Here is a 107,500-nt window from a genome sequence, read left to right on the forward strand (position 1 = left end):
TGCAGTCTCCTATTAAAGCTGCTACATAGAGACACTTTGCAAAGTTACAGCACAATCTGCAAGCTGCAGAATTGCACACTTTTGCACTGTAGAAGCAGTTATGATCACCTGAACACTTGGGAGCAAAAAACCTACGCATTTCTTGATATAATAAAGCTCACATGTTTTGTTGACGATGCACTGTACACTTTGCTTTAAAGAGCGCTCTCTCTCTCTCTCTCTCTCTCTCTCTCTCTCTCTCTCTCTCTCTCTCTCTCTCTCTCTCTCTCTCTTTTTTTACTGAAACAGTTCTGCATAATTTGTGCTTTGCATAAGTCTCTACAAGATTTTCTGAAGAATCATTACAAAGTTTTTCTAAGCTGCCTTGTATTCCTTACATGTTTTAAAGCATCATTCTCTACTGAAGGATTCTTTAGACACTTGACGAGCTTTTCTGAAACCCCCATACAAACACAGACACAAACACTAAGGTGTTTTTGCCATTACTTTCAGACACAGGGATTAAGTTGCTCACTCTTACCTTTTCACACTTAAATTCCTTCCTGACATACACTTAAAACACTTATATGAGTTCAATTATACCGTGATAATAGATATTTGGATCTTAGATTGGTAGGGTATACTTTGGATGTAAAGATGTTTCATTTTGTCACTATATTCTTGAATAAATTCTCAAGTTTTTTTGCCGTAAATTTGAAGTAGTTCGTGATTCGTAATGTGAGTAAGTTAGGAGTTTTATGTCATGTTAATATTTGAGAAGGGGGCTCATACAAAATGAGTACTAGAGCAGTGTCTGTAAAATATAAACATTATTTTGTAAAACTGAACAGTTAGAAACAAAGCTGTGTATTGTTGCTCATCATTAAGGAACGTAAGTTGAAGTACAGAAGTCCTCACACTATATAAATGTGTATTAGATAGAAAACTGGAAAGATTGTATGTAAATAGGAACTGGAAAAATTTAAAATAAAGGACTCCTTGGGGTCAGCATTGCAGTGCCCCGAAGGAGGGAATGCCCCCAGCAGGAGGTATACAGCTATTAGGTTACCAACTTTGAAGTCGACTCCAAGGGCTGTTTTCTAAGCTGACAGCTGACTGCTGAGGTGGGATTATGCCTTATAAACTTCCCCTGTGCTTTCCCAGATGTGTTCTAATTTTCTATGACACAAATGAGAATGTTAAACCGTTTAAATGTCAAAAGAGAACTGTTATGTACAGGAGGTCCAAGGAAAGTGTGGTTAGGTTTCTTCTAAGAGAAGCCTTGGCCTCTTCACTCATATTGCTGTGTTTGTACATAAGCATATGCTTGTTTGGAATGTAGTGTCTTGATATAATGTATTGAGCCTGTAAATTTTTAATGCCAGAATTTTGTGCTAAACGTGTGCAATGGCCAAAAAAATTAGTAGTTTTTTTTCTGTGAATAACTTGTAAGAAAATCTATGGTTGTCAGACATTTTGACATTCTGCTGTCGGTTTGTTTGAGATTTCTTATTGAATTTTCTCCAACGTCTTGTTACAGAAAACGAGAAACAATTGAGCAAAAAACTTGCGGTTATGATTTATATATTTTAGAATGTGTTTGCCATTGTAGAGTTGGCTGTAGTTTCGAAATTCTTTCCTTAGGGCTGCATATAAATTTACATGCAAACACTTGTGGATAGGGATATTTGGTCTGTCTTCAGGGGTATTTGTATGTATATGAAATTGACCCAGTTTTTCATGGTTAATTGACTAAAATTGCAAAAGTACTTTATATACAAGACTTCAAAATCTTAGATTATTATCTAAGAAATGTTCTTATTCCGGGGAAAGTTTTATTCTGAACTGTCACATTTAGCTTCTAATTTAATTATTAGATCATGTTAGTTCAAGTACCATTTCCTGGCCTAATTTATGTAAATTTGGTGATGTACTGTGGAAAATTCTAACTTCTAGAACATCATTTACCTGGATTAAAGAATTTATTTTCGTGGGCAGAATGCTATTTTTGCTGACGTTAGACTTGATTATTTGTGTCACATGCTGGTTTTTTAATAGTTTACATGGAACAGTTTCACAAGTATATTTCTAAGTACTGAATATCATTTATATCCTGCCAGATGTCAACATTTCCACAGTAGGCTTATAAGAACATTTGGAAAGTTCAAAGTTATCCTTTTGGTCACGTATATAACAACTTTTAATTATGTTTAGGGCACATGCAATCGTTTCAAAAGGGGGTACCAGCTTGGGGCTTTAACACCTTCACGTCTTAGGCTTGCATTTCATTCGTGTCATTGAAATAAAGGAGGGATAAATACCACGATGGCCCTTTTAGAAGTCTGTGTGAAAAACCTTGCAAAGTTCATGACATCGCCAGTTAATCAGACAAAACTGGGCGAGTGGTAATCTTGCAAATATATTTATGAAAGTCTTTGGTCTAAAATGGATAGAAACCAGACTACTTAACAAGGCATTTAACACGGTTAATGTGTAATAATGTGGCCTTTGATATAATGGAAAGGTTATAATACCATCGCCAGATATCTTACCAAAAGGCTTGCTGAGATTTTGAGGCTGTGAGAGATAATGTATACGTTTAGAACAAATGTTTTCCCTGTCGTTTAAGGGGAAGAGGAAAATGTTTCTCATTTTTAGGTTACCTTTCTTACGTAAAGCTTAATTTATATAGAAAGTATTCCCATGAAAAATTTGTCAAAGATTTAGATGAGGCGCCTAAGAGGAGCTAGTTATCATTTCCACACAAAAACTGCATCACACTTTAATGCACATTTTTGAAATGTTTGCGTCTGTTTGTAATGGTTAAGTGGCTTCAGGTGCTCACAGTTTTCCTTTTAAGGTTTGTAGACTATGAAAGTGTTGTATAGGTTTATTGAGCTTTGTGTTGGCGCTTAGAACTGGAGATGCATGTCCCTGACATGTTGAGAGAATATGCTATTAAAGACTTGAGTTTTTTGCTGTGTGGACATGCAGATGTATTACTGGTGTAGCCTCTTCATTGCTCCAAAATTTGTCTTGGCAGGCCTTCCTGAGTCATGGTAACTTTGAGAAGTCACTAGAATGTCAACTGGTTTTACAGTTGATATACCTGATCTTGGGTAACTTGAGATACTAGTCATGATGCGGGTTAGAAATTTCCTGGGTTTTAAAATGATATACAACTTACCTTTCTAGATTTCAATGGAATTGTGCAGAGGTTTTCTGAGTGTTGATATAGTAATGTCATCAGGAAGGATCAAATAAGTCCTTTTTTATGACGTTGGTTTGTGGCTTAATCAAATCTTTGCTCGAAATGCCTTGGGGTTCAAAGTGTTATTCCACTAATGTAAAGCTTTGGAATACGAGAAAGTCGGAGTTTGGTGTTTTTAAAGTAATGCCGAGAATAAGTTTGGTTAATGCTTATTTTGTGCTTATTTTTTCAGGTTGTAAGAGTAAATATTGGTGTACAGGATTAGGACAGTGATTGTGAAAGGTACATCATTTACGACTTTTCAAAAACTGGTTTATGAAAATGGAGTATGGAATATAGACTGAATTAGTAGTTTGGGATGCTGGTGTTGAACATTTAGATAATGTTGGTGATAACCTGAAATTTTAGTGACACTGGAGTTAAGGTTCCAGGCCTTTCTTGTGATAATCTGGGGCTGTGTTTTTTAGTGCTCGAATGTAGAATTAGGATTCATCATCATTAGTATTATCTGAATACATAATGCAAAGTTTCAAGCAAAGGATGAGTTTGCTGGTGCTTGAAACGAGTCCAGAATTTAGGAAAAAATACTGGTTCAAGATCGGTTAGGATTCAGGAAACTTTACTCCTGGTAGATTTTGATTGAGAGAGTCTTTGTTTATGATAGTTTTGGTTTTAGAAAGTCTTTTAGTCTGTGAGACTTTCACATTTCATTGTCTGAAGTTTTGGGAAGTTTGTTGTGACACTTTTTCTCTCAGGAAGTTTGTCATTGATTTATACTTTCACTTTAGAAAGTCAGTTGATTTGTGAAAGTCCTAGGAAGCCAGATTATTCTTGTTACTTTGCTCTCGGAAAGTCTGCTTTTGATATTTTTTTGCTTTCAGGAAGTCCCTTGGTTTGCAGTAACTTTGGGTTTGGATTGTATACTTTATATTCTCTCTAAATATGGAAAGAGAAACCCACAAGATTCTTGTGTATAACTTGTTTACTGGTAAATATTTACATATTACTTTGATCTCGAGCACTTTCAGGTCCTAACTGTGACCCTTTTTCAAGAGATGAGGTAGTTAGGCTGGTTCAAGGCCCAGCAATCTTCTGGGCCTTGAACCAGCCTGACTACCTCATCTCTTGAAAAAGGGTCACAGTTAGGACCTGAAAGTGCTCTAGATCAAAGTAATATGTAAATATTTACCAGTAAACAAGTTATACACGAGAATCTTGTGGGTTTCTCTTTCCATCTTCTGAAGAAAACTGAAAGAAGTTTTTGTTTGGTTCATTCTCTCTAAAGTAATTCTGGTCGTTTATGCCATGTTTTCATTTAATATGTGTGTTTGTGCTTTCATTTAGTCTGTTAGTCTGTGGCTCTTTTGCCTTCAGGAAGTTTGTTAATTTTAATGGTTGCACCTTTACAGAATATGTTAACTTTGTTACTGGGCCTTTCAAGATGTCTGGGTCTATGAGTTTCTGCCGAAAAAAAAAAGCTTGTTAATTTTTTTTTATGAAGTCTGTTCCTTTGTGATTTTTATTGGTAGTCTGTTAGTTACAATTAATTTCTTATTCTTGTTAGTCTTGCTATGTTGTATTTTTTTATGTAGAAAGAGTGTTAGTTTGGAATTTTTGGGAGCTAGAAAATATAGTAGTTCGGGATTTCGGGAGGGGCGGGGGGCCAAGAAACTCTGTTGGGAAGTTTATTTTCTGTCTGAAGTCTGTTATTTTGTGTGTTTTTGCTAGAAAGTCTTTTAATTTTCTGTTAGAACTGCCAAGAAGTGTGTCCTTGTGCGGGAGAGTTTTTCATTAGAATATCCATTAGTCTGAGAGTCGCTCCTAGGCTTCATGAGTCACTTGCTTAAAATGCCGGGTCATGTCAAGATTAGCGAACCCAATGATCCCCATCTAGAGAATGGCCAACCCTTTCCGGTCCGAACTCCAATTCCACATAAGGGCTAGTACTAAAGACGGCGAAACAGTGATTCATCTACACTGTTTCGCCGTGTTTAGTACTGGCCCCTGGGGGGTCAAATGTATTTCGTCCTTTTAGTACTAGCCCCTGGGGGATCATATGCCCGGTGTCGAAGTGTTCATGTCTAGAACAGCGAACCCGAGTTTCCATGTAAAGAATAACGAACCCAATAAACTTGTTGTAAAGGAAAAACGAACCCCGCTGTGAGTGGGTTCGCTAATCTTGACATGATCCAAAATGTCCTTCGATTTCGTGAATTTTATGCTCTGGAAGTTTTGCCCCAAAAGTAGGTAATTTCGAAAGAGTTTTTCTTTTTCCTTTTTTTTGCCTGGAAAGGGCGTCTATTTGGGAGAGGGTTTGCCTAAAATATGTGTAACTTTGGAGGAGACTGTTAGTTTTACCTAAGAATTTTTGTTACGGAGATTTTTGCCCAGCAAATGTGTTAACTGGAAGTAATTTTTGTCCATTGTGATAGTTCTTGAAGGTTTTTTTGCCTGGAAAGTTTTGGTGCGTTTTTTGTGTGAAGAAAGTCGCTTGATTCAAGGGAGGTTTTTGTTCTGACTGGAAATGATTGGATAGTGATTTTTTTGGCTTGAAAATGTTGGTTTGAAAGTTTCTGCAATATCATTCTAACTTACTTTCTTGGTCAGGAAGTCTTTTAGAAAGTTTTTTTTTTTTTTTTGAGAAAGAGTTTTCGTTTAGTTTGGTAGTGTGGGTGAATTTTTTTCACAGAAAATGGAGTTCTTTTGCTTACGAATTTTGTCACTGTGGGAGCCAGAGTTGATTTAGTCCAGAAAGTGGAGACTTTTTGCCTAAAAGGTTAGTTTTTGCTCTTTTCACTTGACGTTGCCTGTCCGTCAGCTTTCTGCCCTTGAAAGTCTTTTTCTTTTAATCTAGAGAGTGATTTACGTATAAAAATAGTCAGTTCGATGGAGATCTTTAGCTACAAATTGTTAGGAGAGTTTGTTTCTTTTTTTTTTCTTTTTTTTACCCAGTAAGTGTCGGTTTTTTTTTTAGCCCCAGAAGATATGTCAGTTCCGGTGTTTTTTTTTTTACTAGTACTCACAGGAATAGAGGTTTACTATTCTCTTAGAATTTGTGGATATAAAGATGAATATTGAGTCAAGAATAAGACAAAATGTCAAGACATCGTGTGCCCTAAAACTTGAAAAAAATTAAGTTTACTGAAACTTGTGGTTTGGTATTAGCTTTCACAATGCAGGTCTTCAGGTATAGGGTCAAAATTAGGAGTAAACTTTTCATGAAGTTTTTCCTTACCAGTTTACATTCTTTGGTTGTCGCTGTTGCAACAATAGTACTGTCGTAATGGTTCATATGAGAAGGCAATGTTCATAATTCTGTAGGCCTGTACTGATGATTAATACAAAGTTGCAGTTTTTGAAACCTTGTAGCTCTGTTCTAGTATGTGAAACAGTAACTAACTTTAGTATAATTATGTGCCATATCAAACAGCAATTTTAATTTTTAGGCCATTTTTAGTCACGTGGCCCTATTCTGATAAGAATAACAAAAAGTGTTTAATAATAATAGGGTGAGCTGTATGAAACAATCTTTCTTAATCTTCAGTCTTGTTCTGGTGATCAGTACAAAACTGCTATTCAAGGCGTTATAAACAAACTGAAAGATTTGAGCAGACATCCTAACTTCAGAACACCTGAAGGAATGTTCCAATTAGCAGCTGGACATTTCTCCATAATTACCTGGCAATGGGGTGGATTTTTGTAAGATGTATCACACAGAACCTAAACTGGCCCGGTGGTCCACGTGTAGAGTGAAGGCGACGTTAGTCCGACCTGCTGTCCTGCTGGGGGAGGAAGAACGGGGCAGGAGGACATTAGCTTTGCACGTCTCTGACCATTTACCTGACTCAATCACTTACATTGAATGGTGTCATTAGGCCTATAAGACGAAATGGTGGTTTGTTTTGGGAGGGGGGTTGCCTCAAGGCACACTTGTTCCACCTGAAGGGGTTTGGGTCACTTGTCTGCTTTTGGGGGGACTGTACGTGTCTTGGTGTAATTAATTGCTTTTGTTATAATAAAAGACTGAAGGATGACTTGTAATTTGAAATAAAATTAAGTTAATTAGTTTTTGTTTGGTTTATTTGTGAAATTCCTGTTCAGAAAGACATCTGAGAATATAAATGAATATTTTCTACTTTGCAAATACGTCTTGTAGACAAAAAATATCATGTAAACTGAAAATAGCACAAAAGTATATGAATTAATTAATTGAATTTAAAGTTAACAAATTTAGTTCTAAATAGCAAAGATTTCTGATGCATGTATTGTTAATAAGCTAATCAATTAAAACTAAGTTATATCCAAATTCTTAATTTAAAATATAACGCAAGCAACTATGTAGCTTAATACTCGAGAGTGCAGCAAAAATGTGATTTTGAAGAGGAATCGAAACTAATCCATAAAAAATGCTGTGGAAAATCCGATAATTAATCCAAGTCAGTTACTGCCTGTAATTTCTGTAAACTCTGCCCACTGTACGAGTTGTGTCAAACTGAAATCTTTCAGTGATTTCTCTGGTCAAAAATGACCCTCTAATCCTGGAACTAGATGTTTCGCCAGTTTATTATCCGCTCTGCATCATCAGGTTTACACGGAAAAAGTAGGCAGGCAGTGGTATCTGAAAGAACTAATCTAATGATACTTGTACTAAGTGTCAATGACCAATTTCAGTTTTAAAATGTTTTACTAGACTAATTTGAAAAATACCGTATTTAAATTCACTCCTATAGAGCATTTCTACATAGGATGGGGTGTCACTGGAGCTTAATTTCTGACGTATTTTAGCAGTTTGCCGTCAGATTTGACACCCAAATGGCAATATTTGGGGCAAAATTCAAGTCTCAATGTTTGTAACAACGTTATGAGCACGACGGAGCTCCAGTTTTGTTACTAGTATTGGCATTTCGATATCAAATCTGACGTCGAAATGTTGGAGGATGCCAGGTTAATATTAAGGCTCTGTGATACCCTTAAAATTTACTCAGTTATTTCAGTCAACTCCATATTGAAAAGAATGAAGTCAGATTTTTATATAAATATCTGTAAGTAAATGCAAAGTAACCATAGCAATTAATAATTGTAAGTAAATCATCCTCTACAGGTCTCAAAGTCAAGATTCCGTCAGATACAGTTAGTGTCAGGTGGCTGTTACGTTCGAGTTATATTTATCTCTAGGGTCTTTTGTTTATTGTTCCTGCTCGGTTTTCTATGAGGGTTGACTAAAAGACTCGTTTTCTAACTAAGACGACGTGACAAAAGTCTAGGTTTCGAAATCTCAAAGCAAACGGAAAGCAGAGTCGGAATGTATGTTCACACCCCGTAGATATTTTACTAAGTTGTCCATAGAGAGACTGGACTTTACTTTTTTATGGCCATTTTGCTTCGAGACGAAATTCTGGCGGTACAAGTCTACGGGTTTTCACGCCATGTTTCATTGGACACTACATGTTCCACAAGCATTTGCCTAAGTACGGAATCACAGCATTTAGTGCGAACGTAAGCTAAGGCTTGTCGCATTGGTAACTTGACCACCCCCTATCGAACTTCCTGTACTTAAAAGTTCTCTTTGACATTCAAAAGGGTCTATGTAACATTCCTCATTAGTGGCATAGAAAAATGGATCTGGGAAAGCGCAAGGGAAATATACGAGGCTTTTCCCATCTTGGCCAATCAGCTGTCAGCTTGGAAAACTTCAGCTCTCTCGGTCGCCTTCGAAGTTGGTAACCAACTGGCTGTATACCTTCTGCTGAGGGCATTTCCTCCTTCGGGGAATTGCAACGCTGGCTCCAAGGAGTGAAAAAAATATATTTTCATTTTTCTGAGTAATCTTCCCTACCTTTCATTTTACTTTTGGATTTAAATAAAAGACTGTCCGGTTATTTCACTTTTTATTTCCTCTATATTCTACATAATTTGTTTATACAAGAATGCTTGTCACAACCAATGAATTTTGTAGACAGATTTACACCCAACCTATGACGTCTTTATCAACGTCATTGAATGGTACCTTTGCGTTAGCCTTTTCTTTACTCAATCTAATGGACCATTTCGTCTAAATTTTAAAGGTATTTTTGACCATTTCTCCATATTCGTGAGTTATATGCAATTTACTCAGACTTACTTATATTCGTAAGTCTTAAGTAGTCTTCATGGTTTTACGTAAGGCTAACCTACGTGCTCAATCGGGTACTCCCAGATCTTTCCTTTTAGCCTCACAATAAACAATAAACCTGTATGCGCGCGCGCATTCCAGTCATACTTTCTAAGATATTGTTTAATTAAAATGTATTCACTACTTCTACTGAATAATTCGAAATTTAAAATGTAAAAAACATACAATTTCTTAAGGTCACCTGTGACCTCAGTATGGCTTAATTTTACGTCTGATGTCTGAGAGAGAGAGAGAGAGAGAACATAAAATGAGAGAGAGAGAGACCTGCAGAACATAAAATGAGAGAGAGAGAGAGAGAGAGAGAGACTTGCAGAACATAAAATGAGAGAGAGAGAGAGAGAGAGAGAGAGAGAGAGAGAGAGAGAGAGAGAGAGACTTGCAGAACATGAGAGAACATAAAACATAAAATGTGAAATATTTCAACATCAGAAAAAAATGAACTTTCATACATAAAACCTTTATTATTCACAAAGGCCCTTCCTGTTCATTCTAGCAGAAAGACCAAGTTCTGTATTCCAAAATGAAAGGGCAACAAGACAAGGAATAAGACCTTACCAAGTTTCAGTACTGAAATTTCCTGTTAAAACTTCTTGGCTGCTTGTTCTATGGAAACACATCAAGCACCAAGAAGCCAAGTTTTATGAGACTACACACATTTCCCTATGGCTTTCATATTCAATCTCTTGTACTTTCAACCTCTGACTGAATCCCACAAGCATAAAATACCGTCGAACACTGAATTCTGAAAGGGTAAGACTTTCCAACCTGAGACAAATGTAAGATGAATATATAACCTAAAGACCAGCTGCAATAAACATCAAGATTCAGTTATACCCTGAGAGCTTGATTCAGATGACTGATGAGGCAACAGAAGTCTGGGCAATTCAACCCAGCCTGGCATAATTTCCTACACTATCTGCTACCAGTACCAGAGTGCCTGCTTGCCTCAAAAGAAACTGTTGAAATTCCGAGAAACAGACTATCAATGCTTGTTCTCAAGTGTTAAATTTTCAGTTTAACCAACTGAAAGTAAACAAGAGCACCAAACGATAAAAGTGGCTTTAGGAGTTAGTGGATACCTGCAGAATGGATTTCCAGTATGCTGGTAACACATGCAACAAAAATTAAGAATGATGATGGAATGAGGATAACATTTCGACTGCCTATGCCAGTGGAAGAGTAAAAAGATAAATAATGTTTGGTTGGTGCTGAGAGTATATTAAAGTACTCTCATAATAAGGCCAAGTGATAGGTGTATGTGAGTGAAGTTATTAATAACTGGAGAAATAAGTAATACTGTACAATCATGTAAAAAAAAAACTGGATAGAAGTGGATCAAACTAATTTTGAGCAGACCTAGAAGTGGAAAGTCACCGAGATTGATAACCACAAGAAATCTTAAGAGCTGACTCAACAAACAAAATGTATATGAAAAAGGAAGCTGGGAGCAGACAGATTTTGTCATTGCAAACACCTTTTCAGATAAACTTGAATTCTACACTTACAAGGAAGGCCACAGTACCAGGTGGGACATACAGTACCTCAAAGACAAAATAATATAATAGGCATGACACACGCGCGCACAACTTCAAGTAGCCACAATAAATAATACGATGAATCTGCAAGAAAAAACAAGCAAATACTGTACTTTTGGAGGATGATGATAGGGAAAATGACTTTTGTCTGTGTGGCAGAGTGGCCAGCAAATATAAAGAAAATGAATTATGAAGCAAAGAGTAGTGTGGTGGATGGAGGAATCACAGACACTAACAAAGGGGCTGAGAAAGTTCAGTTGCATAAACAAAATGGTGTCAAAGAGATAGAGATTTAGAAAATTAAACTGAGAAGCTAAAAAACCAGTGAACAGAAGTCAAAGTCATGACTTGATAACCTCATACCCAAAGTTTGGGCATCACAGACGGCCAAACCATTCACGGAAACATCAAGGGCTGACCACATTGGGAATACCAAGCTTGATTAATGATTCACTTAGTTATTACATCTTGCAGGATGCAAAAAGGATAAAGTAAGAAGCAAGGAATAACTTGAACAAGGAGTTTCAAAGAATATGGACTTACAGCAGGGCTAATTTCAGAGACAGACTTGAACTCCAATTGGCAATGAGAGGGAAGAAAAACTTGATAAACAGCAAGCACAATGATGATGATGGACCTGCTACTCAGTAGGTATCATGATGTAAAGTACCCATAAAATGGAAAAATGACATGACATTACAATGACAAGGAGATAAAATCTTGAGGGTATGACCTGCATGCACACCACATGAACTACATAGTTCTCGATGGTACCTCTCAGTCATTCATTCATAAATAAATATGGGAGGTCATCAGAATGAAACAATTATTTTCTATAGATTCTGCAGAAGGAACGAAGACAAATTCAAAGAGGTGTACTGCTACCTTGAAAAATTGATGTACAAAAAAGTCAAACACTAAAATGATACCAAATGATACACATCCAGGGTTAGCAACAAGTCCAAGCCAACTTGTGATAGTGATGGATCGGTCAACAAAGTACATACAGAAGGTTATAGGAACCTGGTTTTAGGCAGATGATTTGACCACAATGACAGAGTCTGAGGGAGATAACTACAGATGTCAGTGATGGCTGTAAAGATAGATTTTACAAGACAGGTGTGATGACAAGGTACCAGATGGACAGAATACAAAAAATATAAGAAAGTGGCTGATGCAATAGGGAACAATACCAAAATTGTGTTAGTAAAAAAAAAGAGACAGACTGGGAACAGTGTGAGTTACTTTAGTGATAAAAATACACAAAAAGCAGAGGAAGAAGATGGTTTGGTGGGATTCAGGAGACAAAGCAAAATGTGTGAAAAGGTTAACATGCTGATTAATGGAAGTGAATCTATTAACACCTGGAAAACTTAAATATTATATAATGGCAAAAAACCACAGACAAAAAAACTGGAAGCTTATGAAGAACAACTGAAAGAGAAGAGATTTCTTTTGTATGTACAAACCTCTATATTTGTGTAATATTACTTAGGTACTCAAAGGGGCAGAAATGACTACACTGAATACTGACAAGAAAATTCTAGGCTTACAAAGGAGTGAGAGATGACCCCTCAATGGTGGCGTGCTTCACCTTTCCTTCAAACCCCTTCTCTTTAAAGATTCACTCTTAAGTGGACGACACAATCTTGCACCCACAATTAAAACGAGAGACTAAGACATTCACCTACACAATTTGGTCTCAAGGGAACCAATTATCAACCCAGGCAGGAAGGTGACATGTGTAAAAGTAAAAGGTGGTCTTCTTCAATTAGGATAATGGCACCACCTGGTGAGACTAAGACTTCACTATTATCTGCCATGATATCAACTTGCCAGAGGATGTAAGGTCACCCCTTTTCCATAATGCTACTTTTCTGACTTTTTCTATCATGAAGTATACAATGAGAAAGGGGCATTGCTCAAAAGGGAACTTCAAAAGATTCCTCTGAAGGATACAACAGAATTGAAATTTTAAAAGACAGAGAAGAAACAGTGCAATCCATGGGTTAGTACCAATTCCACTGAGTGGATAAAGGTAGCGATCACCTGATGATTATTAAGAAGGTTGCTAAATTCACAACTTATGTAAGACTCATTTCCATAAAAGACAGAGAAGTAGTACTGTACATAACTGAAAAGAAAACACTGCACATAAATGAAAAGAAAAAAAGATATGGAGAAAAGGGGTCATATACGAAAGTAATAGTCCATAAAAGACATACAGGTCAAAAGTGTCAAAGTAAAACATCAGGAAGGGTTAGCAAGAGGGAACTATGTACCCTTAACTTGGCCTTAACCCTCTCAATCATTGTCAATTTGAGTCATGTCACCTACAATAGGAGGGCGTCTGGAACTTCAAACAAATCCTCAAGCCTCTGGGAGCCCAGTATCTTTCTTAACCATAAGTGAAGAAGGAGGTAACTATCCTTTGAAGAATGCGGTCATCTCGTGGGCACTCCTGTAATCCTTGTCTCTCCATCAGAAATTTTATCCTATTAAATGAGATGCCCTAAGTATACACACTGCCAAGATTTCTGCAAGGCAATCATGCAAGAGAACCCATAAAGTAAGTCTTGAAAAGCCTTCATTTTCTGTTAAAGGCAGTTCTTCAACAGATGTGCTTCTTGCATAATAGCATGATAGCATAATAGAATGAAATTCTGCCCATTATTGTGACAGCTTCCATCATCTAGTACTCAACCAAGTCCTTACTATCTTGATAATAAGCAAGCAATTTCTGCAGAGTTCTGGCCTCAGCAATAAAACAAAAGAAATTCTCTCAATGGTTGGCCAAACAGGACAGAAATTCCAGTGGTTGCTGGAGGGAGGAGACTGAAAATAAATTTCTATAACAGCAGCTGCAGGATAGAGTGGAAGCATTAGTTATGAATCAAGTGTGGGGTAAGAAAGAAAAGAAGACGACTGTATAGCAACAGTAGGAGAGATAATACGAACAAGTCCTTCAAAATCTTTCACCTCTTTTAAGAAGGCAGATCTGAGTGCCACTCTCATTTCTATATATAAAAAAAAGGCAGTCTTTTCCCAAAAAAGGGTTACAGAAGGAGTAGGAGTTAGAATGAGACTCTGATTAAATCAGGAGTAGACAAGTTCATGAATGACTTGCAAACATTTATCAGCATTAATATCTCACGCTGAGATTTATACATATGGGGTGTCTGACCTTATAAATGTTTGACCACAAGACTGCAAGCAGTATTGAAGAGGAACAGGAGAGAAAAATATAAATTAACTGGTGACTAAACAATCATCCCAAGAATGAAAAACACAGGCTACTGGAATAAAAAAACACCTTGGGTTGAAAATATACGAGCAATGACAATGAACTACTGATGACTATCGACTATGAAACAGTCAGGCAAAACACAAACATTGATATGTAAAATGGGAATGAAAAACGGAAGATAATGAGCAAAACACACGAAAGGGTGCGGTAATTTGACAGGAGACTGAAAACAATGTAAAGGGATAAAGTAGTTTGAGTCATACCCACTTCCAGGGATATCTCTCACACCTAAGAGTTTCTTCTACGTTGGTCTGCCCTTACAGTATTTTTTAATTAAATAATGTGCCCAGCAATGGCTTGTACTGTGTCTGTACAAAAACTTTTACCAAAATACTGAGAATGGACAAAATAAAAAAACAGAACTTGGTCTATGTCTGAAAATACAACAACAAAAGCTTTTTGTAAAATAACAGGTTTGTTCTGGTTACTACCATTAAATAAAACACAAGAAATTTTATTTTTAAAAAAAGGTACCAATGTAACATTATCCTCACAATTTTTACAAACCCAAAAAAGATTTTCAGTTACATAACATAATGTGTTGTGAAAATATAATGGAGTCTGAATCATCTTAAAACATTCTCTTGATAACATATTTGTAAAATTTATATCTTATCCACACGGCATCCATCTTTTTTAATTATAAGCAGAGACAGAGAGGAAAGAGAGAGGGGGGAAAGTTTTATTATCACTGTCACTATTATAAAACAATTTAAAGGGACTACTCTTGTATGGCCCATCTACAGAATCTGTTTTCAAGTGAGAGGTGAAAATTATAACAGAGAATGAATGAACTACTAAAAGAGAAAGAAAAAACAAGAAGGGATGCACATATACAGACACCACAAGGAGAGAAAGAGGTCCTGTGCGAGGCTATAAAAGCCTCCAAGTATTTCTCCACAGCAAACAACTATACAAATTTCATTCTTTAAAAAAAAATATTAGTTGTCTTATATTAACCCAGGATCCTAACTTGGCCTAATTCATGCATAGTGCAAAGTCCCTGACACCATAATCCACAGTAGACAAAAAAAGCTGCAACTTGGTCCAGGAAGCTGGACATTCACTAAAGATATATCTAATTGTAAGTGTTGATCTGCAGTCTCTGCCTTCAGGGATTGGGTGGTCAAGTTGGATATTCATCAAATTCCCATGAGTCACATGAGTGAGTCATTCTTTTTGCAATACAGAACACCAAAATAGTACAAAAATTTATTCAAGCTTTAATGCCATTGACAGTTAACCAAACTATTCACTGCAAGTACAGGTGCAAAAGAGCCAAAGAATCAGAAGGGGAATTTACTTACAAGTAATGGGCTTGTGAATGAATAGTGTCACTGGTTATTCACAAACCTGTTACTCTAACTTAAGCAGAAGGATGTTGAGCTGCTGCAATGCCAACCAGTTGAAAAGACCCAGCAAAGACCAAAAAGGGAGCTCCCTGGTTAGTGAGGTACAAAGGAATTCAAAATTTTAAAGGCAAAAGAGGTCAGGAGCTGGACTGCAATTCTTCCCCCCAAAAACACTTCCCCCCCAAAAAAAACTTCTGAGAGGTGTGACGGATGGAAAATTTAGAAATAGTATGCCTCGCGGATTAGCAAGTTTCACAGATCAAGATGAAGCAAAAGATTACTGACAAGGACTCTTTCCCCATTGTAGTTACTGAGCCAAAGTATCTGAAGTGAAATGAAGCATCTCCAAGGGTAGTGCAACTCAAGAGAATAGTCAGTGAAAAACATAAGTTGAAACTGAACCAAGAGGACTATTTTCAATCTCTTAATTGATCAGAATGAGCAGCAATAACTGCTGTAACTTGCTGAAATATAGAATTTATATCAAAGATAAAAAAAAAAAAAGACCAAACCTGAAGTGAATCTCGCTGAAAGAAAAGAGGTATAAACAAACCAGTCTATTAAAAAAGGGTTGAAGAAAAGTAATGCTGGCAATGTGTTCAAATGGGTGAAACTGAAGTCAGCCATGAGAAAACCTGGTAGCTGTAACATTTGGGATCATAAAGGCCCCTACCAAACTACTGACATGTATTCCAGTTAAAACTACAGAGCAGTCACCAATCAACAGAGACAAGGCAACTACTAATATAAAAACAACATGCCTAGTCAACTACTGGGGCCTGGTGTTCTCCTTAGTCTTTCTATAGTGGATTATTATAGTGTCTAGAAAGTCACACAAATAATGCTAGGTCAATAAACAAAAGTAAATACTAAACAAAGAACACATTTTAACAGAGTTGTTAAATTTTCTGCTGCTTAAAGAAATAATCCTAATCTCTCACAAAATACTTATAAAAACCATAACTGATACATTACCACTCATAATTATTTAGATTTGTTACAGCTGAAGAAATAAAATGTGCTCAGAGTCTAACAAAGTGAAACATGAACTATAATTTTTCTTCCAAAGTGAAACAAACTATAGTTTTTCTTCATCTTCACAGCATGACCAAGAGTTGGGACAGTCACCATGTCTGAGTGCAATCAAGCAATGAAAAAATAAACTATACCAATGATGTAAACTGCGCCTTATCTAAAAAATACTGTAAATATATAAGAATGTCTCAAAGCAATGTAACATTACATTTCAAGAGCTCTACATGAAAAATACCCTTACTAAAAAACTATTTTAAAAAAATTTCATTACAAAAATATATTAGGCACCTTTACACTTATACTGTACAATCATCTAACAAGCCTAAAAATTCACACTGCTGGACCCTTACAAGACTTGCCCTGGGATAAGTTACTGTAACAAAATATTATAACCCATTTTACTACATATGGACTGACCTATATAGTTGTTTTTAACAGCAAAATTTAAATTCCCTTTAATAAATTGCAGTTCTTTTAAAAATGTATAACGGTAATTCAAAAATGCTGAGGATTCTGAAAACATTTCATAACAGAAAAGAAAAAAGTCTCATATTTTCAACTCAACAATAATATGCTACTATTTAACATTCTTTTAAAATTTAGTGTAAGTTTCTTCACTGGGGAACTGAAGGACAACAGATGAAGCATATTTATCTACCTTAGAAATGGCAAGGCTTAGCAATCTTTGTGAATAAAAAAAACATTGAGCAATGTACAATAAACAGCGACAGGAGGCAACTGAAAATTGAACAATGCCAAGTTGAAAAGTCAAATGTACTAAGTAATGCAGTTGGGGTCGAATGAACACCAAAGAGAAACTTCAGTACCATCTACAGCAAGCCATGCAAGTTGCAATGTGATTGGTAGCCCTGAACAAGGCTATCATAGATCAGAAACAGTTACTGTTGTCAGTAGGCAGGCCTAGAACCAGCAAGACACTATAGGAACTGATTGAGTGAGCAACTTTATGCGTACTCTATTAAAGACTAAGGTTTGGAGGGACAAAGAAATGTGAAGAGACTTCAAATTCTGGCAAATAACAGGTGGAGAGAATAGCAAGGCCTACGAAGAGAAGAGGGAAAGCAAGAGGCAGGTGGCTAGAGATGGTGATGCTGTGGCAGTTATGGAGTCAGACAGAGAATATATCTAGAATAATATGACTGTAAAGAAAATGTAAATACGATGTAAAAGTGAAAATGTATCATGAAATAAAGAGACAAGGCAGAACAGTGAAGAAAGTGCTAGGAGATTCTTCTGCATAGAGATGGAACATGAACTGGAGGATGTTTATATAATAAAGGGATCAACACAGAATCCAACATCTGAAGAGGTTAGGCAATTAATCATTAAGGAACTGAACAAGAATATATGGGGATAAATGCCTATTCAAAATGAGCAAACATTACATGCAATAAGTCTGAAAGGCCATTAACAAGTGGGATAAAACTGTGTGTGTAAAACTGACATAACAGATAGATATCCACAAACATATACACATGAAGTTCATAAATGTGAACAAGTAAGGCACGAGAAGGAAACAGGGCAATGCATTCTAAGGCAGCATTACAGAGGAGCAGATGGAACCAGAGGAAGGAGAAAGATCGATACATATTATACACAAAGGTTAAGATAACTCATTACAACAAGCAAAATACAGAGAAGGAAGCCTGCTAAAACATGGTGGACTAAACACAGGTGGTGGAAGAAAGGTTTAAAAATCTGATTAAAATTAACAACTACATAAGAAGAATCTTGCAAGAAATGGAAGTCAGTATATCTCGAGAAAGCATTGAATGGGGTGCCTGGACAAGCAATCAAATAAGGCATTACAAAGGAAAATGGCACAAGGAGGATTTAATACTTGATAAGAGTTGGAACTTTATCATGATATGAGAACTCACATGAATATTGTAGAAAACACATCCAGAGATTTTGAGATAAACATTGGTGGCCATCATAGATCAGCACACGGCCTATCACCATAAATCATAGTCAAAGAGGAAGTTACAGAGAAATGAAAAAAAAGGAGACCCCTACCAGCGTCCGTTTGCAGATGTCCTGGTGTTAACGGCCGAGTCTGAGAAAGAAGTCTTATAATATTTTTTGCAAAATTGAAGACTGGCATGGGGAGTTAAGGACTGAATATCAAAGCAAGCAAAACTGAGTTTATGATGATGAGATAGGAAGCTAAGGACAAAGAATGGTCTGAAACCACATGGGAATTCTGCTTGAAATTGCACCAAGTAAAAGGCAATGAAGAAAACATTTCAAACATCTAAGTAAGTGAAGAAAAACTGATGTACAAATATGAATAAGTGAGATGTAAAATACACAGAAATACATCAAATATTCCAAAGCAACCATTTACAGGATAGACTGCCTCATGATCTCAAACTGACCTTGAGTAAAACCTAGCTGGAGGTATAGGCTGAGGCCCAGCACAAAACAGATAGTACTAAAGATTCTCTTTGGTATCCCTTCAGCCCAGGGTGCATTGCTCTTTGTGTCATACTCTTCATCGGTTGTAAAAGACACCTAACTTCGACAACTTTACCTCCTTTTTAAAGGAAATTTTTTTTCAAGACAAATAAGAATAGTACACTGAGTCTCGTAGTGTGACTGGATCCAATCTCTTCAGGTGGACGGTACTACTGGTGCGTGCGTGTTGTTGTCCTATAAGCAGTGTCTTCAAAATACAAAATCTTCAGTCAAATGTGTCCACTTGAAAACTTGCATAATTTGAAGGTTGCTGATCACTGGGATGAACAGTACAGTTTGGTCTTCAAGTAACCTGTAATGAAAAAATTAAGAATAAATTCTAAATCATAATTTGAATACTTTTTCATAAAACAAAATGATGCAATTACTTGAAATACTCTTGCCAAATACTTTTAAATAAAACAAAATTATGCAATTACTTGAAATACTCTTCCCTTAATAGCTCATGATCTGACTAGAATTTTTAACTTTGTTAAATTTTTATCTGGATACAAAATGACCATAGCCAGAATTATTCTTGAATTTAATTAGTGTACAGTAAAGACATTCTAACAACAGAGAAGAATGGGCTTGAAATTTCTCTATTCATAGAAGACAAAAACCACATTTTATATTTTTGCCTACTACCCAAAATACGCAGTTATCTGCTTCAGTGGGAGAAAGAATCATGCACAGTTTTTTCTCATACAAGAAATTAGACTGTCCACACTAAGCAGAGGGAACTGTGATCAATATTCTCATTCTCAATGTGGTTTAAATTGCCTGGGTGGTTTGTGGGCCCAGTGTTTCATGGTACTGTACTGTTGCATTTTTTACATTTTTATCTACAATATTTATTTATCTATTTTTAAAAATTTTTTTCTAATAACTGATTTCTTGTTTCAGTACTTCCTATTACAGTAACTTCCATTATTTCTTCCAAATTTACACCATACTCTTTGGAAGCTTGAATTTTAAGTCAATGGCCCTTGTGGGATTGTTCCATGTGAATAGGGTTCATCTTCTTAATAATAATAATAATAATAATAATAATAATAATAATAATAATAATAATAATAATAATAATAATAATAATAACAATAATAATAATAATACAGGCAGTCCTCGGTTATCGGCGCGGGTCCCATTCTGGGGATGTGATGATATCCGAAAATTGCCACTAACCAAAAATCGGCAATTTCTGGCACTTTTTTGGTGATTTTCGGGCTTATCGGTGCCTAAAAGCACCGATTTTCGGTTATCAGCGCCTCTATTAGGTATGTATTGGCGCCAATAGCCAATTACCAGCGATTTTCGGTCCCAAAAATTGCCGATTTTCATTGCTAGACAAGCCCCGTAAAACCAGATCGCCATTAACCAAGCCCGCCGTTAACCGGGGACTGCCTGTAATAATAATAATAATAATAATAATAACAACAATAATAATAATAATAAAAGGGACCAACCATGAACATGACATCACTTTTGCCATCACTTCTAACAGTGACTAGAATATCCGTAGACAATCTAGCACACCACTTCATCTCAATCTGATACAAAACCTTGCCCTATGCTCTATTACAGATAATTTGTACAGTTTAGGGAGAATATATGGGCAATAAAAATTCAGTGTCTTCCAAACAATGATACAAAATTTCCTTCCTGTTAGCATTGATAGAGAAACCAGTAGCATCTAAGGAACGATGAAATGAAAAGCAATACTGAAAAGTGCCTATGTCACCAGAGTTTGGTAATTATTATCATTGTATTATTATTCAGGAGATGAAACCTATTCATATGGAAGAAGTCCACCAAAGGGGCCAGTAAACTGAAATTCAAGCTTCCCAAGAATATTAAGGTGTTCGTTAGGAAGAAGTAAGAGGAGGTACAGGGGAATACAGAGAAAAGAGATCTCACTTATTGAAAAGAAAAAATAAATTAACAAATTAATAAATTGATAAATATGTATCAAAATGCAAGGAGTATAGTACTAGGGTAATAGTGCACTGCATCTTCACTTGAAATTTTGGTAGCGTCAAAAAAGGAAAAAGGGTAACCTCAACTCTGCACTGTATCATTTGATTTTCTTGAAAGTAACAGTTAATTACCCAAGTCACTAACATTATATAATGACTTGAGATACAGTAGCATCTCAAAATAATGTACTTTGGGGGTCTGCCTTTACGATACGTACCAAAGACCCAATATTATAGCCTGGCCTTAAATAGAATACGTACTGTATTTTCATAACTTACAGCTAACAGCAATTCCACACAGTTCCTAACAAACTAACCTGTACTTTACACTGACATTCAATGTACGAGATTCATCTAAAAATATACCACATCAAAAAAGGTAGTAAAAGGTAAAAAATAATTATGGTAGCTGACAAGTACACAAGTTTGGTAATTTGAGGTCCGTAAGTTGAGGTTTGCTGTGCTGTTGTTTGCAATTTTGTGTTCAATATTGACAGCCTATGCTGGGATCAGGGATGTACAGTCACAACTGCCATTTTGACAATTAGATTATCCATTTCATACTCAGAAACAATAAGTGCATTACAAAATCAGCATGATCAGTGAACACTTCACACCTGACTAAGCATTTTCTACACAGGCACCAGAAGGTATTGTAGGTGTTACACAATTCTAAGTATAAGGAGTTTATTTCAACGCCCATCTATACAATAACAATTCTGTAATATGCATAACTTATATTTATCCATAGAAATCAGGTTATGTAAATAGTAGGTAATGTTCAGTTCCACAAGTTGTAATCATGTTCTTTTTGCGCTAGCACCAGTTAAAAGGCTAAGAAATAGTAAGTATTGGGCAAAACCTCTCATTGCTTCTGGGGTCATATGTTCCATACATTAAGCATTTACCCTGAACTTTGGCTACATGTACCAAACTCATACTAATCAAAAAAAGTGGAATGAGGGTGCACTGTCACATTATACAAGTAGTGTCTGAATTCTAACTAGCCTCTTTAAGACACCTTACAACAAGTATAGCACCTGAGCACACCCTAAGAGGAACTTTTCATTTATTGTTGTGGCAGGCTTCAGTTCACCGGCTGAAGCTAACTCAATTGTTTGAGAAAGTGGTTACGCAGTGACCTGCCAACATGGGACTAACAAACACAACCATCACATGCATCACAGGTAATTGCAAACAATATGTACCGAAAAATTAAGGTTACAGGATGCTGGCCACTCCTAACAACCCATAACCAAAATACAATACAGTATACTGTAATACAGAAGTGAACATGTTGTGTGATGTACAAAATGTACTCAGTTTATTCTCAAGCCCAATAAACTTGTCCCTTGTAAAGACTAAAAGTAAAAAGGTTTGAAGAAATTATCTTGCAAAGCACCAGAGATGACAGGTCGAGATTAGAAATGCAAATAATTACTCTCTTCTGCTGATAACTTTTGGTATTCTGAATAAGACAATACACAGCCTGCATCATCTAAGACACCTGAAATATAACTCTAGTTTTCCCCCTAAAATCTGCAAGGGTCAGGAGCACCTCCCTTCTTGAGTTTTGAAATTCACCAATAATTTAAGGCCTCTCAAAAGACTGGGGCATTCCACCAATCAATATAGGCTAGCTTAGGCTAATAAATTTCTGGCAACTAGTGGTTTTGGTGCTGGTGACCAGAACTCAGATCAAATCAGAAGCAACAATAACTATCATTAACTAGTAAACAAAGTCATAACAAACAATAGGTCTCTTTACACATGGCCAAAACCTGAGTCACAAATCCCTCAGTACCACCATCAAGCATAAACACAGTTTAGTGTCTCATGTCAGAGTTAGGGTCTTTGCAATGGCTCCCTAGCCTTCATTTGAAATATATAAACAAACACTAACCAACATTCACTGTGCCATTTTGTTATGTGCAGTATTTTGAATAAATGCACAGTCATTACGGGAAGAAGGTGGTTGTGCCTTTGAAATTTGATGAAATCTGAAACCAGGACAGTATCAGGAATTAACAATTAAACACACATATAGCTAAGCTACACCAATTTTATACATCAAAATTATATAACTTCATGTATCCTATGACATACTACTGATTAAGATGATACAGTAGTTATAACTATGCACTTCAACTTCATACAAACCACATCAGAAGTGAATGCTATAACACAAACAAAAACATAATGACAAAAAATTCTAAAGAAAACAAACACAAAGCTCCATAGTCGACTGCATAAATCCAAGCAGCCTATGACATATTTTGGGCACTGCAATTGAGGTGTCTTCTCTTTAAGTGCGATGCTCAAAGTAAATTTTTGCATACAGTACTATGTCTCATACATAATACTGCTGTAAAATATTTTGAATACGATTAAAATTATAGTATCAATAATAATCCACTGTATACATAAGAAAATTATTACCGAAAGTAAAGCATAAAAATGTTTGGTAAAATAGCAATACACTACTGTGATTTAGACTATCAGGTTTGTCTATCATGAATTACACACATTTATCATACACTAAAGTTATTGACGACAGCTTAAAAATATACAGCAATACTGTTTTAGTACTTGTGAGGCAGCACACTACAGTGTGATCAAGGTTTGGGACTCTGTGAGAATCTCCTATGATACAGTTACAACAGGCTCAACCTAAAATCCCACTAGTCATTGTAACTCTATATGCCAGTCAAAAAGCATCTGAAAAGGCAATGAGGAATGACCCCTTCTAAATATCTTAAAACCCAATCATACCTAATCTTCAACCAAATAAGAAGTTGACGGTCAGTAACCTTTTGAAATTGCACATTTAAAAAATTTCTACCTGTGACAAAAATGTGGCACCTTATACAACCGTGCTTTCAAGGACAGCTTTTTCTGTTAATGATTTGGCCAAGTCATACTGAGCTTGCCATAAGGTGTCACCTATCGGATTTATTCATAAATGAGAACTGAAGATGGGATGATAAAGATGTTATCAAGTCTGAAAATGCTGTTCTACCTAACTTACCATAAAAACAATAAATACAGAAACTATGTGGTCAACTGAAACTAAAACTTCTGCTCTGCCTAGAGCCAAATACAGTATTAATAAGAACACAATCCCACCTATACTCACTGCATAGTGGCTGTAGGTTCTATCAATCAATAACGGACCCAAATTCAAGCATGGAAGTCACTGGATTTTACTCCTAAACAGCAATTGTAGAATGTGCTGTTCTAGGTTATACCTGAAATGGAAAATAGAAACTATAAGTCATATTCAAATTAAATGTAAATCACAGTAACCGTTCACATGAAACCACAAAGATTAAAGATTTTAATTCAGTCAGCAACCTACAACTAAATCCCATGCAAGCAACAATGTAATAAATCACCAAGATACTAGAAAAAGAAAGACAATTTGGCCTCACTCAGACACCAAGACTTTTCAAATATATGATTTTTCCGAAGCCAGGAGTACATATTGAAGCAAAATATAAATACCTGTACTTAATTTAAGATTTATTTTTTAAATACTTACCTCTCCATTATATAGCTTTTACTTCCTCTGCACCAGCAGTAGTTCGAGAGATTGAAACATAAGAAACAAGAACACTCGGTTTTCTATGACTTCTATCCATCTACTTCCCCCACCCACCCACCAGGGGACCTTTATGTACAAACACTTGTAGCCGGTCAGTGTACTTCTGTCCACTTCGAATGTGAGGAGGCAGGAAGGTCAATTTATATAATGGAGAGGTAAGTATTTAAAAAATATATCTTAAATTAAGTATTTATGTTTTTTAAACGAACCTTACCTCTCCATTATATAACTGATTCCTACATTTGAAAAAGGAGGTGGGCAAAGCGGAAATCAGCCTACCCTTTAAAGGCTATTTAGTAACTAAATATTTTATACAAAACAAATGTTTGTTTTAACCAGTGAATTCAATCCACAGGTTATTAACGACACCCTAGGAGGATTGTCATTTGGGTACGAGATTCTCATCATCGAGATAACCAAGGTCTCTTTGGAGGATGCCCTCTACAGCAGGAGGAGGAGTAGGGCAGGGTTACAGTGCCAAAACCCTACAGAGCCAATGATAGATAACTAACAAGTATATATGAACAAAAAGGTATATGTACTCCTAATACTCAACGATGAGTACCTCCAAGCTTCCCAAAAACCATAACCAGGTTTAAAAGACAGTACACCAAAAAAAAAAGGCTACCTATCAATTCAGGGCATAGTATCCCTTGCACAAACCCGAGGAGTTAATGCTCTACAATAATATGATATTTTCATAATAAAATAAATTTTTGAACATACTTACCTGGTAGTTATATATATAGCTTAAGTCCCTGACGCGCGGCAGAATTTCAAAACTCGCGGCAATCGCCGATGGGTAGTCAGGTGTACCACTAGTGCGCCCTCTACCCAGGTACCTTGAACCATTCCAACTGTTCCTCAGATCTTCCATGCCCCTAGTCTCTAGAGGGAGGAGGGTGGGAATTTAATCATATATAACTACCAGGTAAGTATGTTCAAAAATTTATTTTATTATGAAAATATCATTTTCAAACATCTGACTTACCTGGTAGTTATATATATAGCTGATTGACACCTTTGGTGGAGGGTCAGAGACAGCCAACATCTTTGGAATTTTGCTTAAGGGTTAATAAACCAACTTAAGGTTCTTACCTGGTTTAAGGAAGCTGACTTCAATGAACTCCCCTCATTATGTCTGCTTTCCTTAAGAGGTCCAGCGATCCACTCAGGGGCTGAAGACCTCTAGGAGCTGCCAACCGGTATACCAACCTCTATGTGACAGACAACCTATAATACCCTTGTTCCGGGCGCTGCCAAGGAACAAACTGATTACCTGACTAAAATCAATGATTGCGGAAGACTGCGTCCAATCTCCACAAACAACCATAAGATTACAACTATTCCAAGGCAAGAATCAAGGGCATCAATTTATGGGATTGCAGGGGTAGTCCCTCTCCCACTACTGAGTTAGCTGCTATAAACGGTCCCAGTGTATAGCAGTCGTCATAAAGCGTTTGTACTTGCTTCAAGTAGTGTGAGGCAAACACTGACTTGCTTCTCCAGAAGGTAGAGTCCATGATACTTTGTAGGGACCTATTCTGTCTAAAGGCTACAGAGGTTGCAACTGCTCTGACCTCATGGGTTTTAACCTTTAGAAGCTTAAGGTCCGCTTCATTACATTCTGAATGCGCTTCCCTTATCAACTGTCTAATGAAAAAGGATAACGCATTCTTTGACATTGGTAGAGGGCTTTCTTAACTGAACACCAAAGCGCCTCTGACCTGCCTCGTAAATTCTTAGTCCTTTGCAGGTATGTTCAGAGCTCTTACCGGACAGAGGACTCTCTCTAACTCCTCACCTGCGATCTCTGCCAGATTCATAATCTCGAAGGACTTGGGCCATGGTTGTGAAGGCCGTTCATTCTTAGCTAAAAACCCCAATTGTAGAGAGCAGATAGCTTTGCCGTTCCTAAAACCGACGGTTTTATTGAAGGCATGTACTTCACTGACTCTTTTAGCTGTCGCCAAAAAACCAAAAATAGAGTCTTCATTGTGAGATCTTTCAATGAAATCTCTTGCAAAGGTTCGAACCTATCGGACATGAGGAACTTTAGGACCACATCTAGGTTCCACGCTGGTGAGATCTGACTTTTCTCTTTTGGTAGTCTCGAATGATCTGATAAGGTCTTGGAGATCCTTATTGGCAGACAAGTCCAAGTTTCTGTGTCTGAAGACCGCTGCCAACATGCTCCTGTATCCCTTAATAGTAGAGACTAAAAGTTACGTCTCCTCTTAAGGTAAAGAAGAAAATCCGCTATCTGGGTCACAGAGGTACTGGACGAGGACACGGAGTTGTTTTTACACCAACCTCTAAAAATATCCCACTTGGATTGGTATACCCTGATGGTAGATGACCTCCTAGCTCTTGCGATCGCTCTAGCTGCCTCCTTCGAAAATCCTCTAGCTCTTGCAAGTTTTTTAAAGATAGTCTGAAGGCAGTTAGCTGTAGACCTTGGAGGTTTTGGTGATACCTTTCCAAGTGGGGTTGTTTGAGTAGATCTGGCCTTAGGGGCAGACTTCTCATGGCGTGTCCACCATCCATTCCAGTACCTCTGTGAACCATTCTCTTGTTGGCCAAAAGGGGACCACTAGAGTCATCCTGGCGCTCTCGTGGGACACGAACTTCTGAATGACTCTGTTTATGATCTTGAAGGGGGGAAAGGCGTAAACGTCCAGGTTGGACCAATTTAAAAGGAACGCATCTATGTGCATTGCCTCGGGGTCTGGCACAGGAGAGCAGTACGTCTCCATCCTCTTCGTTTGAGCTGTGGCGAAGAGGTCTATGCATGGACGACCCCAAATCCGCCACAATTCTCTGCAGACATCTTGGTGAAGAGTCCATTCTGTTGCCAGGACTTGACCTTTCCTGCTCAGACTGTCTGCCCTCACATTTTTTCCCCTGAATGAAGTGTGTCAACAATGTCACATTTTTCTCCTTGGCCCAGATAAGGAGTTGCCTCGACGTTTCGTACAGTGACCTGGAGTGGGTTCCTCCTTGTTTGTTGATGTAGGCCAACGCCGTCGTGTTGTCGGAGTTGACCTGTGCGACTTTGTCTTGGACTGAGTGTTGTAACTCTTTGAGGGCTAAAATATTGCAGTCAGCTCCTTTTGATTTATGTGGAGCTTCTCTTGCTCTCTGGTCCAGAATCCTGATACTTCCAACTTTCCCAATGTTGCTCCCCACCCCGAGTCCGACGCGTCGGAGAACAACACTAGGTCTGGGTTCTTCTGTTTTTAATGAAAGGCCCTCCTGAAGCTTGACTGGGTCGTTCCACCACTGAAGGCACTGTTTCATCGCCTCTGAAATGGGGATACACTCTTTCTCTAGTTCCGTCTTCTCTGCTCCAATACCGATTGAGGTGGAATTGGAGTGGGCGAAGGTTTAGTCTTCCTAAGGAAACGAACTGTTCTAGCGAGAAAGGGTCCCTAGCAGGCTCATCCATTCCCTCGCCGAGCACATCCGTTTCCCAGAAAGTCCTTTAATTTTACTAAGGTCTGTTCCATCCTTGATGGTGACGGAAAAACCCGAAAATCCGAGACTGAATCCTCATCCCTAGATACAGGATCTCTTGAGATGGGGTCAGATGTGACTTCTGCCTGTTTACCAGAAGTCCTAGTTCCTCTGATAAACAGACTGTCGTTTGAAGATCCTCCAGACAGCGATTGAAGGAAGGAGCTCTGAGAGAAGCCAGTCGTCCAGATACAGAGAGAGGCCCTGATGCCTCTCGTGTGCAGCATTCCAGCTACATTCGACATCAGTCTGGTGCGAATATTTGGGGCGCCGTGTTTAGGCGAAGCAAAGAGCCCAAACTGGAATACCTGTTCCCTGAAGACGAATCTCAGGTATTTCTTGAAGCCGGGTGGATAGGAATGTGGAGATATCGTCCTGAAGGTCCAAGGAAACCATCCAGTCGTGTTGTCTGACTGCCGCTAACACTGATTTTGTTGTTTCCATGGAAAACTTCGTCTTTTGTACAAAAAACGTTGAGGCACTCACATCCAGTACTGGTCTCCAACCCCCGAGCTCTTGGGAACCAGGAAAAGGCGGTTGTAGAATCCTGGCGAATCCAGATTTTGTATTTTCTCTATTGCGTTTTTCTGCAATAATAAACAAAACTTGCTGTCGAATCGCCTGTGCCTTGGACTCGTCTCTGTATCTGGGAGACAGATCTATTGGTTTGTCTGCCAACGGGGCTTTCTTAGGAAAGGGATTTTGTATCCATCCTTGAGTAGTTGAATGGACCAAGGATCCGCTCCTCTTTTCTCCCCATACCTGCCAGAAGTTTAACAGCCTGGCACCTACCGCTGCCTGAAGGGGGAACGTCAAGTCCTGTTTCTTCCCTGTCTAGAGGCACTCCTTGCTGCATATCTTCTACCCGCCCTCGAGAACCTCTACCTGAGGGCCGACCATGAAAGGGCTGAGATCCCTGAAGCACAGAAGCCTCAGCCTTACTCTTTTTTTAGTCATGAAAGTCGTTGGTAAGACTTTCTTTGCTGTCTTCGATATAAGATCTTGTGTGGTTTTCTGAGCTAAGGAGGTAGAAATCTCTTTAACCAAGTCTTGAGGGAAGGGTGAGAGGAAAAGGGATGCGTAAATTAATTCCGCTTTTTGACTGGATGTGACCCCATTAGCTAGGAAAGAGCAAAGATGGGTCCTTTTCTTCAAGATTCCTGCTGAGAAAAGCGCCGCTAATTCGCTGGCACTCTCTCTGATTCCTTTATCCATACACGACATAAGATGTACAAATTCTTCTTTGTCGGTCATGCTGAATAATCCCATCTTTCTTCCTAACGCTCCCAGGGTCCAGTCCAGAAAGTTAAAGACCTCAAAGGCCCTAAAAATTCCTTTGAGGAGGTGGTCCAACTCTGATGTTGACCAACAAAACTTCGTTCTCCCCATGGCCACTCTGGTGAGATGAATCAACAAGATTCGAGAAAGTCTCCTCGGGAAGAGGCAGGTATTCAAGGCCAACGATTCTCCCGTTTGATACCAAACGCTGGATCTTGAAGCTAGTTTGGCTGGAGGAAAAGCAAAGGCTGTCTTTCCTTGTTCTTTCTTTGAAAGCATCCATTCATTCATCATTTTGAGAGCTCTCTTGGACGAGCGGGACAAAACCATCTTCATAAAAGCTGACTCCTTCTGATTTTCCCAAGAGTAAATTCTGAAGGTGGGGAACGAGGAGCCGTCGGAATAAAGTTTTCAGGAAAACCTCCGCAAAAAAGTTTCATAAGTTTTTTGAAGTCTGATGAAAGTTGAAGGCCTTTACTATCTTCTTCTTCGAAACTTGTTCGATCAGATCCACAGGAGACTGAGGATATCATCAATCTCTTCTTCTGATTGGCCAAAAAACCAAAGCGACTTCTTTCAAAGTATCACCTTGGCGCCGGCGTCCTGGTGTCCAGTCTCGTGGCGTCTGGTGTCTTCCGTGGCGCCTGGCGTCCTGGCGTCAGATTCTTGACGTCTGGCGTCCTGGCGACCAAGATCTTGGGCGCCTGGCGTCCATCCTCTTGAGCTACTCAAAGGCGCGTCCTGGCGTCCAGACTTCTGACAATCATTGTTCCGTCCAACCTTAAGGTCGCTTGAGAACTGGCGCCTGTCGACATCTGTCAAAAGCTTCCTCAGGCTGACGTAAAATGATTGAGGTTTCTTGAATAGGCGAAACATTTTCACGTTAAGCTGTCCGCCGCACCCTGAAGTCACTTGAGAGCTGGCTGCCTGTATACATCGGTCAAAAGTTTCCTCAGGGCGACGTGCAGCCATCGGTGGACAAGCGTCTGCATCCGTCTTATCTGCAGGCTGAAAGACTTGCATCAGGGAAGAGAGTTTCCGTTGCATGTCCTGAATTAGACTGCTCTGCGGAGCTACCTGTTGCTGGGGATCGACATGGGGAGCCAGCTATCAACTACTAATTCATTTTCATCAATGCGACGTTGGAAATGAAGTTTCGCGGACGCCTCGGTCTTATTTCGTCATCAGCGGAAGCGACGCGTCCTTGCCCGTGCGACAACATACGCCTGCTTTTCACTGGAGAGCAATTGTCCGAACTAAGAGGGGAACGCTTCTGGGCTGCTCCAGTGACTACATCCCGGAGTAGGAAGTGTCAAATCCCGACGCCGCTCCACTGAAGGAAGTTTCCTTTTGAGGGGTCTCGATAAAGTCGTATGACGCCAGTCCCTTCTAGTAACAGCGTCCTCCGACGAGGATGAAAACACTTTAACCTCGCCTTTCCTATGGCGAGGTGAGCGTCCTGGGAAGCGTCAACAGGTACGCTCGAGGGGACGACTGCTCGGTAGCTAAAGCCTCTCGCCTCCCCTTCGTCTGTCGACATTCCTTCTCACAGGGGTTGGTGAGCTTGGAAGAGGTCTAGGACTAGGAGCACGACAGGACCGAGCAACCACACCCTCCACAACACTTGCACTCTTATTTTTCTCATTAGCACTTGAATGTTTCAGATCTCTGACATTCGACCATAAATCCTCTCTGTCTCTTGCAGAGGGGATTCTACCTTTTGTCCAAGGGTTTGAATGGCCGTCATCATGTCATTGAGGTTGGTTCCTTATCAGTATCAGTGGGGGGTTCTGGGACTACCACTACTGGGGAATGAATAATAGGATTGATATGAGGAGAATCTTCAATTCCCTGACTATCTCTAGAAGAGCGAGATTTACTACTCCCGGCTCTTCTGATCCTATCCCTTTCAAGCTTAGAAACATATCGGTAGTAATCCATCCACTCTCTTTCTGATAAACCAAAACATTCATCACATCTATCCTTTAACTCACAATTTTTCCTCTGCATTTTACACAAATAGAGTGGGGATCCAACGCTGCTTTAGCAAGCCGGGTTTTACCCCCTCACACACATTCTCACACTCGAAGCAGAGTCAGACATCTTGGAAAGTGAAAAAATCGTAAGAAAAATCCAAAATAGCAAAGGTCAAAATCAACAATATCTAACAAATCCAGAAAATCCAAATCAAATCAAAAAAACGAGCGAAAGCCAAAGCCAAAGTGTACTTCACCAAAACTCTGTGAAAATCACGGGCCAAACGAGCAAAATTCTTAACGATGCAACCGGTATGGCGGCAGGGAAGATCTGAGGAACAGTTGGAATGGTTCAAGGTACCTGGGTAGAGGGCGCACTAGTGGTACACCTGACTACCCATCGGCGATTGCCGCGAGTTTTGAAATTCTGCCGCGCGTCAGGGACTTAAGCTATATATATAACTACCAGGTAAGTCAGATGTTTGAAAACAGTATTTAACATCCGCACCCTGAATATAAATCAAAGAAAATACAAGATTACCATGCCACTGAGTAACTTCAATATCTACCATGCCACTGAGTAACTTCAATACCTTATCCAAGGATAAGTTTTTTCAAGTTTAAAAGTTGTAGCCATTGCTCACATGTCCAGTGGTTTACCATCCATTAAGGATGGAAATTAGCATGAAAGTTCTTACCCAAGGACCCAATGAAAAGGATATTCTACTCTTCGGAAGTTCCAGTTTCCAAACCACTGAACAGAGAACCTTTACATTAAGTTTAATCCTTTTACTGCAACTCCAACAACCCTCAGACAATACTTGACTCCCAAGGGGTCAAGTTCCTCAAGCCCTAGTGACTCCATGCTAGGAAAAGATACTGCTGTAGGTCTAAGATAAAGGCAAGGATAATTTCCTTGTCTTTAGCAAAGCCTACCTTGTCTGACTAAGACTGCAACTCTCTCACTCTTTAGCTGTGTCTATATATACTGTAAAGTTTCCATAGAAACTTCTTTACAAGGAGCTCGTTCTAAACAGTTCAAAGGTCGACAAATAATGGACTGAAGAGCTGCATACAGATTCCATGGTAAAGAACGTAGCAGAGACTTGAGAAACTCCACTTTAACACCTTGAAAAACATCTAGATGTCTTTATCCTCAGACAAGCCTGTAGACAAAGCCAACATGACCCTTTAGCCTTAAAGGCTGCTACCGTGAAGTTTCGTCATGCCTGAGAAACAACAGAAACCTAATCATGTTGTTTATAGAGGTACAGTACTGGTGCTGGAAAAAAACCCTTAATGTGGGACCATGACTTACACCCTGACTACTGGTGTTGGCAGAATTGATTAGTAGGTTCTCACCCAGCATTGATAATGGCATTACTGTGAGATCCTGCCTTGAGCTCACCAGATCATGGACCATACCACGCAGTCATCTGTAGCTTGTGGGATCGTGATGAAACCTTTCACCTCTCGGTTGCTTGCGTCCACCACTGAAAGAAATTGGAAACCGCCTTCCCTGGTCACCTGGGGTAATCAATGCCAAGACACAACTTACAAAGCTGTCCTAATACACTGATGATTTCTTGAAACCTAACAAGAATAGGAAAGGCATTACAGTCTAGACTTCACCAAGGAACAGCTTGGTGTCCCTGCCCAAGCTAGAGAACCTTGCACTGGTGGAAAAAAATTGGCAAAAAGATGACTCACCTTAGTATCAAACAAGTCCATAACAGGGGATGCCCATAGCCCATTGTCTACAGCCAACCTCTGGATGTTGAGTACCTTCCATTGCCATTACTCATCTCAGTAACTGAGTGCATCCACCAAAATGTTCATAATGAATAATTACCACCAGTAAGGTAATAACTAAGGATGAGGTTATGTGTTAATTTTACAAAATAAAGGAAAAAGGGGCAGGGCATTTGGATATATGTAGTAGTGTTCGCTTCCCATAAACATAAAACGATTAATATCGTCTCTATCAGGCTTACTCTATTTTAGTACACTTTAGTTGCCCCGTATGGCATAAAAGTGTCAAACTCATTACCTTTAAATAGGGTCCACTCTGCATTTAATAACTCTGAGATGGGAAAAGCCTAAAAATAGTTATTTTTGCTCTCAGCCTAGGTGAGGACCAAAGGACTATATCTTCAATGCAAGAGCCAGCATTCTGTAACACACACACACATATATATGTGTGTAGTGTATATATTTATATATACATACATACATACATACATACATACATATATATATATATATATATATATATATATATATATATATATATATATATATATATATATATATATATAGGTGATTCTGATTCTGCCACTAATATGGCCTTGTAAAGAGTTTTTTAATACCTTAACACTACCAAACAGCCCTCAAGATTTTGTGTTCAGTATGCAACCAAGCAGTTGCATTAAAAATATTGGACACAATCCTCCTACCAATATACAGTAACAGTAAAGGTAGGGAACAAACAGCAAAATCTGTTGCAAAATCTGAAGGGTCCATTTATGGACTACATAAGTTTTTTACACAGCAATCATAAATAAAAATATTTTTTTTTAGGTAATTCTAAGAGGGTTGTCCGCGGTGAGCTAGACTATGGCAATTGACGTTTTTCTATATTATTTTACTTGCTTTACAAGAATTTAAAGTCATATTTTGTCCGCCGGCTGTAACTAAGCTGTCATTGACCTTTGAAGACTATGCGACTTGAATTGCCTAACGCAGGGTAGGTCTAAGCCAGCATTCTGCGGCAAGCCCCTCACCCCTCCATAGCTAATTCGGCAAAATTGTAACCAGTAAACACCACTAAAAATACCAACATAATGTACCCTTGAGGTGTTTACTGGTTACAATTTTGCCGTATTAGCTATGAAGGTGGGGGAGCGAGTTTGCCGCGGATGCTGGCTTAGACCTACCCTGCGTTAGGTAATTCAAGTCGTGTAGTCTTCAAAGGTCTATCACAGTTTAGTTACAACCGGGCGACAAAATATTACTTTAAATTCTTGTAAAGCAAGTAAAATAACATAGAAAAACGCCAATTGCCACAGTCAAGCTCACCGCGGACAGCCGACTAAGAATTACCTTTTTTTTATTTACTTCCACTTCTGTTCTGAAGAGGTAGCCTACATATTCTCCCACTCTAAACACTGCATTATCAACTTTTCCCTCAACCTTAATCACCTCTTACCTGCATAGGGTAAGCTATTACTTCAACTGGGCTGTTCATTAACCCCATCAAATTTGTGAGCAAATTAAGTGGCAAGGCAACAAAATACCAAATAGTAAAACCTTCAGCCATTCTAGAGTTCAATAACTGCAATTTTTAGTGTTGGGGGATAGAGTCACATCTCCCTTTTGTGGGAAAAGTTTGCGAGTGCAAGATATGTTGCCTAGAATGCCAAAATACCTGCGGCTGAGGATGAGATTTGCCGTAATACCCGTAACGGGATAAAGAGCGGTTCAAATGATCGTAAAATGCCTGGTTAATAAACCGTTCGGGGTCAACATCTCCTTCGACCTACATCGGGTAGCCTATTCATTACTATAAAATTTCGGTAGCCTGTCCTGCGGTGTGAGCTAGACTGTGGCAATTGGCGTTTTTCCGTTGCTTTACAAGAATCTAAAGTCATATTTGTCGGCCGGTTAAATATACTGGATAAGAATTTCTTCAAATGATCCACCTCCTCCATAACTAATACGGCAAAAATTGTAAATGCCACTCTCTAGGTGCGGTTTGGTATTTTTAGGGGTTTACTGGTTAAATTTTGCCGTACTTAGCTGGAGGTGGGGGGGCTTGCGGCGGAATGCCGGCTCAACGTTGGTAATACAAGTCGTGTAGTCTTCAAAGGTCAATGACCTTATTACAGCCGGCCGACAAAATCTTTAAATTCCTCTAAAGGAAGTAAAATAACATGTCAATTGCCATTCATCACCATACAGCCTATAATTACCAAAATTTCTTCAGTTTAGTCCATTTTTACCTACACAAGACTATTACTCTGACTATCCATTATCAGTCTCATATAAATTTTGAATGAATTCACAGAGAAAGCATCAAAAGGCCTACGAAAAGAATCAGGCAGCCATTCCAGGGTTCGTGGACTGACTTCATACTGGCACGGAAGTTAGCTGTGCTAGCCCAAGTTACCTACATAATGACTTAATTACAGATATTTTGTCCTGTCATTCTTATTTCTAAATAACCCGGGGAGCTAATAATCAGAAGCTGACGTTTCCAATGACGATTAATTTCCAAGAGCTTCAAAAATCTTCTGGGACCCAACCCATCAACCCACGGTACGCCAACGCTAGGCTTGGTAGACACTAGGCAGCTCCCTTTACAAAGCTCATTTTGCTTAAATGACTGTAATAAATGAGGTAATTATGACTCACCGTTATTAAAATACCAAAGATCTTCACTGTTAATTAATAAAATAACTAATTGACTCACCGTGTGGACGTCACAAATTGTTAACGTAAATAACTTCTTCGAGCTACTCTGAGAGCAAGTCCCCGTACCGACTACCGAGTTGCCAGTTGGGAAGGAACTTACGGGTCTGGTTCTTCCTATATTTATTTAATTTTTAACTTGTTCTTTTCTTCACTATTTAGCTCTGTTTTCACAATTTCTATAAAAGCATGTGCGCACATTTTCTATTTTTCTTGGTGAAAATTAGACTCCTTTCTTATGCGCAAATTTTGGTTTACTGTTAATTAAAATATATATTTTAAATCCTTAAGCTTTACAAGGAGGAATACCAGCCAGAATGTAGGGATAATCGCCTATTAATTCATTACACACCGATAATTCCCACTGAAAATGGATTTAACATAACTTTGTACTTACTTTACAAGCAAACTCTAACTGTCAAATTCAACAGACCACTTGATATAGCGATACTATCGACGGTTGACGAATAACACATTTTAACAGACATTGCAACCGGTATCCAAAGAGTGGTTGGAAGAGTAGTACAAAATTTTATTTAAATTTCCTTATTATTATTATGTTTTGATTCAGATAAATATTTATCTAATTATTCAATATTGGACGCTTTAGTTATCATGCACTGGAAATCTTTTACAAACACGAGTTATTTGATAAAGGAATTATTCCTCCAGCTGTCATCTGGTGGCCTTGAAATCTCGAAATCGGGCAGTGGGGCACTGTAGGGACGTACCCACCCTCCCACGGGGACCCTCATACAACCCCCAGGGGAAAAACTGTAGCCATTACTGCTACTGACACGGGATGTTATCATTCATACATTTACCCTTGGTAATAATAATTCAGTTCAGGAAATGCAAGTAAAATGTTATAATAATAATAATATAATAATAATAATAATAATGTGCAAAGTTCATGCGTAATGCTCTGACAAGTTGCTCGGTAAGGGGGTAGGGGTTTGTCCGTACCAGAGGAGAGGTTGAGCTGGTTTGTTGAAGTGGTGTCACTCATCCTTCCTCCTCCAACCTTTGTAAAATAAAACCTATAATAAACGCAATTTATAATACACGATATATATATAAAAAAAAAACTTAGCTGAACAAATGCTACAGTTATAGTATGTAGCATTAGACCTAGTGTCTGTGGTTTGTAGCCTCAAAACCTGGTATATCTTTGCACAATTATTATTATTATTATTATTATTATTATTATTATTATTATTATTATTATTATGTAAAAAGACACAATTTACATAGAAGACTTCATAATACAATATAAAAAGCCTTAACGTTGATGTCATTGAAGATTTGGTTAGTGCAATAATCGACAATACTGGACTAGGCCTAGCAGTTGCAGAATGTGAACATACGCATTGTCTTAATTAATCAAATTGGTCTTCAAACCTAGAATATATCACCTGAGAAAATTTAAAATTCATTACGAGGAGAGAGAGATAGAGATCGCAAACTAAGAGACGAGTATGCACTTATGACTTCAATATATCTGTGATTTGAGAAACATTATTTTGGTACACTACATTCATACAGATATATGACTGCAAAATGGGAAATTACAAGGACAGCCCTTTAATTTTTTATACGTTCAAAGTACGGAAATTACTGTTATCAAGGTCTAGAGATTATTTTCTAGACCTTGACTGTTATGCCTTTTATGGTATACGTGTCCTTAAGGCTGACAATTTTAATACTGGCCTTATTTACAATGCTGATTTCAGACAGGCGTTTTCCTGATCCGAACGCTTGACAAAGGACAAAACTAAATTGAAAAAATTAATGACTTCACTTTGATAATTCCATTGATTTGAAAATAAAATAAGGGTATTCTGCATAAGAAACAAAGAATGCAATGAACACACAAGTGGCCTGACGAAAACGACGCTAATGATGATGAAAGTCGCCCCCCCTTTTTTTAACGATTTTCGTTACGTTCCCGTGAACCCTGAAAGAAATACGTGTTCATAATTAAAATTCAAATGTAACCCAATCATTGGTGACACCTGTGAAATCATCAGACATCTGCCCGACTACGTTAAACGTCAGCGGGGGGATCATTTCTTTTACTAGAGCTTGAGGAGTGACCGGTTCGTGCTGGGAAGAGCCAGGGTTTTTATAAGCATTTTCTACCGAATAGGACTATTTTCTCATTAATCGCGCTTTTTCTTCGAGATTTACTGACAGTTTTGTGCATTTCGCAATTTCTGGCCTTGAATGTAATACGAGTGAAATGAAGTCTCTCATAAGGTGGACAAAGCGATTAGTGATGGTGATCGAATAATTCATTGAAAATCTGTAGAAAAATGGATCAATGATTCGGTATTAAACAAGTATAACAGGACTAACAAGCAAGTGTAGCCTACATTTATCTTTTCTTTTTATTCTTTGTAACGTTATTAAGGGAAGAAAATTAATTATGGTACATACTTTACGTACACAAGTATACATGTGATGTTCATGGGAATACCATATGCGCGCACCTTAATGCGATCTCTTAAGGTAAAGTCTAGCCATGTGATATTACAATGTCTGAAGTTACCTGCTCTTGTGTCGATGTGAAAATGTTTCACATGCATTTATGTAAACTTGAAAAGTTTGTTTGCGGTGCCGATTGCAGTCTGTTGCATGGCCTGGAACGGTTTATATTAAGCAGGTTACCTCCAACCTTGTTTGTCCCAAGCCCTCCTCTTTATTCCTCATCTCCGGCGTCAGTGACCCTAGTAGTTGTGACGCAAGATAACCCACAATTAATTAATTAATTATTCCTCATGTAACCTGCTTAATACAAATCGCTCCAGGCCATGCAACGCCATCGTCGTCGTTGTGATTCGACTTGACGTTGAAAAGACCAAATAAAGTTTCTCTGATCAATTTTAACTGGGTTTTAGTTTTCTGTAAAAGAAAACTATTGAGATGGCTATCTGTCTGTCCGTCCGCACTTTTTCTGTCCGCCCTCAGATCTTAAAAGCTACTGAGGCTAGAGGGCTGCAAATTGATATGTTGATCATCCACCCTCCAGTCATCAAACATAGCAAATTGCAGCCCTCTAGCCTCAGTTGTTTTTATTTTATCTAAGGTTAAAGTTAGCCATGATTGTGCGTCTGGCACCTACATGCCACCACCAGGCCGAGTCTGAGTTTCATGGGCCATGGCTGAGAGTTTTATACAGCTTTATACACTGTACAGAAAACTCGACTGTGCCGAAGAAACTTTGGCGCATTTTATATTTGTTAACATTTTTTCTGTGTAACCCACTTACTCGAAATGGACTATACAGAAACAATCAGTGTTACACAGAAAAATGTTAATGCAGTACTAATTAATTCAAATGTTATGTATAAAAAGGGTAATAATCAAGCGGGATACTGTGTAATATTGGAAATTGAATAGCTTTATGGCTGATTCTGTGAGAAGCACTGATAAAACCAACTGAGCCCTTCTGAACATTACAAGCAATTTTTGTTAGTTTATTTCCTTTTTTCTATTTCTTTCGTAATAAAAACAATTTATTTTCACATTCACTTTGTAAAGGAACATGAAGTGTTGGTGGCGTGGTATTTGGGAATGTTATTTCAACCTTTGCTATTTTGCCCTTCTCATATATTTTATATGGCTGGATGCATAGAATATACAATTTAGGCTGAAGGCCAAGCACTGGGACCTATAAAGTCACTCAGTGCTGAAAGGAAAATTGAGAGTAAGAGGTTTAAAAGGTGTAACAGGAGGAAAACGTCACAGTTGCACTATGAAACAACTGTTAGAAGAGGTTGGAAAGTAAGATGGAAGGAAGAATATGAACAGAGGTACAGTAAAAGGAATGAAAGGGGATGCCTACAGTGCACCACGTGAAGTGCACTGATGGCACTAACCCCCTATGGAGTATATTTTATAATGACAAAAAAAAAAGTTGTAGGAGATGGAAAGAAAAGGGTTACTTTAGAAAACGATAGAAAACTGACAGACTTAGATTTACAAAGCTTGCTTCATAGAATACATCTCATATCTCTACAGTGATGATACTCAAAGTAAGGGCAGGCTGAACAGGATTTGGGAATTAAAAGGATGGAAATTTCTTATGAAAGTAACAATTTGTACTGAATTGCTATCCGGACAGGAGTCTTGGTGTGACACTAATTTCTTACGAAAGTAACAATTTGTACTGCTATCCAGACACGAGTCTTTGTATGACACTAATTTCTTATGAAAGTAACAATTTGTATTACTATCTGGACATGAGTCTTCGTATGACACTGTTTTGTGATGAAAACTTACAGAAGAATATTAAAAGTCTGATTACAAGATCGTTAGAAATGGTGCCACAAGAAAACTAAGTAAGAGCCAGGTGTAGATAAGATAATGATGAAAGGGAGATTGAAATAGCTTTGACATCGTCTTCGCATAATCCAGGGGAGGAGAGTATATGGAAATGTCACCTGGGCTTCTTTGAGCCTCAGAAGAATTGGGAGAATCTGACCTACTTGGATGTGAGCTATGAGATGGGAAGTTGGAGATAAGTGGAGATTTGTAAAAGATGAAGCACAGGAAAGACATGCGTGGCTGAAAATAAATAAATAAACCCCCGTATTTGCAGGGGATGCGTACCGCACCCCCTTGCGAATAGCTAAAATCCACAAATACTTAAAACCCCTCTAAAAACACTTAGAACTGCCCATTTTGATAGTTTAAAAACAAGAAAAACCCTGTAAAAATGCTTATACCTGAGTATTTTAATAGCTTTATCACAAAAAGTGCATTTATTCATGAAAATTATATGAAAATACAGTAATTAGTGAATATTTCTCAGTGAAAAATACCACGAATGGGCGAATAATGGGTAGGTATGTTCCACAGAGAAACCCACGAATGCGTGAGTCTGCGAATCATGAGAACGCGAATACAGGGAGTTTACTGTATTACATAATTTCTTACTCACATCAGGACTGAACTCCGGCCCTTCAAACGAGAGGCTAGGGCATTACCAACTGACCCACACAGGCCAAAAAAGAAGTTAGAACCTAAGTACTTCTGTACCTGAGGTTTTCCCCAGGCAGGCTGCTGCTTGACATACCAACAAATTTTACCCAACTTTCTGACCCAGCAGTGAGTCTTTTGTTAACATTTCATTCAAATTGTCCCTTCACCATGAATACAATGGAACAATGAACACATGAGCATGTGCTTCACTGAAATGAATTTCTGACTCATATCGTGACCAAACCCAGGTCTTTCAAATGAGAAGCTATAGAGTTACTGATTGACTCACACAAGTCATAAAAGAACTTGGAACCAAAGTATTTCTGTACCTGAATTTTTTCCTCAGCAGCCTGCATGTTAACATACTCATTAATTTTACCCAACTTCCCGACCCAGTAGTGTGTCAACTGGTAGCATTTTTCATTCCACTTGCCTCCTCTCTCTCTCTCTCTATAGAGAGAGAGAGAGAGAGAGCCACTGGCCACTTCCAATAGCACTTAACAAATTGTTTGGCACTTCTTTTTCAATTATATGGAAAATTACTTTGCAGTTATAATTTTGTGGTGAGGTTAATTTTTTTCTTTGTGTTTATGAAATTGTAAGTGAACGTACGGTAAATTTTTCGTAAATACATATTTATTCCCACATAACAAACACAGTGAAGTGAGTGAATGAGTAATGAAAAGAAGTAACAGACAGTGAGTGTGATGAAGTAAAAGAAGCATCTTAGTTTCAATATTGAACATACTGAGAAGACGCAATTGCTTCTTGTGAAAGAGTTTACCTTTTGGGGTCATTGCTCAAGAAACTCTTCTAGAGGCACTGAAATGGTGCGGGTCAGTGTGACAAAAGGGATGGCTGCTGCAGTGTTGTTACTGCAATCAGTTTACCTTCTAGCTTCCCTCAAGAAACTGGCTGACCTGGAAGATGAGTGCGAGAGAAAATCACAAAAGACAGTAGCTGATAATCGTCAGGTGAAAGAGGAAGGTAAGTCATAGCATATTTAAAACCGCTCTGCGAGAAATTTACCCTGTTAAGAACGGTGGATTCTTAATGTAATCTTCTTATTTTCTCTTTATTAAGTTTAGTGAGTCGTCAGGTACTTCGCACGCTTCTAGATGCACAGTATAAAATGCAAAATAGATACTAATTTTGTATTTCCATGACAGTGTTGAATGTCATAAGTATTTATTGTAGCTCTTAACTACTGGGCCATGACATATATTCAAGCCGAGAAAAAAAAAAGTGATTGACTTTCTCAGTAAGAAACATTACAGGCAGTCCCCGGTTTGTAAATTATTTCCTGGCTTACGACGCATGTTCCGGGGTTACGGCGCCGTAAATCCGCCGATCCGACGAAAATATGGCCCCAAAATGGCAGAATAATCATAATATGTAAAACTCAATAACAATGCAAGTTTATCGTTTTCAATGCACCCAGAGCATTAAAAGTAAGGTTTTCTTATGATTTTTGACGATTTTCGACATTTCCGCTTCTAAATTTGTTACGACATGTGATAAACCAAAACCGCCTGTATTTGTATGTGATATATATCATCATTAGTTTTCCATTTGTATCTAAATTTGTTACATTCGTATTTACCATGCAATACATGCAGCTACATGCATGCACATGAACTGTTAGATGACAAATGCTGACAAAGTTGTCTGCAAAAGATGTGAGAATGAAAAGGCATTCTAAAGCGATTTACGGATCAATTCTGCTATCAGCAAAATTACTGAGATTAACTATAAGCACTTCTTAAAGGATGCATTTAAGCTTGGTACGTTATACCAAAACTGCATCATAAAACTTATGGGGTGCTTTGAGAACAACAGTGCACTCCTGCACAAGACTGGCTCAATCTAACGACAGCAAAGCAGCACGTGCCATCTATACTGAGAAATTGTTTATTGTTCTCACACTGGGCTTGTATCCTACTCTTGAAGAGATCTCCCATTCTGGCCATGTTCCGGGATTGCTTTGAGCTGCTGCTGAATGACCTCAAAAGTTGCTGTGATTCGTTGTGGTCAGGCAGGAGTAACGTCCGAGTACTTTTGTTGGACCAACATATTCAAGAGCTTGTAATATTGATAACTGTATTATTTTGGGGTCAATAAACTTCTATCTATCTATCTGTGTGTATGTGAGTGTGTGTAGGTATGTGTGTTCAAGTATTCTTGAGCATCATTTTGAGCCTTAATGGGTATTTAGTCATCATCCTCCATAAGGATATATTTTTACAAAATCTTGCTTCTACTGTGGAAAAAGAACTGGTTTAGGCTAACTCAGTACAAACTCTGCTGAACAGATTGAAAAAAAGCCAGAATTACACAGGTTCCCTAAATCAAGCATTGACAAACCAATTGCCCTAATAAACTTACTTGGAATGCGAACATAAACAATCAGTCCCATTGGTGCCAATACAAAGAAAAACATACTAGCAGTAGTCATATCACTTCAGAACCTTGGTCCACCAACCCATTGGTTTTGGCATGACAATAAATTTTAGGTTAATTGTGACCACTTAAAATCATGGTTAATATTCCATGAGCTTTTGTATGATCAGTAAAAATTGAACTCAGCCCTGTACACATTTTTGTGTACCAGCAAGCAAATAGAAGTGGATGAAATAGAACATCTCTTGTGGGTGCCATACAACAGAGAACCTAGGTAATGTACATCTTTGTATGTACTTACAAGTTTCAGCACTGTAAACATGCCAAATGAGAGGGTAGTGGTGACACAACCCTGCAAGCTTCAGGAGAAGAGTGGGTTAAGTACAGTATCGCTGCCTGAGGAGGGTGGGTATAATTCCGTTTTCTTAAAGAAACTCTGAGTCTATGGAAAACCACTGGGAGACTTGGGTGCAAGACAATCACATAAAAACAGATCGTCCTGGCATTCATAGGTACCATAAGAGGAGGTGTGTCACACATGACCCCTTGTCTGTTGCATACAGTCCAGTGACTGTCAGTACACTGAACAAGAGGTTAGTACTGACTCTATCATTCATGCTGCTAGAAGGGCATGGCTGAAGAGCACCCACACACACACACACACACACACACTCTGAGAGCTAGTAGTGTCTGTGATCAATACAGGGACAGGCCATGCACCAGGTGAGTAGGTTATCATACACACCCTGCATGTACACGCACAGTCCACAGACACACACAAACACACACACACACACACACCAAGCACAGGGTAACATTGATTCTACCACATATGTGTGATGAGTCTGCTCCAGTACCTAATCCCAGGACCCTGTTGTATGATCAGTACTGAACGTACTGATTGAAACACCATGAGCTGTGGAAGACCACAACCAGAAAGAACTTTCAAGCCAAGGTAGGCCAACCCGTACAACTCACTATGTTCAGTAATGGCTGAATAGGTACAAGCACTGTCACGCATGAACAACCCTAGAGCTAGTAGGAAGCTATGAGCTGTGCAGGAAGCAGCATGGTCACGAGCAAACAGATCATCCCAGTATTTGCGAGTGACAAGCAGAAACCTGTAACAAGTGCAAACACGAGCAAACAGGCTTTGCTGGCTAACCCAGGTGCATTTATGGCAAAACAATTAAAAGAGCCAGGAGTAAGGTGTACCAAGTGCACTCATTGAAACAACTGTCAACCCTATGATGGACAGAATACGCAGTGATAGCACTCCACCACCTCCCCAAACTTGAGAATCGTGCTCACTCAAAGTCCTATGGGACTTAAGAGAAGTCTTCTTGGGTTTCTTATATTTCTTCTTACAACAGGAAGACAAAGAGGAGGAGGGTGAGGAACAGCTCAACAACAAGAAGGGGGTGGAGGATAAAGGAAAATGTTTGTGTTTTCTCTCCTTCCCCTAACTTGAATCTTGCTTTCTTCCCAGAGGAGAGCTGGTCCAAGCAAGGTGTGTTGCTAAACACAATTAAAAGAGCTGGGAGTAAGGTGTACCAAACGCACTCAATGAGACAAATGTCAACCCTAACTATGGTGAACAGAATACACAGTGATAGCACTCCCCTCAAATCTTGCTTCCTCCCCAGACAGGGAAAGCTGGTCAAGGCAAGGTGTGTTGCCAAAGGCTCTTTGGTTGATGCTTCTGGGGCATCTCTTATTTGAGGCATCTCTTATGGGAGAAGGGAAAATAATTTGCTGATCCAAAGCATAAAAAGCAAGTAGCAACCACAGCAGTCAGAACAACTGCCTCACCTCCTGAGTGCCCTAGAGTACACTCTATCAATAAGAAGGGTTAAGGAATGGGGGCAGTGGTTTTACCAGATTTCCCAAAGAAACTGGTATTCTTTCCCAAAAGAGAAGTGAAACACTAGTCTGCCCTGGTGACTGCCCTTGGACCATGGAACAAACAATCAGACCAAGCAGTGCCAACCACTGCAAATTAGCAATTCAAGAAAGTCCTCACTGCTTGAAATTGTGGTCCATAGTTGTACAATAGAAACTTTTGTGTTATAATGATTGTACAGTAGAAACTTTTGTGTTATAATGATTTTGAGGTTTTCTCATAACCACTCAAAACTGTGGTTCCTTATCAGTCTAAACTGACTAAAAGCTTCAGAAGAGCACTTGCATGTGCAACATGCACATTCACCACAGCTTGTGTGAACTGGAAACATTTTAAGTCTTTCCCAATCATTTCTGGCAGTCTTGCTACTTTACAGTACTGCAAACCTTAAGTGGCACAAACACACACACACACACACTATTCATGGACTGTGTATGTGTATATCAGCTCTGAACAAACCCAGCACAACTTGAGCATACCCACACCAAATACTTGGTACCCATGGGTATCATGCAACACAAAAAGGTTGTGAGAAGTATAGGAAGACTCAAAGTAACAAGTACCCACTGTCTGCACATGCATGATACATAGACAGAATGTGCACAGAGCAAGACAATAGTGATGACTCCACATCACACATTCTTTAAAATAAGGGCAGCAGAAACCATGTGCAGGGAGTGGAGTTCCAAATATACCATCTTGAGTGGACAACTGCTGCTTCCCCAAACTAGGGGAAGGTACTCACTTGCAATACTACAGTGCTTCTTGAGAGCAATGTCTCAGGACATTGTTCTTCCTACAAACTTCTTGTAGTAACCTGTCAATCCTAAGTATGAACTCTCTTGCATCTTGGTCTTCAGTGGGAATGGTCACCAGGTAGCTTACCTCCATCATTTCAGAAATAAACTGAGTACCTTGGTAGAACTGCATTTCTTTCCCTGCTGAAAACTTTGAGTAGTGCCTCGGCTCCACATTCAGTCTATTTCAGGGGGTGTTACTGCCTTCGAGTTACTTGTAGCAAAGTCCACCACCATCAGATGTACCTATTGCCCCTCTCTAACACTGGTGATGTAGGTCTAATCAGGTCTACTGCTACTCTCTTGAATAGCACTTCCATTAACAGAATCTTCCCTAGTGGTATGTTACTGGTATGGCCCCTTGGTGCAGTCTTTTGCCAAATGTTGCAGGACCCTACCACCAGTACCGACCAATGGAAACTGTTGGTTATACGGTCAACGTTTTTTCAGCTCCAAGATGACCATTGGCTACAGACTCTTTCACCAACTTCATTATTTGGGTATATGTCTCTGCCACTAAGATGTGCCACACTTTTAACTTGCCCTTAGAAGCACAATATACCATTTCCAGATCCACCCATATATCATTTTCCTCTGGCTCTTCCACTTAGTTGTCTTTCCAAAGAGCTTTCTCGATCATCTCAGCCTCAACTTTAACCACTTATTCACAATCCTTTGTACCTGGAATGTTTCCAAGGATTACAAGATCATAAATGGGGGTTATCTAGGCATACAGCATGTGATTTTTCTATACAGTACAGTGTTTATATAAATCTTTGCAACTGGAGATTCTGTCAAAGAGTGCACAGACCCATTTCTTTTCAGTCTTTTGGTTTCTAGTTACCAAACTTCTATGTACAACTGCACATGAACAACCTGGATCATATAGTCCTGTCACTTTCTCCTTGCCTTCACTTTGTACACTAACTAGTAAGTTTTGGCAACTCTTCCTCTTTTTCTGATTTTTATGCTGCTAATATAACAGGTAATTCAGTTTCAACTGGCAGATTCAGCTTATCTTATTCAACATGGTCTTATGAGGTATATCGACATCTTCGCAAATCCCTTCAGCAGTCACCTCCCTCAGTTCTTTCACTATTGCAGCACTGACAGCCTTGTACACTCAAGGTTAAGGTTGAGGAATGGAATGTCTGACTCCCACCGTTTCTTCAATACTTCTTAGTATTTACAGTAGCTGGATACAATGTTAAAGCAAGCTTCTTACTTCTAGTTGTTTCCTCCTAGAACCAGTTCTTAACCATATTTCTTTCCAGTCTAGAACTCACCTCTACGACTGGTTCCTATAACCGTTTCCCTGTAATACAAAAGCTCTTTTAGGACAGCAGTCTTTTGCCAAACAGCATGCAGTTCTTAGCCTAAGCTGTACTGTACTCATGCCTGGCTTAACTGTTAAACAGCACAGTTAGCCTGGCCTTACACTCTAAACATAAGTGGCATTTCACTTAAGATTTGACATTTTCATAAAACTCTTGGAAGAATATGGTACATCTTATCCTATGGATGGTGGTACAATTGCAACCACATGCATGCCCAACATGGTGCAACTTACGTAACATTACCATAACAAGTCTTGGTAATTTGCAATTAAATAAGTTAAAATTAAAAAAAAACACTATTAAGAGTTATGGCAACATGTACATACCAACTACATCCTTGACTGAAAATCACTTTCATACCAAAGGATTTCTATATAAAACTGGATTCTATAAAGTTTCTTTCTTGTATATTATTTTAATATATTTTATTTTAGTAAAGTATCTCTTAGTTCCTGTCCAGCTGATGGCATTCCTGTTTTCACTAACATGAACGAAAGTTGCACTGTTCTCCTATGATTATCTTATACGTATGTACATTATTTGTGCTGTTCTATTCTCTTTTCCAGTGATTTTTCAGGTTGACCAATATAAAAGCTTTCACATGACTAACATGGGATCGGATAAAGTCACCCTTTAGTATTGTCGGGAAAGTTCTTTGTAAATAATTGTTTTATTGTATCACTGGTTTTAAATGATCTATGAACTCCAAATTTCTTAAGGAAGTGGGGAATATCTTTGAATTTATCACTTTATGGGAACCCACTATAGAAATAGAAAAAATGACAGTAGCCTACCCTTTCTGGATTGCTTAATATACAGCATTAGTAATGGGTTTAACAAAATATGTACAGAAACATTACCACCATATCTGCCTATGTAAATTTTTATTCTGGCTAAAGCAATAAAGTAAAGAAATCAGTTTTTACATCCATGTTTTTTAGAGCATTTGAGCTCTGAGTACACTGAAAATGAAACTGATGTACTGTAATCAGAAATACAGGCAAAAAAGTTAAATAACCTGATCCTGTATTAAACAATGAATTAAAAGCAGCAAAAAGGTCTTATGGTAATAACAACTGAGAAACTTTGGAGTTAATGCAGCATTTAAGAACAAAAATAAATACAAACAAGCTCTTACAAATAGCTTACTCGACAATGCTAAGGGAAGTGTATGTTAAATCCTGTGTAAGTCGCATGACAATTTTTTTTTATTGATCAAAATGGTATATCACTGGGAAAGAGAACAGAACAGCATTAAAAATGTGTGAGATATGCATAGGAAATCATATCAATTTTCATTCATGTTAGTGAAAACAGTTAGGCACTCAATTTTCCTTATTATCTCTTACAGCAGATTCCATATATTCTGATGCAGGAATACTGAACTTGTAATTTTTTTCTGTCTTTTTCAGCATGGCCTCCCATATACATCATCACACCAACATATAAGCGCAACACCCAGATAGCCGACATGACAAGGATGTCACAGACTTTGATGCATGTACCAAACCTTCACTGGATTGTCATCGAGGATGCATTGGTAGGACACTTTCAAGATTAAGTAATATGCCTTAGCCTAGCAGCGGTGAAGATTTGACCTCTCTCTCTCTCTCTCTCTCTCTCTCTCTCTCTCTCTCTCTCTCTCTCTCTCTCTCTCTCTCTTACTGTGTAGCTCTGTACATATATTTACATCACCCTAAGGAATAAAATTATTTGTTTGGGATATTGTTACTTGTAATAGTAAACGTTCCTCATTCCTACATTCCTGTTGACATTTTTAATGAGTTTAAGTGGCAGTTGCTTGCTAATTACTGTATGCATTTACAAATATTGTTAACATGTTTGTTAAACAACAACAGTTTGTAGGATGTGACTGTGTGTGTGGCCACTTTATCACATAAGTCAGAAACTGACTCTGGATTTCAGTATTTAGTGAAGAAAGCAAACCACTTGACTGAAACAGAATTTGATCCTACTTTAGCATCATGTAATGATATAGCCTCAGTTCTTGAAGACATTCCTTATCTCATGATAGGGCATGTTTCAATCAGTACCAAATTATTTATGATAATTATCATAAATCAAATATATTGAAACAGCAATTACCTAAATGCTTTCCAACTCGACATCATTTACCATTTCCAAAGCCAGGTGAAAATAAGTTTTTGAAATTACATTGCTTTGATTTTATGTCGCTGTAAGGTGATGAAAAAGATGGTCAGTACAAGACTCATTTAGTTCTTAGACATAGAAGGTATCTTGTCACCGGCACAGTGTGGGTTTTGCTTAATGCATTTAAAGAGTGACATGTTAATTTACCTAGAGCCCTCCATTTGTGAAGCTTTTGCCTCCCAGCCAGCATAATGTTACCATTTTCTGACATGGAAAAGGTACATGATACTGTTTGGAGATTACATATGGATATCTTAAAATTTTACATGAATCTGGGCTAAGGGGAGAGTTTCCATATTTCATCCAGGCATTCACAGCTCGTTGTTTCTTTCAGTTTAATTAGCCAATACAGTACTTTGAAAGAAAAGGCCAAGATGATGGATGCCTCAAAGGTAGTGCCACTAAGTGGGATATCCTCCTCCTTGAGTTCTCATGATATAGCCCATACACCTTTTGTAGATGTCCTCTCCATGTCACTTGCAGGGCAAGAATGGCCTTGGTTGAGAGAAAGATTCAATAAACAGCAGATAAAATGTTAAAACTGGCATATCTGAATTATTTTAAGTTTTTAAAAGCAGAGGTTTATGCACAATTTGGCACAGTAAGGGATTACACCCAGCTCCTGACATATCCAGCAAGGGTGATTTTATAGTGGATCCCTCTTGATCATGAAGTTTGCACCTTAGGTTTGGACAGGCTAACATGGAATAGTAACTTAAAATTTTTGAAATCAAAATGTTTGGAAACTTTACAGATTCTTGAAAGTTCTATCTCATACATCATGGAGCACAGATTGTCAAACACTTTAAAATTATATACATCCCTCATATCATCAAAACTTTCTGAAGATTGTGAAATCTACTTCTTAACAACATTCGGTCAGTTGTGGATTTTAGATTCTATGCACCATGCTGATATCAGACTGGCCACTGTTGCCTTTTAGTCCTCCCTTACTCCAGGTCTTCTGGTTGATACTGAAGAGCTGTCACTGGGCTTCACTGCCAATCCTCCTGCATTTTTAACAGCTAGCAATGAACATCTTGTTAGAGGTACACCCCAAATCTCCCAAACCATTTGGCTTTTGGTTAACCAGTTTTTAAAGTTTTAATATGCCAAGAAGAGGTCATTCCTTTCAAGACTTATTGCCCTCCATGGAAACTACCTGGAACTTCTTTCTGTAAGTATGTATATTACTAACTTCAAAAAATATGATTCCAGATGAGGAAATTCATTCTATTTTTAAGGGATATTGCAGTGTGCATGGGAACTCTAGTTTTATCTTTACAGATGGTTCCTAATCCAGTGTTGGTTTTGGAGTGATTAGTGTTATTGGTTTTGGAGTGATTAGTGTTAATTTTAACTGCTGTGGTGTACTTCAGGTTTCAACCTCAATTTTAACAGCAGAACTATATGGTGTTTTCAGTGCCACTGAGAAGATTGTAATTTTACATGAAGGCAATTTTACAATTTCTGTTATTCAAAAGTTTATGCCAGGTTTTTGCATCTTTTATTTCCATAGATGGAATAGTTTTAGGAATTAACAATGGTTTCATGTTTTTCAGTGCATAGTAATAAAAGTCTAGTTTTCCTGGGTACCTGTGCAAGTGAGTTTACTTGGAAATGAAGAAAAGGACAAACTAGCAAACCAAGCACTAGGCAAGCTATTTTCAGTAAATGTTCTATCCTATATACTGATTTTAAGCCTGAGCTATTTTCAGGAAACATTCCATCCTATATACTGATTTTAAACCTAAGATAAAATTAAACCTATGATAAAAAACTTAATTCATGAGCAGTTGTAAGAACAATGAGAATAAAATGAGGGTAATCATGAGTGAAACAATCCCTCATAAATATGTCTGCATATATTGGCAATACATGCCCAACACACAGCTTTTTGATAGCTGATGAATACCAGTCATACCACAATATCTGTCTGGTCCCCTTGATTGTGAAACACTAGTTGTTCAAGTGCCCAAATCTTGCTGTTTATAAGGAGCAATGTTCCTCTGAGGTGGCAATGGCAAGTACAGTATATCCTTGCTGAGGTTGTCAGAGATGATAGAAGATACAATGGTTGAGGAGTTTTTAAAGGTGTTGCAACAAAAGTTCTAGAATTTCCAATAATCTGTGAGGCTTAGTGCTTGTTTTGTCAATGGAACGACTGTTCCCTATTTGAAAGTGCACTCCTTCTCCCGGTGGTGCTTTTTTTTTTTTGTGTTTAGAGTTTACATCTGTTGCTTTCGTCAGCAGAACGTCAGTCAAGTTTGGGTAATCATTGAGTCAGGGTCCAGACAGCATAGCAGCATGAAGGTGTTTAACAGCAAGTAGTTGTTACCTGCTGGCCCCTACAGTATTTGAGGATGTGAACTTCGTTCGAGTTTGAGGATGAGTTGATGGCTAACCCTAGTCATCAGTGGAGAGGAGGCATTCCTCTGGGACAGCAGTTTGGCTGTCGCATCGACTCTGCTGTGAACATCTGTGTTTCGTAGAGATGTTCCTGTTTGCCATCATGGGGCGGTTTTGAAGACCTCACGGCAGTAGTTGGATGGTCATCCTCGATGACCTATGATGGTCATTCTCTGTGACCCTTGTTAGTGGTCTTGACATCTCTGGATAGATGTTTAGTTTTGCACTCTAGGAGGACTGTGAATTATCATTACTGTACACATATTTATGTATTATGAGTGTAATTGGTATTTATGATAATTTGGGTTATTGCTATTTGTGCTGCTTTAATGCTTTTTCAGATATTTGTGTATTTTTGGTTATACCATTATTTATGTTAATTGTTGTCACTTGTTATCATTATGCTGTCTCTATTGTTTATTATTGTTTGATGTAGCTTAAATGTTGTTCTCCTTTATATGGTGTTTGTTACTTTTGCTTCTGTGGTAATGTTTTATTTTAAAGTAACTTACTTTGCTACTTCTTTGTTATTTGACTGACTCTTTGGTTGTTTGATGTTGAATATTTATTGATTTACGCCAGACTTGACTCAATTGTAAATATGTATATTACTTAATGTTAATAAACTATTTTTAAGGTTATTTTGCTGATTTTGTTGTTCCCATTTCCCTGTTGTTGTCTCGGCTTCTGCCAGTCTTTCCAATCCATTTCTCTGTAATTGGTGATAGAACCTGACGAACCGAGATGTGGTTCATAACAAATCATTTTACTGTTATAACGTTTAGATTAATCTTTTAATAATTATGTTTTAGAACTTGATCTCATCCGCTGAAATTTTTATCTAAATAATGAATCTGGTATCAATGACCCTGTTAATTATGACACCAGTAAACACTAACAAGTCAGTCAGTCAGTCACTTCTTTTTTTGACAACTTGGACACTTTCACTGAGAGATTTGAAAAATTTGCAGAAAGCCAAGACTGGCATAGGGATGAGTGGCCTGTTTGTCTAAGCCTTATTGACAAAGAAATTTCTTCAAGCTTTCCAAGCATTCCTCCTAATGAAGCCAATCATCTTGAAGACAGCATCGGTAAAGAGATGAGCGAGGAAGGGTTTAGGAAAAAATTCTATCAGACTGGGCCAGATCAGGGTGAACTGCAGACCAATTTGTAGCTAGGTTACAGAGATATTTCAACAGGTAGACTGAGATGGCTGAATGTAGAAGAGACTGATGGTTTGGCATATTTGCTCATTGGGGAACAGTTTGCCAGTACATGTTTAACCAAGATGGTATTATTCCTCCCGGAAACAATACCACGAGACAATTGTGAGATTGTGAAGCTTGCAGAGCAGTACTTGAGGACTTGTAGGCTAAACTTAGTAGAACACCAGAAGCCAATAAAGAAGTCTAGTGGCTGTATCCAGAGACCCAAGAGTCTCTATAAGGCACAGGAACACCAAAAGCATCACTATGACAAGACGACTAGAGACCGTCTCTTCAAGGTGGGACAGAAAGTATTAGTGTTATTACCAACTGAGGCAAACAAGCTGATGTTGCAGTGGAGAGCCTTTCAAAGGCAAGAAGGTGGTTAATCACAGGGACTAAAAGGTTGATGTTGGTGGAGAATTGAAGATTCTTCATGCAAATGTCCTGACTAACTACAGTGAGGGGAAGTGAATGAAGCAGCAACAGCTGTTGTTGAAGAAGAGAGACGTTTGATTGGAACCATCAGTGAGGAAGAAGCTGGCAATATCCAAGTAATCCCATTTGAGGGTTGGTTAGAATTTCAACCACAAAAGGAAGAAGAGAAATACTTGGATCTCAACATTGGTGGTGACTTAAGCAAATAGTAAACAAAGCAAGTATTACAGTTGCTACAGGAATACCAAGACATCTTAACCAGCAATCTAGGAAGGGCTTGCTGGGAGAACAATTCATCAGACTGGTGACAGAGCAGTCTATCAAAGCAAAGATGTACCTTTACCATAAGCTGCTAGTAAAATGATCCAAGGAGAAGTTGGGGAGCTGCTCATGATGGGAATCATTAAAGGGTCATTGCCAACATACTGTTTGCCAGTAGTAGTGAATGTGTAGAAGAATGCTGGACCAGATTAGTTACCCTCAATTTAACACCATAGCCAAGTTTGAAAATTAAATGCTGGGAGATGCTGCAGGTATGATAGTAAAACTTCATAGCAACAGGTATTTCAATTAGATGGACATGAGAAAGGGACATTGGTAGGTGATGATGAAAGAAATTTCAAGAGAGGAAAAAGTATTCTCAGTTTCAAGTGGATGTTACCAGTTCAAGAGGATGCCCTTTGGGGAAGTCAGTTAACAGTGACTTTCAACAGGGTAATGCACATGGTAGCTGGAACCAAGAACAATGACCATTTTGTTGATGATGTGTTAACTCATACGGTGTCATTGGAAGAACACATAGTAGGACTAAAGGACCTCTTACAGAGAGTGAGGGAAGCAGGACCTTCCAAGCATTACACTATATACAACAAAGTGGAATTCCTCAAACACAAGGTCAGCTGTAATAGGATCATGGCTGAAGCAAAGTTGATGAAGTTCCATTACAGAATACTGTCAGGGACAACTAAAACAAAAACAAGAATTACAGTTACGTTTGTAACTGTAATAAAACAATGCTCTCTCAAATTCTTGAATTGTTTACTCTTTTTGGAATGCTTGTAGCATTTGGATCTCAGATTTTAAAGTGACAAGCATATCCAAAAAGTTTAAAGAATTCGAGGAGTTGAAAGGCACTGTGGTTATATAAACACACACACACACATATAAACACACACAAACACATATATATATATATATATATATATATATATATATATATATATATATATATATATATATATATATATATATATATATATATATATATATATATATATATATATATATATATATACATATATATATATATATACATACATACATACATACAGGCAGTCCCCGGTTTACGATGGATCCGGCTTATGACGTTCCAAGGTTACGACGCTTTTCAAATATATTCATCAGAAATTATTTCCCAGTTTACGACACACGTTCCGGGGTTACGACGACGCATCGTACACCGATCTGACAAAAGATATATGGCTCCAAAACAGCAGAATAATCAAAATTTGGAGTTTTTTTTGTGAAAAACTCCATAAAAATGCAGTTTACATCGTTTTTAATACACCCAAAGCATTAAAAGTAAGGTTTTCTTAGGATTTTTGACAATTTTCGATGATCTTTCGGTTTACAACGATTTTTGGTTTGCGATGATGCGTAAAAACAGAACCCCCCATCGTAAATCAGGGACTGCCTGTATATATGTATATACATATACAATATACAGTACAGTATATAGATACTACTTTTCTTATTTTTTAGTTTTTTACTTGCTGGGATTTGTTTTTGTGTAAACAGAAAAGAGACTTTTATTCCATTTTGTCTTCAACAGAAAACGAGTGATGTTGTGAGAGAATTGTTGGTAAGAAGTGGACTCCGGTTTACGCAATTGTGTGCCACAATGCCGGATGAATACAAAGGCAACCCATCAGTGGGTAAAGGGGTGTTTAACAGGTCAGTTTCCTGAACAATAGTGAAATTATTATCCTTTTACAGATTTGAATTCAGTAATACATTATTTACATATTAAATGGACTATAACTAGAACATTGTGTTACTGTAGTTGCGTTGCATGTTTAAATTTAATTCCTTTTACATATCTTAGAATTATTATTATGTAATGTGGTAGCAAAACTCAAAAAAGATTACTGATTAGGTTATGGGTAAACTGTGCACTGGCTTGCCAGAATAGCTGTTCTTCCATCAACTTACATTATGGAGATTTTTTATCAAAAAACCTGCATACAGAAGGGTGTTTACGGGATTAAACAGGATAACTGACTTTCTAGCCTGAGCTGTGACTGCCCATTCCTACAAGAATATAAGAACTTGCTTTGAGGCAGACAAAACCAATGGTTACAAAAAAAAAAGGGAGAGAAACAAAGCAGCAAGGTCAAAAGTTTTCCACTGCACAGTTCTAAAAGGTCTCAAACTAAAGTAACATGAATTTAAATTATAGCCGGTCCCCTTCCTATCTGATGTAAAGAAAAAAAGGTCACAGCTTCATCACTGGCTTGTTCTTCAAATTTCCAAAATTTCTGGAAATATGTAAATCTACAGGAAATTAATAATTCTGATTTAAATGAACCATCTTAATAAATTCTGCTAAATTATTTTTTTTGAGTCTTATTTTATCAACTTAGATGGCTATCAATATACATAAAAACCATTCAAAATAAGAAAATAACTTAAAAATGCTATTGTCAAACCCAGTCCTATCTCAACGATTTCCTCTCCTATTTCCTTGATTTACCAAGACAATGAAAATGGTAATTCTAAAAAGATGCTTACATAAAAAATATATTAATGCTTACGCATAACAACCTCACAAAGTAATCTTGTCAAACCCAATCCAATCATACCCATACCAATTCCCATTTCCACTCAGTTACAAAAAACCGTAGTCAAGAAATGCACAAAAATGTAACATAGATAGTAGTATGAACCATTAAATGACAAGTTTAGTTAGTTACAAATGATTTGTTTAACCAGACCTCTGAACTCTTTTAGGGTTCTTCTCGGGCTGGGAAAAAAAAGAGGGGAAAGAGTACATAAAAAATTAAGTAGTTAAATAAATAAATAAATAAATTAAAAAAAAGGGGAATAAAAAAAATTGAAAAAAAAATGGAGGGAAAAAAGGGGGAAGATTATATTTTACTTATCAATTTAATTTTGTTTAAGAAGAGAATGATATTATTAATTGGAAAGTTATTACCTGAGTGATGGCAACAAGTACTTTCTTTATTTTTTCTTTAAATTTTCATCTGAAAACCATTACAGACAGAATCAACAGACTATCAACCCAAGAGGGCCCCAATGGGAAGGAAACCTGCAGTGAGAGACAAGTTATAGGGAAAGATGATAAACAAATGAATATGAGGAAGCAGACCATGAACCCGATGCATTTGATATTTAGGAAACATCAGCAGAGAGTAGGAATGACTTTGCTCCTTGCTTGAATATTTGGAGATCAGAAGATTTCACAATTGCACAAGGCCAACTATCCTATACATATAGTAGTATTAAACCTGACACTAGTACATGACACACTGCTGTTTAAAGCAGCAGCCTGCCTAGTGTTGCTGGCAAAAACAGCTACGCCAGGTAAAGAAGAGTGCAGAGGATGCTTGTTGTTGAACTCACTTTATGTCTATGCCACAAGCCAACATTAACAGCTGGCAAAATAAACTTGGCAGATGACATAACTCTATCCAAGGGTTTGAGATGGAGTCAACACTTGAAGACCACACTAGAAAACAGTACTCCAACCAAAGAAGAAGAAGAGTTAAAACCCCTTAGTTATATGTAATAGCTTCATCCTGAAACTTTCTAAGAAAAATTTCAGCAAAATACCAAATTTATGAGAAGCAGAAGAGGGAATATTACATACCCACTTCTTAAAAGCCAAGTTCATGTCAAAAGTTACACCTAAAATCTGAAGAGTCACTGACATTCAAAATCATACCTTTAAAATGTAGATCAGGATACAAAGGCAAAAATGCTCTGGATTGATTAACTATCACTGAGTTTTAGAAGGGTTAACCTTCATGCACTAAAGCCCACTCCACTACTTGTTCTGATTCTATGCAATATTTTGGTTTGCAATTTATTTTTAATTAATTTTGTATTCCAAAGCTTCTAATTTATCATGAGTTAAAGAAAACATTTATTCTCTTACTTTATGGTAAGGTATCTGCCCATATTACAGGAGAGAGGGACTCCGTTGGCTTAGAGAAAATGCACGAGAGGGGGTCCTCTATTTTGCTGATGATGACAATAGTTACGATATACGATTATTTGAACAGGTATGTATTTCTCTTTATTTAAAGATGGATGGTGTATAGAAAGCCTTATATGGTGTACATGATATCAGTTTATTCGTATTTCAGTGAGTCTGAATGTGCAAATCAGTGGAAATATTAGTTTTAGTGAGTTATACATCCTGTGTTAATCATCAAACATTGCATTTCATGCGGAAATGATGAAGTTACAAGTAGCGTTCAAACCGTAAAGTAATTGATGCAGAGTTGAATGACTCAGAGGCTAATGAAACTAGTGCTAACCATAGAAATGAAGATGAAGGAGACAGAGGAGTCTTTAAGAAGTAAAAGGACAGAAAGCTGTTATAATTAGTTGGACTGTGCTTGAGATGATAGTGTGATGTTGAGAGTGTATTAATTCTGATATCTGAATATGTGTCACATATCAAAATGAAGGCAATGTTCCTAAGTAAATGACCATGAAATTATAGTCACTCTGTATAATACATGGTAAGTGTGATAGAAAAGTGTAAGACATGTAGGAACATATTGCAGTTGGAAGAGCCTAGGTGAATGTACTTCTGCAGTGCTTTCTAGTAATTGTTCTGTATGTTTTCTATTACAGATGAGAACTACAAAAATAGTCTCAGTGTTCCCTGTTGGGATGATTCTTAGTTTAGGAATAAGTTCACCAATCATCAGGGAAGAGAAAGTGGTTGGATTTCATGATGCATTCCAGGTAATGTCAGTAACTCATGTTATTTTTGTAGCATAGTGGATAATGGAAAAATTGTGCAAACTGTGAAACAAGCATGATATTTGGCAGTAGCACATCTTAGGCGCTTCTTGTCAAATCTGACTGATTGACCATTAGGAAATCCAAGCTAGCTGCCAGTTATGCTTTTAAAAATTGATGCAGGCGGTCAATTTAAATTTTCTTAGAATCAGCATGTATATTTTTTTAAGCCTACTAAGATGATTTATTCTATTTTTCATACTGTCAGATGTGTGTCTTATTTATGTCTGATTTTTTTTTTGAGAGAGAGCAAGGTTTGCTGGCTTGTAACATTGTACATATCAGCAGCTACTAATATGGGATACAGGGGTACATATGGATGAATACACAATAACGGCAATCCTGGTACACCACATTTGTTTCCAAGATGAACTAGCTGAGGGTTGCATGCAGAGGGTCTCTGTATCTGATGAAATGACTGTCAGTCATTACCAGAGCACAATGGCAAAAGCAGTGCTGTGAAATCCAGCATAAGGTACAGTTTCCCCTAAGAAAATACAGGTCATACTGTAACATCTTAGTGTTCCAATTATAGTTTAACTAACCCAAATCAATTATAGAGCCACATCTGAAGTGACTGGATGGATCAGTATGGGAGAGCCAAGCTGAGCCAAGGATAACAAGGTTTTAGTTGTCAGGATGGTGTACATATCAAGTGGGACTAATGGTACTGGATGAATGACCCAATTTTTATCCCACATAAGAACACACTCATTAGTGTGGTAAAAGGGTAAATCATTGACCCTAATGATAAAAAATAGTTATGGACACAAAATCTACCTTGGTAAAAGGGTAAATCATTGACCCTAATGATAAAAAATAGTTATGGACACAAAATCTATCTAAAAGTCATCCTTTGCCAAATGGGCAAAGTTTAATCATTGTCAACAAGATTAAGAAGGAAAAACTGAATTCTTCAGATCCAAATCCTTCCAAACACGTTGCTACAAGAATAACAATAGTGAGATTGATGAATGGTCAAAGACTCCAAAGCAACAAAATATTTTACAAGTATTGAGGGAGTTTTGGAAGAAGACATAAGACATGCAATGACACTGAAAGTGGATAAAAAACACTGAATTATTGTGCAAAGATCCTATCAGTGGAAAATATCTTGACAAACATAGTGATGGAGATGCCGAGCCATAAGAATTTTGCATCACTTCAATGCCTAGCACACCTGTACCATTGAAAGATAACCTACTGAAATGCATGACAAACCACAAGAGCTTCATCTAAGCAAAGATGCATACCCAGTTGCTTTCTCTTAACTAGTCGCTTAGATTGCTCATATGAAAGCTTCAAGACACTGAAACATTCATTCTCAGATTTGCTGATCTGGTCACAAACTGATGTTCAAGCTCCTTGCCAAAGAAGAGATATCCTACTTGTCTGTGATGTTGGGTCAATCTTGGCACAAACAAGAAACATGTTGACACAGTGCATCTGGCCAAGGCTGCTTGGGTGTTACAATGATATGTGCTTCAGCTTAATATAAGCCTCACAGCAGCAGTACATTTCTTGAAGGATGCACTGAGCAGGCAGTTCTACACACTGCTTCAATTTGTATAATTTGTACACATGATCAAACATGATGCAGATCTCAAATTCCAACTTCAGCTTGGTGCATCAAAGTCTAACCTTTCATTGCCATACTCTTACAGCACAACAGCTGGCCACCTATAAGGTAAGAACTCTGATCTAGATGCTGAAAACCATGGGGTACCATTTGCTATGCATGTCAGCATTGGTGTGTTTGCTAAGAAAAGAAAGTTGTAGTTCATCAAAATTCCTCATAAAAATGGGGATAGCATTTCATATGAGTTTTACAATTGTCAGCCAGGCTAGGAGAACAGTGACAGCTTATGGGGAAGATGAAAGGGTATGTCCATCAATCTTGAGGAAGCAGTTTGTCACACTGCATGAAATGGGGTTCTCAAGTGAAGGGGACCAGTGGCTTTATAAACATAAAAATTATAAAATTTATTCAAACTTAATAATGATGTAATTACCTTTGGCTGTCATATTCAAGGGGGCCTTTCTACTTGTATGTGGCTACTCTCTTTACTGAAATGCTAATGTAAATTGTGTTGAACTGAAAACACTTTATTCTTCTTTCTATCTGCCTGAGATGACAGGGAATATGAAACTTTCCTGGCCCTCTGTCCTTGTACTCTTTCCCTCTAGATACTACATATACAATTGCCTCTAGCTCTGAAAAATTCTGGCATAAACTGTACACATACACTCATTCTCACTGAGGAGACATTATGTAATCTTGGTCAATCCAGCCCTCCTGGAAATATCTTGAATGAACTGATTACTTAAATCTCCCAGAAAATCATATCAACAAGCTTTTAAACCTAAATAAAACATACAAAAATTTCACTGATCTCTTACTAAACAATTACTTAGTCAAAATTAAACATAAGTACGAAATTAACATACATGAAATCAAGGTTCTCAAACATCATAAAAGATTAAAAATTTTATCTGTTCTTGAAACTGCAACAGAGAAACGGTGCTTGGGAAACTATACCATATGAAATAATAAATAATTTGTTGCATAAGTTACACTTTGACAGCACACTTCCACAAGTAAAATGATCTCATGATTTATTTTCTATCAATTCAATCTGCCAACATTGAACTTTCCTGGAATGCTCTTCACTCGAAACTTGTAGCTCTGGAGCACATTGGACCACCTCATGATCCTTGGATTTTCAGCCTTGCATGGCTGGATGTGTGTAACTGGCTTATGATCTGTCTGTATTATGAAATCCATCCCATATGGGCACAGATAAAATCTATTAACTGCACATATTACTGCGAGCAATTACTTTTTAATGGTGCAGTAGTTGCACTCATTCTTCTTAAGTTTCCTACTGGCATAAGTAACTGGAAATATATCATCAGCAACCTCTTACGCCAGTGTACCTATTGGTCCCTGTTCTTGGCTTCAGGTAGCATCCTCTGCATCAAGCTACTGAAAGCTGCTGATGATTTCATTAATCCAAATGGCCTCCTCTTGAACTGGTAACATCCCCTTGAAACTGTGAAAGCTTTCTTCTCATTTGAAGCTGCTTCTACTGGGATCTGCCATTAACTCTTGGTGAAAATCTGTCATTATTTGCCATCAGTACATCATCAAAATTGGTTATAGTCTTTAGTCTATGGTAACCATCCTTCTTCCTCACCATCACTACTGGTGAACAGTATGCAGAAGTTTACCTTTCAGTGACTCCTTTTTTTAATCATCTCCCTAGCAGCATATGGTAAAGGATCGGACTTGCTGCTCTGTCACCACTTCAATGCAGTTTTCTCCCAACAAAGTCCTTCCTGCATTATTGGTTAAGATGTTTTGGTATTCCTTGAGCAACTTTAATACCTGCTTCTTCTGCTGTTTGTTAGGTCACTGCTAATGTTGACCTCTTGGTACACCTCTTTCTTCTGTGGTCAAAGATCCAATCAGCCCTCATCTGGAATTACTTGGTCCTCATTGGCTTCCTCCTCATTGACATTTGCATTCAGACATCTCTTTTCTTCAAAGACGGCTGCTGCTGCTTCATTCACTCCCTTCTCATTGTAACCAGTCACCATGTTCACATGAAGAGTCTTTATTTTCCTCTGATATTAACCTTGTAGTCAGTGTGATTAACCACTTTCTTGACTCTATGTGGCCCTCTCAAATGCAGCATCAGCTTGTTTGCCTCTGTTGGTAACAACATTAATACTTTTGGTCCCACCATGAGCTCTTGGGTCTTCTTGCCAAAGTGATGCATCTTGGCATCCCTTTGTTACAAATAGCTCTCTTGCTAGTTGACAGTTCTCCCCAACATGATATCTGAGCTTAAAAATGTTCTGATAGGTGTTGCACACTGCATCCTTGCAGCCTTTGGTCCACAGTTCCTTGAGAATCTGCACTGGTCCTCTCAATGTTCTTCTGTACATTATGCAAGTGGTGCAATTCTGGTGCTGGACTGCAGTGCTTCTCAAAATGCAAACAAGATCACTGGTAGACACTGGTCCCAATCCTTTAGTCTCTCCTGGCACACCTTCAGCATAGACTTCAGCACACCACTAAAGCTCTCACACAGTCTGTCATTTCCCACATTACATGGCAAAATAAACAGCTGCTTTGTACTCACCAGGCAACTGACACCCTTTATCATTTCAGTGGTAAACTGGGTACCTCAGTTACTGAGCATTTTCTTAAGAAGTCTTACTCTGCTGAAAACTTCAAATAGCACCCCCTCTACATTCCTTGTTGCTATTTTAGGGAGGACCAGATCCTTTGGGTACCTTATAATAAAATCCACCATGCTTAGCATGTGTTGCCCCTAACCAATACTGGCAATCAGGTTTACTGCTATTTTCTTCAATGGCTTCTCCTTTAATGGCATCTTCCCTAGTGGTATTTTGCTGGTATGGTCCTTAGGTGCAATCTTCTGGCAAACGTTGCATGGTCTGCACAATTTGGTGGCATCTGTAGCCCCTCCTGGCCAAAGGAAACTAATGATTATAAAGTTGAAAGTGGTCTTAGTTCCAAGATGAACACTAACAATGGACTTATGGGGTGGCTTCATCATCTCGGCATGATACATCTCCAGTACTAGTATTTACTGCACTTCTCCAGTCAGCTTTCTCTGGAAAACATGGTGTAATAGGTCATTAATAACTTTGAACTTAAAAGTTGGTCCTGTAGTCTGCATCAGTGTTCACTGATGTCTATCACTTGGCTAGGGAGATCCCTTTGTTGACTTCTTTTAGTTACTCTGCTGCTACATGTGGAATGCTATAACCTACTACCATTCCTCTCACTGGTCATAGCTGTTGCTGTCTCGGCACTAGTGTCCAGTCAGGACTTTGAGAGCCTACCTAAAACGGAGAGCCCCCTAAAGGCAAGCCTGCCGTAGGTTGTTCATAAGTACAGGATGAGAAAAGAGGGAGATATCAAAGAATACCATCTCCTTCTGGTTAAGAGAGGTAATAGGGAGAGCATATCGTTTAGAAGGAAACGAGGACCTCCCCACAACCAGGGTCAAGACACATGACATTAGAGGAATAGATCAGTCGGTAGTGTTCAAGAAAAACTGTTCAGTGGGAAAGGTCCTTCATGCCGGGGTTTGGAAGCACCAGACGACCTTCACCTCTTTCTACCTAAAGGATATAGCACACAAGTCCTTGGGTGCATTCACCTCGGGTCCAATAGTGACAGCACAACAAGGCGTTTAAAGAAGTAGAGCTCTAAATCAGCTCCATCGAGAGGGAGAATCTTTGCCGTCTGGTTTTCATATCAAAAGTGAGTGCTATTCACAAACTGATTCCTTACAGGTCTGGGCGGTATGAGAAACAAGGCACTTCACGTTTACGGGAGAGATCGGCCTCCCACCTGTACGTGAGGCTCCATATAATATGAAAGCGTAGGGTAGTATACGTGTCAAAACAAATAACAAATTAAAAAGAAATTTGTATTTTTCCAAACATGAACTTGCCCTTTCATATAGATAAAGTTACCCTCCTCTTACCACCCCACATAGCCTGATCTCCCACTTCTTCTGGGAGGCTGGTGTAGGGCTGTGCACAGACTGGTTCATACAATGGACGAATGGAGGACAGTTTGGGTCAACCTAGGTGGTTCCAGGTAATGTTAGGATTTTGTTTTTGTAAAGACGAGTCTAAAACAGCCGAGTATAGCAATGCACAAGTGAATACTCCATATATGAAAGCGTAGGTTCGTATGTTAGGAAAAATACAAAATTGTTTTTAATTTGGCATTTTTCTAAGAAATGCATACTTTAGTCTTAATTTAATTCAATAGTTACTGTAGCATTCTGTGATAATAAAAAGGCAAAAATTAAGAAAAATCTGTGTAAAGTGAAAATATCTATTACAATATACCACAAATAACTCGAGACCCTACTGCACAGGCAAGACAAGTTTTATATTATGTAGAAAATCCTAATGAATTGGGAAAATTTTTTAGCTTCAGCTACAAGTAATGCAAGCAGTGTTAACCATATAGGGTGGGAGCAGATTAAAAAATTCTTCAAGATTCTACTTTTTATGACAATAGCTTTGTAAACAGCTACCGTTGCAATTTCCAAAGGTAAGACGACAATAAGAAATAAACTACTAATGCCTGAGATTTAAAGGGAACTCTAGTAAAAAGTATCCAAGAAAAGTCATTCATAGGTTTTTTACAAACACAAGTTTATTTAAGTCTTAAAACCGTCACTTTGATAAACAATTACTGTACTTACCAAGGAACATGCAGAACCGTAACTAACATTCCGTCTTCGCTTTCCATATGGCTCGACATTTACCACAGAGCTGTAGGCCTGGGTGACATAGGATCAAATTAATTGGTGTTAACTACAGTTTTTTGGTATTTTAGGTTATCATGATAACTACATTAGTAAATGGCACACATGCACACACACACATACATATATATATATAAAATATATATATATATATATATATATATATATATATATATATATATATATATATATATATATATATATATATATATATATATATATATATATATATATATATATATATTATTTTATTTATTTATACACCAAGACTGGGTGAACTCAAGGAAACTTGGAGAAACAAATCAAGATTCTCATTTACTGCATATCGCATACATGATGATGAAAACAATTTAAAAGAAACTTGAAAGATGAAAGCGATCCAGTTTTACTGTAGATGAAGCACATCGTAAACAAACAGAACTTAAAAATTTACAACCTAAACTGAACAGTAATGTCAGAAAAAATGATCTTTGGCTATTATTGCAAAAGGAATTCCATACACATTCAGTATAGTTTTCCTTTAAAAACAATAAATTTAAAAAAAAAATGTGTATTTTGCCTAACATACAAACCTGAAAGTCCTTACATATGGATATTGCTTGTGAACGCGAGCTGGAACAGCCGTTTAACTTTTAACAAGGTGGTTAACTACCAATGATAGGGTGGGGTCCCGCCAACCCAGTCGGCATGCATTCACTTTGCCTTTCGGCCCACGTAGCAGTATGAGGGGTGGCTTGAGGTGGAACATCTATTGAAGACCCTCAGGTTTGTTTGTTATGAAAAATACAAATTACTTTAAAAATTTGTTGTTTGTTCCTACACAAATACAAACCTTCGGTCGTTACATATGGAGACCTACTTCTTGGTGGGAGGATTCTGAGTAAATCTCTGAACTGACTGGTACTTCCACTCACCTGGATCTCCTTCCTGGTCATGTAAAGCAGAGGAAGGAATCCCATGCCTGTCGAGCATATGGGATGTTCGACTGTCAGACTTCTGGGCCTTTGAATTAATGAGTTTGTCATTGCTTCGAAAAGGGCTAGGATGAACCCACAGTGTTGGAGACAATAGAGGGCTAATAAAACCAACAAGTTTGTTTTATTGTCAGCCCTCTCTCCCCTTGCTAGAGTGAGGGGGAGGACTTGCATCTATAAACCTACATAATCTACTTATAGACAGGGTACTTAGTTATCTAACTCACCTGCATCGCACACTTGTCCAGCATGTGACGGTTCGCCAACTGTCCCTCTGCCCACAGGAGAGGAAGGGTATAAAAAAGAAAAGGGAGAAAGCCAGTCACTCACACACACTCTTTTGCAACTGGATGAGCTACACAACTTGTTGAGCAGCCACAACAGGACCCAAGGAAAAAGTGTCCAAGGACCTGTGGGCAATGTCCTGAAGGTAGGAGGTGAATGTGGTCTGTCGCAACCATACTCCCACCCTTAGCACCTGTGGAACCAACAGGTTCTTCCTGAATACGAGGGATGGACCAATGCCCCTAACCTCGTGAGCTCTTGCCCAGTACGTACTCCTGTCCACCTTGTCAGACGCAGAGTATGACCATTTGATCGTCTCACGATGCCAGAAACAAATGGTGTTCTTTGACACCTCTTTCTTGGTCAAGCCAGTACTAACCGAGAGACATCGACGCTCAGGCCTGAGGGGTCGAGTCCTCTTAAGATAGTACCGCAGCAACCTAACTGGACACAGTAGCAGCTTGTCTGGATCACTACCAACTAAGTCAATGTCTGAATCACTACCAACTAAGTCATCTAGGAAGGGGATAGTGAAGGACTCGAACCTCTCATCAGGGACCGACAGATTCTGCGTCTTTGCTACGAATTCCAGTGCAAATTCGAGCATGACAGATCCCCATCCCCTTGATCGTTTAACATTGAAGGACAGCCCATGAAGTTCGCCAACTCTTTTCGCCGATGCCAGGGGAAGTAAGAACAAAGTGTTAAGGGTCAGATCCCTGTCTGATGACTCTCATAAAGGCTCGTAGGGCGAACGAGTCAGGCTTCATAGAACCAGAGTCACATCCCACTCAAGGGCCTCAGTTCCCTGGGAGGGCAAGACTGTTCAAAGCTTCTGATCACCATAGAGAGCTCCCACAAGAAAGATCGATGCCTTTCAGGCGAAGGACTTGGCCCTTAACAGCTGAGACAGAGAGAAGCTTCTCACGGCAAAGGAAGACGAGAAAGTCGAGGAGAGAGCGAAGGATTAGGACACGTATCTTGCAAACTTGTTTGCCTATCATATAGAATACAGGATTTAGGCCAAAGGCCACATGAGGTCATTCAGCCCTGAAAGGGAAATTGACAGTAAGGAGTTTGAAAGGTGTAACAGGAAGAAAACCTCGCAGCTGCACTATGAAACAATTGTTGGAGAAGGTGGACAGTCGCATGGAAGAAAGATAATGTGAATGGAGGTACCCTACAGCGAAAGGAATGAAAGTGGTTGCATCTAGGGGCCGAAGGGATTCTGCAAAAACCCTTAAGTAATGTCTACAGTGCACCAATTGGGGTGCACTGACGGCCCTAGGCTACTCACCCCCCAAGGGTTGTTTCCATATCTAGAGGCGCCTCAATTGAGCACTGAATTTTCACTGTTTTAGTTTTTGTATGGAAGGGCTGGGAGATTAATGATGCAGATTTTCAAGGAATTACCGACTGGAGGCTGTGAGAATGAAGTGCAAAACACTTACCATTACATGTTGGAGCTGATGGGAATCATTGAAAGGTCAGTGTTTTTTTTAAAGCGATTAAGTGTTAGTGTGATTTCTTTGTAAATTCGAGTGACTTTCGTCGATTCTAGTCTGTCTGTCTTTCAGAGTCGGAGTCAAAGAACAACACATTTTCTTTCTTAGAGCTTTATATTCCAACTAAGTTGAATTAATCGTAACTTCGTAGCTGTTAGAGCAGTGTTAGTAGTAGTAGTAGTAGTAAGCGGGATTTTCCGTTGAAATGGCTCCTTGCTCGTTTTATTGTCTCTGTGATACTATAAATCTTTTATAAATCCTTTCCCGTTTTCAATTTCTTCTTTCAACAGATCTGCAAATAAAAGTAAATTAGCTGCACAAATCTATATATATTTCTAATGCCACTATATGTTGAGCAGTAGGCCGTAGAGTAAATGTTGCAAGTTTTCAGTTTTTTCTTCACAACATTCTGGCAAACGACTATCAACATAGAGGGCGCTGATGCCCGGCGGTAAATTATAAAAAAATGAACGAGACAAAATAGACAAAACTGAGAATCATATTTTAACCTAATATTTTACCACCTCTCCTTGCTGAACAGTTTTGTTATAACTTGAGTAAAGAAGAAAAATTATAAAAAAATATAAAGATATTTTGCTTTCACAATACAAAGGAAATATTCTAATTAAGTACATGCAAATATTCAAGTACATGAAATGACATGTAATCACACAAGAATAAGATGATAAAGAGAATACAGAGCTGTAACAAAAGGATTTGATTAAACGTCAGACATGGACAGTTTACAGCTGAACTTAAAACTACGTAGCAAATAATGATGAGTATAATATCCAAGTAATGAGTATTAGTAATAGAATAAGTAAACTAAAAATTAACATTTCAAAATATCTGGCAAACAGGAACTTGCAAATTTTTCAATATTAAAACCATTATTTGGTATAAATGACAAGTAAGGTACTGTCTATATCAACGGCACTTTTACAGCAGGCATAGTCCCAACTTACAGTAGTTCTTGGGTCCTCTCTGCGCAGATGATCTTGGTAAGGGGATCACCCAAATTCTTCTTTGATGTTGATTTTTCTCAGGTGCTTTTAGGCGTCAGTGTACTTTGAGCTCTCAGAGCATGGATATAAAGACTGATTTCTTGACTGTATTGTTGTTATCAGAATAAAAATTAACATAGGCAGAAATATTTGTGGGTTTTCTGTACACATTGTATTTAAACCCATTACTACAGTCTATGCATCAGACAATCCAAAGAGCAAAAGCAACCATCCTTTCCCATTTCCATGGTGAGTTTTATTGATGGCACTTATTCATTAATTAATAAAGAAGTTATTTACATTTTCGTTACCTGGTCATATAGATACTGTCATGTAAATAACCTGAACCATGTTACATTCAGAGGAACGATTCTGTTTAATAATTTAGTTTTGAAAAATTCAATATACAAATTACTTAACACCGGAGATAAAGGGTTACCCATTGCCAAACCAAAATTTTGAGAGTAAAATTCCCCGTTGCTTTCAAATTTACATTCTTTTACAACAAATTTTAATGAATTCTCTTAGCGTGTGCTTGGAAAATGGTATATCCAGCTGTCTGTTCTCGGGATCGTCAATAGGTACCCTTGAGAATAATGAAGTCACGTCAAAACCCACTAGCCTAGATTCACCAGTAATCTGTGATCTTTCTGAGTTCTCTTTCCCGTCTTGGAATATGTCGTTATAGAATTTGCACACATCCCCTAAAAACTCCAGCAGATCGTCAATTGGTACCCTTGAGAATAATGAAGTCACGTCAAAACCACTAGCCTAGATTTACTTGTAATCTGTGATCTTTCTGTTTTCTCTTTCCCATCTTGGAATATGTCGTTATAGAATTTGCAGCCGCCCTCGTCCGAACCCATGCAGCCAAAGAGAACCAGCGCTTGCTTTGTAAATCTCGGGAAGAACAAGTGATTCCAAGATCATTAATGTTTAAATCCTTGTTGAAATGAGAAGATCGGCCCATCGATGACATCCAATGATGCATTCTAGAAAAGAGCACATTACTATCAAAATAATGGAAAACAAAAAGTTATTTGAAGAATCTGCGAGAAGAAGCCATTTCGAAGCCTCAATATTACCCGAGTGGAAAGATCCCCTACGAGAATTCTGTTACTGGAAAATAAGAAAAGGGCATCAGAGGCTTGAACAGAAACATGGAAATAACATGAAACTGCTGATCCAAAGTATCCCGTGGACTATCAACGCCAATCATGTCGTTAACTTACCGAACAGACATCTTGATAGAAATATGACGAGCGCCTTAGGCTACGGGTTTAATTTTGCTTTGTCATCTTGTGTATCGAATGGTGTGAATTGAATTGAACTGAATTGAATTGAATATAGGATTTATGCCAAAGGCCAAGCACTGGGAACTATGAAGTCATTCAGCGCTGAAACCGAAACTGACAGTAAAAGTTTGAAAGGAGGAAAATCTCGTAATTGTACTACGAATCAATTGTTAGGAGTGGGTAGAAAGTAAGATGGAAGAAAGAGAATATGAAAGGAGGTACAGTAAAAGGAACGAAAGGGGTTGCAGCTAGAGGCAGAAGGCACGCTGCAAAGAACCTTAGGTAATGCCTACAGTGCACCGCGTGAGGTGCACTGATGGCACTATCCCCTACGGGATATCGAATGGTGTGGAAATCATAACCGGATTGGAAAAGTACAGTGACACTGCCAGTGAAGATGTGAGCACAATCAAGTGAATTGATTATGGAAATCTGAAAAAGCCAGATACCCCAAATGTCTAAAAGATATATATATATATATATATATATATATATATATATATATATATATATATATATATATATATATATATATATATATATTATATATATATACATATATATATATATACAGTATATATATATATATGCACATGACGAAAGCGGACAAATCTGGAACATTGGTAATTTTGAATAAACGTGAGTATTTAGAATAAACCAATAATCTGTAAAGTGATGAAAATTCATACACCTTATTAGACAGTGCATTAAAAGGGACAAAAAAATTTGTTAACACTAAAGAAACTAGCACCAAAAAAAACAGCTTTTTCTATAACACATAATAATAATTTCAAAGATATTCCCTATCTACTTAAGAGTTGGAATTCATGTCGTTTTCAAGAACAATAGAACGATGAAACACGTACTTATGAAGAACTCTTCCGACAATATTAAAGGATGTGTTTACCAGAGTCCAAGTAAATTACGTGAAAGCTTTTATATTGGTCATACTGGAAAAACATTGGTAAAGAAAATATAGAACAGCATAAAAGTTGTGTAACCATGTATTCTTCTTTCTATCTACACGAGATGACTGGGGACGTCAGACTTGCCTTGCCGTCTGCGTTCTTGTCCTCTCTCTGGCTAGTATATACCTGTATATGGTTGCATCCAGCTCTCAGAAGTTCTGGCAATTATACATACACACACGCAGTAGATGCTATGTAATCTTGGTCCACTCAGCCAACCTGGAAATATCTTCAAGAGGAAGAGTATTCAAAACCACTAAGGAAAAATTTAATCATGTTGACATTCTTTTAAACATAAACATAAAAAAATTCCACTGACATCTTACTAAACAAATTTTTCTTCAGAACTAGATGCATGCATGAAATTAGCATATATCAAATGAAAGCCTCTGAACATCACAGAAAATTAAAGATTTCTTCTATTCAAAGTGCAACACAGAAACACTGCTAGGAGAACTAAATATATTAAAAATAATCCCCCTATATATTTTGACACCCGCTTATCCCTATAGACCGCCCTGGCTCCCTCTCTTTCAATGAAAGAGTCCATGTTATTGGTCTACTCATTGAATCTGGGCAACTTGGGGTTTGCGGCTACTACAACGATACTGGTGCTGCTTAAATGTCTCTCAGGGGTTCCACCACCAATTTCTGCCTTGAATCTTAACCCTTTGATTTCGGTTGTAACGTATACGACGCATTTAATAAACTGGCTCGGAACACTGTTGTGTCGTATACGAGCACCGGTAATTTCCTTTTATGTGAAGGACTGATGACTGAAATACTGGCCTCTTTTTCTTGATATGGTAACAGTCTGTCAGTTGCCATACAGTGAATTCATATAAATTCACGTGTTTCCCTAAAATTCATTAGTCTTCATCAAGATGTCACAGGAGGACGGGTCAAGGGTACGACATCCTCGAGTTGACCGCCGGCAGATCGAGAGAAGAGCTCTCGACGAGGATAACTATTTTATAGACCTTCTCGACTCATTTTCTGGATATGAAAATGAATCGGTTTAGAAGGAAATGAAATGGATAATTATGGTCCTGGTACAAGAGACAGTGATGAAATATCAACCGACAGTGAAAATGACGAAAATCTGCCACCTACAAATGAAAGCCAAGGTGTCAAAAGAAGGCGGAGACAGCGAAGTGACCCAGGTGATGAGTGGGAGTGGGCTGCCAGCAATTTCAGCCCAGAGATTTCATATTTGACAGCAGTGGCAGTGGCATTACGTCGAAATGTAATGTGAATGAAAATTCAAAGGGAAGTAGACTATTTTTTTGAATTTTTCGACAACGAATTTATGGGGCTGATTGCTGAAGAGACAAACCGTTATCAGAGATTCCTTGTTGATACGCTAGGAGATGCAGTGCCAAAGTATTTGCGAAAATTTGCTCAGGTTACTGTGGAGGAAATGATACGGTTCCTTTTTGTGTGATTATGATCATGTCGCATATAAGTAAACATCGCATCGTAGATTACTGGACTGCGCTTGAGACATTCGAGACAAAAGGAGTGAGAAGGCTGATGGCAAGGGACAGATTTCTTCAAATTCTACGGGTTCTACATTTCGTTGATAATTCACAGGAAACAAGCCCAGATAATAAACTAAAAAAATTAAACCCGTGCTCGACAGTGTGCGTAGAAAATTCCGGGAAAAATTTCAACCTTTCCAGGATTTATGCATAGATGAAAGTTTAATGTTATGGAAGGGAAGGCTAAGTTTCAAGCAGTACATTCCAGATAAAAGAAGTCGATTTGGAGTGAAAATATTTGAACTTTGTGATGCCAAAACGGATTATATTGTCGATTTTATAATCTATACTGGAAAAGATACAGAGATATTGGTAGATGAGGATCTAGGGGTATCTGGTTCTGTGGTAAAAACATTTATGGCCTCGCATCTCGGAAAACATCACATCCTGTATTTCGATAATTGGTATTGCAGCCCAAAACTGCTCAAGTATTTGGGCGACAACGAAACAGGAGCATGTGGAACAGTCCGGAAAATAGGAAATTTATGCCTAAATTTCCTGATGTGAACAAATCTGAGATTTCGTCTCAAAACTGCAATGGAATATTAGGTTTAAAATGGCAGGATAACAGGACAGTGTATATGTTATCTTCAGTACATGAAAATATAATGGTAGACTGTGAAAAAGGTGTCGACCAGGGGAATTTGTGCAAAACCTGCATGCGTTGTTGACTATAATAAGAAAATGCGGATTGTGGACAAGAACGACATGCTTATTAGTTCTGTGAAGTGTATCCGTAAAACCACGAGATGGTACATAAAACTATTTTTCCGTCTGCTTGATATGATACTATAGTAAACTGTCATCACTTGCATGGATTTGTTACTGGCAAGAAAGGGTCATATTTACAGTTTTCTAAGTCAGTCGTTCTGCAGTTGATTGAAAGGTACCCTCCAGCACCTAACAAGATAATTACCCGCACCGTAATAACGCAGCCAAGGCGGCTAACAGAAAGACACTTTCCTGATCCAGTTCCCTCAACAGAAAAACAACTGCGACCTAGACTAAGATGTCGTGTGTGCTCGCATACATCCTGTAGGCCCAAGAAAGGCCAGCAGACATATTTCATGTGTAAAGACTGCAATGTAGGACTATGTGTCGCTCCTTGTTTCAGAGAATACCACACACTTCTGAATTACTAGAATTCTGTCGTAAAAGTTTTGTCAAGATTATTATGTTCAGCTTATTAAATATTCAGATTCATAACCATTTGTTATTCACATTGTTTGATTTCATTCAACTTATGTCATAAAAGCTTCTTCCAATCATATTGAGTCTTATGTGTTTATACATTTTCTGATTTTGTTTTTTTATCTACAGCAAAAGATTTTTGTAAAAATAAATGTTGAAATTCATCTGTATTATAATTTTCTTCATCAAATTATGGCTTTAGTCTTTAGTGAGAGAGAGAGAGAGAGAGAGAGAGAGAGAGAGAGAGAGAGAGAGAGAGAGAGAGAGAGAGAGAGAGAGAGAGAGAGAGAGAGTAAATTACTATTTTGCGTTTAATGTTCCTTTTCTGTCCTTTGAAGACTGGATATCATAAAATATAAAATGAGTCGGATGTAATGTAAATCTGATAATCATGGTATTGATGATTTATGATATATGAGAATAATAATAACAATATAATAACCGTTACCATGAGATTAATGAATATAGACAATGTTGTTGTTATTATTATTATTATTATTATTATTATTATTATTATTCAGAAGATGAACACTATCCATATGAAACAAGCCCACAGGGTAACTAACTTGAAATTCAAGCATACTAAGAAAATGGTGTTCATTCGAGGTGAAATAACAGAAGGTAGTAGGAAATACAGAAAGAGGAGATCAGTTATTAGAAAACAGATGTACTAACAATAAATAAATAAAAATGTAAACAAAGTATTAAATACAAGATGTATTGCATAAGGGTAGTAATGCATTACATTCACTTGAACTTTTGAAGTTCCGTTTGCAACACATCCTCAGTAAAGAGGCTGTTCCACAGTCAAAGGCGTGAGGAATAAAGGTCCCCTGGAACTGAAAAGTTCGAAGGCGAGGTACATTTATGCACATTGATGCTGCTGTTCAGCGAATCTGGTTGCCCTCTCAGCAGCAACAGGGGATCAGGGATCAACTGAGAATGTGAAAGATATGTCAAAATACAACTTATGAAAAAGTGACAAACAAGAGACCATCCGTCTATAGTCCAAGGCATAGCTGCCAAAGAAACCTTCCACCTCGAACCACTCTAAAAGATATAAATCTCTGGCAGAAGCAGACATCTCCCGGAGAACAGTATCCTAGTAAAGGAAGGACAAATTACCTAAAAATGTTGCACTGATTTAATCACTCATATAAGTATATGAGGACTTAAGAACAATACCCAACTTTCATGCGGCATTTGCTGACATTTTCATTAGATGTTTCTCAAAAATAAGATGTAAGTAAACAGGTACCACTAGAATAATTGAAGGAAAAGAAAAATATCTGTAGAAAATTATAACAGAATAAAATGATCTACAAAACCCTACAACTTCCCCGAATATTGGTTCAAAAACAATTGAACAAATTCCAAAATGTTAGTGATTAAATATATATATATATATATATATATATATATATATATATATATATATATATATATATATATATATATATATTATATATATATCTATATATATATTATATATATATATATATATAGTATATATATATATATATATATATATATATATATATATATATATATATGTATATATATATATATATATATATATATATATATATATATATATATATATATATATATATATATATATATATATATATATATAAAATTATAACAGAATAAAATGATCTACAAAACCCTACAACTTCCCTGAATATTGGTTTTTTTAAACAATTGAACAAATTCCAAAATGTTAGTGATTAAATATATATATATATATATATATATATATATATATATATATATATATATATATATATATATATATATATATATACAGTTCATATGTGGCTAATCATTTTTTTGTAACAGGAATTTATCCAATTTTTATTTTTATAGGGATAGGTGTGAGTATGTGTTTGTATTTTACATACACACACACAAAAACATATATACATATATATATATACACTCATATATATGTAATTAATTGTATATATATTACACACACATTATATATATATATATATATATATATATATATATATATATATATATATATATATATATATATATATATATATATAACTGAATCACGAGAATATGGAACGTGATGAATATATAAATAAAGACAATTCCACGAAGGAAAGAGAAGCAACAGAGTATTGCAAGGCTTTTCGACGTATTGTCCTTTACTTAGCAGACTCGTTTCTCTTTCCTTCAGGGCATTGTTTTATATATATATATATATATATATATATATATATATATATATATATATATATATATATATATATATATATATAGTACTCACACATGTATATATAGTCAATTATATATATATATATATATATATATATATATGTATATATATATATATATATATATATATATATACATACATACATACATACATACATACATACATACATACATACATACATACATACATACATATATAGTATATATATACATACACATACACACACCACACAATTACACATTTTGATCAGCAATGTGATTTATAATATTGATCCCTAGTGAATGTGGCGAGGTGGCAATTGTGTTTACATGTCACATGCAAGTGTGACAGACGACGCGCGTAGGTGGCATTTCAGATGCACGTGTCCTGTTGACAGAAATGAACTGCTTTGTTTTCAGCCGCTGTACCCTCCACCTTTGTCGAATTTGGTGGGCGTGACCGTTGGAATATTAGCTTGAAAATGGGCCCCGATTATCCCAAGCCCTGGCAGTCTCCAATTCCTTGTTTCATTGACAAATGCCGATTCTGGAACCTCCCTTTACTTGCGGCTAATACGATTTCCATTCAAGGAGGTTGTTTCCACTTTCCCCTGACTTTTGACCGCCATCGTCAATCAAACATTGAATTGGAATCTGTCCGAAGGACAAGGGATAATCCCAGGCCCTATTCCCAAGGTATTCCAGCGTTCAGGGCCACCAAACTCAACACAGGTGGAAGGTAAGCAAGAGCAGAAAACAACGACCGGTCATTTCCATCAAAAGGATTCCGGCATCTCACGTACCACCCACGTCTCAGCCATGGAAATACGATTGTCACCTTCCAAATGTCCATATTCGCTAGTGTCCAAAATGTATTGTTGTGTCGTGTAATCATTGTTGCCGTTGTCATGGATTCATATATATATATATATATATATATATATATATATATATATATATATATATATATATATATATATATAGATGCAGTAATGTGTGTGTGTTTGTACATATACTGTATGTATGTATGTAGGTGATATTGAGATGCACGTGTGCTTTGACAGAAATGACCCGCTTTGTTTTCAGCTCGCTGTACCTTCCACTTTGTCGAATTTGGTTGGCGTGACCGTTGGAATAATTGCCGATTTTGGAATATTCCTTTATTACTGGCAGCTTATTTATTTGTGTTGTTACATTAATTGCATAATATCTATATCACGGATCGCTACTATCACAATATTATCATATAAATAAAACAGGTTAATTTGCAGCAAAACAACAAATACAAACGCTATTACAATGATTGTTTACGATTTCGTGCGTCTGGTAGCATGCTACGGGTGACTACCGTCTGAAACCCTCCGGATTGTGGTAAGTGTGACGTCTCATCTCGGCTGTAATCAAAGGGCTAATGAAAATTAAAATAATTAATAATTTCCCATATTTTGGTAATCATAGAATCAACTAAAAACGATTATTAAATAAAATTATCTAAAAATGAAAAAAATCCCGTAGGGTGGGTCTGCCCAGACCCAACTTGCACCAGATAGGGTTAAGAGATTGGCCAGTCTTGGAGGCCTTTGGGCCTCATCCTTGAAGTTCTTGGGCCCTCTCCAGGCCTGCTTCCCAGCCTGGCAGGATACCTGCCTTCCTCCGAGGAAGCAGCCTCTGGGTCGGACCCTTCCCTTCAAGGCTGCCCTCAAGAGACTGGCCAGCCTTGGAGGACTTTGGGTCTCATCCTTGAAGTTCTTGGGCCCTCTCCAGGCCTGCTTCCCCAGCCTGGCAGGATACCTGCCTTCCTCCGAGGAAGCAGCCTCTGATCAGACCCTTCCCTTCAAGGCTGCCCTAAAAATAAGAGACTGGCCATCCTTGGAGGACTTTGGGCCTCATCCTTGAAGTTCTTGGGCCCTCTCAGGCCTGCTTCCCCAGCCTGGCAGGATACCTGCCTTCCTCCGAGGAAGCAGCCTCTGGGTCGGACCCATCCCTTCAAGGCTGCCCACCCATCCCTTCAAGGCTGCCCTCAAGAGACTGGCCAGCCTTGGGAGGACTTTGGGCCTCATCCTTGAAGTTCTTGGTCCCTCTCCAGGCCCGCTTCCCCAGCCTGGCAGGATACCTGCCTTCCTCCGAGGAAGCAACCTCTGGGTCAGACCCTTCCCTTCAAGGCTATCCTTAAGAGACTGGCCAGCCTAGGAGGACTTTGGGCCTCATCCTTGAAGTTCTTGGGCCTTCTCCAGGCCTGCTTCCCCAGCCTGGCAGGATACCTGCCTTCCTCCGAGGAAGCAGCCTCTGGGTCGGACCCTTCCCTTCAAGGCTGCCCTCAAGAGACTGGCCATCCTTGGAGGACTTTGGGTCTCATCCTTGAAGTTCTTGGGCCCTCTCCAGGCCCTTCCCAGCCTGGCAGGATACCTGCCTTCCTCCAAGGAAGCAGCCTCTGGGTCAGACCCCTTCCCTTCAAGGCTGCCCTTAAGAGACTGGCAGTCCTTGGAGGACTTTGGTCCTCATCCTTGAAGTTCTTGGGCCCTCTCCAGGCCTGCTTCCCCAGCCTGGCAGGATACCTGCCTTCCTCCGAGGAAGCAGCCTCTGGGTCGGACCTTCCCTTCAAGGCTGCCCTCAAAAGACTGGCCATCCTTGGAGGACTTTGGGTCTCATCCTTGAAGTTCTTGGGCCCTCTCCAGGCCCGCTTCCCCAGCCTGGCAGGATACCTGCCTTCCTCCGAGGAAGCAACCTCTGGGTCAGACCCTTCCCTTCAAGGCTGCCCTTAAGAGACTGGCCATCCTTGGAGGACTTTGGGCCTCATCCTTGAAGTTCTTGGGCCTTCTCCAGGCCTGCTTCCCCAGCCTGGCAGGATACCTGCCTTCTTCCGAGGAAGCAGCCTCTGGGTCGGACCCTTCCCTTCAAGGCTGCCCTCAAGAGACTGGCCATCCTTGAGGACTTTGGGCCTCATCCTTGAAGTTCTTGGGCCTCTCCAGGCCTGCTTCCCCAGCCTGGCAGGATACCTGCCTTCCTCCGAGGAAGCAGCCTCTGGGTCAGACCCTTCCCTTCAAGGCTGCCCTCAAGAGACTGGCCAGCCTAGGAGGACTTTGGGCCTCATCCTTGAAGTTCTTGGGCCCTCTCCAGGCCTGCTTCCCCAGCCTGACAGGATACCTGCCTTCCTCCGAGGAAGCAGCCTCTGGGTCGGACCCTTCCCTTCAAGGCTACCCTCAAAAGACTGGCAAGCCTTGTAGGCTTTTGGGGCCAATCCTTAAAGGGCTTGGGCCCTTTCCATGGGAAGGGTCAGACCCATAGGCTGCTTCCTTGGAGGAAGGAAGCGGCCTCTGGGTCGGACCCTTCCCACCAATACTCTTTGCTTTCTCTTACCCTACTTTTCAAAACTGACACTTTCTGTCTCCGAAGGCTTCCAGACGATTTGAAGCATCTCGAGATTGTTCTTGGACACTTTGAAGCTCGGCATGCGCGAATGGCATTTCTCTCGTCCTTCCAGGAGCCGGAGGACTGAAGGATTCCAAAATGTCTTCAAGGAAAATCTCAGAAGGTTTTAGATCATTTCAACATCGCGATAACCATTACTTGAGTTCTTTTTCTGGCACATAAACAGCTTCTTGCTTTAAGGAGTCGTCTTCTATAAACTTATGAGATTCCTCTTACTGACGATATTGATCATCCCTTCGATTCTTCCTTTGCTTCTCCGAAAAGTAATTCTGTGAATCCAAAATCTTTGAAGTAGTTTCTAACACCTCAGGTTATCTACTTTATTCTTCGTCAGCATTCTTCAGTATATACCTCCACGCCGATGTCGTCTCTTTTTGTTCCTTCTCTTTCTTATTTCGAGCGAAGAACTGCTCCAAGCGGTAATTTTGGGCATCCAAAATCCCCTCAATCAGCTTAGAAAACACCTCAAGTTCTCTACCTTTATTTCGTATAAATTCTTCAGTTCCTCCGTTCCACTGTCTTCCTCTCTTCTTGATTATTTCCTTCCTTATTTCGAATGAAGAGCTTGCGTCCGTGAGTGACAATACGACTGTAGAGGTGCCGAATAATCGCAGAAGGCGGGAACCTCGACTTCATACTGCTCCGCGAAGTAGTCCATATTTTCAGCAGTAAACAATTACAGACTGAAGCTATCTGCCATTCTCGTGATGTACTTTTCCCTCTTGAAAATCTCTTTTTAGTCGATCTGCTTCGTCATCCAGTTCATTTTAACCATAAACTTCGCCTTCTTTGCTCACATGCTGTCTCTGAAGGCTTCAAGACGTCTTCCTGGAGGATCCCTGAGATGGCCACTGTAGTCCTTGGTGTCAGTGCACCTATTGAGTGATGGCACTATACGCATGAGCTGAAGAATTCTAAAACGACTGCAGGAAAAACACGAAGATATTACGGCGCCAGGCGACAATGATTCTTTCTTGCAGCAGAAGGTAATGAAATTTTCTTGAAAGCTTTATTGCCACGAAACATCAATATTTAAAAAAAAAAGAAATTAAAAATTTAGTGAAAAATCATCATCGTATCCTTTTCTCTCGTCGCCGGGAGAAATATATATATATATATATATATATATATATATATATATATATATATATATATATATATATATATATATATATTTATATATATATATATATATATATATATATATATATATATATATATATATATATTTATATATATATATGTATATATATATATATATATTATATATATATATATATATATATATATATATATATATATATATATATATATTATATATATATATATATATATATATATATATATATATATATATATATATATATATATGTATATTTATATATATATATATATATATTATATATATATATATATGTATATATATATATATGTATATATATATATATATAAATATATATATATATATATATATATATATATATATATATATATATATATATATATATATATATATATATATATATATTTATATATATATATATATATATATATATATATATGTATATATACATACACATACATATATATATAAATATATACAGTATATATGTATATATATATATATATATATATATATATATATATTCATATATATATATATATATATATATATATGTATATATATATATATATATATATATATATATATATATTATATATATATATATATATATATATATATATATATATATATATATATATATATATATATATATATGTATATCTACATATATTTATATATCTATATATATGTATATAGGCTATATACATATAGATAGATAGATAGATAGATAGATAGATAGATAGATAGATATCTCCTCCCGACGACGAGGGAAAAGGATACGATGATGATGATTTTTCGCTACATTTACATTTATTTCTTTAAAAAAAATGCTATTTTCGTGGCAATAAAGCTTTCTAGAAAATTTCACCCCGGGGAGGACAAGATCAACTTGGAAATTATTATTATTATAGATAGATACATATACATAAATATATGTATATATAAGTATATATACATATATTTTATATATATATATATATATATATATGTGTGTGTGTGTGTGTGTGTGTGTGTGTGTGTGTGTATACACTGGTTTGTGCGTCTGTGTGCGTTAATTTTTCCCAATAGTTAAAAATAAGGTGGTCTCAAGAATTTCTGTTTCCTGAAATGGTCATCACTAGCGCCCAGTAATCCAGTCAGCTTCAAGAGAAAAGTGACCTTTTTTGTTTTAACAAGGCTTCTCCATTGCCATTGATCACCTTATTAAGGGGAGAGAGAGGGGAGAGAGAGAGAGAGAGAGAGAGAGAGAGAGAGAGAGAGAGAGAGCTGCCTCCAGCAAGGAATGATTAAGTTTTTCGCATAGCAGAGTAAGTTATAAATATATAGTTTTTTTATGGTACCAACATCAAATTATAATAGTAGATTTTGAAGGATACAGAGTAGTTTAAATCGCTTGTCTTATTTAAATAAAAATTCTTCTTCGAAAAGAAATAAGTTTTAGAGTCTTCAAGAACACTATTAAAGACGCACGGAAAACTTTTCCAATATTCCTGAAAACCTGTCTACCATATACTTTGGAGGCTTGTATTTCAAGTCAATGGTCCCTGTATGCTTGTCCTGTATGAATTGGATTCATATTCTAAAAAAAAAAAAAAATAGTAATAAAAAATACTCATAGTAGCATGAGTCTTAAAATGAAGTAGCAAATCCACAGTTGTATATTTATCTTTAAATATATGTACATATACATAACTGTGGAATTGCTTCCAATAATAATAATAATAATAATAATAATAATAATAATAATAATAATAATAATAATAATAATAATAATAATAATACTGAGATAATATTAAGCAAACTTTTTACTGATGAAGATGCAATTTTTAATAATTTTAGTAGGACATTTTTTTAAACAACTTTTAGAGCTGGCCGTGCTGGACACGACCTTTGCGTTCAGTTTGTATAAACAAACTGAAGGGATGGCCATGGGATCACCACTTGGTCCAATTTTTGCTAACATCTTCATGTGCTCCTGGAGGAGCGCATAATAGAAGAATGTCCCATTAGGTTCCGCCCTCTATTTTATCGAAGATATGTTGACGACACGTTCTCCTGTTTCGTCATGAATGTCATGCAGAGTCCTTTCTGGAGTTCGTCATCCGACAACATCCAAACATAAGGTTCGCTATGGAGAAGGAGGTAAATAACAAACTCCCCTTCCTTGATCTTATTATTTCCAGAGGTGACTCAGGTTTTTACACAGGTGTGTATAGAAAAAATACATTTACTGGTTTGGGAATGAATTTTTATAGTTCGTGTTTCTTTCATTTGAAACTGAACTCTATTTTAACCTCCTCCATAGGGCTTACACCCACTCGTCAAACTGGAAGAGTTTCCACGATGAGATATCCTTTTTAGTGAAATATTTCAATAATAATTGTTTTCCATCACGACTTTTTCAGATCCCTAAATAAACTGCTACTACAGAAAATGACTCAGGCAACACCTGAATCGACTGTGCTGAAACTAAAGATGTATGCAAGTTTCCCTTTCGTGCATGATGATACTTTTAGGAGAAAATGCACAGCCATTATTCAAAAGAGTTTTCCAGCTTTAAACCTGAAAATCATCCCGAAAAATCCCTTTACAATAGGGTCTCTGTTCAGAGTCAAAGACCGGCTCAGTCCTCTGTTTTCGTCCAGCGTTGTTTACAAGTACACTTGCCCGGGATGTGATCACGGGATATACATATGTGGGATGCACGAGGAGGCTGTTGAAGGTCCGCATAGATTCCCACAGGGGCATAAGTCATAGAACAGGTAGCAGGTTATCTAATCCTGAGCAATCAAATATACGAAATCATTCAAAATTATGTAAAACTTATATTAACAGCAAGGATTTTTCCATCCTAGGCCGAGTGCAGAACAACAACGACTTAACCATCCTAGAATCCATAATTATCAGGAAGACTGTGCCGTCGTTAAATACTCAATCGTCCTCAGTGAAATTGTTTATAGCCTAGTTTGGGCAACTGGTTTTCCTCACTCTGTTTGTACTTATTTATGTTAGTCTTGTTCTTTCTTCCATATAGGTAGGTTGTTTTAAGATTTTAGTGAACTCCTTTTACTCATTATTGACTTGTCTTGGAATGAGGTGTTTTGTTTTAAATATTTTTACTACATAAAGAGCTGTTGCCATTGCATTAATTTGTTATTGATGTTCGCAAATTATATTATATTTTATAGCCTTGAAAATGCGACTTGGAATTCGTCGCGGAACGTCGGCATTGAAAATAAACTGTAGATGATGAGGATGCCTTTCCCTACTGCTTCCTTCGTGATGTATATATATATATATATATATATATATATATATATATATATATATATATATATATATATATATATTATTAAAAAGGACCTCATTCAAACTGCATGGGTATCTATAGATACCATCCAGTTTGAATGAGGTCCTAAGTAATTTAGTTAATGCACAGAACAATTGTGTATGTGATAAAGTTAATATATATATATATATGTATACATATATGTGTGTGTTAGTGTGTGTATTAACAGATACAGTTAGACAGAAAGAGATATATATATATATATATAGATATGATATATATATATATATATATATATATATATATATATATATATGATATATATATCTATATCTTTCTGTTAATACACACACTATATATGTATAATAGTTATATTAACTTTATCACATACACAATTGTTCTATTTAACTATATATATTCATTCAAACTGGATGGTATCTATAGATACCATGCAGTTTGAATGATCCTTTAGTAATATATATATATATATATATATATATATATATATATATATATATATATATATATATAATATCTAAAAGGAAACAGCATCTACAGTTTATTTTCAATGCTGACGTAGTAAAATATATTTTCATATAAAATATATATAATATAACATCACAAATAATATATACATAAAATATATATATATATATATATATATATATATATATATATATATATATATATATATATATATATATATATATATATACATATATATATACATATATACATATATGCATATATATAGTAGGAGTACGGATAGGAAGAACAGTCAGCTCATCATTGATATATTTATTAATAGGTGCGCTTCAGGATCACCCATATCCCATCTTTTCTGGCTAAAAAGATACAAAAACACTAATTAAAACTGACAACAGAGCTTACAAAATTAAAATGCTTTAAAGATTGAAAAATGACAATGACAAAACAAGAAATAGATTACCTTCAGTAGTAAAGTCCAGAGGATGAAAACTGAATAAGAGTAAACAAGGTTAGCAAGTAAACAAGAAAGGCCGGGGTGGGGTTACTATAGTACGACCGTTTTAGGAAGAGACTTTGCCCTCTTCAACTGACCATTAACCTTCTGACTTCAAGCTCATTGTTTGCGCCTGTTATCAAGCACGTGTACTATAATAGAAAGTTCTGAATGAAGTTTTGTTGTCCCACTTAAATTTTAGATAAAAAAAAAAAAAAAAAAATTCAATATATGAAAATGATAGATGCAAGAAATTTGGAAACCTAGATGTGCTTTCATTTTCAGTTTTGTTTATTTGGATGCTGTACTGAGCAATGTTCTTGAGTTACGTCATCTACTATAGTTTTTATTACTGTTCCTTTGCTGTTATCGAAGTCATATAATTGTGATATAGTTTTGAGCTTTTGAGTTATTGTTTTCTTTCGTGTATGCCGTGATCATATATTCTTTACCTCCTTGCTGTATCAAGGTTGAATTTTCACTGTGCAGCTATAAAATAGCTCATAATAAATATTCTTTAAAATGTTTATTATGATATATATTATATATATATATAAATATTCAATATATACAGCATATATAAAGATATATTACGGCAATATTTAAAATGAAAGAAAGCAATTCAAAAGCTCAAAAACTATAAAATCTCACAATTATATATATATATATATATATATATATATATATATATATATATATATATATATATATATTACACATTTATACAGTATTAGATTTACCTGTGCTTTTAAAGCACTGTCATATGATACTCATCACTGCTGTGGCATTTCTGTTATATGTAGATTTTTAAAGATATTTCTGCCACTTTCTGTCGAAAAACAGATCTATATTTCAATTTATTTCAATTTCAGTGTTCAACAGGATATCACACAACAAGGGAAAGCAATAAATTTATTTACAATCGAAGTATGAGGAGACATTACTTATGAAGAATCCTCGTCAGAGGATGCTACATCGATAACAAAAGAATCTATATATTTATCAATGCAAACATCTCTTGAAGCGTCATCTCTTTTTATATCTTCGGCATGTCTCACATCATTAGCCCAGTTGTCAGAAGATATGGATTCAATTGCTTCTTTGACCAAAGGAAGCAGGTCTGATTTTTAAAATGATTCTTCTTTGCCACGTATGATTTCACCTGCGCCCATATCAGTTCTTTTGCATTATACTGGCAGTGATATGTAGGCAGCCTAACCACTATGTCCATGATCTCTTGCCAGTCTGTCAATCACGTAATCATTTTCTTTACATGAATGTCTTTGCAACTTTACTAATTTTTTATTAGCCAGTCTTTAACTTCATCCTTTTTGGCAGACATTGTCGGAGGTTTATTAATTCGAACTGAATGATAAGAAGCGTTATCCAACACTATGATGGCAGATGGCCCTATATTGGGAAGAAGCTGGGTTTTAAACCATTTTTCAAACACTGCAGAATTCATCTGAATTTCTAGATTGCGTATCCCTTGTCAGCTGGTGCTTGATCATTGATAAAAATATTACCCAGAAATGTGGTTAAAATTGCAACCAATATTGTGATTGTGTCTACTTACTCTCCAATGTTATTGATGTACAATTAGAAGGAATAAATCATAGGTAAAAATTTTTATTCTGTCACTCTCTCTCTCTCTCTCTCTCTCTCTCTCTCTCTCTCTCTCTCTCTCTCTCTCTCTCTCTTTTTTTTTTTTTGCCCAGCTAGTGGAATAGTAAGCGGAACCATAAAAATGATGAACATTCTTTATGATTAGTTTTCTGACGAATATACAAATAATTTTTAACTATAATACACAACTGTGATGTAGCTGTCCTTTACGGATTCAAACAGAATTAGAGAAAATGACAAAAAAAAAAAAAGAAGACTGTCATCCTCAATCAGTGCAGTGCTTATACCTCTGGCAACACTAAACCCCGATATATAGTATTTATCCTATGTTTATTTATTTGTGTTGTTACATTAATTGCATAATATCTATATCACGGATCGCTACTATCACAATATTATCATATAAATAAAACAGGTTAATTTGCAGCAAAACAACAAATACAAACGCTATTACAATGATTGTTTACGATTTCGTGCGTCTGGTAGCATGCTACGGGTGACTACCGTCTGAAAACCCTCCGGATTGTGGTAAGTGTGAGGTCTCATCTCGGCCGTAATCAAAGGGTTAACACTTGTAGTTCATGTGCAAGTGCTTCTGTTTGCAGCTTCTAAACTCTCTGCCTTTCAGACTCTTCCTTCTGCATTTCAGCGTCTGCTCTTCATGGTTCTCTTGCCCTCGGTTGCTCTGCATGGGCTAGGTCTTCCTCCTTTGCTAAATTCTGGAATTCTGTGCCTTCCAAACCAGTTTCTTAGACCAATCTCACATGTCTCTACTTTAGTTGCTGCCATACTGAAATACACTAAACAATAAACAGTAAACTTTAGGCTAATGAAATTAAATGACACCAAAGCACTGCCACTTAAACATATCCTGGTCACCACCAGTTTCTGTCACACAACGACAACGACTTGTATATACAGTTGTCTTGGGTAATGGCCAATGGCTTTATTTCTGGTATGATTAAAACACATCAAGTAATCAAAATTACAAAATTTATTTAAACGCCTGAGAGGCATGTAACACTGGAGACATCATTAATTTCTGGAAGAGTGGTCTGTTAGGTATTGCGCTTAGAATGGCTAGTGTTGTGAGGCTTGCCTTTCTCTCTCTCTCTCTCTCTCTCTCTCTCTCTCTCTCTCTCTCTCTCTCTCTCTCACACACACACATATGCATGCAAACATGCACACTACTACAGGGAAGACGTTATGTAATCTTAGTCAACTCGGGAGGCCTGGAAATATCTCGAACAAGCAAACTATGTAAAACTCTAAGGAAATGATAATTATCATGCTTCTGTGTGAATAAAATACAAAAAAAATTTTCTCTCACCTTACTAATCAAATCACTTATCATAAGAAAACAGTCATATGAAATTAATGTATTCCAATGAAACTTCAGAGCATTACATTCTTGAAGCTGCAAGAGAAATGGTACTAGAGGGAACTCCACAAAAAAAAAATCCTTCTCGTCATTTATACTTTGTGGATCTACTGAAGTATATAAAGTGACTGGTTGGTTGTCTTGTATTTGTTCCCATCTAATTTCTCCTGATTACGCAATGTAGGCAATGTATGTGCTGGTCTAGTTAGATGGAGATGATGGTAATTTCTACCTGCTGACTTGTATCTCCCATTCATAAGACGAGAGCGACAGGGTGCCGTGTGGAATTTCCTAGCGATGTTCCTGCGCAATAACAAACTCTAGAGCAAGGTCCTGTCAGCCTTTCATACCAGCATCTGTAAGGCTGTAAAGAGGGTGAATGGTTGGCTGACATTTTTGGATTCTGTTGGATCATCATATCAGTGTCTCACTGGCACGTAGAAAAAGACATGCCTTCCAGATCATTAAGAAAGTGACGACACAACCAGGTTAGTGAATGGGGTTCCCTCCTCACTCGCCCAGATAAACCTGTATAGGCCTACCAGCAACTATATTACTACCAGTTTTAACAATTGAACTAACTTTTACTGAAGATACTCTTATATAAAAACTATGGTTTGTATATATGACAAATACAAAAGCTATAAAATATTACTATACTTTAACTATTGTTATTTGCGAAGCCATTAGTAAACACCATGAATAACTCAAGTATGAAAAATGATGTCAGCACAAAGTGCGTCGAGATACTCGCACAGTTGGATCCAGGTGTTGTAAATTTAAAAAATTCCCAGTAAAATATTCATCCAGTGATCAGTTAAACATAATGTTTGTATTCATAAGAATAAAATATAATCCATTTGGCTGTGAATGTCCAATTTGACTTAATAAGCAAAGTCTTCTAAGTTGATTAAAGAAATATACTAATTTAGTTGGTTATCTTCATCCCGAGATTTGAATACTGAAGCACTGACACCTGCTTTTTAATTACTTTTATAATTCATCTGTAAATAGCCACATTGTGGTTGATATTTAACTAAAATGTTTATCATACATTCTAGGCAGGCAGAAAATTTGCTGTGGATATGGCAGGCTTCGCCGTAAATCTTCGAGTCCTACATGCCAACCCTGATGCCACCATACCTCTGAGACTGTCCTACTTAGAAGATGGTTTTCTAAGACAATTGAGAATTGAACTGAAAGATCTAGAACCCCTCGCCTGGGGTTGTACACAGGTACGAAGGAAACTTAAGAAATATATGAGAGAGAGAGTGTGCATGTGTATGTGGCCACAAGCAAATAGAAATAAGGAAAGCAAGGATGTGGCAGATTGATAGAGATTAACAATTATAGATTAGAAATGATCAGCGTAATGATTGTTATCTTATGACAGATTTTATCTTGTGATGTCGGATGTAAATTTTCACTCCACTATGCCTGAATTCTAGTCTGGTCTAGGACTTTACCTATGCCCTAATTGGATGATTGTCTTGCTTTTTTTTCAGCTGTTACTGTTCTGATTGACTGTTCCATAGCCCTTCTCATTATACCTCATTTTTTGAGATTTCAATAAATTTTCCAGCTGTTGGATGTCACATCTTTCCAAGTTCTCATACTCATACTGGGTCATGAATCTTAAAATTCTGTAGCCAGGCCTCCTTTGAATCTCCATGGTGTTCTTTGTCGGTGCCTATGTCTATGCTGCATCAAGTGATACAGGCTTTAAGTATTATAAATTATTGTTCTATTTACCACTGGTTCAGCACTCTATTTCATTTAGGCGTTGCTATTTTGTCTTCACTTTCCTCTTAAGCGCTTCAGAGTCCAGTATGTTTTCAGAGTAACAAAAATGTTCAATATTTTTTAAGACCTGTCCTTCTGCCATTTTGTAATGTTTCACCTCTTTCCCCTCCACTTTGCTCTTATACATTTCAGACATTTGGATATCTCTTACTCGATGCATATTCTGCAATCCCGAGCCTCTCTTGTGATATCTGTTGTACGTATTTGAGACATAGTACTGCTGTCGCTCCACATCTGTCACACAGCATCCACATGGCTATCTTCTTCACTGTATTTGCATCTTCTTAAGTCCCCATAAACTCTATGTTGCGTTTGTTGATTCAGTATGTAAGAAAGCATTAGTGGGAAGACGGGAATTGTTCCGCCATAAAACCATTACTTTAATGTAGGCTATTTCATGATGGCAGTATCATTTGTTTGGAGTGTTATTGTAGTTGCTAGGCTCGTCCAGAGCTGAATGTGATCGTATGTAAAGAGGATCAAGAGACAAAGCAAGAAAAAGGGCAAGGCAAATTTCACATCTCCAGCAGAAAGGAGAACAACTTGTTTTTAGCTCAATGAAATTTATTCTGGCGTTTACTTCAGGAGAGGAGTCTTTCTAAGCGCAGGCCCGAGCCAGTGTGCTTCCACGAGCTACGCTCGGCCTTAAGTGGAACGCCTATAAAGAATTGTGAATTAATTTTATAATTTTCCTTGCACTTGATGTTTTAATGCTACCAAGTAAAGCCACTGGTCACTGGTACCAATGAACTGCACACCATACATTATAGAAGTTAAAGATTTTGTTATTTTCGACACTGCAGCCAAGAAACAATACCATGGGGAATTACACATAAAAAATAATCCATCTCACAATTTATATTTTGATATAGGCTGTTGCACTGTTCAACTGATTTCACTTCATATATATTAATGAGGTCTTGTGGACATGTGGAGGTGCCAGACGTAAACCTTCATTGGGAATGTAACACTCAAGTTGGCTTGGTCTCTTCTCATCATAACCTCTAGCCCTGTTAGTCAATAGGCCTAGCCTTTGAAAGTTCTATTTGTCCCGGAGTCAGAGCTTTGATTAGTAATATTTGACAGTGTACAGTCTGTGATGTTATAGTCCATGCTGCGATACGCATTCTGGTGTTATTTGAAATTGAAACGTGTACCTTTTACAAATATGCTTTAAAAAAAAAGCGGTAAACTAAAGGGTCTAAATCACGAGTATAAAAACACCAAAAATAACACAGCAACGCATGACAGCAGGTGAAAACTGTTGGCCCCAACATGAACAAGTGACTCTGATAAATCATTAGTGAGATTACTTTCCGAAATATGGTGAATTTATGACTGGCTGTGATTTGCTTTTTCTTCTTTTCAAATTAATCACATGTTGGCCGTGTAAGCTGGCTGAAGTATAGTAGCCTCGGTCTGGGTATATAGACAGTGATAGCAGTATACCATGTAAATTTTCTTTTCCTGTTTAGGTGATGTATTTTGACCATCTCTAATGCTGTGACTTGAGATTTGGAGAAGCTGAATTTTAAAGCTATAGAAATTAAAGTGGTTACTGAATTCAGCATTATTTGCGCTCATGTATTATGTTACTAACTTTATTTATTTAATAATTTGCAGGTCTTAGTGTGGCACACGAAGACTTATAAACCAGGGACACCGAAAATGGAGCATATAACCCATACAGACTTTGACACAAATCTTGTTGAACTTTATAAGAATATGCTTAGGTGATTTAGGCTTCGAAATGTTTTGTTCGTGTATCAGGTAGTCTGTAGGATGTAGTGTTGATTTTTATAAATCAAAGTATGTCACCTTTAAAACTGTACGATACATGCTGTTGTATTTGTATTTTAGAAATTTTCGTCTCCTATTTGTCAGTTCATTTTAGTCAATAGTCAAGTAAAGGAAAATGAAATTACTATTACAAACTAATTTGGTGCTTTCTCAATGGACACCGTTTAGACTATGCTCAACTAGTGTACTGTACAAGACGTTTTATACTAGTTGAACATAGTCTAATATGTGTCCATTAAGACAAACACCAAATTAGTTTGTAATAGCAATTCCACTTTCCTTGACTACTGACCAAAATGTCATTTGTTGGTTTAAATATATTATCATTTTCTGGCAGTATGTATGGGAAATTAGCTTTTTAAATATCATTAGTTAGATCCCAAAGATTTTCATCACCGTTTTGTAGCAACTCTGAAAATAGTGTACTTCAGAGTAGCATGTTTTATAACATGTAATGACACACTGTATGTGAAATGAGTTTTTCTTTAAATATCATCAGTTAGGTCCCATAGATTTTATTCACTTCTTTGTAGCAAGTATGAAAGTAAATGAATTTAATGATTTTAGTCAAAGCAACATTTTGAGAGCCATGTTTCATAACATGGCATCATCCTTTACCAAATGAGATGGAGCTTTTCTTATTCTGTTGTGCTGTTTTGATGGGAACATCTGTGCTTCAGGTTGTGGCAACCAGGTTATTTCATATGCCAAAGTCAGTTACATTACGGTGGCTCTTGATCAAATAGCCAGCCATGTCACAGTCTGTACCGCTGTCTTTCACAGTTTTGAGTTCTGAGTTCTTGTGACGAGGGTACACTCCGGTGAAATGTGTCAAAAATTGATGAATTTGATTGTTAACTTTTCATTAGCATTTCATTTACCTCTTGTCTTATCTTTAATCATATAGCCATTCTGATCAACGGTATTTGAATTTGTAAGTATATTATCTAGATGTGCTCCATGATAATGAGTGCTTATAATGAGTGATAATTATGATAAAGAAAATTCAATCCCTATGAGAAATAGAAAGACGCAGCTTGGACTCACATATTGAATGAGAATTATATAACAAAATTGTAATGCATGAAAGAAGAACGTTCCAGTACTGTTATTTCAATCTAGGCATTCACTCACGCTATGGTGTGATTAAGGTCCTTTTTACAGTTTCTGTTGATCTCATTCCCCTGAGCCTTGCCCCTATCCTTTCTTAATTTTTTCTTTATTTCTTTGCTTTCCCAGTGTAAAGTTAGTATACTTTCAAAAGTAGCAAAGGAATTCCTACTTGAATCTCTAAGTTCAGTACATCTGGTCAGTTTGATTCAACTTAAACCTGCAAGAACTCTATTTGATCAAATTTAGACCTTGACCTCTTGTCCTCCTCAATGTGTCAAATTTGTATGAAGCTTAATATGAGGACAAATGCCTAAGAACCTAGAGTAAGACAGTTCTGGAATTCTTATGGGAAGGGATTCTTCTTTTTTGGGGAATCATCGCTGATTCTTTTGTTTATAAATAACAAATAATGCATTTGGGTTTAAATGGGCTATGTAAAAACACCTTCAGGGAGTTGCATCCTTGTCGCTCAGTGAGCTGTAGGTTCAGCTGGTATACCAGGATGTTGGCACCGAGCGCAGGGTGCTAGCCCTGCTGCCTTGTAGGCGAAGGCCAGCTCCATAACAAAAGACTGTGGCATTGCTCAGGAGGAGCACCAGAAATCACTGTCAGCAGAATGATGGCTAATGCAGTGAAAACTTTGTCTTTCCAGCTTCAAGTCTGGATGTCTAGTAGGCAGTGACAGAGTTCATTACCCTTAATCAGCTAGAAACTTTCTGCCACAGGGAACTGGTAATCCTTGAGTGTATTTAGCCAACGAATCCCCTAAGGATGAGAACAGTTTAGACATGGCCCCCAGTCTGAGGCATATGGGGGTTGTGATGAGTAGGATTGTGATGGGTAGGGGTCATTAATATTTAAACCCTCGAAGTTCCATGCTGTTGGATTTTATTTCAGAATTATCATTCGGACACGGACTTCTTCCCAACTGATCTGTTCTGTAAGCCACACTGGGCTTACAGGACAATGGCATACCTAACTGGGAGCTACTAGATATTCATAGCAACAATTGATAACTTGAAATCACAAACACCTGAATAGTTATGTTATTTAAATTACAAAACATATACCTAATCAATTTACGCCATACTAAGTTCCCTAAGGGGGTGTAACATAAGTCATTATCACGACACCTCCCCTTCTCCCCTTCTGAAGGCATGGAAGAATACACCAGGGTATATCATAGCAAGTAGCCTTCCCTAAAAAAAATAAAAGGATCACACATTTGATACTAAATCATGCAATCTTAGAATCACATTAAACAAGGCACAAATACATGAGGAATTAGTGGCAAGTAAATCTGCCACTGCTCGTAAGTAATATACCAACCTTTACTATACAGTTCTTACCAAGATGCCCATCAAAGTCATTAAGAAATTACTTTTTTTTCTGCTTAACATGTAAGCATTGGCATGCTTACTCCCAGTTCTGTTTCATCATGCAATGATGCCTCCTCAAAGCATTTTTGACTAAATGGGTTGTGATCAGATACAATTTCGATTTTTGATGGGAATAGACTTGTTTTACTTCTTCGAGACCCATACAAATGCATATATGTCCTTCTCTGTGACTGACTACTTCTGTTGTGATTCATTCAACTTCTGACTAGCATATACTACAGGATGTTCTCTCCCATCAGCATCTGATTGGCTCAGGCATGCTTCTACCCCACATCCTGATGCTTCAAACTGTAATATGACTGGTTCCTGAAAATTAGGCGCCATCATCACTGCTTGTTTTTACGCAAGCCAAAGCTGTCTTGTGCTTCTTTATTCTAAGAAATCATAACAGGAACCCCCTTCTTTGCTAAATCTATAAGTGGCTTCACTACTTGACTAGTATATCCTTCCATGTATCCTCCATAATTGTTGCATATTTTCTCCCTCTCTATGTAAATCTTTCTGCATCTTGAAGTTGGTGAATTGGAGATAACTTCTATGCGACATGGGTTAGGTCCATAATGTCCAGATCCAACACTGTTCCCTAGATACTTCACCGTGGGCTACACAAGTGTATAATATCCTAAGTCTAGTCCATAATGATCAGATCCAGCTATATGCTCCAAATTCTTCGCCATGGGCTACCTACATGTGCATTTCGTAATGCATATCTGAAAGACTGCAAACTTTTTGCAAGTAATCCAATGTTCCTTCCACTTGGAGGAATAGATTGCAGTACTATATTATCTGTCTCCACAAGAATACCCCTTATGTGACTTTAGGTCATTTGTGGCCCCTCTGGAATGTTGCTCCACCATTCATTTGTCCAAAAGGCATTACAGTCCATCAATATCATCCATTGTGTATTACAAATGCAGTTTTCCATTGACAATCTTTTGTAAGGACCAATGTAATAATGAGGTTTGCATGACCCATTTGATAAACTAACTCATCTATGTTTTGCATTTGATAATTCACTGAAGAAAGAATCTCATCTATTCTTCGTTTTTGCCAATACGAAGACTATCATTTTCTCAAACTAGAATTCATGTCTGGAGGAAATATGCTAGAACCTTTCTTTGCCATGCAGACACTGGGGTGTGCAAAGGAGTTTGTTGAGGAACTATTGTCAGGGACCGCACTGCGATCCTACGGGCACGTGTGTGTGAATCATCCAACGGACGAAAACAAGACAAAGCATCCCGCTTTCTCTCTCTCCCTCCCGCGCGTCAGCTGGAGGGGACCGCTGAAGAAACGCAACTTCTACCATACAATATTTCTGTCTGTTTCTCTCTAACCATTGTTGTCTTGATTCATGTACAATCACCACTACTTGCATTGCCATGCAAGCATTCCAATCATGTACACATAATGTTCCACCGAATCTTCTGTGTCAAACTGTAAGAATGTTTCTGTTTGTGAAGACGCCAAACGTCTCGCCATTTCACATATATTATGCTACTGCATTGTATTCATTAATCTGTCTTGAATCTCATGCAAATGTCCATATGTGGAATTTTCTGGCCTTTCCACTGATATATGTTTTATCATTGTACGTTTATTATGTCTCTCACAATTTCCATCTGTTTGTCTGTCCACAAGCACAGATGTCCGAAACATAACCTCTGTTTTGCCCTGTCTGTGTGTAGAAACTACTTTGCGGCTCGCACCAGCCAATTACAACTTCGAAGAATCTGTATATTCGTGAGTTACGGGCTGCTCTAGGAGCAAGAGCCCGTGCTGGCACAAGGCCAGCTAAACCTGAAACAACAATGTACATTCATTCAGTAAGGAACCACCAATAAACTAGACAACACTCAGCCAGTATGTCACTCAATACCATCATTACACTATCATCCCTGTATCTAGCAACACTTGAATTTGATGATCAACTTCATCACGCAACACTAAAGGAATCTGATAAAGAGGTAGGCGTTTAGTTGGAACCTTTCAGCCAAATTTATTGTATAAATAAATCTACCATATTTGCCTGGCTTATCTGAAAATACTTCATTGTATTCATTTAATACTTGTAGTAATTCTCCCTTTCTTTTTGGTTTCAAATGATTAATAATTTCATCTGACAATTTAGTTGATGGTAAACTTTCTGTGTTATAGATTCTTTAGGAACATACTGAATCTCACTAAAATCCTCATCCTTGTCATAAATGATGCCAGTCACAGCAACACGATATTCGTAGTGCCTCATCCTGTTGGTAAGCAGGTTTTGACAAGATAAGAGTGATTAGCAATCCATCTCAGTACTGTCAATGGTCCCAAAAACCTATCATATAGTCTTTTGGGAGAGTCTGGTGTGAGCAGTTACTTCTCCAGTATTCAAATCCTTCTCTTTTAACTTGCATTTTCTATATTTAGCATAAACTTGTTGCTGACATTCTCCATATTCTAAGACTTTGTCAGCAGCTGACTCCAATTCTTTCTTTAGCTTTTCAAGATACTGCAACACAGTCATTTCTATCCCAGGGACAAAGTCTTTTCCCCGAGCCATCTCTCTTTTAACAAAGCAAGAGATCCATTAGGTTGCCAAGTAAACATCATCTGAAAAGGGAAAACCCTGGTAGTGCTATTAGGTACCCCAACGTGTGTCCAAAGTAGGAATGGTGGTAACTTATCCCAGTCACAGGGTGTTCTTGGATAAAGATCTGATCATGGATTTTAGAAGGTCATTCCACCTCTCAACTAAACCATTTATTTGAGGATATCCTGGAGTTGAAAACTTTGGAACACATTCCAACAGCTCCTCTATCAAAGTCATCAGCTGTGAAGTAAAATTTGTGGTGCAATCTGACAATAATTTTCTGCATTCCAGCATGTGCTAATATCTGCACAGGTTGCCTTGGTCGTTAGAGATGATAGTGCCATTGCCTCTGGCCGAGTAGCAAAGTCTATTAGTAATATTCCATAGGCTTTCCATATATAGTACGGAATTCAAAAGGACCTATGCAATCCATATTCATTTCCCAGGGACACTCTGGTTTAATTGGGGCAGAATCACTAGCCTGTTGCTGTGCTTTCATTTGACATGTTTGACACAAATTGACAAACAGTATCTTCTTATATCTTGATGCAAATTTGGCCACCGGAAAGAGTATCTTATGCATTCAGACGTTTTCATGATACCTACTGTAAGTGTGCAGGCCACACAGATTCATGTGCAAACTTCAACACATGGTCTCACTTCCATAAAGGTATGACTAAATGAGCAATTGCCTCTCCTAGTGCTTGATCATTATGGTAAATATTACTTTAACTGACAGACATCTATTCTGGCATGCATCCACCCACAAAGTTTCGAGAGTTTTGTCCCCCTCCTGTATCTCACTAAAAGGTTCATCCTCCCTGCTCTGAACTATTATTTCAAGCTGCATATCCTTTTCTTTGTGAAACACTATACACTCTTCTGAACTTGCAACATCTGCCATATTCTCATCCCGAATTACTTCATTGTATTCACTTAATATTAGCAGTAATTCTCCCTTACTTTTTGGTTTCAAATGATTAATAATTTCATCTGACAATTTAGTTGATGGTAAACTTTCTGACTGTTATAAAATCTTTTGGAGAAGGTGTTAGGAGCACCTGATCACAAAAGCATATCATATGGCATATCTAGTTTATCTGTTACAGGACACAATATGTCAGCAGGCGTATAAACAACATTTCACCTCCTATTTAGAGCCATCGGCAGATTCCCTACTTTGGTGTTATTTATATGGCTGAAAGCTGACTTCAGTCTTGCCCTTTTCCTTGATGCAATTTGCTCGGGTTTAACACAATGATCCTTCAACACTGAAATACCTTGCTCCAGTATTCACATATGCTGTGAATATTTTACCATTGCTTATAACCACCCTACACCATCACTACTTGTTTTCTATTGAGCTTATCTTCCCTTTGTACTTTGAAATCAAGGAATAATTCAGCATTAACCTTCCCACCACACTGGGTGCATTGATGACCTTGGTCCCTATAAACACCTTCAGGATTAAAGCTAGAGGCCTTAGGATCAAACAGAGTTTCCTCAGTAGGTTCAACAACGGTTATTTAGGCAGATGCTAAACCCTTGTCCTTGAAAAAAACAGCTGTTTTATTTATCCCCAGAAAAACAATTCCCTTTCACAAGAAACTGGAATTGGAATATAAAATTTAGGCCAAAGGCCAAGTGCTGGGACCTATAAGGTAGGATACTGAGGCTTGTCCTTTTCTCTCCTAACATTATAAGGTGAGCTCCTATGACCATGATCATTCCTTGAAATCTTTGAGCATTGGTTCTATCTTGCCGACTATTGAAAACATCATTTTGGGTAAAAATATTCTATATCTCCAAGCTTGTCTATATTGAACCACGAGGTACCTTCTTGATCCTCAATAAAATTCTTTCAGGGAGAGCAGACTTGAACTAGCCTGCCACCATTATATCAAAACACTGAACCTGGTATTTCAAGCCCTTTCTAAATAATTCAGTCATTTGAACTCAATATCCAAATTCAGTCAGTTAAACTCAATATCCAAAGTGAGTGAAGCTCTCATTTTCCCTGCAACATGCTGAATCAAACATGACAGCATTTCAGATCTTTCCTAGATAGTGACTCATTTTCCCTGCAACATGCTGAATCAAACATGAAAGCATTTCAGATCTTTCTTAGATAGTGACTCATTTTCCATGCAACATGCTGAATCAAACATGACAGCATTTCAGATCTTTCTTAGATAGTGACTCATTTTCCATGCAACATGCTGAATCAAACATGACAGCATTTCAGATCTTTCCTAGATAGTGACTCATTTTTCCTGCAACATGCTGAATGAAACATGACAGCATTTCAGATCTTTCCTAGATAGTGACTCATTTTCCCTGCAACATGCTGTTTCAGATCTTTCCTAGATAGTGACCCCCAAGGGTTATCTAGGGGTTATCTAAATATTTCTTGGGGGTCATTATCTTTATGATATTTACAGTCTTTTGTTTATGTTTTTACGGTCGTCGCAAAGGCGGATACATACCGGGTTAAAACCTGTGGGGGTGACTGTCTAGGAAAGATCCGGAATTTTTTGGGGGGCAATCCGAATTTGCAAAGCAACATCTTTACTTTTCCATATTTGATTAAGTCTCCTGTTGAGAGCATGGACACCTATGTATTCGCCTTTGCAGGAAGGCAAGGTCGCACCAAGTTTGCCCATAATGTCTCATGGCTTTGTTAGCAGCTTCAAATGTATCCGAGTGGCATCGTATTTCATGGCTGGGATTCCACTCTCAAATAAGGTCACGTAATGCTTGATTTGAGAGGATGATGAATGCCTCCCTCTCTCTCTCTCTCTCTCTCTCTCTCTCTCTCTCTCTCTCTCTCTCCATTTAAATTTCAAGTCTCAGAATGTCTAGCTGCACTTTCAGATTTTCTGTCGTCTATTCTCCCTGGAAAAATTATTCTTTTCCTCGGTTTCTGCTGCCATTTCAGGCAATTATTGGAATGTTCAAATTCCAACTTTTGCAATTTCACTTCCACTGCTCTCTCTACCAGTTCCTTTCTCGACAGAGCCTGCAGTCCCATTCTTCTACTCTCGTCGTCTTCAGTTTCCTTAAAATCTGCTCTCGCCCCATGCTGAAACTCTCAGTGCCCAGCACTGAGAGTCGAGAAAGATTCAATACGATTATAAATATCCGTAACCTTCTTCCCGATAACCTTGCATTTTGAGAATGATGTTTTAAGATCAGACACCCTGGAAAAATGATTCTTAAAAGAGTAAAGCAAATTCCTAGTCCTTTCGATGTGAACGTAATTCAACACTTACCGTAACCTTCCCAATCAAATTGATTAAACAAGGACAACATCCAAATTGACAAAAACCAACCATAGTTTACCATATAAGTAAGCATACAAAATAGTCAAGCTAGAAGCCGCGGACAACGCTCTACTGAAGGAAAACACCCAACTCAAAAGTAAACAGTGTCAAAGAAAAATTAAAAATGACACTAAGCCAAACAGGTCCCTCCCTCTCTCCCCGACTTCGACTCTACTGAGCACTTAACGAACTAACACACAAGGTCGGTATGACTCTGTAAACCTTGTAACGACCAACCTCCAGATACAACACCTGATGGAATCCTGTCCTGGTCGCCATATACAGAAAATTCAGGAAGATCAATATAATTTTAAGGTGGTGAAACATTGAGGTTAAATAAAAAACGAACACTCATTCAGTATTTTAATAAAAAAAAATGATTCAGTATGTACATCCATCTGAAACACCCTGGTTCCTCTGAAGTTTCGAATGACCTTTCAGTTCATCGAGCTACCAAGTTCATCCCATTGCATCATTATCAACACGAAAATTTCAGTTAAATACGCGAAAAGCAACAATTTCATCATGAAAACTGTAGCACTCAAATAGTTTATGAGTAATACACAAATATCCTTGATTACCAATGAAGGATAAATCAACGTTAGATTACAAATTACGGTCGTCACTGCATCCAGAAAAACCTACTACACCTGCAGTACATAGGAAAAGGAGCTGATTACAGAGACCAACAAAGTCAAATATTCTCAAAATATCAATATAAACATATCTCGATAACACCAAAACTGTTGACCCACCAGGGGAAAACAGTACCATCCGAATAAGGGGCTAGACCAGTGGTTCTTAACCTGGGGGGCGTCAGCAATTTCCGGGGGAGGCGCTGGCCCTAGGGAAAAATTAAAAATTCCCTAATTATATTCGTTATTCTCTTATCAAGAGTGAGGAACTAACATTCAGAAGTTTATGAAAAAATGCGAAAGTACCGCCTTATAACGTTAGTTTCCTATAGCCTACTACTCTGGTTAGACTCGTGGGGCTTACCATGTTTTGTAATTATTTACCTCCCTCCCAGTCCCTCGAAACCCCTTCTCTTTCCTTTTTTCATTTTCCGTCAAATGTGGGACGGAATTTTACTCATGGATGCAAGAGGGGTGTGGAGGGAAGGGCCAACTCTTGGAGGGGGCGTGGCCATAAAAAGGTTAAGAACCACTGGGCTAGACATAAACTGTCCGATACAATCCAAACTATAGCAGCCTAGCAATCGCCGCACTGTATAAAAGACGGGACCACACCTAAAATTACGATGCGTAATGCACGAAAAAAAGTTTTCGGCAACTTATCCTTACAGAATGACTTTATTATTGTTTTTAGGTCGCGTCAGAACTTCTTAAAACCTCAGCTAAAAGACAACTAATGGTCTTACCTTAAATGGAGGACGAACCATGAATGGCATAAGTGAAGGTTTTCTAACTGATTATTCACTCCGTGCATGAATGATGTACAAACAAGAAGGGGGAAAGAATGAGTGAACCAGTATTTAGCAAGGGCCATTTCACAAATCAAAACATAAACGCCGCCTAAAAGTTCATTCACTGACGACCATTTCTCCGCCGTCTCACACGTTAGCTCGGAAACCAAAACAAAGATTAGTTCCTGAGTATTGCTTGCCTTGGTCCTTAAAACCACCTAACAACAGACAAGGCCATTATGCAAATTAACTTGAAATGACGGAACAAAAAGCCTGCAGAGACAATTCATCCTAAATAAGTCATGCATAAGTAGAACACGCCAGTGAAAATTACCCCGTTCATAATGAACCAACACACAAGGCTGTGAGAAAATTATATTATTACAGAAAAATAAATTAACATTTATTTTTGTACAGCAACCATCTTCTTCCTCCGCCTACTGGCTTCGGAAGTAGAAAGGGAGGAGCTGACAGCACTCGATGAAGATGAAGATGAAGACGATGACGAAGGCTTCCGACTCCACTTCTTCGACTTCTGCGCAGGTACAGACCGACACGTAGGCTTGACCATTTCCACCCTCCGTATATCAATGGTCCATCACGCCTTGACCGGTCACCGGGCAGTTGTACACTTTCGCGTTGCTGATTAAAGCTGTTCTATACATTACAAAATAACCAGTAATTGTACAATTAAAGAAAGGTGTTTATTCACTGAAAGGGCTAAATGGGAAAATGAAAAGCTGAATGGTTGTACGATAAGATCAGGTGGGAAAAACAGACAAAAGCTATGTATCTAGTCTCATGAGACTTATGCATCAGCAACTGCTGCAGTTGAAGATCATTTGCAGAAATTCTTTTCAGCCAAGCAGGTAGCATGCCTTGTCCCTGGAAGTAATGTTAATATTTGGGAAGATGATGATATTAACAAAGTTTTAACGTTACACAGTCTGAGTTCAAAAGTTTATATGTTTTCAAGAGTGGAAATTACCTTTTCCACTTTATCAACTTTATATCGCTGGTCAAGTATGATAGCTGTAGAACCAGGTATTCTGGAATCGGTAATCATTAAAAATCAATCCAGAGTCGGTGGCGGAACACAAGGGTCTGTGTGTCATTTCCTCTGGCGAGTGCAGTGTTGCACAAATGTGGTGTAACGATAAAGGCACCGACATTTTGTGTGATCCTAAATCCTAAAGACAAAATATTATCTTATAATTTCGACACTGACGAGAAAAAATATCTTTTTAAATTGATTATCCCCGTAAGAGGGTAGTGCCGTCAGTGTACCTCATGCGGTGGACTGTAGGCATTACTTAAGGTTCTTTGCAGCGTCCCTTCGGCCCCTTGCTGCAATCTCTTTCGTTCCTTTTACTGTACCTCCGTTCATATTCTCTTTCTTCCATCTTACTTTGTACCCTCTCCTAACAATTGATTCATAGTGCAACAGAGAGGTTTTCCTCCTGTTGCACCTTTCAAACCTTTTACTGTCAATTTCCGTTTCGGCGCTGAATGACCTCATGGGTCCCAGTGCTTGGTATTTGGCGTAAATTTTATAATTAATTCAACTCAATTCAATTGATTATGCAAATTGAGAAAGCTGGATAACCTGTAGTAGCCGCGACTAATGACTTAGGATCAACAAATTTGCCACCATTTTGAAAAATGGTGGCCGGAGGTTGATTTTGGTTTATGGACTAAAGAATTTTAGGCCAAAGGCCAAGCACTGGGACCTATGAGGTCATTCAGCGCGTGAAACGGAAACAGAGTAGAAAGGCTTGAAAGCCGTAACAGGAGGAAAACCTCGCACTTGCACTAAGAAACTTAAGTGTTAGGAGAGGGTGGATAGCAAGATGGAAGAGAGAGAATATGAACGGAGGTACAGTAAAAGGAATGAAAGGGGTTGCACTAACCCCCCTTACGAGGAATTTGATTTATGGGGATAATAAGAGTTCTCATGCCATATCCGTTGTTCACATCACCACTGGCACTTCTTCTATGGTGAAATATTTTGTTCCTTTTCGCATAAAAACGTGTCTAGTGCAATTATGATTAATGTTATTGAATTATTGTAAAAATGAACATACAGTTGACATCTGTGTTCATGTAATCACCTGAAAAACCTCCTGGTTATCCTTCATTTCCAAAGATTTTACGTAAATCTTCGCCGTAAATGATGGTCTTCTGTTTTGACCGAGGCTCTTGATCCTTTTTTTCGTCTTCTTCTTCTATCTAGGATATCTATGACCTTGCTGTATTTTGATGTTGGTCAGACCTACAATGGTATATTGTTAGTGGGTTGCTTTCTGCCGTGTTGTAATTCGTCATTACAATTAATTTTAGTTTCATTTATTTTTCGAACCATTTAGTGTACCTCAATTCATTTTTATTTATTTTTCGGACATTTTGGTATACCTCATTATAATTCATTTTAGTTTTATTTATTTCATTTTTGTTTTATTTATTTTTTCGAACATTTTAGTATCTCATTATAATTCATTTTGGTTTTATTTATTTTTCGAACCTTTTAGTATACATCATTATAATTCATTTTTGTTTTATTTATTTTTCGAACCTTTTAGTATACCTCATTATAATTCGTTTTAGTTCTATTTGTTTTTCGAACCTATTAGTATACCTCATTATAATTCATTTTTGTTTTATTTATTTTTCAAACCTTTTAGCATACCTCATTATAATTCGTTATAGTTTAATTTTTCGAACCTTTTAGTATACCTCATTACAATTCATTTTTGTTTTGTTTATTTTTCGAATCTTTTAGTATACCTTGCATTATTTTTTGTTTTATTTATTTTTCAATTCATTTTAATTCATTTTTGTTTTATTTATTTTTCGAACCTTTTAGTATACCTCATTACAATTCATTTTTGTTTTATTTATTTTTCGAACCTTTTAGTATACCTCATTATAATTCATTTTTGTTTTATTTATTTTTCGAACCTTTCAGTATACCTCAATATAATTCATTTCAGTTTCATTTATTTTTCGAACCATTTGGTATCTCATTATAATTCATTTCAGTTTTATTTATTTTCCGAACCTTTTAGTATACCTCATCATAATACAGTTTAGTTTCATTTATTTTTAGATCCATTTAGTATACCTCATTATAATTCATTTCAGTTTTATTTTTCGAACCTTTTAGTATATCTCATTAAAATTCATTTTAGTTTGATTTACTTTTCGAACAATTTAGTATACCTTCTTATAATTCATTATAGTTTTATTAGTTCATTTTAGTTTTATTTTTTTAACCATTAGTATAACTTATAATTCATTATAGTTTTATTTATTTTCGAACCATTTATAGTAGTATACCTCATTATAATTCATTTTAGTTTTATCTATTTTTCGAACCATTTAGTGTACCTCACTATAATTCATTCTAGTTTTATTTATTTTCGAACCGTTTATTATACCTTATTATAATTCATTTTAGTTTTATTTATTTTTCGAACCATTTAGCATACCTCATTATAATTCATTTAGTTTTAATTATTTTTTGCACCATTCAGTGTACCTCATTATCATTCATTTTAGCTTTATCTTTCGAACCATTTAGTATACCTCATTATAATTTATTTTAGTTTTATTTGTTTTACGAACCATTTATAGTAGTATTCCTCATTATAGTTAATTTTAGTTTTATTTATTTTTCGAACCATTTAGTATACCTCATTATCACTCATTTTATTTTAATTTATTTTTCGAACCACTTAGTACACTCATTATAATTCTTTATAGTTTTATTTCTCGAACCATTTAGTATGCCTCATTATAATTCCTTTCAGTTTTATTTATTTTTAGAACCATTTATCATAACTCATTAGAATTCATTTAGTTTTATTTTTCGAACTATTTAATATACTTCATTGTAATTCATTTCAGTTTTATTTATTTTTCGAACCATTTATTATATCTCATTATAGTTCATTATAGTTTTATTTTTCGAACCATTTAGTATACCTCATTATAATTTATTTTAGTCTAATTTGTTTTTCGAACATTTAGTATACCTCATTATAATTCATTTTAGTTTTATTTTTCGAACCGTTTATTATACCTCATTACAATTCATTTTAGTTTTATTTATTTTTCTCACCATTTAATGTACCTCATTATCATTCATTTTAGTTTTTTTTATTTTTCGAACCATTTAGTATACCTCATTATAATTCATTTTAGTTTTATTTATTTTTCGAACATTTAGTATACCTCATTATAATTCATTTCAGTCTTATTTATCTTTCGAACCGTTTATTATACCTCATTATAATTCATTTTAGTTTTATCTTTCGAACCGTTTAGTATACGTCATTATAGTTCATTTTAGTTTTATTTATTTTTCGAACTATTTAGTATACCTCATTATACTTCATTTTAGTCTAATTTATTTTTCGAACGATTTAGTATGTTTCATTACAATTCATTTTAGTTTTATTTATTTTTCGAACTATTCAGTATACCTCATTATAATTAATTTTAATTTTATTTATATTTCTTTCGAACCATTTAGTATACCTCATTATAATTTATTTTAATTTTATTTATTTTTCGAACCATTTAGTACACCTTATCATAATCCATTTTAGTTTTATTTTTTATAACCATTTAGTACACATCAATATTGTTCATTTTAGTTCTGTTTATTTTTAGAACCATTAACCACTTCACGCGATCTGTTTTACCGAGGATGAAAAGTTGGCCTGTTCGGTACTTCAGATATGACGTCCGTGTTTCTCTCGTGAAGATGGCGGGGCTCACGCTTGCGATGTGAGTATCAAGATGAAATGAGGGCCTACAGGAAGTTGACGGAGGATGGCGGTTGTTTGAGGATGTTTGCTCAGGGACTTTCACGCGACGCCCAGTGTTTCCTTTTCTCTCTCTCTCTCTCTCTCTCTCTCTCTCTCTCTCTCTCTCTCTCTCTCTGCACGCGTAACTAGGATGATAGATAATCTCATGGCCTACGTGAAGTTCGAGCCGTCTTTGTTTCTTCTTCTCTGCAACTCGCCTCTTCCACGACTCGACTAATTCCATTGTTCCATCATTCATATCGCCATTTCTTGTCGCATTTTCGTGGCTTATATTTACCTCCGTCAATTATATGTCACTAATGTGTATTTGAATCTTAGTCCGCTTCAAACGAATTCAAACTTTTTCCAACGTTAACACTGTAATATCAGAAACACCAGTCTCTTCACATCAACGTCACCATTCAGCATTTTATATTTTACACTTTGCTCCAAGGGTGTCACTCTTCTCACCAATCCGTCCTTCTAATTAATCTTCCATCTACACTGTGCAAATACATTAATTAAGTGTTCTTAATTATTTACCCATACCCACATAAACTTATTACCACTGGAAACATAGACTTCAGAAAATTAACTCTCCATTCCCGTCAACTCAGGGTTTCCATTCCTGCCGAACTATACTATCTCTTTCCGAATGACGTGTATCTGTCACCAAATACTACCACCATCTCTTCTATAAAGGACAGTCAGTGGCGTAACGAGGGGTGGGGGGTTGGGGGGGGGGGGAGGTCCGCCCCGGGCGACACTGTCCAGGGAGGCGGCACTCTGGCATCTTTTTTGCAGGTCTAGTCTGGCATAATCTTGGGTTTTCTAGCTATTTCGTCTGATCGGAACTCTTAACAGCGATTTATTGACTCTGACTGAGATGTTAAGGCTTAAAATGTGCGTTTAATTTTCACCACCTCAGTATTTTTTAGCACGGGAATGGGGCGGCACTTTCAGAGTCCGCCCCGGTCGCCACTAATGCTAGTTACGCCACTGAAAACAGTTAAACATAGATTCAGACATTTTGCAAAACTTTTGTCTTTCATTCTCGTCTGATAATCAACACTTTCTTACTATCTTCAGTGTTCAACTATTTATTGAATTACTTGTTTTTACTGTTTGCTACAGTTTTTTTTTTTTATACATCAAGGACTACCGCCCCCCTCGCCCTACACTTTACTGAGTTCCATGGCATCCAGTATTCTCTCTTTAAACATATTTATTCTTTATTTCTTTTTATCTGTATCAATCCAAACTTTCTTTCTTTACTGCTCCATAAAATTACGCAAAATCTGTCATGAGGCATTATTGTGCATCGAGAAGTAAACAGTAATTCACAAGCAGATCTTCCACCATATTTTGGATAGTGTTGTAAAGTTATAGTGTTGTCATATTGTTGAAAACATTACCTAATCAAACAGAATCTCCAAAATAAAATGCAAACGAAGAACAGATGATATTTTAAGGAAACATTTTTAAATCGGCTTTTGTTTGGAGGAAGCACAGCTAATCTGTG

The 107,500-nt window shown here is 37.4% G+C and overlaps 1 protein-coding gene and 1 long non-coding RNA gene across 2 annotated transcripts; one reads left to right on the forward strand and one right to left on the reverse strand.

The window, feature by feature from the left end:
* Positions 1 to 14,872: 14,872 nt before the first annotated feature.
* LOC136852494 (uncharacterized) lies at positions 14,873 to 67,863 on the reverse strand. Its single transcript, XR_010857165.1, has 4 exons — positions 67,628 to 67,863; positions 64,855 to 64,932; positions 24,182 to 24,293; positions 14,873 to 19,382 (listed from the first exon to the last, which is right to left on the reverse strand). It is a non-coding gene; the product is annotated as an uncharacterized lncRNA (long non-coding RNA).
* Positions 37,918 to 92,190, forward strand: LOC136852493 (galactosylgalactosylxylosylprotein 3-beta-glucuronosyltransferase S-like). The gene is made up of 8 exons (XM_067127160.1): positions 37,918 to 37,988; positions 41,535 to 41,862; positions 48,725 to 48,852; positions 55,368 to 55,489; positions 57,744 to 57,840; positions 58,421 to 58,534; positions 88,786 to 88,959; positions 91,151 to 92,190. Exons 2-8 carry the CDS (start codon positions 41,703 to 41,705, stop codon positions 91,262 to 91,264), a joined length of 909 nt encoding a protein of 302 aa, XP_066983261.1. The 5' UTR covers positions 37,918 to 37,988; positions 41,535 to 41,702; the 3' UTR covers positions 91,265 to 92,190.
* The last annotated feature ends 15,310 nt before the right edge of the window (positions 92,191 to 107,500 follow it).

The sequence above is a fragment of the Macrobrachium rosenbergii genome, chromosome 25 (assembly GCF_040412425.1).
Source record: "Macrobrachium rosenbergii isolate ZJJX-2024 chromosome 25, ASM4041242v1, whole genome shotgun sequence".
NCBI classification, from domain to species: domain Eukaryota; kingdom Metazoa; phylum Arthropoda; class Malacostraca; order Decapoda; family Palaemonidae; genus Macrobrachium; species Macrobrachium rosenbergii.

Coding starts and splice junctions, on each gene's coding strand:
- LOC136852493 (XM_067127160.1), top strand. CDS start 41,703: ATGGTGCGGGTCAGTGTGACAAAAGGGATGGCTGCTGCAGTGTTGTTA. Junction 48,853..55,367: donor TTGTCATCGAGGATGCATTG/GTAGGACACTTT, acceptor TGTCTTCAACAG/AAAACGAGTGATGTTGTGAG. Junction 88,960..91,150: donor TCGCCTGGGGTTGTACACAG/GTACGAAGGAAA, acceptor AATAATTTGCAG/GTCTTAGTGTGGCACACGAA.